A 144179-nucleotide genomic window follows, 5' to 3' on the forward strand; every position below is an offset into this window, starting at 1 on the left:
TTCCTAATAAGCATGCCATAGATGAGGAAAGCTCCCAGGAATATCTAGAAGTTGTGCACCTAAATAACACAGAGATGGCATTCTGCAGTGGCATCCCTCGTGCTTTCTTGGTGTGTGGTGAATCCAACACACTGTTAAAATGCAGTTCCTTGAACACTCCTTCGTTTAGTGTAAAATGAGAAGCTTGCAAATGGATTAAGTTTCAAATAAAGTTCAGTATGTGCTTTTGATTCTCTGAGTGTCTGAATCACTTTATTTCTGCAAGAAACAGTAACATCTAAAAAACGTCTCAGCTGGATGACTGTAGTAATCACCTCATCTTATTACTTTCAAAAATTTGCATGTTGTGACTTCAGAGGAGAAAAAAAGATTCAGAATCCACCTTCATTTGTGTTGGCATCTCATTACAGATAGTCCTAAAATGAACAGGGTTCCAATAACCCCTGAAGCTCAGTTTCAAGGAAAATTCCTGCCTACAAGGAAATGAGCTCAGGTTCAAATGCAGCCTCTTGCACAGTGAGAGAATCCCCACTGGGATCTCCAGGATTTCAGAACCTGTGGCCCTGAGCACAAGGCAAAAGTCTTTCCTGAAGGTGAAAGCTCAGAGGTAGAAGGAGAGAAAAGAGGAAGGGCAGGCCTGGGCAGGGTCGGGTGTGATTAAGAGCTCAATTTTTATTCATCGTCTCAGCTCTCAGGCCTATTTCTGTGTAATTCTGATTAGTCTATGTTGTGTTGGTGGTCAGCTGTTGGATCAGGTTACAGAACTGCATATGCGTCCTGGTTTCAGCCAGGGCAGATTTCACTACTCCTTACAGCACTGTGTTTTGGATTCTGAATGACAATGGTGCTGATAACACACTGATATTTTGGGTTTTTGCTAAGTCACGTTTATCCTTAAACAAGGACATTTTTTTCCTCGTCTCATGCTCTGCCCATAAGAAGCTGCACAAGAGAAACTGGGAGGGAGCACAGCTGGGACAGGCGACCTGAAGTGACCAGAGGAATATTCCACACCACTGAATGTCATGCCCAGTGTGTAAATGGGGGGGAGTTACCCAGAAGGGTGGCTGATCTGGGCTGGGGAAGGAGGGCAGCAAGGCTGGTGAGGGGCTTGGAAAACAAGCCCTGTGAGGAGCGATTGAGGGAGCTGGAGGTGTTTAGCCTGGAGGAGACTCAGAGGTGACCTTATCACTCTCTACAATTTCCTGAATGTAGGTTTGTCCTAGATTGCAAGGCAATGTGTATTCTATTTTCCATTTGTTAGAGGCGTGGCAGTTATCTTCTGTTAATTAGGCAGTTTTCCTTATCTCTTCCATAAACCAATCCTCTCTCCAGGGAGACATCTGCTGTTAATGGGCCATGGAGTGTCACTGCATGACTGATAAAATTACATCATCCCATTGGGAGATGCTCCGCCCAGAGGGAGGAACCAAGCATTCCTAACTGGATATAATCTGAGATCTTGGGACAATGAAGCAGTTTCTCCACTGGATTCCCAGAGGAGGAGCTGCCTCTTCCACTGGATCTTCAGAGGAAGACTACACCCTTCTACAGGATCCCTGCTCCAAGAGAACCACACCTGACACTCCAGGAGGACTGCAGCCACAATTCCAATTGGACTGCTACCAACAACCAGACCAACAGCGTGTCAGGTTGTATTCTGACTCTGTCAGTGTTGTTTTGATTTACTGCATTGTTTTTTATATTTTTAAAAAATTCTTTTCTTCCCTAATAAAGAACTGATATTTGTGCTTACATATTTTTGCCTGACAGCCCCTTAATTTCAGACTTATGGCAATTCAGAAGGAGAGGGTTTACATTTTCCATTTCAGAGGAGGCTCCTGCCTTCCTCAGCAGACACCTGTCTTTCCAAACTGAGACAAGGTTGTAGTCAGGTGGGAGTTGGTCTCTTTCTTCAGGCAGCAACTGACAGAACAAGAGGACACAGTCTCAAGCTGTGTCAAGGGAAATATAGGTTGGATATTAGGAGAAAGTTTTTTACAGAAAAAGTGATGAAGTTCTGGGATGGCCTGTTGGGGAGGTGGTGGAGTCACCATCCCAGGATGTGTTTAAAAGAAGACTGGATGTGGCACTTGGTGCCATGGTTTAGTTGAGGTGCTGGGGCATGTGTTGGACTTGGTGTTCTTGAAGGTCTCTTCCAACCTGGTCATTCTGTGAATTCTGTGAATTCTGTCATTTTGCATCAGTCAGCAAGTAGTGATCTACCGTGTTGAGCATTTCCAGAGCTGGAGAGAATGAACAACTTTGGGTCCTGATTTGAAGAGCCTGGATCATTGGACAAGTGGCAGAGCATTGTGGGTGACAGCCTGAGGTCCCCAGCTGGAAGAGCTGCCTGTGGAGCTCCTCCATGGGAATGATTTATCACTGCAATGCATTTCCCTCTGACTTAGCAGCAGGAAAATGCATTTCTAAGGATGAGTGTGCCATGGGGAATACGCTATCTTCTCCAACACTGAAGGAAAGGGCAATTTTCTTTTCTAGCCTATTGCTGTAATTATTCTGTTGTGTTTTAATTACCCCCAATATATGTCATGAATAGGAATGGACTTTATAGGATGTCTCCAGATGCAGAGCTTCCAAACATCCATCTACCTCATGATCAAACTTGGAGTCACATAAGGACATCCATCTACCTCATGATCAAACTTGGAGTCACATAAGGAGCTGGGGACTCCAACCTTTTGGTTGCTTCCCTTTAGTGACAGGACACTGAAAATCTCCCTTTGTGAGGAGCTGGGTGCCTTGGAGAGGAGGACTTGAGAGCTGCTTGCTGGGAAGGAGCTGGTTTTTTAGTTAACTGGAGGCAGTGAGGAATAAGTAAATAAAAGAGGGCTTGAGAAGACTGAACACTTTCCTCTACTTTGTATTTCTAGGTACAATTTTTTCCCAGCTTCAAGTTTCTTAGGCTTGAAGCAATACTTAGTGACCCAGGAATCCTTGTCTACCACTAGAAAGCCTTGGTTCATATCTCTGTTTGTCATGTCCAAGAAGGCTGAAACATCCATTTCCATTTAAATCCATAAGAGCAACAGATTCCAATAAATATTCTTTTGTTTGTTTGTTTTGGTTTTGGGTTTTGGTGGGGGTTTTTTTGTTTTGTTTTTTGTTTGTTTGTTTGTTTTTTTTTTTTTTAGTTTTTTGGTATTTTTTCATGCTCAACAGAGGGGCCACCTTTCAGTTTAGAGCACTGGGGAAAAAAGGGGGAAAGTCAGTGCTCACAGTTGTCCCTGGCAAAATATGAGGCCCCCACAGGCATCTTCTGCCACAGCTGAGTATTCTAACAGCAGGTACCCAGCAGGTAAGGAGTCATTCTTTTGTTCCACACTTGTAGTTCTTAAAAAGCAGGAAAAGTTCAGCCAGAAGATATGAGGAGACATTGCTGACAGCCCCTGCTGACTGCAGGACTGGGAGAAGAACTGGGAAAAAAGTGAAAACTCATGGATAAGAACAGATGAATAATTGACACAAAGCAAAATATGATACAAATAATACCAATGACAACAATACTAATAAATGTAGTGAAAAGGAGGGTTGGGAAATAAAACCCAAGAAAGGCACAATTCAAATGATCACCACCTGATGCCTGGCCTGTCCCTGAGCAGTGATGGCCACCCCTGGCCAGATTCCCCCTAGTTTATGTACTGAGCATGATGTTCGGTGCTGTGGAACATCCCTTAGGTTATTTTGGGTCAGCTCTTCTGGACATGCTTCCCTCCAGCTTTTCTGCACCTGCTTTCTGAAAAGTCCTTGAGTTTGGGTAAACACTACTTAGCAACAACTTAAACATCAGTGTGTTAACAACCTTATTCTCATACTAAATCCAAAACACAGCACTGTAACAGCTACTGAGAAGAATATTAACTCTGTCCTGGCTGAACCAGGACAGGCAGGCAGAACAATAATTGTTTATGAGTTTTTGAATCCCAGCAGATCTTGTGGATGAACAGAGATACTCCATGGTCAACATTCTGCAGGTAGAGGCAGCTCCAGCAATGCAGGTGCAAGGTTTTAGGCACTGGGGATGTTTTACCAGCTCTCTACTCATTCTTCTACCTCTGCTCCTGTCACTGTCCAGGGAGTCTTGCAAACTCGGAGTCCTTGCTCTGCTACCATGTAAGTTGTTAGCTCAATTAAGTGTTTTTCTCTGACATTTTGTATGGCTGTTTCTGTGTCCTTATGGCTAAGAGCTTGGGTATGTGAGGAATGTTTTGTTGTCTTCCTGTGTTATAACTTTTTCTGGAACTCTTGGACTATTTGTTTCTTATGTCAGAAGAGTGGACACAGGGGAAATGAGACCTCTTAGGTATTGCTGACTTCTGCTGAAGATGTTAGCTTACTTTGTCTCCTTTGGTCTGTGGTCTAATGACCTGAAGTCAATCACCTTTCTCTTCTGCTTTGTTCACTACAATCTCAGTGTGAGGGATGTCATAAAGGCAGGATGGAAGTTGCTTTACACTACAGAACACAGCTAAAACTATGAAAAAAAAAAACAACCAAACTTGTATATTGTTAGGAAAAATAACCAGGAAAAGAAGTCTTGTCTTGTTTGTTTTTTTCTGAACATAACTGTTATAGCAAACTCTTTTTTTTCCCCACTGGTTTTGGAATCAGGTTTATTTGCTTTGCGTTTGCTACAATTGCCTTTTTCACATACACCGCTGTTAAATTAAGCAGTGAAAATGGGATAGCTCACTCAAGTTTCCTCATATCTCCCTTGGAAAGCACCCAATATGATGGTGCTTTTTTGACCAGCAAACAGAATTTGCTCCTGGGAGCAAAGACACAGATAATTTTTTCTGTTCTTTGTTCTCCATGCTCCTTTCAAGCTGTTCCAATTTCCTCCCTTATTCCTGAGCACCACAGAGCAGCCAATCCAGGTAGCTGAGCACACAGGGACCTGGGAAGTTGGGGGCTCTGTGCAGCAGCCACTCTGCAGCAGGCAGTGCCCACGAGGGGCCCCAACCCCACTGCAAACTCCTGATTAACACACAGCAGCATCTGACACCTAATGGCTTTGTGTGGGAGCTCTCAGTGAAACATCCTGAGTGTAACAACTTCTGCAATTGATGGCACCTCTTGGAGCCCTTCTGGTTATTTAATTGATTGCAGGCTGGTGCTAAGAAAAATGCAGCTCGTGGGTGCTCGAGCTGTTTATTAGCCATTAATAACCACGTGGGTGGACAGCTGCATTGTGCTGATCAATGCACAGAGCTCTGCTCCTGAGACAGGGGAACAGAGAATTTGGCATCCAGGCTGTGCAGGGAGAGAAGAGTTCCCTTCTTGCCTACAAAGGTTCTTGCCCTTGCTCAGCTGGCCTAAACTCTTACAAGAGTTGATCACCCCCAGGTGTTTGGAGAGACATGTTTGTGCCAGGCATGAAAGGCAAGCTGTGTGCTGATGCTGCACCATCTCCTCCCAGCTGAGGAACTGCACAGGACAGCAAAAGCCCCCACCCAGATTTTGAAAAAGTACTGCTTTCCAGTGTTTTTCTGAGGTTTAAAATAGCAGATTTTTGTTTTGCTCTGCTCAAGCCACTGTCACTGCACAATTATGTTGAATACAAATTTTAAATATTGAGAAATGTATTTGTACTGAGGAGACAGTAATTATTTGTACTTCAGCTTCTGTGCCTGATTTTGTGATATCTGGTATGTGCAGCAGGATATCAACAGGATATCAACATTCTGGCCTTCAGGTTTTTCAGTTGTACATCTGTGTATATGCTCATTAAGCAGACACACAAATAGTAGGAACATTGAAATAGTTTTCCAACTCATGGAAAACTAGGAAATTATTATTTTGTTTGTTTAAACTTGGAACAAAAGCTTTCCATGAAATGAGTAATCCTGAAAACCACTTTCACTGTTTTATGTTATATAGTGCATGAATTTAATGAATTTTACTATTTATTAAAGCATCGTTTAGAAATGCATATAATAATCATGCAAAACCATGAAATACTCAAAGAATAAATGATGGAATTGTGCTAAATGAAACTTTAATTTTGCTGAATTTTTCATATCTAGTTTTGAATTGCTTTTCTGCTGGTTATGTCACTCCAGTTATAATACTACATGTCTCCCTCTCCTTGCCACTTTCACTCTAGAATAATTTACTGACAAATTTATGGGTGAGATGTATTCACAGATGGTCACTGGGCTTGTATTTGCTCTGAGTTGAAGATATTAATATTGAATTTATTTTCAGATAAGCTACTGGCCTGATGAAAACCAGCAGAAATTAAAGATAAAACTCATAATGCTCCTTCCTTAAATTCAACATTTCATCTATGTTCTTCCTTTAAGTGCTTTGCTTTGGGGCAGCAGTACCCACCACCATTAACATATTTTGTTATCAACAGGTTGCTATCACTCCTAGCCATGGAGAAACTAGAGGTGGTTTCAAGGCACTGACCTAGAGATGAGGGGTACTTTATCTCATTAGAAGGTAATCAGCACTGTCTGGACCCCTGAGGAATTACTGTCTCATGATTAGGTCCATAACCTGATAGAAAGAAAGCCCTTTGGAGGAGGTTTACTGGAACAATAGGCAAAAGGCAATAGAGCAGGAGATAGGGTGTGCAATGGAAATTACTTTAAACCAGAAAGTAAACCCCAGAGTCTCAAGGCTTCCCCTGGCAAGTTAACAGCCAAGGGTGTATTTTTTTTATTCAGTATATTTATTGCTTATCCATCACAGTTGCAACCTGTGTTCAGCACAAACAGGAAGAGCAGCGACCTGAGGGAAATTGAATCTAAATCAGTTATTTTATTTTCCCCTTCTATACAAAATGCAAACTTAGAGAGGGAGGGGTGGATGGAAATGGAAAGTGCATGTAAACTACTACCTGTCCCTTCCTTGTCCTTCGGGTGATTGTCACATTGGGCCTTTGCAATCAGGTTCTCAGTTCCCTTTGTAAGGCTCCTCTCATTTCAGGTTAGTATTCATGTGGGGTGATGTTGTTGTGAAGTGGCTTTCCTGGCACCTTCGGTGGGGTGCATGCTAATAGGGAGTGATGGAGAGGAGAAAACGTGATGGAGATGTCAGATCCTGTTAACAGAGCAGTACTGCTCTGCCCTTTCCAGCTCCACTGCACCAGGCTGGAGCTCTCTTCCTTACTGCTTTGTTCTCTTCTCATGAAGTGCCTTTGAGAGGGATGAGAGGGGCAGGTCCATGACCATGGCACGCAGGGTAAGGAAAGAAGACTGTTCCCCTATGTCCTCAGGAAACTTAGCTCAAAGGTGGCTCTACTGTGTTCAAGGACATGCAAAACTGGACATAACAGTTGCTGCTGTAAGGACCAAATGCTCTTCCAGAACAAAAGACACTCCTGAATACAGAGCAAAGGCAAAAGAACCAATCAGTTTTATTTTCTCCCCATATAGTTTGCACCTTTGCATAATGGGTTTCTCTTCTTTCCTCCCCTGTCTCATTTTTTCCCAGCATAACACCAGTTATTATAATTATTGTTGCAGCTGCATCTACAAAACCTATGAAACCCTGGAGTTGTGCTTACGTGGACTGAGAAGCATCTTGTCTGACTGTAGCTGTCGAAAAGAGAGTTGTCACCCTGGCTCTCCCCATCATCAGTATAGGCAGAAAAAACTGTATCCAAAGAGGCCTTCAACCCATTTAAATAAGGTTCCTTAAATAAGGGAAAAATTCTGTTTCTACATTGCCCCTAGGAAGGTGTCCTACTTTTGGCAGATGAAGCGTGACATGCCTCATCTTCATTTCTTGCTGTGGCTTCACAATTCTTTGCAAACACCATGGACTTTCACTTTTCAGCCCTTTCCACTCTGAACTGTGTCTGCCAAGGGATTAACACATATTTTAGCTTGTATCTGCATTAGAGGAGCATCTCTGTAAGTGTTCATAAAAGCATTATCATGCTGATTGTGTGCTCTGGATTGTGACCCAAGCATGCCCAGAACAAAAAATCGTGGTCATTCCTGTTCTCTGTGGAAGGATATGGAAACCTGCTCATGCTTGTTCTAGCCTGGTGCATGTCTCTGGTTGGCCACTGCTCAAGGCTGTACATAAGCCATAAAACTTATCCCTTTTTTTTTTTTTTCCTAGAGCATTTCAAACCCAGGAATTCCCTTGAAATCACAGAATAAGCTGAGTTGGAAGGGACCCTCAAGGATCATCGGGTCCAACTCCTGACCTTGCACAGCACCATCCCCTAGAGTCGCACCATGTGCCCAAGAGTATTGTTCAAATGCTTCTTGAACTCTGTGAAGCTGGTGCTGTGACCACTGCCCTAGGGAGCCTGTTCCAGTGCCCAGTCACACTCTGGATGAAGAATATTTTCCTGATATCCAACCTAAATCTCCCCTGACCCAACTTCAGGCCATTTCCTTGGGTCTTGTCACTGCTCACCACAGAGCAGAAATCAGTGTCTCCCCTCCTCTTCCTCTTATGAGGAAGTTGTAAGTGCAGTGAGATCTCCCCTCAGTCTCCTCTTGCTTTACCCATCCCACTTCCCCCCCAAAAAAAACCCCAAACCAACCAAACAAAATACAAATCAGCATTTTATAGCAGGATAAAAGTTTCACTTGAAAGTCCCCAACCAACTCCATTATTTTGTAGTAGTCTATTTCATGTCTTCTCAGCATGAATAGAAGACTTCAACCCTCCCTTTCATAAAATTATGGTGATTTTTTCCATACAAGGAAATTACATTCCCTGTAATGGAAAATATACCAATTAAAACACTTGGAGACTTTTGGTTTATTTGTTTTTCATTTTAGAAAGACATCATAACAAAATCTGGGATTTGATGTCCATAGTTGATATATCTTGTTTGTATTTTCTGTGGAACATCCTGAACATCCATTATTTTAATAACTAAGCCTGTACACACTGAATTCTCCTATCATCCTTATCTCTTGGCTACTGGCAGGAATGCTGATGCCTATCTCTCCTGTTGAAAGATATTCAACATTGGCAGAAGCTTAGCTCTTCTTACCCAAAATGACAACCCGGCCAGACAACCCCAGAGTATCTTAATTTGTCCCAAAGAGTGCAACTTTTACAGAGCTCTTGCTCCTTTGGGCTCCTGGCACTGCTTAGTCTTCCCATCTGTAATGGGAGCTAAGGTAGGTCTGTGCTGGAGAGATTTAACTGCTTTGACCTTGCTCCCTATTCTTTCATTAGATTGCATTTTAGTAGGATGAATTTTGCAAAACCACAGATCCATTGTGTCTATAGTTCCAGAAAATGATTTGGTGCAGCTGCCATTGGCAATGTTTCTGTTTAGGAATATTGCTCCTGTGCCATATGGATTTAATAATCTCTGCTTAGCCCTGTTTATAAGTGTTTTTCAACTGCAGGCAAAATGACAGTAGTGATTATGAAGGGAGTCAGGGAAAACCTTTGGTTCCTCAACTAAATGAATTAACTCCAGAGTTTTTAGATGCATTCCTTCTTAGCTCTCTCCCTCTTACATTGCTTTGCATTTTTAAGCCAAAGGCTTTGATTTCGTAGTGATTTATTCAGCATCTTTAGCAAGCTGTTAATGAGGGAGAGAAACCTGGAGAGGTAGATGAGACTTGTCAGAGACAGGCAAGGAAGAAAGGGACAGGGAGAGGGAGGAAGGACCAAAATAAGGAAGGAGAGGGTGGGAAGACAACAAAGATTGAGAGCAGAAGGAAAGGGGTATTTTTGTCTCTCCAATTCTTGGATATTATTCTTGCTGATTTTCTTTTCCCTTATTCTGTGTGTTGGCAGAAGTGAAGTTGGCAAGCTTCATGGAGAAGAAGGTGTCAATGTCCTGGTGCTGCCAAGCAGGTTCCCACGTCTAGATGGTGCATGCAATGCTTGGCAAAAGGCCAGAAACTGTGTTAATGGATTTACTAAATAGCAGCATTTCTCTGTATTGATTTTCTTAGGTGTTCCCAGAACTCAGGGTGAAGTAGGTAGCTACACTTTACCTAATTTTTTCTACTAATAAATGGCCTCAAAGAGAAGCATTTAATAAAGAACTTCTGGTCTGGTGGCCATTGTCTCAAAATGTCTCTCCAGAGGGGAGATGATGTAGATTATTAAGTATTACATTAACTGCAAATATTACTGGCTGTACTTGAAGATTGGGGTGGTAATTTTTATTGTGCTAAGCATGATTCTACTCTTTTAAAGAAAAAGGTAACTTTGCTCACAGCCTGGTGGTGAAACTGTGAGTCTGAGTGAATGGCTCAGGCAGGTAATCTGGCATATCCATGTATCTTCTCTACTCTGTAGAATCAGCACTGGCAAAAACATTTTCAAAATATGTGTGGGAAGACAAACAAAAGTTTAGCATCAGTGCTCTGAATTTACAGGTAGCCTTAGCTTTGTGTTTCCGCAATGTGGATTTTAAATACATGCATTAATAAGAAATGTGCATGCTGAATATAGTTGTACCTTGGGAAAACAGATTTCAGGTGCCTGCTTGTGTCCCAGTTGTGATTCTTACAAATGTCTTTTGACCATCAGGATCCACGCCTTTAAACTTTCCCACCCTGTACCCAAACAGTAGAGTCCCTGCTCTGCCGGGTGCAAGGGTGCTTGGATACAGGACAAGTACAAATAAACAAATATACTATAACACATCAATTTATCTGATTTCTCTGAGACAAAGGCAGGTGAAAAACTGGCTTTTCTCATTTTCATTGTGGAAAGGTGCAGGTGAAGAGGGATGGTGAAATGGCTGAAGGTGAGCTTGGGCTGAAGAAACAGTAGAGCAAATGGCAGAGGTAGAAAGTCTTTGGAGGAGAGGTTGAGACAGGTTTAAAGTCCTGTAGAGCTGGAAACAGTGAAGATCCTCAAATTCTAGAAAGGAAAAATTAGGAAAAGGAAGCCAACATACGCCCACTTTATTAAAATATGTTCTTCTCATTTTGGAGCAGCTGGACAAAAGTATCCTGAATACTGACAGAGCTGATGCACCATGCCCAAGAGATTCCCCCCTTCAATTACTTGTCAAACTGATAGGCTGACTGTGCTGCAAAAGCCAGATTTACCTGGGCAGCCATGGTCCCCAGTCACCATCACCAATGGGTCCCTTTGCTGCTTCTGAGCCCTGTCTGCTTCTGAAGTGGGATGAGACAGTGTCCTGGGACCCTGAGAAGATTAATATGCACCTTATTTCTTTATCTCCACTCCTGGATCCTTTCTGAGCATGCCATGCAGACAGGTTTGCATTCATAAGGCAAAGGGAGCTCAACAAGTATTTGGTTGTTAGTGGTGCCATCTCCCTTTAAGTTAAAATTTTATTTTTCTTGTGTATAACAGGACAGCTTCAAAAGAATCTCAAAAATTCCCTTGTAATTCTTGGATGACAGAAATATCTGCAGGAGTGTTTTACTGGAGGCCCTTGTCAGAATGCTCAAGGGACATTGTGGTTGAAGGTGACATTTTCTGAAGAAGGAACAAAGATGTGGACAAAACAAGAAAAGGTGAAGTTGAACTTGAGACCCCTCTTGAACTTCACACTTGCCAAGGAAGTCAGGGAAAATAAGCTTAGAATTTTTTTTCCTGGTTACTACAGACATTCTCAGCCTGTGGCTACTGTAGGAAAACCATTTTTCTCCATCTATCACCATTACATTTCCCAGGGTAGTTCAGTCAGTAGAATGATTAAATAAACAGAGATACCACATGGAAACACATTTTTACTATTATAATTCTCTGTTTAATGCAATGCTTTAACTAGGAATACAACTCAGCAGAAGTACATACATATATATTGCATGTAATTTTAGTCGTCGCTTCAAAACATTTCAAACCCTCATCATCTTATTCCTGCATGGCTTGTTTTGATGAAATACCTTCTTTCTTCATCTTATATACCGGATGCTGCTGAATAACACAAACTTTTTTTCTCCAAATGGAACATAACATTACATCCAAATTCCCAGTTAATATAACTTTATCAAACTTTGCTTCCACTGTATGAATGTTGTGTATAATATATGTATATCTATACAGCATATATAAATATATATCTATAATGTTTATATAATCAAGTGGGTCAGCTTTACACAGCTAACCATAAACTTGTGCTTATCTTATTTATATGAGATCAAATGTACAGCATCAAGAATTTGACCAGTCCCCCACTTGTAAGATTCTCGGTTCCTGGTTTTACCACATGATTTTGGAGATCACATACATGTAATGCATTCCTTCTTTCTTGCAGTAGTATTTTCTTTTGAAGAAAAGAATGCAGGTTTTTTAAATATATATATATATATATATATAAATGAATAACAAGTTTTTCATATTGTTAAGTTAAAAAAGATCTCAAGAAGAGATGAGGTTCTTCCTCATACGTAGAGCTCGAAGCAGAATTTGACATTCATTGTAGATATATTTACATTATAAGGTTATCTGAATAACATTACACATAATGTATTATTTTTCACACAGTCAAGATACGGTGTTGGTCATGTTAAAACACACTATCTAAAGGTATTTACAAATTGCTAGTCCCTAACTTACCAACCACCTCAGCTAAGTGGCACCAGAAATAAGGGATAGGATAGAAGGATGTTTGTTGATTGGCAGTCAGGGCATTCCCACCAGTGTTTTTATAACTATTACTGCCACTACTGCCAGGATGTGCTTCAGGAAAAGGCTGTCTTTGGAGTAGAGGTGGAGAGATAGAGTCTCCAGAGGGGGCAGAAATCCCTACCTCCTCCCTGAAGCCTTCATGAACTGGGGGAAGCAGAAAGGCAATCCAACTGTGACTTGCTTGTCCCTTTGCCAGTAAGAACACACCCTTGTCCCCCTGTGCTTTCTCCAGTGCTGTCAGGTGAGTCAGTCCAGATATTAAACACTCAGTGTTTAATATCTTAAATTCTTAAATAAGTTCTTCCTTCCAAGGGCGCTGTAACACGGGCTGTAATCACACCGCCTCATGTACCACACAGAGCTGCTTCTGCCAGAGTCAGAGCACTTTGGATCATCTCAGAAAATGGTTTCTGTGTGCTACTTGGCAACTATGATCCAGAAGAAAAAAAAACAAAACAAAAAAACCAAGAAAAGAAACTCACAGTTGAAAGACCAAAAAGAGTAGTTACTGAATGGCACTCTTCAGGTAATGCAGAACTTTGGAGGGCAAAAAGACTCCAGAATTTATTTTCTTTTATTTGGTTATTACTGGGATAAAATGTGTTCAAAAAATCTACCCAGTACTCTGAAATATGAGGCCTGGGAGGACTGATGCTCATGTAACCCACTAGCTCCACAGTGTAGCAAAAGAGGCCATTGCAAAAGGAGGGAAGTAAAAATATAGGACAAATAATTGCATTGGTTGTGGTAGATGTTCAACTCAGCCTTGCTGTAATTACATTCTTAGGTTTGGGCTCTCAGTGAATACTCTGCCCGTAAGCTCATGAATGAAAGGGGATTCGAGGGAAGGCAGCCCTGCATTTCTGTTGCACAGAGCAGAAAATTAATCCGTGCATGTGGCAGCATGATATCCCACTACGAGCACATTCACTCTTTGCCATTATCCACCGTTGTGCCTAACACAGAGATAACACAACCGGGGAACAAAAGAACTGATTTGGCTTTGTTTCATCTGAGGGTTTGTTTTACTTCCAATTTAAAACCCATGCAGAAAGGATTTATGGAACTTGCCCGTCCACACAGTATCTTGGGCTTCAGTGGAGGAGGATATTTCATGCTAGGGAAGGCAGTTTTTGGGTGGGGTCAAAGAGGTTAAACACCAGCATTCAAAGTGCCCAAAAGGCAAGTGAAACTACAAGCCTTTAGCTGCAACACAGGTGACACTTGTTAAAGTAAGGAGGAAAGCTTTTTGGTAAAACTGTGGCAAAAGAGGAACAGACGGAGAAGAGAGGCCACAAAAAATTAAAGACCATCTCTGAGGTTCCTTCAAGGCAAGGTTCTCTACTAACTTTAAAAAAGAAAGATTCCTTAAAAGTCTAGAGCATTTTGTAACACACCAGAACTGAAAAAGCAATATTGTCTACAAATCATACCCTTGTGTCTGTAGTGAAAGAAAAGCTAACTTTTTTTAAGCCTCTCAATTTTTACCACTTGCACTGTTGTCATCTGGAACTATTAAGCTCCAAACTCACTGTCTGCAAACACCCCCCATGCACAGGGAAACAGTTTGTTTCCCTGCCCTTTTTTATGTAAAACTTTAGATTCTCACTCCCAGAAACTCCACAATTTGTCAGAAATTAAAGATTTTTCCAAAGTATTTTAAGGGGAGAGGGAAAAAAAACATCAGCATGGCTCTACTCCACTCCTGCCCCCAAGCTGCATTCACGTCAATTTTCCGGCAAGTTGGCTGTCAGGATGCTTTACCTATTCAGTCCTGCTAGGCCAATGCCATGATTAATTTTGGGGCATATAGTGGCAAGGAGAAGTACTGTCAGCAGAGATGAAAAATTCAAAGTGTGCCATCCCAGCACCACAGGAGAAACTGGGAGCTGTGTCCTGAGGCAACACTCACTCATCCACAGGAATGTCCCATTCATAGGAATGAAGGAAGGAGAGCAAAATCAGTCAAAACTGGGGAAGGGGACAGTGAGTTTTCTAGCAAGTCCCATAGACAGATGGACACATTCAAATCCATAAGGAGATAAAATAAAAAAAAGTCTCTGCCCTCCTGCTCCTGTCCCTGCATGAGAGGCCAGGAGCTGCTGAGCCACTTCAAGGGTTTCTTCAGTGGTGTGTGGGCTGTTTTCACCACAGCCACACTTCTTGAAGGCACCTCTTCTTGTCAATATGTTTTTCTCCACCAGAAGAGTATAAAGCAGAGGGCTGATAGATTTAGCACTTGCTTTTGTCCCCTTCATGCTTTGTGAATGCCAAACAACTGATATCTAGAGTCCACTTGAACACTCCCATCCCTGTGAGCTTTTGTACAGGGAAAAAAAAAACAAAACCAGAAAGCAAGTAAGAAAAAGCAATCTGACCTATATAGTTGTGTTTGTTGTCTTTGGACTGCCTTTCATCAGGCAACATTCAAATACTTTGCTATCTTTCAACAGATCCTATGATTCCTAATAAATCAAATGAAAATCTCAAACAGAAAGAAGGCTGACAAGTTTTTCTTAGATTTTGTTCTCACTGGAAAACAGATTTTAAACATTTCTTCAGCTTGCTTTCTTTCTTTCTTTCTTTCTTTCTTTCTTTCTTTCTTTCTTTCTTTCTTTCTTTCTTCCTTCTTTTTTTCCCTTTTTTCCTTTTCCTTTTCCTTTTTCTTTTCCTTCTTTCTTCCTTTCTCTTTGACCACAGACATCTTTAATAGTCAAAAAAGTTGCCCTCTGGATTGATGCATCTCTAGTTTGCTGTTCTCTTCCTGGAGCATGAAGGTAGGGCTGTCCCATGACAGCACAAATTACTCCCTGTGGGCTGCCTCTTTCTGGAAATAATAAAAGAGGAAGCAAAGGAGGGGCAAGAAGTTCTGTGCAGTTTTTTGTTGTTGGTTATTGTTTTTGGGATCTTTTTCTTTTTCTTTTTGTTCTCATGAGCCACCTGCACACTGTGCTGGATTTTCATGTGAAACAAAAGTGGCCAGCACAGCACCTGGTGTGGATGTGCCTCTGGGATCCTCCAGCCAAGCTCAAGGTGAAGATGAGGCAGCTCCAGCAGTAGGGCCACCTGGGGCCTTGGGGACCACAGGGTGCAGGTGACAGCCAGGGAAGCCGAAGTTACCCAGGGAGAGTTGCTCTTCAAGACTGACATCTAGATCCTGCAGATCTATCACTCAGGAGGGAAGTGAAACCTGGTGATTGTGGTTTGGGACACAAAGGAAAGACATGAAAGCTCAGAGGATATTCAAGAAGAAATTATTTTGCTGTTCTGGACCATTGGCACACTGAGCCACAACCACCTGAAGACCCAAGAGGTTCCCAATATCTGAGGGCATGTTCTGCCTCTTCTCTGCCTTCAGGAGGGGTGACAGTGCAATAAGTGTTGGCTCTGCACCTCCCAGCAGCTGGCAATGCACGCTTGGCAGACAAGGTTCCATGCAATATCTTGAATATTAGTTGGTTATTTTTCATGTATATAAACCATGTAGGGTTGTGTGTTCGCATACCTGTGGAGCCATTTATAGGTGCACTATGTCATCTATTTTTACACTGTTTAATTGTCTGCAAATGTAAATGTACCATAAACTGTTACAGGTGGGAACACAGAGGATTGTGTGTCCTGCAAGCCTTTTAAATATACCATAACACAAATCAAAGCATCTTCTGAGATCAAAAGTGAGGGTGCTGCTAGGGAAAAGTGCTGGAAAACTTTAAAATTATGCTTTTCCTTTGCTTATGTTTTTATTTATTTATTTTTTTTTTGTGAATGCTGGCCACAAAATACTATTCTTCCTGTGGTATTTTGAGTGTCATCATATCACATGATGAAAGAGTATAATTGCAATCTATCTATCGCACTTCTTAACCTGTAGGAGTGTCCTTATCTGTTAGATTATTCATTATGAACAAGTGATAGCTTCAAATATGAGAATAAGGGATTTGAACACCTGCCAGAAAACCAGAATTAAAAGACTAAGTATGGCAATACAAACTATTATTTCCCAATTTGAGTACCTGTACTATTGATACCCACAGCACTTGCTGAAAGCAAGAAGCAGGTGTATTTCTTTTATGAAACTTTTCTAAAAAAAGTCAGATTTAGAAATTGAACATATTTGATTATATTCTATCTTGGGATTTTATCTGGATTTTTCTAACACTGTAAGGGAATGAACAACCTAGGAATGTGTAAATCCTTCCTTTGCCCTGTCAAGATGAATAGTGAATGAAGTTTTAAAAGGCAAGCAGTGCTCATTTTGGCAAGATTTTTCATTTAGTTATTCTTCCTTACAAGCAGGAAGATGAAAACAGTGATTGTAGATATGACTCAAGGCAAGTGAGGGTTGCAAAATTAGATCCCTGGCTGTAAAGAGATAGTTATATTAGGATGAAATCACTAGGGGTATAAATTCAATGACTTCATATGAAGACATGTTAATCCGGAATTTAACATGGCCTTAATTTACTGCAGTTTAATCCTCCTTATTTTCACTTTCAGCTGGGAACTTGTGCTGCAAAACATGACAATTGTCATGATACCAGAGTGCTTTGACACCGTGTTCCATTAAGCTTGTCAAATGTTAAACTTAATTCTGCAAGATTAATTTGCCTGTAATCTCAGAGACTGCTATTTTGAGGTGCATTTTGGGATACTCTAGAGTTGTACAATGAAATAACTGGATGAATTGGTGTCCTGTTTGGTGGGTATCTTTCACACCACAAGAGATCCTCAGGACACTGTCTATGCTTTTTTTGGGTAAGAAAACATATAAATGTACCTTTGTTAGGGCCTGGAAGTTAGAGGTACGAAGAAGGAGGTGAATAAAATATGCATAACTCACAGACAATTCTTGTTCTAAGTAATCTGATACCATCTGACCTGTCCATAAAAGGTTAGTTTTGCTACAGTAAATATCAAATATTGGAATACTAAATTCTTTGTCAGGCAGAAATGATCTAAATTTGACTTAGTGTAGAGTAGCAAAAAATATTTGAACTTAACCCTTGCCAGACTCCCATCAAGGCTATTTTAATACCTGTTTTTCTGTAATCACAGTTTTCCTGTCTGCATTTTTATTAGTGTTACCCCTTGACTTACAGTCAAAATATGGCTCTCAGGTAGTACAAGGCAACGTGATCAATATATTTTCCAGAAAACGAATATCTTGTGCAGGATTCATCAAGAAAGGACCCCATTTTCACACTAAGGGCTTAGCAGAGCTTGATCCAGATAGGTATGTCGGTCTATCTTATTCTTTATCTCAATAAATTAATCATAGAATTATCTTTTGAGGGGTCAAGAGCATGGTCATCTAATATTAACTATTCATTCTGTGAAGCCTCAACATACCTCTTCATCTGTACATCCAACTTTAAATGGATGTAGCTTTTCATTTTTCTAGTAATAATCTTGTTTATATTCTTCAGCTGAGACCCTTTGTTTGGCCACCATGGTGGCTGACAGGATGAGACCTTTAAATTTACAGCTTCTTTTGATATTCAGTCTTGCCCTGGACAAGTAAGGTACAGAAAGGAAGAAAAGGCTGATGAAGGTAAAAGACAAATCCACAGGTTGATGTTATGTGACGAATAAAGTGAACAAAATAGTCTCAAAAACTTTGGTTTACATGGATGCTGAAGAAGTCTTGGCATGTTGCAATCTGGACGAGACCACGTCTTTTCACTTTGATCTTGACATGATGAAGTAGTCACAGAACAAAAGCCCCTGGGATGGGGCAGCAGCAGACTTGGAACAATATACAGTGGTTACACGATGTGCATAAGAACACTTTCAGAACTGATGTGGTTTTGGAAATGGGGGTGTCATAAACAACATAAAAAACTTTCATCATGATTAAGTTTCTTACATGACAGTGGAAAAATAACTTTAGACAACTTTGAGCTTTAGAAAATTTCTGCCATGATTGATTCGGATTGTGCAATGGTTTTCCAAACTCCTATGCCTCTTCCACACAGTTATTATTAAAATTTAGTTTGTGTTTGGTTTTTTTGTTTTGTTTTGGCTTTTTTTTTTTTTTTTTTTTACCTAGATGAAGACATAATAAACACATACAGGAAAAAAAAAAACAAGAAAAAGAGAATGAAAGAACAAGTACTTTACACAGAATGACCCAAAAATCATAGACTTTAAAGCCCTTCTGCAGAGTACTTTCAGAAAGTAAGGAACTGTGCCTCCAGTCCACATACTTGAATAATTTCTCAAACATCCCCGTGTCCTAAAGATTTATTTTCATTTGTTAAAAAAATGTTTTTAAGTGTAGTCCTCAGGGGTACAGCTGATGCCCCTTATCAGTATTTCCACTAATATTCTGGATTGCACATTCCATAGAAGAACATAAAGTGCTGTAGCATCAAGGGTTTTTTTAATTTAATTTGGTACTTCTCCACCCTTTCCATAATTATTTTCATAATTATTTTTACCTTGTAGCTCCTATATTCTTGTAATGACACATAAGAAGGTCCTTAAAGGTCTTCTTGAAGGTGGCGTTGCAGAGCGCGTAGCAGGCGGGGTTGACGGTGCTGTTGATGTAACAGAGCCAGTAACCCAGGGTCCATACGGTGGCGGGGATGCAGGATGTGCAGAAGCTGTTGATGAGCACCATCACATTGTATGGGGTCCAAGTGATGATGAAGGCCAGGAGGATGGCCAAAATCGTCCTTGTCACCTTTTTCTCTCTAGAAGGGGGTGGTTTCTTTTTGGCTGGCTGCTTTGTCATCTTGACGATTTTCCGGGCTACACTGTTCTGCTTCTCCTCCCCGTTTGTGCCTACAATCTCCACAGTAGTGTTGGTAGGGGCACAGCAGTCCCCCTTTTGGGACTTGGTGACTATCCTGATGCATGTCAGCTTGGAGTTCTCTGCTTTAACATGGTCTTCGGAGGCAGAAGCCTGTCTGGCATCTTTGGTAGCTTCATCCTCTTTCAAGTTGGAAGCGACCACACTGATGGAAGTGGAGTCGTTGGAGCTCTCCTTCTCCCCTTGAACACAGTTATTGGTCACAGTCTCTTCACTGGTTTTTCCATTCTGAATTTTGCTGTGCTCCAATCCATCCCCGCTGGTCGGGATATTGTTATTGTTTGGTTTCACTATTTTGCCTTGGACAAGGCTGGGGGAAACTGTTTCTTGGTTTTGGGCAGCTTCCTTTTTTCCTTTCTTTATCCGACTCTTACTGGCTCGAGAGATTTGCCAGTAAAGGACAGTCATGATGATAACAGGCAAATAGAAGGCTGCAATGGCAGTGCCAAAAGTGACAGCAGGGTTGGAAAAAAACTGGATGTAGCAGTCCCCATCTGGGACAGTCCTTCCTCCCACAATGAATTGCCAGAAGAGAATTGCAGGGGCCCAGAGGATGAAGGACAGCACCCAGGCGGCTGCGATCATCATGCCGGCCATCTTCGTGGTCCGCTTCACAGGATATGTCAGGGGCTTGGTGACACAAAAGTACCTGTCAAAGCTGATAATGAGCAGGTTCATTACAGAGGCATTGCTGACCACGTAGTCGAGAGCCAGCCAGAGGTCACACACCACGGGCCCCAAGGGCCAGTAGCCTATCACAGTGTAGAGGGTGTACAGGTTCATGGAAAAGATGCCGATGATCAAGTCAGCGCAGGCTAGGCTGAACAGGAAATAATTGTTGACAGTCTGGAGGTGCCTGTTGACTTTGATTGACACCATGACCAGGATGTTCCCAATTATGGTGACTAGGCTGAGAGACCCTGCCACCAGGACGATGAACACGACCTCGACAGTTTTATAGCGGCTCTCCAAGGCCATCACATTTTCAGAGGAAGAGTTTATGTACGTTGAGTTATTCATTTCGCTTCTGATAACAAGATACCCAGTTACAACTTAAGTCTGCAGAAGAAAGAAAAGAAAACAGATACCATCAGGAAGTTAGTCCCTTTGCCTTTAAGGAATGGATCTCAAAAATACCAACTTGGCAAAAGTTTAAAGCTAGAAAATGTATTCAGGAAAAATGAGTCAGCTTTGGCTAAGGGAAACACCTTACAGTGTACAGTTTAGGAATAACAGAACAATAGGCTAGCTCTAAATATGTGAGAAAGGCACACATTTGGACCGAAAACTGCATTTTAAACTTCTCAGATGCATTTTTCTCTTTGTTATTTTTTAAAACTAATATTGACTTGAATATTTTGGAACTCAACCTGCATATTATTTTCTTTCTTGCTAACAAAATAGTTCACTTTGCTCATTTCAAACCCTATTCCAAATAAAAAGTCTGGACTGGATGGTGTAACATTCTTCTAATCCAAAGTGAAGCTGTGATCTACTGAGAGGCAGATCATGGGAAGGAGATCTCTGTTTCTGTCTTTCATTTTCCACCAGGCATGCTTCTATGAAGTTTATGGAATGCATTTTTATCATATCTCCCCCCAGTTTTTTTACCCTGCAGTTCTTTTTTTAGGCAACACATACGAAGATTTTGGCACTTCATCAAGCTAATTAGCCTGTCAATAAACAAAAGAGGTTGGGTCTGTTGAAGTTAACAGAGTTCGTAAACTCACCTCAGTTGATCATTTACCTATCTAGTTAGATGCATACATATTTTATTTCTTTTTTTTTAATTTCAGTAAGATTAAAGTTATTTTTTACTTACTTTTGAGTATTTGTACCTGGATAAGGCATTGTTGTTTGTTGGGGTTTTTTTAAACATGGTATTATCTTTTGATGCTTGCTTGATTGCACTTTTCCCATTATGTTTCAAATCACAATATTTTTAATCTGCATCACATAAAGCTAAAACAAAAGCTCTGAAATAGATAACAGGGTAATGCTAAATAAAGAAACAGATAAAAATCAGTTCTGTTTACACATAGCAATTCTTTTTATGCCCCTTATACCCTACTGGCAGTGCTCAATAAATAGTAATTAAATTGCTAGTGATACCCATTTGATAGCAGACTAAGAAAACAGTGCATGCTTTTGCCTTCAGGATATATTCTATCCTTTTGTGCATCCCCTGAAAGTCAATAGAATGCACTAGAATTGTACAGCATCTGAGTGCTCATTATTTATGAGCTGTGCTCAAGGGATTATTGAAGCATGAAGGCCAGATGTGACAGGAAAGTTAGAGTTTTTTTCTAATTACAATATTCTGCTGTTTTCCCTCCCATGCATAAGGCATCACTTCTTTAAGAAGGAGTCTCTAAACATGGTGGTGCTATCAAAGGAAGACAAAAAAATTATCTCTGTAGGGCTCCTCTGTATACCAGGGATTAGAAAATTCTCCTCTGGTCCCTCTGACTAACCTGCTGATGCACAGACACATGCAGTCCACGTCACTTCAAAGGAACAATGCATTTTTACTGTCATTTCAGAACTGTGCTTTTTGTTTTTTTTCCAGATGCAAAAGAAATATGATGATGCAAAATGTCAGCACAGTGGCAAACCCCTTCTGAACTCTGGGAAAAATAAGCAAGCCTGTCTCTGTGGACAAGTCAAAATGCTAAACCAGGGTAAAAGGTTTTTTGTCTGAGGAATCTTCGTATTCTTGAAATTTATGCTTAGAGAAATACAGCTGGCAGAGGGTGGGGCTCATGCATTTGCTTTTTCTGTCAAAAACAGCTAAAAGTTTTTTGCCAATTCTATGTTGAAGTGAATACATGAATAAATAGAGGAACATAAGGCTCGACAGACATTTATTTCTTGCTATCTATTTACAGGTACAACACAAGTCCTTGAGATCGGGTTCAGGATAACAAAATGAGGAAGAGAAATGCTTTAGTTAAGTGTGTGCTTTGTACAGTAAGAATAGTCTGAGTGGAATGTAGCAGAATTTCTACTCTGTGCAAAAACATCGATGGGACACCTTAATATATAGGACTGACATTTCAGCAATTCCCAGTCTATTTTTCTCCCAAAGCGTCACAGCTGAGCCGCTGGTTATCCAGTTAGATATATAAGGAGGCATCAATTTTTTGGACAAGCTAAGAATTTCTCCCAAGCAGAGTTGTTTATGAAAATTCTTTGCAGAATGCATTTTTAATGAAGAGGCAAAATCATGCATAGAGATGTATTGATTAAAAAAAAAAATCAGCTGAAGAAGGTTCATGATCTAGTGCTCTGCAGCTACCTCTGGTGACAGAAAGTGAGTGGGGGAGCAAAATGGAAATGAGTGAGAGTGGATTAGAGACAAAAAAAATATGCTTTGTTATAAGGAAACAAGCGTTACTCTATAATATATTTTTGGAAAACTGTTCAGAAGTTCTGCTTTCATTCCACTGAAGAACAAAATTAATTTTAAAAACTTGAAACTTGTGAAATCAAATTACCATTTGACTTTATTCCTGAGTCTTTTCACGTGAAATTTTTACCCACTTTCACTGGAAATATTGGCAATTCAGTAACAATTCCCCTGATTTTATGGGGTTCTATGGGATGCAAGGAGATGGATGAAAGCTAAAAGCTTATATTACTTGCTAGGAATAGGATTTCATTGTGTTAATACGAATGGAAGCAAAGCAAAGGAGTCTCTTTCCCTCTTTTAGCACAAAACTTTCCAGCCCTTAAGAAGGCTGGTAGCTCTGGGCTGCAAATTACAAGGGCAGTTACAGATTTTTGAGGTACAGGGAAACATCTGCTGTGGCCAGCTCCAGCAAAAACTCCCCTTTGCCTGCATTAGTGTGAAGGCAAAGCGCGGCATATTTTGCTGTGTGTGTTGATGAGAGGGTGTAGGGCTGGAGAGACCAATCTGATTTCTACTGACGTACATGGTCACTGCTCAGAGTACTAAAATGACCCACACAGAGGCAGGGGTGTGCACGCTTCCCAACCCAAGAGCCCCTGCAATCCTCTGGGCTCCTTCCTGCTGGCTCCAGTGGGGTTGGCATCAGGTGCACAGAGAGGGTTCTGTTTCTCATCGTGGCTGCTTGCTGCCTCGCTGTAGGACTGTCTGTGCACTGCTTCTGTTTTTGTCTTGCCACAAAGCCCATCTCTCCTGCTGGAGAGGCAGTTGTTATGGGAGCAGATGTTATTCATCAGGCAGACCTACGGGGCAGAGGCATTTTAAGGTAATATGACCTCCTGTGTGAGAAATACCAGATCTTATTCTTGAACAAACAGAGCTCTCCTCTGCAAGCCCATGGGTGTTTGTGTGAGTTGCACAATATGGCACTGACTCCCATGGGCTACCATAATTTATCCTTCTATACTAAGTGCATTCTTGCTAAACAGGGAATACCCAGAAAAGGCAAGGAATGTCTCTTGTGACCTTAAAAGCAACCAAGATAATTTTCTGAAATATATTTCAAAATATATATGACTTTTTGGAGTGGAAACACCATAATCACTGCACAGAAAATGTCCAAAGCCAAGAAATCCACATATAAAATAATTCATTGTTTGATATTTGAGATGTACCTGGGAAACATTCCCAGTGCAGTAGTTCCTCCCTCTAAAGAACTCACAGTACTGAAAATCATTCCCTTCTATTGACTGGGCAACAGTTTAGGGCAGAGCTGGGGCATACTTAAGCATTGCATCCTGCTGAGTTGTGCTTTCCACTTACCCTGACAGGAGCACTCCATTTGGTGCAGGCAAATTTTGTAGCAAACACTGTAATTTTAAATTTAAAATAGATCTCCAACATCTGCCACAAAACAGACTACAGAAATGTTTGGTATATTGAAAAAAAATGGCTGATACATCACGCCTGTCAGAGTTTGTTAGACAAACTCTGCTTCAGTATTGTGCATTTTGACAAGTTAAATTTAATGGATTTAAATTTCAAGGATTTTATGTCTTCTTTGAATTCTCTGAAACTATATAAAGGTCAAGACATGAAAGAGGCAGCAAATGATCAGCACCTGAAAGTTATATTTGTGATTTAAACAGGATTACCTAAGAATGTATGTGCATTGCCATTCTGAGGGCACATCTAAGCATCTAAGTCTCAAGCAGAAGGAAATATACTTCTTTAACTTTCTTTTTTTGATCTAGTTCCTCTTCAGCTCAAACCTATCTAAAATAGATTTGATGTTTGCTGTAGTAATAATGGAATGTTTTTTTCCTGAAGTGATTATTGTCCTGAGCTGAATTGATTTTGATTCTAAATTTCTTCCTGGTACCATTTTAAACTCATAGTATGAAAACAAAAAGAGCGAAACAAAATCCCTTAATCTTTGATAAATATTCTAGGTCTGTTAGCCTGAATTTATTGCAGACTTTAAGAGAGAATATATATATAATCTAGATTTTGGTAAAAATGCATTTCAGAAAATACCTAAACACTTGAAGACTAAAGTCTTCACCACATGGATTATCTTCTGCAATCATTTTTAAACTAGAAATATCTTTGCTAACTGTTACTGTCTTGATGTGGTCTGGTTTCTTGTTTTTTGGTTTTTTTTTTTTTCATTTTCATGCACTTTTGTTTATCTCAATCAACAAATGTCCTACAAAAAAGACATTATGTGAGCCTGCTTGGATCTATTTTTCCCCATTTAATTGTGAAGGATACCAAAGGGCAAAATTAAAAATTTCTGCACAGATCTTGAAACAACAAGTAGAGCAGAGTCAGAAAATATTAAAAAAACCCCAAACCAAGAGTGTGCCACAAACAATAATTGAAACAAGACAAAATTGAAAATATTCCCCCAAAAGCAGCAGGGGACTGTACATGAATAGGTGTCAATGCTGGCACCAAAACTGCTGCCTCAGGGCACGTTAGGGTCTGAGGGTTTGTAAAGCTGTTAACCACAACTTGCACACTGCTGCTCTTGCAGTCTAAACTGTATAGAAGGGAATATAGAAAAACCATTCAGAGGTAAATATAGTGTCATTAGCCCAACTTGTTGATATTAAACATGACACAAGTAGAAATGTAGACAGCGTAGCGAAAAAAGAAAACCCAAACAAACAATAATCTCTCTAGTTTCGGGAAATAAATAAAAATAAAAAAGTAGTTTTCCTTCAAAGATCAGATAACAAAGCTTTTCTAATACATTGGTACTGTTATTACTATTACCACTGTTGTGATAGTCACCCACTGGTACTAAGGCACATGAAATATTACCTTTCTGTCAGTATAGGTTTGGCTGCAGATATGTTTTTGTTTTTTGGGACCTGAGTAATCGAGAGAGAATTTGCATTCTGTCTTTGTGCAGCTGATACCTTTACAAGCTAAACTTTGCATCCTACTGCACTGGACAAACCTGAAAAACATGCTTAATACACATGGCTCTATCTAACTGGTTTTGATCCACAAAAAGGGATTTTTTCCTCCTGGACTAGAGAAGATACTTTCTCTAATAATAATGTGATAATGTGAGTATATGCCTCCTTATTCTTGCTGGGATTATAAAAAAAACCCTTGGTCCAAAACTAGTGAGAAAATAATTATCACAATTACCTTGTGAAGTTATGGAAGGTTTTCCTCTCTGTTCTTGTGGAACCATGAGATTTATTCATATGATAAAAGTGACTGAGTACAATGGTCCATGTCATTCCTTCTGAGCCCCCCCTGCAATCCTGTGCACCTCAGCTCGTTAGAGGTGCTTACACAGTAGAGGGAATTTTCAGAATGGCAATTGTAAAGCAGAAGGTTTCAGCATTACATTTCAGGCAAAGTAAATAGTTAGGGATGCTCTTGCTGTTCAAAGCTAGAAGAGAAGAGCATTTTTATGTTTTGTTGTTTTTTTTTTTTTTCCAGGTAAGCTGTGAAATATGTCTATTTGCTAAAATCAAAATAAATTTATAATCCAGAAATCAGAGAAAAAAGAAAAAAATATTCTTTGCAGTATGAAAGGCAAAATGGAAACATCCCACAGCTTTCTCTAGAGGGCTGAGTTAAATGGATAGGATCTCCATCTAGAGGCACAGATAAGCAGCTGCCACATAAACCAGTCATATCCAGCAGTAGAATGGCTTAAAAATATTTTTAAAACTTTTTGAACTCTCAGGCAGAGGAGTCCCATCTTTTATTGCAGTTTAAATTTTGTTATAATTAATGAGCAGAGATAGAATTTGATAAAAACCTGAAGCCATTACAGTTAAATATTCCTGGAGCAAGCAGTCTGGATGAAGAAGTATATGACCTGGGATAAGCTCTATTACTCAGAGCATGGTTCTAATTAAACCACAGTTGTAGTTTTGATCCCTGGATGGACCATTCACTTAAGAGCTGGACTTGGTGATCATTGTGGGTCCTTCCAAATCAGAATATTCTCTGATCTAGTTAGACTGGGGCAGCCAGTGCACAGAAACATAAGCTAAGGCCTGAATTTATTCACTGCAACCACCATTGTTTAGTCATCGATTTGGGCATGACCCAACTCAAAAAAAGTTGTTTCACAGAACAGCATAAATGGGTTGGAAGAGTGGATGATGTCATCAAAAGGTAAAATCTGGGGACTAGCTCATACCACACACATTTCATCAGTGCACCTATACTGATTTCTGCTGGCAGAGGTGATAGGAGAGATGGAAAAGGGACCTCAAAGTGACAGATTTCAGTAAGTGACTTCTCCTTTCTGCCTTGTGCTGCACCACTGCTGCTGGAAGTTGACTGAAGCTCCTCACACCCATCAACCAAACAAGTTTTATCTGACTATAACTATCATCTTCAAACATTTTAGTTAACATAGTCATGCTAGAACTCAGACTAAAACTATACCTACCCTCAGTCATGAGAAAGGTTGTGTCAGCAGAAGTTATTTAAGTTTCTGTTCAGATTGAACTGAAGATCATGAGGTTCAAGGATATATCTTCTGAAGGAAAAGTGTGGTGAGAGTTAAATAGTCCCTCTGCAGCCCAGCACAAATGGGAGGCACAGTAATTCATTATCCTCAGATCACCCATCCCACCTGTGCTGTTAAATACAAAAGCCTTATGAGAGCTACTCCAAGTCCCTGACTGACAAGTGGTGAAGCTGGTGAAAAAGGAGAGAGATCAGAAGGCCGACTGAAACCAACTTAACATACAAGAAGATCTAAAAAATCCCCCCCAAACCAAACCAATAACCAGACAACCCACCTAGGAAGAAAAAAAAGAATCAAAACCCAAAATTCAGTCTTTCCACTCTTTCCTGCTTTTTTTTTTTTCTTTTTTTTCAAGAGCCTGTAGGAATATTGGTATGAAAAAACCCCAGAGAACTGCAGTACAGTACAGGGAGGGTCTCTCAAGGAACCATGGATTAACCCGCTCAACCTGCCAGTGAGTCCAAAAAAGATTCTGTGATATTTCTGGGAATATCTGCAAATCCTGCCAAGATATAAGAAGTCCTTTTGGGATCATGAATAAACCCATGGAGACTCTCACTCTGTTCATCAGACAGAGTCAGAGTAGGGCTTCTGACAGGAATATTAATATATGAGAGCCCAAAGAGACTCTTAACTTTCCTTTTCCCTAGGTTGTAAATGGTGTAAGTACCTGGCTTTTGCATGGGATTTTCTTATTCACTCATAAAGATCTATCAGATAATCCTCAAATCTCCTTTGGAAAGTACCTTATTTTTTTACTCAGCAAATGCTTTTAATATTCTTTTAAACACCATCATGGTCAGTCTTACATGAAATTCTCAAGAGCTTGAAAATCTAGTCTGTTCTTCTGTGTCCATAAATTCTGGGGATTTTTACACATCTTCCATCTTACTTAACAGCTTACCTAAAATGTAGATTAGAAGCACAGGAAAGAATGGTGACTCAGATATAAAAGGGAATGGCTCAAATTCTTTGCAAGGATTTAAGCATATATTGAACAGAAGTTCAAACTTGTTTCTGAGAGGACAGCTTATTTTTTTATGCTTGTATTACTGTAGACTGCATTTGAAGCAGTGAAATACTGAAGGGACTTAATTAAATTGTTTCCTTACCAGAAAGCAATGATATCTAATTTGCCAAACCAGAACCTATATTTCCAAACTCATTCTGCAGTCTGAGAAAAGTTTGTGAAAGATGGAAAGAGAGGCAATACCTAACAAAATACTTATAAAAACATTTAAAAATCTAAAATAAAGTGTTTGCTACAGCTAATTATAAATATGTTGATCACAACCATGATTATGTACTTCGTGTCTGCACAATCATCTCTCCTTTTGTGAACAGAGAACCTCAGAGATCACATAATCCTTGCCAAAGAAAGGAGAGATTTATTTAGTAGTTTTTCATAGCTACTGCATTAGGGTAGGTTCCCTAAATCTCTGTGCTGTGTTTCACCATATGACTGCTAACAATTTTAATTACATACACTATAGCTACAAACTAATTTTGTTTTGACTCTATTACATGTTTAACAAATCTGTGTCTAAATCTGGCTCTGATGCATGGGCCCAGATATTGGTCCTAACATGCTACAGCTACCCTTAGCAAGGTAAAATACCTTAGCTTTGCATCAATTCACCATGCCTTTAAGAGAAGCCTCTGTTAAAAATAATGTAATGTTTAGCAAGTTTAACTTAGTAACAGGAAACTGAGGGACTTGTCTCTGACCAGGTACCTTCCGTAAAAATTATATTAATCATCACTGGGCCAGGTAGACTAAAATTCATAAGCAAATACTCTCAAGCTCTCTGCATGCTTTGTTTTTAAAGAGAAGTTGTAAAGTCTGTTCGCATCAGACTTTGACCACTCTTGAATATTGACCAAAACAAAATAATGGGAACATTTGAAACATAGGGTTTAAGAAAGGATAAACTGAATTATTTGAAGCCAAAAAAAATTAAAAACCTGAGGGGCATTTACTAGCACAGGATGGAAAAGACCAGGCCATTATTCTGTGCACAGATCTGCAAGCTTCACAAACTCACTTTGTCACTTTAGCAATGAAGTCTGTGTGATACAAAATTTCCACTAAGTGATGGTGATGAATGTGTTTGATGTCCCTTGCACATTCCATTCTATTTGAAATATGAGTTATTATTAAAAGAGTGAAGGAGGTTGATTTTGAAATTCAGAAACCGTGTCATTGTATTTACCACATGGGAACCTCTTTTACATTGTGGCAGAAGCACCATGTCAGCTTCATCACAACTGTTGGTACAATGACTTCACTTGCTGATGAAGTCAGTTCCTCTCCCATCTGTGGTGTTGAGGATCTCAAACTCTTTTTATTACAGTCCTGAAATTCCACAGTTATGCTGTGCATTACTCTCTGCCCTTCTTTGGCAGACTTATCTGTTACTGTCTGCAAGTTTCCTGTTTCTGCTTCTACATCTCAGACCACCTTTCCACAGCACACATGTCTAAGGAAAAAAGACTACTGAGTAATATATTTCATTTTCTGAGGTCTCACTTTACCCTGTTCTTCTGCAGTGGTCCACTTCTCTGAACCTAAATCCATCTTTACATAACAACTCTTTAAATTGGGACTTTGTGGTAAGGCAAACTTACGGGAAGTAAAATTAAATCTAGACGGGAATAGTATCTAGCAGCATACCTAGGGAGCAATCTTCTCCATCAATCTCCTGTGTCCCTGAAGAGTCATGTTGGAGATTAAATCCCTCCCACTGTGCCATGCAGGAGCAGCAGAACCACCCAGCAGTGATTGCTGCATTGCAACGTGCCTGCACACAGCACCAACCTACTTGAAGAGCACAAGAACATACCTAGAGAAAGACATACAAAGATGTGTGGGGCAAGAGAAAATAATAAATGGGGTGAATGTGAGAGACAAAAATAGGAACAAGACTGAGGCATGAATAATAAAGAAGCTCATTAGAAGGCAAGAAAAAGAGCTCTGCAGGAGCATTCACATGGGTTCTTCAAATTGTCACCCCTTAATGCCTCTTTTCAGTTGGCATTCCTCACTGACCCTAGCCTCAGTACCTGTCTGTATTGTCCTAGGACAGCCCACAGAGAGATAAGGTAACATTTCTTCAAGCCTTGCACTTTGATCAGTATTGTGGAAACACTGAAGCGACTTGAAGTTCTGAAATCTCACCTCAATTGTCATTCAGATATTTAAGTTCTCAAATCCACTGCCATTTACTGGGACTTGGCCTACATAACCCCTTCAAAGAAGGGGATAGAAATGATTTTTTCAAAAAGTTATAGTCTTCTTTCATAATCAGAAATTCCAGTGTATTTAGTATGCTCAATTATTTCCTCATAAGCTGGTCACACCAACACAGCCATTACCCAAAGTGGAAGTGAGATTACCCAGGTGGGAAGGTGGGATGAAGATGGGAGGTGATTTTCCCCTGCTTAAATTTGTGTCTCTGTGCAGCTCTCGGAGCCAGAGGCTGCAGAAAGCCTCAGTGAGACCATGCTGATTTGCAGATGTCGTGTTCCCCACTCGTACACGCCTTGTGATACTCTTGGAGAGATCTGCGGCTCAAAGGCGCATTTCACAGCTCCTCGCTCTCAGTCACTCATGCTATAAGCCTGTGACTTCAAAGGGACAGCTGAAAGGACATGTTCGCAGGGAAAAAAGGGAAAAAGGAAAAAAAAGAGAAAAATATTGTCTGCTTGTCCCTTTTTTTTCTGTTCATGATATAACAGGCTTAAGATGTTTTGGTATAACTGCTTCTCAGTGGGTTATTTTTCCCTTCTTACTTTACAAAAACTACAAAAAAACCCTGGCAGTGAGAAGGAAAACAGCTGTGTGATGCTTTCATCTCAGAGTGGGCTTGTCAAAGAGCAGACTTTCCATTCTCTAAGCAGGATCCTTGGGTCAAGCTGGACTGATGTCCAAGACAGTGACCCCCAGTTTTTCATTTTAGCCCTTTCAGCAGTAGCACATGCTAAAGCACTACTGCTCCCTGCTGCAGACCCAGCCACAGAGTAAACAGAAAAATCTCTGAGGGCTTGTGGTGCCCTTTCAGGCTGTAGGCAAATCACTATCATGACATTTTCTCATTTCGTAGTGTAAATGAGGTTCAGTTCTAAATTCAATTCTTTCTAAGGCTTTAAACATGTTATCTACAACATCAGTGTCCTCCACATATATAAAGTCCTGAATGTCTTTCATCAAATTTCTAAAGTTTTTTTTTTGTTTGGGTTTGGTTTTTGGTTTTTTTAGTATGTGTAAAATGATATTGAAGTAGGATTAGATTTTTTTTTTTTCAGTTTTTAATTAGTTTGGATCTGTTTGTTGCTCTGCTCTTGATCTGTTGTGATATGCAATGCAATCCCATTGCAATTTGAGTCACTGAACAACACCAAATAATTAAAAGGCAGACCCTCTTATTTGTAGAAAGGCATAGTGGAGAGATTTACAGTCGGGTTAATGTTTAACCTCTTAATCTTTCTAATGTTAGGGTTGGAAAATTTCCTTTAAATTTAATTATCTGCTTCTGCACTTTTACTACTTTGCAAATGAGCATTTAAAAATGTAATTTTTCTTTACAGAGACCTTTCATAATTTTATATCCACTCATAATGATTCTGGTCCTCCTAAACAAATGCTATCCAACCCTGCCACTGACATAGGCATTTATTCTCTTCCTAATTGTGTAAGGTTTTTAGATCTCACACCTTGTAATTCAAGGGATAGTGTACTTTCTCCTTAACCCCACCAAAAGCATTTCAGCGATAGCACATTTGCATTGCATCACCTTTGCAAAGAGGATCAAGCATTCAAAAGATATGATTCACAAATAATTTGATTATATCTGGTAAGAAGAAAAATGTATCTTGTGATTTACTAAATTCATACTCTATACCTCTGCACAATCTGTTTATAATTGAACATAAGAACACAGTTCATGGCTATTTTCAAATACAGGTATGCCAGAGAGATTAAGAGAGCTGAACTCTTACATTTTCTCTGGAAGAATCTCTTCTTGTTGCCTTGTAATCTTCACAGGTGAAGGGGGGTTATTTCTCTACATCAGGTAGTGAGAATCTGATGCAATTTGTCTTGTGAAAACCAGGGTCAGTATGACTTCAACTCCCATGTAAATACACCTGGACTTCAAACACAAACAGAAATTTGTGTTTCAGGCATTCTAGAAAATTTGTCATGACCTGCAGCACATGACTTGTGATACTTCCTGTTCTTTCAATACTGGGAAACAGGGTAATATTTGAGAGCAAGTAAATGGCGATGCAGCTTGTTCTGGTATCTGGATGAAAATAAAGATAATATAGTAAAAAGAGGAAAAAATCATACATTTCCTAGCTTCTCTTTCTAAATCTTGTGATGCACATTGTACTTCTGTGGTAAGGAAGTGGTTCATTCTACCTGTCTTTTTTAGGGTCAGGATAAAAATAAAGCTTATGTAGTAAATTTGGGTAAGGGTGCCAGAAGTTTTGGTTTTGCAAGGCTCTATGCAGGAAATGACAAGAGACGTATAAGATTTTTTTTTTGTCTGAAAAGAAAGTTCACGAAGCTGTTTTGAGACTTATAAGCAAACTGACAAAGGTAGTACTATTAATGATGGGGAATGTCAAGTAGTTTAGTGCTTCACCTTAGATATTTTTTTCCTTTTGTCCTCCAATTTTTATTTGAGGAGGTGTTATATCACCAAGAGCGACTGCAACTACTCCAGCAAACACAGAAGTTTGTTAGAGGCAATCACAATTCAAGTAATCATTTTTCCTGCTTCCTTAAAATGGGTCTGTTCTGCAACAGATAGAAAATCAAAAGCTCATAATGCCTTCAAAGCATAATCTCTCTTTCTCCATGTGTGTATGTACAGAATACATATTTGTGCTCTGTTGTAGTTTTATTATTTCCTATCTTTTTCATTCATTACTAATATGTTTCTCAATATGCTTGATCTGCATTGCATTTTTTCCTCTTTATCTGTTTTTCTTGTCATTGTGCACACAAGGGGTTTGGGCAGAGCTCTGAATATTAGATAAAGAAAAATAAATCAAATATGATCAAAATTATACGTGCTAATCAAAAAGAACCAGTGTTTCTGTCAGAAAGTGCACACCCATTGAATGTACAGTGTGTTTATGTATCTCCTCTATATTGTTTGGGTTTGAGATTCACAGAATTAATCTGAGCTCCCTCTGCAGCTAACAGAGCTATCTATTCATGACAAAAATACACAGATAATATTTGCTTCTGCTAGATTCACTTCATCTGCTCTGCAAACACACTACTTTTATGCAGGTTTAGAATTAATTAAATATCAGGCTGCTCATGAAAACAGCAATCACTGGGAGGATATTAGAGAGTGTTCCTGGATTGAGTTGTGAAATTCCACACATCAGCATTGGCCCTGGAAGCCTGACTTCAGAGACTGCTGAGAGCAGGGCTCCACTGTACAAGCTACATTACTCATCCACACTCCAATTTCAGAGCCTGAAGTCTCATGGTAAATTGCTCTGAAAAAAATCAATAGGTCAAAAGCCCTGTGTATGCCAATGGCAAAATTTCTGTTGCTTTTGGTAGGCTCATGACTTTTCTATGAAATAGGCAAGAAACAGGATTGGTGTCTGGTGACTAGTCCTAGTTCATTGTTTTATTAGATCCAGAATCATATTCTGCTCTTCCCTGCTGTAAACTGTCCTGGGATCACCCTTGCTATTCATCACTTGGGAGAAAACTCTGTCTTCAGTATCCATTTGTAACATTAAGAGTGCCCAACCAAGCATTTCCTTTTTCTGAAGGAAAATATTTCTCTTTTCTCTCCTTAGCACACGGTCATGCAAAACTATCTGGGGCTGCGACTGTTGCCGGGTTATTGACACATATATCTTGAAAAAAAAATCTGCAAAGTATACCATTGGGTTCAGGTTTGGAACCTAATGAGCTTCTGACGTTCTGGAGCTGTAGGGTACACAGCTCAGCTTTGCAGGCTGCTTTTCCAGGTGTATTTGCTGGACAGTGCTCCCCTACTTTTAAGCACCTGCTGCAGTTCACCCATCCTGTTTATGTCCCCATGGATCTCCATGGATATGACTATTGTAAGTTCATAAAGTAACAGGGAACCTTACCTGATAAAAGGACTTTTTAAATGGCAGAGACTAGTAGAATCATCATAAAAAGAGCATAATGACTGTCCTATGATGATTGTGATAATCAGCAGAACAACTGAGGAATAAAATACCTTCTTTTTCACTCACCTCTTCTATGGAGGAGACGTGGCCAACAGGTTTCCTTTATAAATTGGAAATTTAAACTCTGGGAAAAGCTGCAGGGAGAAGAGCTACTGGAATGTCATGGGATGGGATGAGTTGGAGGAAGCCCTGACAAAGACCAGGTCATCATAGTACAAACAGGAGGAGAGGAAGGAAATTATATGACTGCCATGGGCAAGTGTTCAAACTTTTTGTTCAAGTGAACAAAATAAAATAGACATAAGTCATCTCCATTTTTACTCATGTCTTGCCCTTTAAGTGAATAAGACAAAGGAACAAATAAATAACAGCAAAACAAGATGAACTCTCCCCCATTTGTCCTCCCACCTCTTAAAAAAAAGTCTCCTGTAGTAGAAACATTAGTACTAGACTTTTAGTACAAGTACTGCTTTTCTGTAGCACCTGTATGTCACTCCTGTGGTTTAAGGTAATGGAAAACCTTCCAGGCAACTGAATATTTCCCCCTGCTGTAAAATCCTTTGGGTGGCTTAGACCCAACATTTAAAAACACTTACAAATGTGAATAATCTCAAGATACCACAGGCGGCCACATCTTAACAGTTTAACACAAAGGCCACTAATTAAAGCTCTCTCTGTGTAAAAGGAAAGCAAAAAGCAAAGTTCTATATATCTCTCCCTCTCAAAAGAAAATCAATGGAGACTACAGGAAATTTCTTATAGAACTGTTGGATGGGAGATTGGTTCTTTCAGTTCAGTCACCGAACCCACACAGAGTGGCTGAAGTGGTGCAGGATTCCCTAGGGCAGCTGGGCTCTGCATGCAAGGCTGGGGATAAGAATCACCACTGGGATAAACAGGGTGTTTCCTCCTTCTACTCACATTGCTTTCTGCCCTGATTCTCCTAAGTTTTACCACTTCAGGGGCAATGGCTCTCAACAATTGCTCCTTATTTCCCATCAGCCACGAAACAGAGGGTAGGGAAGTGGTGGGATTTTGGGGCACAGCACTGATGCCAGGCATTTCCTCATAAACACAAAGAGCTTTTGCAGAGGGAGAGCTACAACAATGCTCAAAGAGAAAGGAGAAAGCAGTGTCTAAGAAACGAAAAAGGGAAGATAAGAGGATTCATTTAAATGCAGTGGAGCTGAGCTAAAACCTGGATCAAAGCCTTTAAATGATACCATGAAGTTGGTGGAAGCCTGGTAGAACTGGCCCAAATGAGACTACTAAATAATAAGTGACTCATTCTTAATTCCCCCTCTCTTTCATCTTTGTATGCTGAAGGTAAGTGAATCCTTATTCCATTCCTACATTCAGTGAAACCATAAATAAGCAAGTTATTAGTATTATTACAGCCCCAGCTGTAATAAAATCTGGCAAGGCCCTGAAAGGCTTTCAGTAGTTTCACCAAAAATAGTAAGAACAAAAAAAGAAGCCCACCACCTCCAACTGTCATCAAGCTCTTTTTATATTAAACTACTCTGGAAAAATATAATATTGTCAATAGTTATATATTATTGCCTCATGGATAGCAGATAGATTGTGTCATCAAAACCACCTCTCTTTTGCTTTAAAAGTTCTGTCAGTGAATCGAGTGACAGAAAAACTCCCTGGAATATCTATACATTCTGACTCATTAATTCATCCTTTTCCCTATCTGGTTCTCTGATGCCATTTGAAATGAAAGTGCTGAAAATATTCCAAACACATTTTCTTCTCTAAAGATTGTTTGATGCATACCACAGTGTTTTCCATCACTTGTATCCACTAAGCTGTGCTCTGTCTCTCTCTCTCTCTTTTCTGTCATTTGCCGTGCTCCCAGGAGATTAACAAAGATAAGTTATTTAAGTTTTGATGACTCTGCAGGGCTGCTTTCAAAGTGGCATTTTTTTTCATACTAATTTTTTTTTCTACTTGGAGAAAGTGTCTTTCCTCCTGGAACAAACTTCTGAAAAACATTTTGCTGGGTATTTTCTTTTCCTGCTAATCTTTACCTCCAGTATTGCAGACATTCAGGAAATAAAAGTGACAGTTCTGAAGGGCTTTGGTGCTTAGAAGGTGCTGAAGAAAGGTCTTGTCAGAGGGCTACCCTTTGGATTCAGAGTAAGTCTCCCTGCGTTTGGCTGTTCCTTCTGAAAACACTCATGCAAACTTTCTAAGGCTGTCTTGAATCCAGAAAAAATCTTCTTCATGACACTTAGATGATTTCATTCTTTCATGGCATCATAGATAATTGAAATACCACTTTAAAGTATACTTTAAATGGAGAAGCTCACAGCTTTAAAGAAAATCACAGTTATCACATGCCTTGCAAGAAATTGTACATTACGATAACTATTTTGAATCCTTTGAAAGAATTCAAAGTATGGGTTCCCAGAGGGGTATACTTTTTTAATTATTTTTTTTTGTTTCCTGGCATATCTTATAATATTCAATAGAAACCTGACTGGCTTTCTGCAAAGAATATTGGATAGGAATAAAAGAATATCCAGAATATACTGGATAGGAAGAAAAGTCATGCCAGTATCAAGAGCCTTGTCATGTGTCAGCATGCAGTTCAATACCTGGCTTCTAGTGGTGGTTACAGATTTACTGATTAATTACTACAGAGCAGTGAAGGAGAGCATTTTCTTACCTATAGCAGCTGATGTTTAACAATGGTTACTAAGTTAGCAGACTCACCTTTAGCTCTTCAGTGAATGAGGATGGGGAGGATCTTTCACAGTCATTTGGCTTTTCAGGTCTGTGAATCGGGCACCTGAAATCCCTCTCTCTCTCTGCTCTCTCTTAGGCCCTAACCCAAGCATCTCAGCTGCAGCTGAGTGGAGCATGAACCCCCATGCTGCCAAAGAATTGTGCCATTTATTCTTTGTTATCCAGTTTATTCTTAGGGAGTCTTTCAATATCTCATCTTTGACTCATCTCTCCTCCATACATCATTGTGCAACCTGATGTGGAGAAAACAACAGTCAAAAAAGTATGTCATAATTGCAATGAGTGGAGCAAACTGCATGGCAATAAAGTTGACCAGCCAGCCTTTCTCATGAGTTGCTTTTTATTGCGTTTTGCTGTTCTGTTATTCCCCTAATGCTGCCCATTCATCTTGTGCTGGATTACAAGTTAAACCTGCCTACAACCATGTTCTCTTGGGGCTGGAGAGATCCAGCTGTGGCCTGCTCATGGCAAATAAACTGCCTCACAAAAATACAAGGCTTCCCCCATCATTTTTTTGCCTGACTTTTTGTATCATTGCTACGGAATAGATGATTGCAACTGGACAGTCCACAAATGCCTTCCTTGGCGTATGTCAGACAGCCAGGCATCATTTATCTGAGATGCCAGGGCAATATCAGAGGGATTCATGGTTGAGAATAAGAGATATGGTACAATCTAAGCAGTGCATAGTGGCACTATAATTGAGGGAAGATACAGGGAAATGGAGTTTACCTGCAAGTAAACCAAGCAGTGTAAATTTGTTGGTACTCCTCTAGTGTAGTAACACTCACTAGGGAAGGAAAAAGCTGTTTTACGAGGTGAGGGGGGAAAAAAAAAAGAGAAAAATTCAAGCATGTTATTGTAGAAGATTATAGTGGTAATTTATATGAAAGCAGCTGCTCAATTTCTCACCCTGAGTCAAAGTGAGACAAAAGGTCAGTGAATACAATGATGGCAGTTCAGTATCTACTTCAATACGCAGCAAAGTGACTTTGCCCTCTGCAATCTTTCAGCATGAGGAAAGACTGCCTTGATTTTTTTTGCACTTAAAGAAAGTAAATCATGTCCACTCCTGGAAAGTTCAATAAACCTTTCTGGTTAACACATTTTAGAAATTCCAGTCAAACCACGTAGTTAATCTGAAATCCTAAAGCAGATGCTTTGACAACTCCACAATATTTACCTCTTCTAATCCTGTCACTGCAGCGGGCAGTGACTTTTTGTGCTTCATTATAGAAATAGATTTCCTGCTTCTTGTTTTTCTGTTGAGTCATAAAAAAATTCCCTGCTATAAAAGATCCATAACCAATTTACATCCATCTTTTCATATCCTGGTACCATTATGGTTTTTATTAGCCCAAAATTTACCTTAAATGCTTTGTATTTTCCAAGACGTAGGTAGTTAAATAAATAACCAATTTAATTGCAAGGGAAAGAAAAGCTTCATTTCAGTATTTACCACAAAGTATTCTAAGCAACTGGTTCCAAGCTGTATAATGACTGCCCTGGGTTAAGATTCTTCCCTCCGAACATTTCAGATAGAAAGGTCTTTTACCTCTTCTGTCTCTACTAAGGTTAATTTAGCTGACCTACTGAGACATCAGACACTGCCACTGTCTAGCTTGAAGAGAAAAAGGAGAGGATGCAGTGATCACATGAAATGCACTCTGTGTCAGACAGAGGTGGAACTCAATGTTTATGTTGCCCCATTCCTCTCAAATAGTGGACTTTAGAGAAATTTGAAAGTCCACAGATATGAATCTGGTACAAGGAGCTGGATTTTCATGTGCTGCACATATGGCTGCAGAACTCACTGCCACGAGAGTGGTTTGTGGTCTCATCATCATTTAAACAGGACTGGACATGTGGACTCACAAAAAGTACATGTAAATGTTCATAATACAAGTTTGCAAGACTACATGCACAGGGTGATGGCATTCTGGTTCTGACTTGCCTGTGGCTGGATTTCCAGGACAATTTCTAAGCAGTACAACTTACACAGACTTTTTTTTGTCTTTTTTTTTTTTCCCTAGTTAAAGCTATTTATTCTGCTGTTTCTTTAGATGCTTCCTAAATAGCTGATCAGATTTGAAGCTCTGATAGACACAAGCAGAGGGAGGATTAGAAACTCACTGGGCAAGTCCTGTGTTTTCATGGTCCAACTCTATTTGGCTATCACTTTGGCTATCACAAGGTGTACTGAGATCAGCTCTGACCACGCACATCTTTCAGCCTTTGTTAGAACTTTATATCTCCCAAGTATGGTGTTTTTTTTGAAAAAAAAAAAAAAAAAAAAAAAAAAAAAAAAAAAAAAAAAAAAAAAGTGTGGTCCTATGTGCTCCAGGGACCTGAGCTTAGTCCTACCCTGAGGGTGAGACTGGAAGGCTTGGAGAAGATAATGTATTGGCTTTTGTATCTGAAGGTACTTACACTTACATAATTGCAATTATTAATACTGCTGACAGGATGCACCCAATCTATAATTTGAAGTAATGTTTGGCAACTTGAGCAATATGAATCATGAATCATTCATTAAGTGAGCAATGCATTTAATGAGTTAGAATTAATTTTTAGATGTCCTCTGTCATTTTCTTGTGTAATTTAAGGTCACCAGCAGTATTTTTTGTATATCATAATTTCATTGAGGCTTATATGCAATCTCTACACTGCAAATATATTATTTGCTTTAGTTCAAACTTTTTTTTTTGTTTAGGGGAAAGACTTTGGGAATGGTGCCTGCTTGACATTTCAGATCCTCTTTGGCTCCAAATTGGCACAGCTATATTGAAGTTAGCAGAGCCCTACCACTAAAAAAATAAAAAAAAAGTGACAGTGTGGCTTTGAGCAGGGATTTGTTTCCTGGTCAATAGGTTTTCAGGCTACCTACCACTCAACCAGACATCAATACATTCAAATAAATTGAAGTCTTTTTGGTTGCTTCACCAAAAATCCTCAAAGGTTTTTGACCTCAGGACGGGTTACCATTGCACTGTGTCAGCCCAAAATGTCGGGGCTTAGGCAGAGGAACCTGTCTTTTCTGAGATGTAAGTAAGGCATCTTTTTCTGCACTGACTTAGGCTCCATTTTTCTTCCAGTATGTCTTATTAAATATCTGGGAAAATCCCCCTCCTTTCTGCACAGTCCTGTAGCTTACATTTTAGCTCTGTACATGCTCTGTCTCTGGAGATAGCCATCCTCACACTCCATCACCAGAGGAATGAAGACAAAATGCCAGCTTCCTGAGAGACCTCTGAGATGTCTTTAACTGCATAATAATTGATGTTTTTATGGAGTTCCAGATCATTTACTGATATTGAACACTTCAGTGGTTTAATCCTTCCTCACACAATGTGTAGACAAATAATAGCTTGATAGAATTCATCATTCATGGAAGGCAGACAGAGCAGGCAAGCCAGCATGAAAATATTTTAATTATACTTTGTCAGAAGTATATCACAGGAGATGAGTGCTTTTCTTTCACCAGTTTCATTTGGAGAATTTTCCCAAGTCTAAATTTATTTGCTATTAATTGTGCTTGGGTTCAGATGCTGTATTTCCATAAGGCAAGAAGAAAGTGAGACAAGATAAGAACAAAAAGTAGCAGAAGACTACTGAAAAGGAGAGCAATTTTTTGCTTGAGACCAGGCTTGGAAATGAAAAAAGTTCCTAGAAAACAGCAAGTAGTATAGAAAAGAGGATAGGACAAATCTCATGTTTCATTAATTCCTTACTATACGGAAGTTTAATGTGGGACAATACTACAGAGTGCCACTGGACACAAATCAGCAGGGCTAACTCTCTGCAGAAAATCTGCCCTTTGGTAGATGTTCTCCAGGCATTTCTCCCTAGCTTCCCAAACTATATTTGTAAAGTATAAGTATCTAGAAGTGTAAATGGATGGCATCTCGGGTTGATAAATAACACAGAAAACTATCTTTCTGTTAAAAAAAAAAAAAGTTATGTCATAAATAATTTTTTTTTTTTCCTGGAGCTGAATCCAAGCTTACTAAGCCAGAGGGAGTTTTTTCAACTATGTTTCAATAGTTTTGGGATTGAGCCCCTTGGGAAAGTCTGCAAGACAGAACAGGGTTAATGATCATTACACTGTTCAGCTTCTGCTTAGGCAAGTATTATTATGTTGTATGAAATAGCATTTGATAAAGGTTGTCAAAATTATTTTGTCTCCTGTGCAAAAGTAGTATTGCTTTTATGTATGACTGCTGTTATGTTACTGGTGGCTTATCTTCTAACAATATGACATGGTAGGAAATACATGAGAGAATCAAAGAAAAAAAATGGGGTAAATCATATAAGCAATTATATTTTCTTTCTTGTCAGTGTTATCATAGTATCATAGACTGCAGAGTCCTCATAGTGCTGAGATAGTTTGTATTGAAGGACTAAAAAGAAGACGTAAAGTATTTCCCTGGCCTTTGGTGAATGCAGAAAATGGTGACATTTTTTTCTGTCACCCTGGTTGTCACTTGAATGTCTCAGAGCAAGAACTAAATAAAGGAATTCCAAGATGTAAGATTTCTAGAATTTTCTCTATTCTGCTACCATTTAAAGCCAATAACAAAGTACTCTTGGCAGTCGTAGTGGTGAGGTCAGGGAAGCAGGACAGGGAATTGAAATTCTTCCCATCCTAAAACCTCTACACATACTACCAAGGCAATGGGATCAAGCCCCAGCTTTACAGCCATATACCTTGTTTGACAGAAACTCCAAAACATAGGCATGTATCCAATATGTAATTCATACAAGCACAAACATTTTTTTAAATCTTGCCAAGCTTTTAGTGTCAGTAAAATTTCCCTGCAATGAGAAGCAACAATTCAATTAAATGTTGCATGAAACTATTTCTTTTCCCTTGCTGTGCATTTGCTGACTATTAATGCATCCTGTGCTATTCAACTCAAGGTAGGCAGACATATCTATTTAGTTCTATTTAGCCTTCTCAATGTAATTAATTTAATTTTTATAACTCTGTCATGATTGATATAACTATTCTCTTTGCCAAAAAAAATTTCCTAGCGTCTTCAATTCCTTCTTAGACTGAATGATGTAAAATGTCTCCTTCAGTGGGAGGAGGGGAGATGCTCCCTCAGTGTCTTTAGACCTCCGCATTTCTGTATTTTTCCTTCTTAAAGACAAGATAATTGAAACAAAAGACAAGAGGGCTGAAACCACTGTGGATGAGATATTTAGCTCTTCATTTTATTCACTTTCTCCCTCTTCAGTTTTATGTTTCTCATTAACAAAAGACCCTTAATTGTTTTTGTTTTTTTTTTCTTTCCTTAAAAAGGTTACTTTGATTTCAAAGCTGATGTTTGTACGTGGATGCACCTGAGACTGCCCATTACATTTATCAACTTTGTACATAATGTAATTATTCGGGAGTACATTAGAACCTTACATTTTCTATCTTGGCAAACTTAACCACTTCCATCAGCTAATTTTGCCAACTTTATATTTCCCTTTATCCTATTGACTTCATTAGGGTGCTAATAATTGCAGCTAATTAAGAGCAAATATTGCAGGCAGTAGTCCATTTATCTGTTCAATCTTCTACTGAGGTTTGACAGTTATTATTTCTGTTGCCTTACTATCTCTTTGGGAAAGCTTTTTCCTTGACAGTGTGGGCTCTGAGAGAGCTGAAGGATGGAGGTGAAGAGCCTTAAAGAACATAAACCAAGTCTTAACAGGACTTGAGGGTATTCAGGTACTTCAAAGCTTGCATGCTATAAAAACACACATTGGTCTGAATAGCTTCTCAGTCAGAGAAATGTGGAAAATTGAATTGTCTCCCTGTAGGAAATGTTACTAATTTGCTTTCAGCCCACACTGATGAAATTTTGACATCTCAACTATTTACACTTAAAAGAAAGTGGAAAGCAATCTCAGTGTGGAAATATTGGACTGCAAAATGTTTTCTTTCTTGATCAAAGAGAAGATTATTAATCTCAAAAGGCTGATGTATTTGGCATTCAAAAATTTGTACAATACTTTTGACAAATGGATATATTAGTGTTGGGATTTTTTTTGATTGAAATGTTTATTTGTAATGTTCTATTTGAAATATTCTATTACTAATATTGCTGGGAAAACATCCTGTTTTGTTTTGTGGTAGTGTTTAGTTTGGTTTTTTTTTATTTTTCTAGATTTTTAAGGATGGGATTCATTCAAGAAATGAAAAGATTTTAGATAGCTTCTCTCCTACTGTCTATTTTCCAGAAAAAAAAAAAAGAAAAAAAAAGAAAAAAAGAAAAAAAAATAATCTTTGAGAGGACTCTCTTTTGGTTGACTGAAGACATAGAGAACATTCATAGAACATTCATGCAAGCACATCCATGAAAATGCCCTTCCTGGAATGTGCCAGAGAAGGGGCATTTTGATGAGATGCCCATTTTAAAAAGACACCACGTTTCTGCATGAACTCAGAAATTCACTTGTTTTCATTTGATTATTTTGGGCCATAGATTATTTCTGAAATGCTGGTTAACATATTTTCTTAATGTCTTCAATTTTTCATTTTCATGGAAACATTTTTGATAAATTATGTGCTCTTTTATTTGCTGTAGTTGTTAATAAAATACTGGGGGAAATAGAAGAGAAAAGCTTCTTTCAGTGTGGAAATGGAGCTTAAAACTAATAGAAGGAAAACCGTGGTTTTGATTTCAGGTAAACATCTGTGGAACTGGAATAGCTTTGGTTTTTTTTTTACAACTGCCACCAAAAGAGAAATTTGATGAAACTAAATGTTCAAGTTAGCTTGTTCTATTTGAATTTCCTTGGCTTATTTGGATGAGAGAGCTCTGTGGCAAAATGCATGCTGCCTTTCAGATTTCATGAGGACTCCATTTCATCTCTGTTGCCACAGGCAGGGAGCCCATGGAGTTCTCCTCCTCACTGCAAGCTTGGCTCTCAGGAGTCATTAGAAAGAATTGTCAGCCATGTTGGACATAAATGCCTTTTGGATTTTGTGACGACATGAAAGGGGAGCCAGGGTTTTGGAAGACATTGTCATATGTGTTTTATCTGCCTACAAACAGTAGGTTTATCCCCTATAAGTTGATGGCTGATGCCAGCAGAGGCTACGTATCTATGCTTTTACAGATTCTCATTGAGTCTGGCCTTTTGCGTATGACATAAATTTAATACTTTAATTAAACTTTTTTTACCTCCAGCTCAGTTTTTTTCTCCCTATATTTGGCCTGCGCAAATCCCTGAATTCCTTCATCCTGCCAGGTAACTTTCTTCTGGAAGTGGCAAGTTTGTGCTGATAACAGTGGTACTAGCACCAGATGGAGTACAGGAATATGGGTACCACAGTGTTTCCCTCCTGAGCCATCTGAGACAATGGAACTCGATTTTGCATTTTTAGTGAATAAATATGAGGATGTCAGATCAGGGAAACTAAATCAGCAGTGAGTGAAGAACGTGTCCATAGAATAAGCTACAATTAGTAGCTTGTTTTTAATTTACTCCATATTCAGGCTGGAGCTACTGTACTTTTAAAAGTTACTAAACTGCACAGAGAAATAACACCATGAAGACATTTTACGTTTTAAATTAACATTGACCTTCCATTCACCTTTCAATCCTCTGGAGTTACCCAACTTCATATTGGAAGTGTTCATCTGCCTTGCTTCTATCCCCCTTCATTGGTTGTGTAATTGGAAAAAGTCAGCACAACTGCACTCCTGTGGTTTGGCTCTACTGACAACACAGTGGAATATTGCAATATATTGCAGTTTAGAAAATCACTCGTAGACAATGGCCTTTCATAAATATAAATTTTGAAAGCTCTTCAGAAACTGTGTGAGGTAGATAGGTTAAAATTGATTTTGCAGTCAAGCTAAGGATGCTGGTGAAGGCTACGGTAACCCATAATGGCTAGAGGAATTTCAACAACCGTGGTAGAAACAGTTCTGTGCTAAGCTCTACCCAAGCAACAAGTCTTCGTGTTTCAAAACATATTCAATGCTTAATTCCTACTCATTGTCTCTCATATTTTGTTTTGGGAAATATGGAGCATTTTTCAAGCAAACTAGACTTTTCACTGAAAACTGAGTGAAATATGAGGTTGCAGTTTGATTTTCTGAGATATTTAACTGTTACATTTTGAATGAAAGCAACGAGACCTAGAAATGAAGAGGTTATGCCATAGGTTACAAGTAAAAAACTCACACTTTCACAGTTCAACTCCTGGTACCACACTTCTTGCTATGTTAAAAGCAAACACATCTCTGGATGCTTTGCCACTTGTGTAATGTTTTAGCAGATTTAAATAAAATCTATAGATACTTAGGAGACCATTAATGTCCCTCCTCCCTCAAAATCAGAGCTGAATTCACAAATCTATTTTTATTGTGGTCCAAACTCAAGCTGAATTCCCCTCTGTGGGAATTTACTTGAAATTCCACTGTAAATTGGCCATCTGTTGGATTAGACATCCACAATCCCAGACACAGAGTGCCTCATTGTCTCCCTCTTGCTTGCCTTCCTGCTGTTCCTTTTCAAAGGCTAAAAAATTGGATCTGAAGCCTTACCCCAGAAAGCCAACAATATGCCCTGAGGAGACAGATTCTCCTTCGAGGGCAAGTCCCCTTGGTTCTAATTCCCGTGCAGACTTGTTTTCCTTCTCTTCTGCTGTACTGGGACTAGATGTGGGCATCCATTGTGTCTCTCCATGGTTTGTCATGGCCTCACCTTTAAAACCTCGAGTGCTCTTCAGCAGAAGTGAGAGCTTTGGGCTCATTTGCCTGCTGAGCCTCGGAGAAATCCTGAATATACAGAGCCTGTTAACAGCAGGCACTGCAGGTTGAAGGTGTGTGCTTAACAATCAGCCACTCAACCTGTAAAGGCTTCTAATTGAATTGCTAAAACCAAGCAAGGGAGGGCTGGCCTTTGCAAAACAGTTCCCACCAAAGCTGTTTTTCTGCTCCTAGGGCTTCTCTTTTTAAATGTTTTCATTTTCCTGGCAGCAATTCTATTCTCTATTACTGCAGTTTCTCTTCAGTGGTTATTCAGATTAAGCAGTTTGAAATTCTTTGCTGTTGAGCTCTGGAGTTTCAGTTGTGCAAATGGTAGGGGATATTGAGAAAAGGGAAAACTCTGGAGTCCCTGAAGAAGTGTTTCCTTCCTTAATATGCTGATACAGGGATCGGATCCTTTTCTTCAAAGCAGCACACTTCAACAATTGAACTGTCTTTTTTCAGAGACCATAGTATAAATAAATGTCTGCTGCTCCTATTTTATACAGCCTGTGACTACCTTGATTCCAACACCCCAGCATTGCCCGCTGCTCTGGGTACCTGCCAGGGCCAGGAGTTCTCTTGTGGCACTCGTGGTGCCGATCACCTGTGCACCTGTGCATCTGACTCAGAACAGAGATGTTCAGATACTCTTCCAGTCTGAATATTCAATCAGGTAAATTTAGGGCAGTCTCAGCACAAAACACAAATATTTGTTTGAGCTAAGCCTAAAAGCCTTTACCCCCCCCCCCCCCCCCCCCACCACCCCTTCTGCCTTAGCATGAGAGGTGTTTGGTTCATATATGACAGTTCCAAGGAACTCTTAAAATAAGACTTAAAATAAGAGCTTAATGGGAGCACAAAAGACTGTCAGTTATCAAAAAATCCACAATCAAACTCCAGAAAATGTTTAACAGCAGAGGTCAGGTCTTGTCTGAACTGATGGCAGCACTTCTTAAATCTGTTTCAGGACAGAACAGAACTTCCTTGCTTCGGGATCAGGGACCCAGCAGTCCTGGAGTGTGTTCCTTTAAAATTTTCAGGGCAAAGTCACCAGTTCAGATAAAGCAGTATAACTGCATTGTGGCTTTAATTCAATTGTGTCAGTCCCTGAGCATCTTGCCCTTGAGTAGTTGAAGAAGGAAGCTCTTTCCTCTCAATGACTTTATCAACTAGATAGATAGGCTGGAAGAAAGAAAATATTACTGTCTGAATTAAAACTTAACTTATTATAGGCAAGTAATTAAGGGATAAAATCATAGAGGCTTACATTTTCTTTCTCAACAAGAAATCTCTGTAGCAGGGTAAGGGAAGACATCAGAACCTTACTGATGGCTGCAGCATTTTAATTTACATGGTCAGCCACAGACAAGAAGTGTCTTAGAATAGCTTGTGTGCTTGGTGTCCCCTCAGAGGACTTTCCATGGCTGGAAGGCTGGTATAAAAGAGATTTGTTGTCTGTGCTTCCTCCTTGAAGAGGAGAAGAAAGGTGACAGATGCAGATTCCCTTTACAGTTAATTTGCCTTGAGATGCCCCCTTAGAGTATAAACAGTGAGGACACCAATCTTTTTCACAAGTGGTGTGAATTAAAATTTAAAAAAGAAAATTTTGCTAATAACTTTTTCCAAAGGAAAAGCCTAGGAAATCCATGACAGAGTACATTTTGTACCCCAGGTTTGAGCATATTTATAGCTTTCCTGTTCATGAAATTGCCCTCCCTGCATATTTAATTTCTTCTATCTTTATTTCTGGTTGAGGGAACACCTGACATCCTCTTTAGGTAAGAAGATGTTAAAAGAAGAATCCTATGACATATTTAGAAACTTCTTAGCCACTCCTGTATTTGTGACTTAACATTCTTCAATGCAGCTTCCCTTTGATTTAGACCACAGGAAAATAATTTTTTATCTCCTCTCCATGCTCTTCCTATTGATTTTTTTGTTTGTTTATATCTGCTTATAGTTAAACTCTATTAAATTTCCTCTTGACTTCTTTTTTTACCTTCTACTTCCAGTCACTGACTCTGTTATCAGAGGTTACTTTATGCACTGATAAAGGCATTCTTTACAGCTATCTGAAATGCCTCCCTAGAACCAAGTTATATTTTGACTATCCCGCTTCTTGTACTTGATCCTGCACTTAATCATGTGCTTAAAGGATCGAAACCCATCCTGAAACAAAACTTCCTGAATAATACTTCCGGATAAAACTTCCTGAATTTCAATTATCTTTCATCCATTTCTTCTGCACAGGGTCTCTATTTGGCATGATATATCCCACTTATCAGAAGGAAACCATTCTGTTAGGGGGCAGCTTTGATAATCTTTTTGCTGGTTTTTATTCGGTGTTGAAAGTGAACTAAGACCCTTTAAATGTTCCTACAGAAGTGAAACTCTGCCAAAAAGCTATTAGCAGGCCAAGATGCCTTTGATTCAGGAACCTTGCTAAGTATATAAACTATTTTCCCTTTATGATTCTAGCTGCTGACATTATGGAGCTATTATGTGACTCTATGGAGTCACAGAAAAGAAGCATGGTGAATCACAAGGTATTACTCGTTTTCAAATGTGATCTGGTATGAAAATCATCTTACCAGAACCCCTCACTGCAGTTTGCATGGAAAATGTTAGTAGCCACATCCCTGTCAGCATTCCTTGTCCATGAAGGTAATCTGTCTTGCTGTGAATTGCAGGTAGTGTTTATCTAACAGTAAATTTCAAAATATTTTTAATCGGTTCATTGCAAAAATGAATCAGCAATTAAGTTACCCAAAGTCAGGTGTTAGTGGTTCAAGAGTGTCACAGCTGCTTGAAGATCCCTGCTGTATAAGAAACTCAATTTTTAAATGACCACACCATATAAAACAGCAAAGGAGAGAAGGAGAAGAGGAGGATGGGAAGGAAAGCCTCTTTCCCACAGAAAACCAGTACCAGCTAAGCACAAGGATAAAATACCATGACCCTTCCAGTGACCTACACTTGTCAGGAGCTGGGTCTGAATTGAAATGGAGTGAAACAAGAATAGTTTTGTGTTCCACCTCACGCAGACAGTTCGCACTGCAGGAAGGGGAGAGAATGTGTTCACCAAAATGTGTAGGAATCTTGTAAAAACTGAGGTTTGGACTTGTGGCATTCTCTGCAATCTGTTGTCTGGGATTTGGAAGCTGTAAAACCAAAGCCCAGTGGGGCAGCCATGGATAGCTGATGCTCCTGGATAAGCTGAGTTATCCCTCTGGTGCCTTCTGCTAGCTGTTGGGCACTGCTGCTGCTGGACCCTCTGGAGGCTGGGTGGATACACTAGAGGAACCAGAGTGGGGCATAACACATGGAACTCTCAGCCCAGCCTTCTGGTTTGTATTTGCAGGGAAGGGACCAGCTTTACCAGTCTTCCCAGGTGGTCTATGATGGAAGAAAGGTTCTTCCTGAAATGAATATGACGCCTGACTGCACTGGTTGCCATGAGAGAGAAATCCTGTGGTCAGTAAGATAACTCATTACCCCATTTAGCCACCTATGTCACTGGAAATGCCTGCTAAACTGCCCTTCCTTGGAGGGAAATGAATAACTGAGAAGGAAAATGGCCAAGCTCACCAGCACAAATGATATAATTGCAGAGCATGTTAAAGAGGCATTATTAAGTGAAGTGGGCTGGATGATTTACTTCGAATCTGCTCAGGGAAAATTTTACACAGAGAGGCATGGGGCAGTGCCAAGGTTAATCATCTGCATGGCTTGTCCATAGCAAACACTCCCTGCACAGACATCTATCTGCTCTTTAGAACAGAGAAACCACAGAGTGTAATCAGAGAGCAAGAATGAAAGATCAAACCCTCTGTATCACATATCCAATACAAAAATATATTCTTTTACATTGACACATGGTACTAATGAAACCATGAAGTTAACGGAGCATAAGGAGAACAGCACACCATCTCCTACATGGAGTTTGCACTTAAAAACACCCTGGGGCATGTATTTAGATGTAAGAAAATTTGTAGAACAAAACTAAGAGATGTTTTATAAGTCAAAAGTGTTTCTGCATGATTACACTGCTTGTTAAAGATGCAAAAGATTGAACTGCTCTTCCAGACTGTTTGATTTCCTAAGACAATTGGACATCACTGTTTATGGCTGGCTTCATGTTTGTCAGGGAAAATACAATCAACACTTACAAAAGTTTCTTGAATAATAAAATTCAGTACAATTCCAGAGACTTCAGCTGGTCAAGAAGGGAAAATATATCAGCTGGATTCTTGACAGTGTTAGGGAAACAAAAGAGTTATGCAGCCAATTTCACAGAGGCATGCATGTTAATTTGACTGTTTATAATAATTGTCAAAATCAGTTCTGGTTTATGAAGGCTTAAGCATTTCTAATTTATTAAGTGTCTGCAACAGTTAAGGTGTATTTTGCAGGTTACCTGGTCTTCAGAAAAAATAATTGTTTAAGTCACATTTCTGCATAATTGATATTCATGCTATAAGAAATGTTATCTTACAATAAATGAAATATTTATAATATTTTGAAATATTCATTGGTCTTGAAGAACAGAAGAATGCAAGAAGGGACAAAGACCTTGGATATTGCTGTGCCAGAATTACTGTATACATTCAGAAAGTATTTTGAAGTAATTTTTAGAGTTATTGCAGGTTTTATTTTAATGTTCTAGATGCATATAAGAATTTAAAAATTATAATGTAAATTTCTTGTTTACAAGACAAATATGTTTTCTAATAAAACATATTTGAAAAATAAATGACCATACAAAGCAAAGCTTTGGAGGAAAATATCCCACTGAATTTGATTGAAAATACCTCCGTTTCTGTTACTTTTGAAATCTTCACCAAGGTGCAGAAATCAGGATTTTGATAATGCAAATTATGGAGTTTTCTTGGTGTGTTAAGTCTGTGTATTTGAAATCCCATTCCAGAAAATACAAAGGTGAAAGAGAACTGCAAGGAAGAAACACCTTCCCTGTGGAAAACAGAGTTCCCTGTGGAGCCTGTTTTTCTCAGCTCTCATACCTTAAACACACATGGGCTGGTCAGGCGGGCAGAAGCTACACACTAAAAGCAATGAAGCATTTGGGAATGATCTGTTCTTTCAGCCTTTTGCTACAGAGGATGATAAAGAATGGATGACTCTGGGGACATTTAATGGTTAGGGATCCTTGACTATGAAATACATAGACTGAGACATACCTGAACTCTGTTTAATACACTTCTAGCAGTGGAGGGCTTGCCCCACATGCTTTACCTTTGTGCAATCCTCTCAGTTGCCAGTTTTTCCCTAAAATCCTGGTTGGTAGCAGGGTTGGCATACTTCAAGCAGGTTTCTGCTTGCAATTTCTGGCATAATTTTGGCTTTTTCCTTCCATGTGGATTATACAGAGGGGCTTTCTCCAGAATGTAGGGCCCTGCTGCCTTCACACATGAACCTGATGGACACCTCTGCCCAAAGTCCTGCCCTGTAGTGCTCTGGTGAAACAAGCGTATTTGAACATCAGGATCATACTTTATATAAAGCTGATGAAATGACCTTATAGTTTAGGTTTCATTATAAGCGAACCGTTGATTCCTTTGTGCCTTTATGTGTCTCCAAAATTCATCAAAGAAAATGTGGCTGCAACCAACACCAGCTCTAAAGAAGGCAAAGAATTTCCTTTTCAATAAGCAGTGATGCCTGGAAGAGGCAGCTCTCAGCCATGCCCTAGGAGGATGTGTGGTGTCCAGTCACAACGGAGCTCAGTGTTTCTGGTCCCAGATCCCTTCCTCTGGAAACCTGTGTGATTAAAGACCTAATTACCTTGTTTTCCCTATCCTTAGTCTGTATGCCCCAATCTGACGTTAGAAGTCTCATTTGTTTAAACAAATGAAAGATGTCTGTCCCAGCTAATTAAGATTTAGCAACACTGCAGTAGACATTTTTCAAAGAAAACATCCTCCTGTCGTCTCGCCAGAGGCAGGTAAATGTGATGTGAGTGACAACCTGACTGCTGATTCTGGCTTAAGAATTAAGAGAATGAGGCTGAGGCCCTACTGTGGAAGCACAGGGGACAAAATACCTTGGCAGTGACAAACGTGTTGCAAACTCTCTGCACCAGCAATGCCAATGTTTCAAGGCTGCATAAACTTCAAGGAAAAAAGATCACTAAGGAGCAGCTGATTGCAGAATTTGAATAGTGCTATTCTGAGAAACAGAATCTCACAAAAAAGTTTGTGTTTCTGTTTGAGAGTTTGTGAGTGATATTATAGTTGGCCATTTTTCTTCTCCTCTCTTGTCTGACAATAAATACAATGAAATTATCTTAAATTCCATTATGATTTCCCAACCACTCATGGCAACCTTACTCTCTGCCAAATCTGTTGGCAAAATTCCAATATGCAACTGGGGAAATCCATCAGTTATACGAGCAGAAATCTTGGTAATGCCCTGTCATAAATAGATGTAATTGCAATTGATGAGGTATGCTCAAGATGAGGACAGTTATCAAAGTGCAGCACTAGAAATTGTGTGGTTATTTTAGATAGGGGTTTTAACATCTTTTGTCCAGTCAAACCTAGTAGGAGTAGATAAATAAGTATATATTTGAAATTCAGGAGCAAAAACAAAAGGGACAATCCTTCTGGTTTCATGAAATTGCACAAGACAAGGAAATCTTTTGAGAGGGAGATGGAAGTAAATGTTAACTATTATTAACTGAACTGTGAATTACCCCTCTTAAGAACAGAAAAGTGGCAGGTCTGAGGAAGAAATCCTTTCAGAAGGTCTACACATGTTGAAGCATAGAATTTAGTTACAGGTTAATGCCTAGATATGTTTCAAAATGATACAGTACTAGGAAAAAATAAAAACATCACTGAAGGAAAATGAATGGAAAATTATTTTCTAGGCCCTCAGACTCTAAATCATCCCTGTTATTTGCACTGGTAGAATGGTGCAGTTAAAAGCATCTAGATTTGGAAAGGAGTACAAAAATAAAAAACAAAAAACAAACCAAAAACCAGAGACTGATCAGTGAGGGTCGTTCCAAATTTGGGTTTCCAAAGATGGTAGAGTCATTAATTGGGAGTGGAAGAAAGGTGCAAATGAGAAGAAAGAAGCAGAAGAAAGACGGGTGTCTATGCTTTGTACAGGTTTTGTGTCACAGTTACCTGAACACTTCACAACCTCACCATGAGATGAATTAGTTTATCCTATCACACTCCTGAAAACTGAATAATGAAAACTTTCCTGGACAGTGGAAAGGAAAAACCAAAACCAAATCCAAAACCAAAACCAAAACCAAACCAAAGAAACAAACAAGCAAGTAAAAAAAAAACCCAAAAAAAACAACCTCACAAAACAAAGGAAAGCTAGTATAGTAGACTATTTATTGCCTTTTTGGGCTTTAAGTAATTAAATTTTGACATTATAGTGCATGGCTCAAATAAGCAGTTGGATGATAATTTATACTTGGTATTTTCTGTTGGGCTGTGTTCTACTGAGCTAAGTCTTCTGTGGAAGAACCAGCAAAAATTTTTCTCCTCTGCTTTCTAGACCTTTTCCCCAACTCTGCCACTTAATAACACTTAGATTCCACATTTGGCCTCATCATTTCTGAGGGCACAGACTAAAAACCTTTCATCTTGTGAAGGCAGTATGGAGGTGCCACTGCCTCTGATAAAGCCTGTGAGGGCTGGTTGCCCTGGCCTTTCCTCCTGAGACCCTCAGTGTGGGCACCCTCCTCAGGCACCAGCTTGGTCCCTGGTCCTACACCTCAACTGTGGGACATCCACAACATCCAGGAGGAGACAAGAGGGTCCCTTCCACTCTGGTGACATGGGGACGCAGTGCAGCAAAGGGGAGGCTCCCAGAAATAATTCAGCTGTCTCTCAGCTCACTCCATGCCCATTTCTGAAATCTCTTAGGACTAAATTGCTGGCTGGGTTATCTGCTCCAATGGCCATGCCCTGCCCAAAGGGCTGTATGGAGACTGAAGCATATGAAGCTTATATGGAACTGGTTCCTATCCCAGATAGAATAGAAGAATTGGAAGTCATAATATCCTTGACTTTGAGGATTGTCCCTGCATGCTGGTTTGAACCCTGCTGGTCATGTAGCTGCTAAATAGGCAAAATTGTCTTGCACTGACAATGCCTATGCTGTGAAGCAGAGGACTTTGTTTCTCAGAGTCATCAGTCCAACTTTCATCAGTCCTGAACAACCTTGAAGTAGACGTGTAATTTCTTTAGCTTTTTTTAAAAGGATTGTTACCTTAAGGATATTAGAAGACAATCAGTGTCTGACTATAGTAATCATCTTTTACAGGAGAAATGACACGTCCCAATCAGACATCCTTTGGGGACATGACCTCTTTTATCAGCACACTTATTATAGTGGACCACTGGTTCAGAGGCTGCCTAATGAATATAAATCTCCTTGCAAAGTAAAAACATTCCTGTTCAAAGCCTCTGCAGTGCCTGGTGGGCTTGAACACAGGTTTGCTCTCCTGCAGCAAGTGGAACTTTACTCTGTATTTACAGCTCTGGAGGTTTCTGTGTTTTTGATTACCAAAACCCCACACCAGCATCCTGGGGTCTGTGGCTTATGCCTTGCTTAGTGCCCATTAGGGACAGGGACTGAAGTCTCTGGGAGTCTCTGGGGTCTCAGAACTGAACTGCAATGAGTAGATCCCCAGCCCTGGCTGACCACTGGCAGCTGAGAGATTCTCCCATGCAGCATGCTGGCTGTTTCTAATCTGTATGGAGAACCTTCTGTGAGAGCATCTGCTCCATCCAGAGCACAGGACTGAAACCCTGGCAGGAAAGAGCGAAGGCAATGGGAAGTGTCTGAAGAGAGAGGAGTAAAAAGAGGGACAGCAGAAGGAAGACCAAGGGAAAAGGGAGAAAAATGGGGAGAATGAAAGGTGAGAAAATGAAAGGCATAAGAAAAGGCAAATGAAATGTTCTGAAACTTTTACAGAAATGGCACAGGTTTTCCCTGCAGGATGTGTACAGGGGTTGTAGTTGGTGCAGAATGGTAGAATTACCCCATATTTGAGGCTTCAGATGTTTTAGTTGGTTTCTGGACACACAACAGTTGGAAGCAGCCTAAGACTAGTGAACATTCTTCTTCTTTTCATGTGTAATAAGAAAAGCTTGAGCCTATTGATAAAGACAGATGATTTTTTCTTTAGACTTTTTTCAAGCTAACAAAAAATTAAAGACAAAAAATTTATATTGCAGGCACATGATTAAATACCAGAGCTCTGCCTCCTATCTACTTTCATCAGATCACCATAAATTCAACCTTAGGGAAGGTATACAGTGAACCTTGATAGAGGATATTGAGGGAAGCATGAAATAAAATTAAAAACCTGCTTTCTCAGTGTGCTTGAGGATGCTTCTGCTCATCCTAATGCTTTTAAGCAAAACTGAGTGTAGTACTTGTCCTAGGGTGACGTTATGATGCTTGTATCCCCATTTGTGTGTTCTGTTTATGCTGGATATTATGTTCTGTGCCTTCAAGACTGGCTCTGAAGAGTGAATGTTTTGTTTTGGGTTTTGTTATCTGCCCGCTCCCCCACGGCTGGCGGGACACAGGGACAGGGAGTACATAGTGCGGCTTTTGCTTTTTGCTGGGCTTTTTGCTTTGCTCTTGCTCTGGCTTCTGCTTGCTCCTGCTTTGCTCTTGCTTTTGCTTCTGCTTCTGCTCATTAGCTAGTTTAGCTAAGCAGTCCATTTTTTTTTCCCCTGGACTGTTTTTTTTTCCTTTTTTCCTTTTTTTTCTTTTTTTTTCCCTTTTTTTTTCCTCCCCTTTTTGGAACTACTTGAACCTGCTCTGGACTGGGACCTGGAAACACCGAGAGCTTGCACCTCGTGGCTTGTAGCAGCCATCTCCAGCGCCGGAGGGACTGACAACAGAGCAACCACCCCCCAAGAGAGACTTTCTGAATTTGTCATCCTTTTCAGAGTGGTGAAGGAGTGTTATCATCTGGTATTGTTCATTCTGTGTGCTGGGGGGTGCTGTGCCTGTTAAATAAACAGGTTCTTTCCACTTCTCTCCGAGGAATCCTTCCCGAACCGGTTGGAGGGAGGGGCTGTGTGGGTTTGCTTTCTGGAGAGGCCTCCTTTTGCAGATTTTCTCCCAAATTTGCCCTAAACTAGGACAGTACTGTATGAATATCAGATAGTAACTGGTAAGAGTAGACTGCCTGCTGCCCCCAGAGCACTTAACAGTGTAGTGCTGTCTGTCTGTAAGTGATCTGAGCCAGTACCTGGCACAGAAACACTGCATTATTCCAGGCTTGTTGCACCACCACCACAACGAGGTGCAGCCCCACGGTGCTATCACGTTGTTGAGCTTGGCCCTGAAAATAAACTCTGTAAAGGTTGCAGTTATAAATAGACCTGGTACACTGCTTTATCACCTCCACAGCCTGAGCTGAGGACTGGGGTTTGGTGTTGGCAGTGAAATGGGGTTGACTGCATGTCCCCAGCATGCCAGAGCGCATCACAGCAGTGCCACCACTGGCCTGTGTTTTGCACTTGTATGCAAAGCTGGATATTTCCTCTGATGGAATCTGGGTGGTACCCTGTCTACATGAAAAGTGGTATTGTTTTAACCAGCTCAGTACAGATATAACAAGCCTGGTCTCAGTAGTCTTGGGGACAGGTCTTGTGACGGACAGAACCACCCACTGTGGGCAGTGTCAGATAAGCAGAGCAGTGACAGCTCAGGGCTTGCTGCCTTGCTTTTGCCAACACCACTGCTCTGGCAATGCCCCCTCTGCTGTTACCAGGCCCCTCAGAGCAGGTCCTGCTGCCACCAGGCACCTCAGAGCAGGCAGTGCTGCAGTGATGGCTCCTGACAAGGAGCCAGCAGCTCCTGACAAAGCCAGCAGCTGCTGACTGTTTTCCCCTCTCTCTCTTCCTCTGCCTCCCTCCCCTACTTATTCCTGTTTGTTCCACCTTCTCCTGCCTCTGTGCTGGAGGCAGCAAGATTTGGTGACCACTGAGAAGCTTTAACCCAGCTCTGAATTATGTGCACCAACATCCTGGAGTTTCACTGGAAGATCACAATGTGTTAATGAGTACCAGAGCCCTCAGTTCACTAACTCCAGCTACTAAAAATAAATGCCTAATAGATAGATTTTTAAATTTGCATCCCTATCATATGCTCTATCTGCATATTAATTTTGCAGATTATACTCTAGGAGACAGAATATCAAATTGTTTTCTAAAATGATGTAATACTATATTAAAGTATGTGATGTAGATTTCTATAAATGCTGCTATCCCCAGAAACCCCATCTGACTTAATAGGAGCACTACTCTCTGTGAACTAAGAAAAAACAAGGGACTGGAAATCAAGATAACAGTTCTGTGATATGTCTGATCTGGGGAGTGATATCCTCTAATGTGGCTACTGGGAGAGCTGTTTAATTTTATTTAACATAATTTTTAATTCAAGAACATAAACAGCTTAGAACTGAAACAATATGAATATATTATAAGAAATAATGGAGCAGATGGAAAATAATACAAATTAACTTGAGCTTTGATTTGGGAAAGCACTTAAGCAGGCACTTAGCAAAACTTTTAGAATGAAATATCAAATCTTAGGAACATGTCTGTATTACTGGTGGCGAGAATGTTGATGGAAGACATTGCACAGTGACACCTTTTTTTGTCATATGTGTTCATGAGTGCAGGAATGAGAGAAGGAGAAGAGATTTTTCCCCTTAGCTGTGAAACATGATGCTGCAATTTTGAATTGAAACTCACAATTAGTCTTAAACATATTTTCAAGCTTTAAATACAACTTAAACTTTTTGTTCAAGGAGATATTTTTGTGAATTGAGTGCTCAGGAGATTTGGAACCAGAGCAGGAGTAAAACTCTATCAATGTTGACATTTGAAGAAAAATTGTCAGAGTATTAATTTACAATGAAAACCAGATAAATTAATATATTTAGAGAGGTTTGAGCAAGAAGGAAAAATGGTTAGGTAGTGTATTACACTGCAAGAAGGATATCAAGAAACAGTATTAATTGAAACTTTTTTTAGAAAGCTAATTTAGCAACCAAAAAGTGGCAGCTGGCCTCTCACACTACTCTGCTGAGATCACAACATAGATGAGGACATTTCCATCAATGGGCCAGATGGAGAAATACTACAAGGGGTTCCACAAAGCTGATAATCTTCCCCCAAAAACACCCTGAATACCCACAAACTTTGCCAATGTTAATATGTGAGTATGAATGATAAGCAACAAGCACAAGAATGAGAATCTCAAGTGATCCAGTGCACTGGAAAAAAAAAATTAAATCAGAAATTAAAATTTGATAAAGGCAAGAACAAAGTCCTACATGAAGGAAGTGGAAATTAGATAGACAAACAAAAAATGGAGATGATTTTTCTTGTGGAAAAGATCTTCATATCAGTAAGATTCAATACGCAGTGTTGCTATGAAAAGATAAATATGATTATGGAACATGCAAATCTGCAAGTTGAGGAAAATAATTATTTCAGCACCTTACAATAATGAGTATTCAGCTAGAATACTACATTCTATTTCTCACACCACTTTCAGAAATTCCCAAATGTATTATCAGGGGTACAGGGCAGTAGAATTAAACTGTACAGAGGTCAAGAAATCCTGCAATAGACTGAAAATTGGGAGAATTGGATTTTTTTCATTCTGGAGAAGTTTGAGTTTCAGAAGGCTGTTTCAAAGGATGAGAAAATGTTCTCTACACTCATAAGCAATAGCACAAGGAATAATTACTTTGACCTGCAGAAAAAGAGATTTTGATTCCTAATTAGGTAAAGGTTCTAGCTAAAAAAAAGAGAGTTAAATGCTGTATCAGTATACCAACAGAGTTCTGTAGCATCTCCATCCGTGGAGGTCTTTAATATCAGGTTTACTGATACCTATCAAGAATAATTAGGATATCCTCAACACTGCTTCCATGGAGTAAGGGTAAAAGCCTCACAGGCCTCTTTCTAGAACTTTCTGGTATAATTTTTAAAATGTCTGATCAGGAAACCATTACAAGGCTTGCAGGATAATCCTGAAGAGGGGGCATACATCACTGGGTGGTTTTATAGCTCTTTTCCATTTTTACTCTCTGTTATTATTACCTTTACCTTATGGAGCTTGTGAATGCCACAGAATGTCTATGAGTGCACCAAGCAGCAGTACCATTCTGTATCAGAGTGGGATAAGTTATACAAAAAAAATAGGAATTCTTCCATATGAAGAAGAGGTTCTCCCATATAACACCTGAACCTATGGGAAGAAGCCAAGTTATCTCTTCCATAATTTCAGTGTAGCTATGTAACACAATCTCTATGCACCTCTCTTGAAAATTCTGGAAGGAGCTCAGAAAGAACAAATTGAAGCAATCAGTGGTAAAAGACTCTCAGATGTGTTGTGGTGGTGTTGGCTGTAAAAGTAAGGAGAGAGGGGGGAAAAATATTCCTGAGTGGGTACAATTGAATTTTTTTATCCATATTGACACAATTTGAGGAAGTTACTTGCACGCACCTTCTAAAAGGTGAGCTAAATGACTCGCATTGAAATGGAAGAAGAATTCTCTGCACGGGGCCCCCTGTAGTTTCTGAGCTGCTGGAAATATTATGACTATACCAAATTGTCCTTCTGTTGACTGTAATGAATCTGTGTCACGTAACAGTTGCTGAGACACTGACATTAGCGCTTACTAAAGATAAAATGTCTTTTGACTTAATGGGAGTTCTATTTACAGTCATTTGTCTTTACATACAATCTAAAAATACAAGCATTTATCTATGTATGTTTTCTAAATCAAGTCACTTCATACTTCTACTGGGCTCCCTTAATAATTCTGCCAAGATCAAATAAAGAATTAAATGGGTCAAAGAATACAATAGTGGTGTAAAACTTCCTGCACAGATCTTTGGAATCTGAAATCAGATTCCAGGTTCCAATACTTATAAAATGCTACAGGCAAGGGCAACAAAGGGGAGTGACCTCAGAGTAAAACAAACCTGCTCAGTACTTTCATTTTTTAGGATTCACTTCTTTGCTAACAGAACATCTGAAAACATATTCAATTGGGCATTACTTTCAAATATATGTCCATTTTGAAAAGGCTATCAGGAGAATTAGGAGTTCAGAGCAATCCTTCACAGCAGGACAGAAGCTGTTAGTCCCAGTAATTCTCAGTGTGTGTACATTAAGAAAGTGCATGTAACTCAACTACACTACAATTTAAAATCTGTCTGGCTTTGTAACATGCAACTCACCTATTCTGGGGTATGCAGAAGAACTAATTTTGTAGGCTTTAGTGATTCTGCAGTATTTTATATTACAACAATTTAATTGTGAAATAACTTAAAACTACAAAGAGAAACAGAAATTTGAAATCCTTACCCTGATGCAACTTGTGGTGGATTCAATAAAATGGGTAAGTGGAAAGGAAACTACACAATGGTATTTTGAAAACTGTACACTGCAAAAGGGAGAGCATTATTCACTCCCTGGTTGTGTTGCCAGGCATCAGGAAAAAAAAAACAAAAACAAAAACAAAAACCCCAAACCAAACCAAAACTAGAAATCCAAATTTTATTGCCTGAAATTTTGCTTGGATAGATTTTTTAAAATTAATATGTGACCAAAGTAAAATATTCATATGGGATTCCGTAATTTGGAATAAATTTTTTTCTGCTGGGAAAAAAAAATTGTTTGACACATCAGAAAGATTTATACATAGGTAAATAAAATAGTACTTGATAAACAGTGCAGCCTGTTGTAGTCTTAGAAAGTAATATGAGTTAGAAAAAGAAGAAAAAAAACTCCAAACAAACAAAAATCCCCCACAAAACAACAAGAACAAAACCAAAAACCTCACAACATTTTTTCCCACTTCAGACACTGAGTTTCCACATTAGAAAATTCCAGAGACACAAAGAATATGAAGTTGGAAAGGAGGACTAAGATCATTGATAGCAGTAACCTTATGGTGCATTGGTTATCTACTTTTTTTCTGAAAATAATTTATTTATGAAACTTCAAGAATCAAGCTGTCTGGAGCTAAGTCAAAACTCACTGTTTATTCAGTGTCTAGCATGAGGGGAATTTTCATGTAAACTATGAATCCTTCTCCAGTGGCACCATTAATTAAATAGGAATTAGGTATGGCAACTTTGGGCATATCTTTATTTGTTAGGAAAAAACCCTAATCTACAGAAGCAGCTTGCTCTATACCTTACTACTAAGGCAGAGCATGATAAATATTGTGCTGGGGGTTAGGGTATGTTCCAGGCTCAGGGTCCCAGATCATAGACATTTTCAAAAGCAGAGGCTACTGAAATGATTGACACTGTGCTAACGCATAGCAAGTTCTTCACAAACACACCTACTGATAAAAATCCTGCTGAAATCAATGGATCTGCTCCCAAGAACTTCCACAGAAAAATCTGAAGTCTCAACAAAGTAGGTGGCAATGGAGAGGAACGAGGAAAATTTCTTCTCTAAAGTACCAAGGGAAAGAGGCACCAGGTCTCTGTCACTGGCATATTTCACCCTTTGTTCCTTGTTCTTCATATTAAGCAGAAGCTTTAAATAAAGTGCCGTAGCAAGGTACCCCTTTCTGGTTGAAACAAAGGTTCATTGGGTTTTGAGGCTGGAAAGAGGAAACAACAAGCAAAGCAGACTTCAGAAGTGATTTTCTTTCTCCTTCCATTGGATACTGTTTGCCTGATTTTAGTGTTCTGAAAGTTAGGAATCTTAATAGAGCTATCTAGGATCCTTCTACAGCAAAAAACATCACAGACAAGGGAATCCAGAAGGGAATCTGCCCTCTCTTCATTATCCCCATGGTAGAATGGAATTAAGTGCCACCAGTGGATACTTCTTTACTACACAGGAACACTAGTCAGACCTAGTAGACTAGAAGGCCAGCTTGTAACTGGATTTTGAAACCTAGCTGGGAAGAATCCCACCTCCCATACTGAACTGGGATACCTCACTGGACTGAGTAAATGTCACTTGTGAAGCTTCAAGAAAAGACACATCATCTCAACTGTGCTATGGAATTGTCAGTGCCTACTAGGTAGTAAAGCTGTTATTCATTTTCCTGCTATTATTCATTTTTATGCTTCTTTTTGGCATTAGAAAGGGCTCTTAAAGCACATAGATTTCTTTGGCTATTGTTAGGCAAAATGTCAGTCCTCTAGCCTGTGATTAGAAAGCTTTCAAGCTAAAGGTATTATTTCCTTCTTTCCATTACGTGTGTGAGACAGAGCTCACAGTTGGTGGAAGTGAGCTGGGAGTTCTGAAAACAAAACAGAGTAATAATGGGATCTTTTTTTACCCTCACTGCAAAGATTGGTAGCAACCACAAAAGCCACACTGTGAAGTAGCAAGTAGAGTTCTAGTTCACGTTTGCTGCCTTATGTAGATTTCTCTGTCATCTTAGCTCAGTGCACAAATAAAAAGTCAATCTAAGTGTCTACAAGGCCTGCAAACCCAGCCTTGTGCCTAAACCCTCCTATAATAAAAGTGCAGTGACTAAGGCAGAGCTGACAATTCTGCTGACAGTGCACACAGCAGATCTGAGCACAGCTCATTCTTCCAGATTGTAAGGGCTCTGCATTGCTAACAATAGAAAATCTTGATCAGTAAACTAGGCAGAAATCTTCAAGGACAGGACACATACATAATGGGGATCAAGAAGTGTCTTTTTCACACTGTAGACTGAGGCTACATTAATTGTGTAGATTTGTGCTCTGCTGTTGCTTCACAACACCGTTAATGGCATTGTTCCACCACAGCCCATCAAAAGCACCCGCTAAGGAGTGCCTCACAATGAAGATCTCTGATGCAGAAAACAAGAAAGCTCATCCTTTTGCCTTCAAGAGGGCAGCAAGCAGTGTTGATGCAAGAGGCCTGATATTAGCTGGGAATTTAATGCAGGATCTCTCCTGTCCCCTGTCCTCAAAGAAGGAATCTGGGCCACAGGTGTTGTAATTAGGGGTAGGAAGGCACAAGCATGATGGTCACAGTTTCTATCCTCTGAGCAGAAAACAAAGCAATGGGATGGCTACATCCTTCAAGCAACTATAAAAAGAAAAGGAGAGCAGTAATCCAACTGGTGAACAGGTTGTATTCATATTTAAAACTGGCTTTCATCTTACTGAAATCCTTCAGGAGATTATAATTTCCTTGTCCAATAAAATAATATTGATTTACAAGATGAAATTTTGATCTATGTTTTGGTTGTTGATTTTTTCTTTGTGGGTTTGTTCTTTTTTTTGGTTTTTTTCCTCTCTTTTTTTTGGTCTTCTATTTTTTTTTCCTAAAAATGACAATAATAATGTACTCCCCCCCCCCCCCCCCCCAACTTAAAGGCCTTTATAAATCAGATGCAAAATATAGTACTGCCAGATCCTGTAATTTTAATTCCTCATATTTTTTTTTACTTTTGTTTTTTACTTTTGTTTTGGTTTTTTTTACTTTGTTTCTCTCCGTTAAAATCCCAGTTCTGTGATTCAGGTTATGATAGCATCTAGTATTTTGAAAGGAAGTAAGTTTCCCATTCTCAAAACATTCCAACATCTGGAAGGAATTGACAACAACCAAAAGCTTTTGTTTTAAAAGATGCTTGTTGAGGAATGATCTTCCTTGAGACTGATCTGGGGAGATTTATGGGGTTGAGGTGAAGATGATTCCATATCTGGAATGGAATTGTTTGTAGAAAGGAATCATATAGGAGCCCAATGAAAGCTTAACACTAAAATAAAGGTTATTGCTGTCTATTGTCCTATATTTGAAGTGGCTTGGGCTACTAGTGAAGAAAGACAGAAACCCTTGCTGTGCTGAGGGTGGCACAATTTAATACCTACACTCTCTCAGCTTACGTCCTAGAAGATGAGACTTCCTTCACTTGCCTCTATTCCTTTATCTTTCCATGTGTAAAAGACTAAAGAAGGGAAAAGTAAAAGGAAATTCCAACTCATACTGAGGTGCACGACACTGAATAGATTTAGAAACCTCACCCAGTGCAATATTAAACTGGATTAGTTTGATGGATCTTTTTTGCAGCCTGTGGCACCCAAATTCAAATGCTACTACATTGTTTATCCAGCCATACCAGAATGGGAAGCATGGATTTATAACTCTTATGAAATCAGCAGGTTGAAAAGGACAAGTTGATTAGCCAGTTTGCAGTACACTTTACACTTTGCAAAATAAACACACCAGCTGGGACTAGCTACCCTGCTAGCAAACATCCATATGCCACAAAATTTCATAAACAAAGAAAATTGGTCATGTTTTTTCACTTTGGTTTAAAATATAATCTACTTTTTAAGTGTGTTTGCATTTTTAAGCAATGTTGCAATGAGACAGAGAGCAACTGAAGTTAAAGCTACAGCAACAAACATGCGAATAAGCAGCTGTCATGGTGTGTTGCAGTTCAGCACCAATCACAGTCTAAAAATAAGAGCCATAAACATGGGGATAAAAGCCCTAAACCCTTAAAAAATGGTGAAGAGTTTCTTAAGGGAACCTGAGGGAATAGGAACATATTTTCTTTTTCAGTAGACAAGGGAAAAACAGTGACAATGAATACAACCTACTCTCTAAGGGCATGTTCAGACCTAACAGTATAGACAGTTTGGAGCCTCTTGGCCTCAGCAAAGTCCCACTCTACTCGAGGAGTTGTTTGAGGATAATGAAACATGCATTACTGGGTTTGTTTTCAAAAACATCAGTGATCTGCTAGAGTATAATACACTCACACAGCCAAAATTTAACATGCTACATCACAGAACCCTTTTGAATAAGTGGGAACATTCATTTGTTCCTGATTCAAACTGTTTTTCCTTAGAAACAATGTCTGGTGACTCCTGGCCACTTTGGAGGTCAAAAAGTTTCTTTCATGACATTAGATAACCAGCACAAAAGTCACACCCCATGTGCTTTCTTGCTCTCTGTCCGCTGGAGGCAAATGGCACTACTGCAGATTGCTTTGAGAGGGCTGTTACCCCAGTCAGCTCAGCAGTGTTATAACAGGGCACTGGAAGTGAGTAATACACTGTCTCCACTCTCCCTGATTACCAGTTCCCCCCTTTCCTCAGTCATTACCAACAGCTCTAAGGGCTCAGGTAAAAGGGTGAAAAACATCCCCTCAGCTGTGGGTCCTGTATCAATTTATACACATGAAACAGCCCTGGTGAAACAGAGAGCAAGGGAGCTCGTAATTCCGGGCAACTCACGGCCATGTCACAATCAATACTGTGTAATACAGGTGCATTGTTTGTCTCCAAAAGTCATTTTATCTGCCAAAGAACTCTTTCACTCTCTTAGTCTCTTTTCCTTTCTTGTTTCCCCAAGGAAAAGAGAAATGCCTTATGGAAAGCAAAAGAGGTCTCTGAAAAATCCCATCACTTTTACATTGCTCATCAGTGGCACACCAGATATACTTAAATCACAGCTCAGTGAAGCATGCATAAGGATGCATCCTGCTTTACAGAGCTCTTGCTCGTGTCCATTCTCTTCCAACCTCCCATTCTACCCTCAATTAGAAATCCTGTACAGTAATCAGAAAATTTCTAAACAATTAGAAATCCTGTACAGTAAACAGTAAACAAAAAGTCCAGTAAGCAATAGCCTAAGCTTTACCACTGACAATTCCTGAGAACAAAAATTCCTGGTTTGCAACAATCCATTGTCAATATTCTTGAAGAGCCTTGGTGCACTCAAGCAAAAAGTGAGTGACCCAACAGCCCCAAGGTCTTCAATCTGAGCAGCTGTCTTCTGCTCCAAGGTAATTCCCCTCTTCCACAATGACAAGGCTTGCCTTTACCGAAGTGAACCACAGAGGATTTGATACTGAATGACATCGATGTACATCAATACGTGCTATTATGCAGAAGACATGATCCTCTGTAGGTATGTCTACACTTCCAGGTATAAAGTGCGCTCCAAAAACAGATGTAAGGGTGCCATTCCCCATGACCTCAAATCTTTCCATCCACATTGGCATTTATTAGCTCAAATTTCCAGGAAAAAGGAAAAAGCTGTCCCTCACACATGTGCTGACATAGTGGGAGAGTAACATGCTCTGCCCAGCCATAGCCTGCTCTGCCTAGAACACTTCAACAAGATTTGGGTTCATGCAGAGGTTGGGAATGGGCTCAGGCTGTCCTCTCTCAGAAGAATCATAAATAATCTGAATTCAGAGCTGCTACCACCACCGCAGGTATTCACTGAGGATGGAAGACATCCGTCCACACGTGCTGGAGAATGGCCTCATACCCAATAATTTTTGACAGTGTAGGCATACCCCTTCAGACCATGCCTGATGTCTTTGCTTTAGATAATTACCCACTTACTATTTTAATGGTTTCACAGAGAACATCATCTGCCTGTTCACCTCTCCCTGTGACAAAGAATTGAAGTGTGCAGCATTCACAGCAAGATGGAAGAAAATCCACTTTGGGCATGTGCACGCACATGCTGTCACTTGGTAACAACCCCAAAATCTCCTTAGCTGTTCATCAGTATCAATTGTGCTTTAGTCCCCAACAGAGAGATGGTTTGCTCCGTCTCGTCAGTGGTGGAAGGTTTTGGGTTTTCTCCACAGGGAATTTCCTCCAAAGTGAGTGCAACCATTGCAGACAGAAGAGCTCCAGAGGCAGACAGGGAAAACAACCTGGCAGCTGAGAGGAGTTTATTGGCTTCCGCTGCTTATGAACAGCTCAACAGCATGGAGTCCTCCAGGTTGGTGTATCTCTATAACCTTGACCCACCTGGAGATCCATGGTGTCGAACCATGAACTCATGAAGACAGCACTGCTTCCAGTGTTCATCTTCATCCTCAGTGCGTCGGACAGGGAATTGCTGAATCCTCTACCAGTTCTTCTATGGCAGGCAAATTCCTTTGCTACTTTTTAGTACCCCTTTTCCACCATTGCACAGTGTAATACACATGGGTAGGAGGTCACACACACCTTTCCTTTCAGCATTTGGTAAATGGCAGTAACTCTACACCTTCCATACTCAGCACTTTCTGTATCAATTAGAGCATCAAGGTGGAGACCTCCATCAGGGATTACAAAATCTGGGAGTCCTTTAATGTCCTGACTATCTCTGAACAAGTTTTTTGGGTGGCTGCTTTGCTTTGCATTGATGCTGAAGAATGTGAGTAAAAATGTGAGAAATATATTCTGGTCAGCGAAGAAAGATTAATAAAAGGAGATTCCTCAGCGTTTCTCAAAGAGGAGCATAATCTGAATTGTATTTCCAGCCTCAAATCACATGCTGATGTCCAAGGAAGAGTATATGCTATGGTGATCATGGTGATCTTAGAAATTTTCCTACCATTTCCAAGCACAGTGCCAATGTGCAAACACAGCGTCATAAACTGTTCTTTATTTCCACTGACTCTGTACTTTGGCGTCTCTAATGAGACCTTGCTTGCAACTTATTATTACCGAGCTTTCTGTCCTGCCCGTTATTCTCCTACACTTTGGGTTTGATGTATAAGTAATAAATGGTCAGCATGGTGGCTATAGGACCTTTAGGGAAAAGTATTAAGAAATCTCCTTTCTATGAAGGTTTAGATAAATTAATTTTGCTTAAAGAGCAAATTTCAGCTGACTGCTTGACATTAATTAGCCTAGCCTTACAAAACTCCTTCAAGATATTATATGAATTTTACAACATGCTATGCATTTTACAGATAGTTATGCTGAGGTTCACAGAAAAACTAAATGCCACATTATTATTTCATGCAAACAGCTGACCAGTGTGGTGATTAAATTGTGTGGTGATATATTCTTTAACTTGCTTCACTGTGGAGTAATAGCAGGACATTTTGAACAAATAGGCATCTATTTTGGAACTCATCTCCCCTACTGATTTGTAACCTAGCTTTCTTAATTCTTCAGTGCCTGTGCAAAAGCAATCTGTTTAAGTTGTGCTTGTATTTTTTCCATTTTTTTTTTGACTGCATGATAATTAGCAAAAAAAAAAAAAAAAAGAGTCATTTCAAAAGATAATAATTTCTGGAGACTTCATATCCCATAGATATCTCTGAGGTTATGGATATGTGAATGGAGAAGCAGACCTTGAGAGCTAGACTTTGAATAAATTGTGCAGCTGTACACAGAAAAGTGAACTACACATGGAAAAGCAGGCACTAGAAACCCCCCAATACTTGTAAGCTGGCAGGTAGGTTTGCCATTCATTTTTCTACCACTAAAATTATTTTATTTTTCTTTTCAGGGAGAAGAGGCTGTTATTATTCACTGCTGATATACAATCACAGTACATGGCAGCATTTCTTGGCTAGACAAGACACAAAGACTCCTGCATGCCCCACCACTCTTCACAGGGAAGAAGCACACACAGCTGCTTGACTCTGCAAAAGCCTGATAACCCAGGGAAAGCTTAAGAAGAGACCTTGCACAAGTTTAGGGTCCTGTTCAACAGCACAGGAAAAGTTACTCTCTAATCTTCCCTTTTTCTAGAACCTTAAAAAAAGGAACAAAAAATCAGATCTAACATTTAATATTGATATATATGATACATTCCTAAAAACATATAAAGAGACGCCAATGACAATTCAGTTTTGAAAACTCTCCTGTATCAAGGAAGGACTACTTAAGGCAAAGAAACCATTGCTGCATCTCACAGTTCATCCCTATAAAGATGTCTCACATAACTGTCATAAAAGCATTTGAGTTAAAGAAATTTTTGGTTTCTACAATGGGTGTATTTGATGTTTATTTTCTTCTGCAATGTGTTGGCATGATTTTTTTACTCAGAGTCAAAATACACGTGCTAGAGCTGAGGGGTTTTAGGGTTGTGTGTCTGTTCTTGCTGCTTCATCTTTATTTCAAATTACAACGCTGTTTGTGCCATTAAATTTAGTTGCAGCAGAGATGCTGATGATGTCAATGCAGGGGCAAATAATGAGTATAAGCAGAAAGGACAAATGAAATCTTAGTCTGCTTTCATGTACTTGTCAACAGTAGTTTCAAGTAAATATATGCACAGTAATTCAAATTATGTTGATGACATATACTTACTTTACGGTGAATAGTACATTACTCCCTGAGTTGTTGTGGGGAAATGCATGGGATTCCTGCTTAGTAAGACATTATTCCCCAAACAGCCCAGCTGGAATACGTGACTGCTGCTGACTAAACCCACAGAAATGTGTAAGTCTGATAGGAAAACTAGCTCTTCTCAGAATTAAATAGTATTTCAAGATCTAGCTGTAAGGTAAAAGTAAGTCTAAGACACAGGATCTGATACATAACTAAATTGCAAGACTGTGTTTCAGCAAGTTTTCTACAAGTTAACAGCAGTCCTTTGATCACTTTACTGTGTAATGGCACTGTAGATTTGTTGTTTCCTGTTTCATTTCCATCAAACATGAATCTAAATAAAGTATTACTAAAGCAATTGTCACAAGAATGTCTTTAAAGAACAGGGATTGGGAGCTGCCAAAAGGTACTAAGGAAGGTGACAGACAAATGAAATGTATAGTCTGACCTTCCAGGGCTCTTTTCATTTTCACTTACCTCTCCTGCCTCCTTCCCTGCTCAGGTAGGACTGTAAGCCCATGCTTCAAATATACTGCAGTGGTGACTGACAGCAATGATGCTAATGTACTGTGGAAAGATTATTGATGTTGTGTTCTGCCAGTCTCCCTTATGATATTATCACTATAACAGCATATTTCACTGCACCACCATTAAGAACTTCCTGACTGTCAACAACAGAGCAGACTGATAAGTGTGCAAAAAAAAAAAAACAAAAATAAAAAAGAAAAAAAGAAAAAAGTTTGAAATGTTCTTTATTTCAATAAAGAACAGAAAATATTCAGATTTTGTTTCTACTTCTGTCAAAGTTCCAGGCTGGGGATCTGCTCCGAGGTTTCTTTAACGTGTCTTTACATTATACATAGCACCTGCTGATCACTGTCCAGATCCCATCCAAGCAGAATTTGATGTGATGGAGGAGGGGACAAATCTCTTTTGAAGGTCTCAAAAGACGACCTCACCTCTGAGATTTCCTCTCTCCTCAGAAAGCAAAGAGGAATTTTAAGAGAGTCAATTCCGCCCAAAGGCCATGAATACTGTTAGAGGGTTTTGGTTTGGAGTTCCAATTTGTTGTTATAATACTACAAAAATTATTAAAATATTATTAATGTACAATATGTGAAATATTATATCTCAGATGGCTGTTATTGCAAAGTCTTTCAGTGATTGATTTAAAAGCATGTGAAAGACATTCCTCAAAGTAGATTTTATTTTATTCTTCACTTTTTCCTTTAAACAGCTCTGGTTTGGGGCCTCTTTTAACATTACAAGGGCTGGATAAAACTACCTCTAGAGACCATCAGTATCACCAGCAGTAAATTACCAGCAATTGTGCTATTCTCTGAAATGATAATGAGCTGGATTAAAGCAGATAGAGAACTGCTACCCTAATACAACTTGGGTAATTAAATTTCAATATGTTAGAATTCTATCTGGTGTTGCAATGGGATACCATACTCCATTTCCTACCCTTTGATAAGGTGTAATTCTGCTAAATACTTTGAAGCAGCTGGCATACTTCAGCCCAGAAGTGTGCTGAATATGATGCATTGGAGAGTTTTTAGTGTACTGGAGTTGAATCAGTCGGTAATATATTTTATTATTCCCTTAAGATGATAGATAACATGAAAATGCAAACCATTTCCCGTAGCACTTGATTATGGAGAATCTAGCATGATTTTTGGTAGTGTTGAGCTCTGACACCTCCAGTGGAATGCTATGAAAGCAAAGAGATTCCCAAAATCTCAGTAAATCAGCCTCATGGGCTTCCCTATAATGCTACAGAAGACTTTCCTGTAATTGCTGCTAGTAACATGAGGGAATGCAGCAAAGACAAGAGGAAAGCTCTGGACAGTAATTTTTATAATTATCAAAAGTGAAAAAGATCCTGGGTAGAAGTTATAAGATGAAAGTCCTGCTAAGTCAAGACTTCTGCTGCCTTTGTAAAATTACTAGTCCAAGGGAAGTGTCAAAGAAATTGATTAGCACTTGTATAAAATTTATGTCATGGTAGAATATTTTCAAAGTGAATTTGAGTTGAAAATTTCAACTAATTTCTTTGGAGGACTTGATACCTCATCAAGACAGATACCTGTTTTATAAAGTTGCATACTTCTGTCGATAATAAAAAACTTTCGTATCTCTTAGCATCTCTGGAGTAGTGCGTCTGTGCTGCTTCATTTTAATTTGGAGTAAGATGTTGTCTAATACCACCTGGCCACAAAGGTGTAAGATGAATTTTTTTGACAACTAGAAGAGAAAGAAGATCTACTTTGACCCCCGTGGAAATGAGATTTCTCCCAATCCAACTGGTTGTGAGCTGAGATTTCTAGATTTTTACCTAATGGGCAGAATTAATTTGATGTGAACTGTGTGTTGTGTACTATTGAACTAATGAATAGTTGCTGATGGAGATAGTATCTGCAGGGCATTTCACTCTGCTGAGTCACATAGTTCTTGCAGTATGTCAAAAATGAAATGATTCTTCTAAGGGCCAGCATTTTTCTGAAGACAAATAAAGACCAACATGCAGCTAAAATCTTTTTAAGGGACAGAACAATCCATCATTTCAGACACAGTTTTGACATTAGCCAATATCTTAGCAAGTGACCATGCAAACTGCCTGTCCCCAAATCCTGCCACACGCCCTCTTCCATCTGAGAGTTCTAATCAATACTGAAACAATGAACAGTTCACTATAATTGCTTTAATTGCCTTATAAGACCCAGCAGCTCTCTGATAAGTACAGGAGGTGATTGTCCTGCTTTAGTCCAACTGGGCAGCCTCACCTCAAGTCCTGTGCACAGTTTTGGGTGCCACAATTAAAGAAAGATATAAAGCTGCTAGACAGCATCCAAAGGAGAGCTCCAAAGATGATGAAGGGCATTGAGGGGAAGCCATACAAGGAGCAACTGAGCTCTCTTGATTTGTTCAGCCTGGAGAAGAGACTGAGGGGAGACCTCACTGCAGTTACAACTTCCTTGAGAAGGTAAAAATAGGAGCAGGAACTGATCTCTTTTCTGTGGTGCCCAGTGACAGGACCCCCTCAAGAGAATGGCCTGAAGATGTGTCAGGGAAGGCTTAAGTTGGATATTAGAAAAAGATTCTTCACCCAGAGAGTGGTTGAGTACTGGAACAGGCTCCCCAAAGAAGTGATCACAGCGATAGTTCAAGAATGCTCTCAGGCACATGGGGTGATTCTTGGGGTGTCCTGTGCAGGGGCGAGAGTTGGGCTTTGATGACCCTTGTGGGTCCCTTCCAACTCAAGGATATTCTGTGAGTCTGTGATAACACTGTGGCAGAAGCCAAGAGAAAACACTCAAGTCTGAAAAAGTTTCATCTGCTCCAAGGTATGCTATAAAGAGATCACAATTTTGAAACATTTGCCCATGAGATGTGTCCATAAAAAGGGAGAGGAGAATTTGAGTCCTGAAGAGTGTTGCACAGGACAGTATGCTAAAATATTACCAAAATTGTCTACAAGAATATCAGAGGCTTCAGTCATTAGAGAAATTTGCTTGAAAACTAAGAGACCACCATTTTTTTCACCTAAGAGATAATCTTACCCCAGTCCATGGGAGGTCATTCCCATCAGGGATTTAAATCAGACAACTCTTTGAAAAAGACTCCTACTGGCTGTACCATTATACATTGAAAACAAATAGCCTGCTGAGCTTTGCCTACGAAACCTTGCCTCTTTGATGAGTTTAGCTTCTGCTGTGAGGAACATGGGATGTTTAATCTTGATCAAATGGGACAAGGAACACCTTGATGTCCCTGGCATTTTCAAAAGAGATTATCTTTCACATTCAGATTTTTAACTCCTTGCCAGCTCACTCCTCAGTGTGCTAGTCATTTGCTTAATGCCAAGGAATGAACCATCTAAGCACTGAAAAATCTCAAGTACATCAAAAGCCATTTCTTGCACTAAAAGCCTGAACTTCAATTCAAGATAGTCGTGGTATTTACACAAATTGCACTCAATCTCTTACACTATTAAAATAATTAGCCTGGCAAAAGTAGTCCTTTTTCATACTGCTGTTTTATAACTGGGCTTTAGGTAGGGCATCAATCCTCACAAATCGAGGATAATTTTTCACAGAGGTGTAACTCTGGCATCAGAAAACCCAGTATTTTCACAAGGGTTCTGATCTATTAAGAACTGAGCACAAGCTTTAATTGAAAGCTACATCTTGCCTGAAGAGTGGCTTGAATAAGGCTTTGGTGTTTTATTTCTAATGTTACTTTTGGTATGTGTTTGTTTGTTTGCTTGTTTGTGTAATGGGTTTGTGCAGGTTTGTGTGTTTGTGCAAAACTCATGATGCCTGCAAGAAACTGATGAGAATGAAAGGTAAGAGCCACTTCTCATTCTCTCATGTCCCAGCCTTGTGCTTCTGCTGCAATGCCAAACTCAGGAAATTAGATTAATTTTCAGGGAGACACTCTGCTTTGCCAGCATCTGAAAGCTTCTAAATTCTGTAAGTCTGCTACACATCACTCATGACAGGTCAAAAAGAGAAAGAACACTGACCAAAGAGAAAGAACAGTCTAAGGGGCAGCAATACCACCCAATAAAACTCAAATATTGTTTACTGCACCATGCATTACATGAAAAATGGATATACAGTGTATGATCTCCTGTCAATGACACTGACCAAACTAAACAAAAAACATTTATCTTAAAGGAAAGTTGCTATTTAAAACCAGAAATATCTCCAGCAGGATGTTCTCATTTTGAGATGGTCTTGCTTAGTGACTTAACTGGAAATCCAACTTTCGGTTTGGTCTGTTTTTTCTTTTGGTTTTCCTACTTGGTAAGAATTTTGTCTAAAAGCTAAAGAGAAAAGACAGGCAGGCAGAGAAATCTCGTAGTTAAAGGATAAACTGATTAAAATGAAGAAAACAAAATTACATTAAAGGGCTGTGATGTGTTGCAGGACAAAAAGAAAAAACCACCACCAGCAGAACAAAACCCTGGAAGATGAGGGGTTTATTACTTTTTGCTTTCAGAAAATGATGATTGGTGTTTTGACCAGTTGAAACATTGTTTAGAACTGATCTTTCCCAGGTAAATGGAACGAAATCTGATTTTCTCTCTTATTACAAAGCTCACAAGAAATATGGTATTTTTGGAACAGGCTGCTGTGCATATCGGAGGTAACTGGATAGAGCAGCCCAGTAAAGTACACAAAATCAGGAAAAAAATTTGAATTCAACTCAGGTCAGTGTGCACCAACATAAAAACCACAGCAGACATTAATTGCTTTTGCTATTTCATGTTAATTCTTCAAACGACTGCACTGCACAGAATCAGTTAAGTAATATACCAAGAAATACTTTGCGTCTTGTCAGAAAGCAGATGGTAATTGACAGTAAGCATCCTCTTGGTAATACCCTGGAGAAAGAGACTCCTTAAAGGTATTTTGGTTATCCTTGCTTTTGTGGGGCTTTTTTTGCTATCCCAGGCTTTAAGTAATTTTCCAGAATTCTTGCTTTAATAAAAGCAGAATAATGAGTCATATAGAAGTGATATTTACCAGCTGTCAGGTAACTTCCCAACATAACTCAAAGCTGTTCTCCTCAGCAGAAGGCTTCCTGTAACTCTACATGGCTTTTCATATTGCCCCCAACTCCAGTTATCTTGAGAACTCTTTCTCTTTTCCAATTAAAAGACAGAACTACTTTCTAAACAGTTTCAGGGTAAAGTGTAAGACTTGCTCCCTCTGTTCCCGGATAAAAGGATGCCAGCTGCAAGCAGTCACAGATGACAAAAAGATTTCTATTCAAACATCAGCATTAACAAGGAAAAGTCTCCTTCTGAAGAATGCTACTGAGTTGGAGCAGCAAGCAGGGCTTTCCAATTACGTTTTTACTTCTTCTAAGCCTTTCAGGAGCTTTTTCAGTAACACTTCAAGGAAATCCACACAGATATGTAGAATGAAAATAAGAAGAGAAAAATGATAATAGCAATAAGGAGAAAGAAAAAAACAATAAGATGTGCATTTTTTTTGCTGGTTTTGTTTATAAATCGGCCAATAAATTATCTTCTAGTGTAGAAAAAAAAAAGAAAATTCCAATTGTTAGAATTATAAAGAACAGAACTGTGTTTTTTTTCTTTCCAAAGTAACCTGGGTTTTGAGAATAATATATCTTCCATCTTTACAGCTGAACGATGCTTTATTTAATCTCGGGGGACTGTGACTGGAACAAAAACCACCCTCTGCCAGCTCTGCTGGGGCACATTCTGAGCAGTCAGGTGACAGAGATGCTCAGAGAGGCAGCATCAGGTGTGTGTTTTATATCCAGGAGTCTGGAAACACCCTGGGCTCCAAAGCTCTGCCAAGGTAACACGGCCTGAGTGAGCAGACACATGCAGGCTCTCATGTCTGCTCCAGACACAGGCTGCTCTTCAGGGCTCATTATTAAGAGCTTAAAGTAGGAGGCCTTTGAAGTCTCTCTGGCCTGCAATTGCCAGTCTCTCTTAATTTAGTGCTCCTGGTATTATTGCATTTGTGGGCACTGCTGGTAGGTAACAGTGCAGGTGTGAGGGTGCTAGGAGCAGGCAGGCAGAGGCTGTCTGCTCTTTGTCTGCTGCCTCTGAAATAATTGCTGTTACTGGTAGCTGACAGCATGAAGGAGACACTGCTCTTATCCTCTTCTTGTATCCAGATATTTCTAAAAGAAATACAAATGCAAGGGCTCTGACAGTAGCTGCCACAGCAGCATGGCTGGGGTGAGCCTGCTCCAAGCACTGTGGAGGTGAGAAATACCAGTGGGTTTGAGGCTGGACTCATTTCTGCCAGCATCTGCCTATGGATATGATGGAAGGCCACAGCAAAATGCACCAAGCTGGCAAGCAATTTATAAATTATCCTGGGATAGGTCTCCTTCAATCACCCTGTGTGACAGGAGCTGGAATACCAAAGCCCTCCGTGCTGGTAGAATAAAAGAGAGGCGGAACATGAACATTAAGTTGGTACTGTACCTTCAAGAGAACGCATTAAAAGTAAAATAAAAATCAAGCCTCACATTTGTGAACCAAATTCTAGCTACTTTACTCGGTTTTAGAATTCCCTCTGTGACACTCAGAGCCTGCAAAGGATGGGAGGATAAGATTGTGCCATCTCATTTACTCTGCAAATGTCTCTACAGATGAACATACAGAGAACTAGATATCAGGTGGGGAGGTGGAAAAGAGAAAGCAGAGGCAGGATAAAAACAGGAAAATCCCTGTGTATGGGTATTAAAACAAGCTCCTGAAACATGAGAAGGAGGAATGGAAAAGGATCATACACCAGAAATATAACAGAAAAACAACAACATCATAAAAAAACCCACAAAACAAACAAACAAACAAACAAACAAAACAAAACGAAAAATCCAACCAGACAAAACCCCCCAGAAAATAAAAAGCAAGAAGAAACCCCAAAACTAGCAAATTAGGCAACATAATCAAACTCTTTATGAATTCCAGCCAAAAATGTAATCTAGTTTAAAAAAAAACTGGTAAGGAGAAAGACAGCTGGAGAAGGAATGACTGACAGCTAAACAGAGTTTAAGAGACAAACAAGAGTTTGGCTTAGAGCAGTGGGATATATCCATCCCCAATCTATTTATCTAAAACAACTATCTTTGTTTGCTAACATTGTTCATTTCTCAGTCAACTGATCTGTCTGTGTTTTGCTGCAAGGGTACAGTGGTTATCTCAAATTGTCTTCTAAATCCATTCCTTCATCTTTAAATTGCATTCTCCATGGGGCAGATATTGGGAACTATTGTGCTGTTTCTGATTTATTTTCCTGTACATTTCCCATACAATAAAGATAAGACACACATTAGTACTCACTTTAGCTCAGAACAGAGAGGAATAATTAATTGAATTGGAATAAATTTTAAAAAACTGAGTAAGCTAGAGAATTTAACTTAGGTAGATTTTTTTTTTTTTTTATATCTAGCCAAAAAAAGTTGCCTCAGCATTATTCTCTCCAGTGCTATGGTCTGTCCTGTCCATGAATTGCCCATGCTCTTCCAAGACTTCTTGTAGCAAAAGAAACTGAACCAGGCGACAATTTGAAGAAATTGCTTGGTAATCAAAGCCCTGCCACAGTCAGTCACAAACTGTGATCACATTTCATCCCAAACAAGCACTGATGTTTTATGGTGATATTGGTAGAAAGGCAATCATCCTGCAGGATTTTTGACAGGAAAATATGGAGCAAGGGTTACTTTCAAACTCATACCTAACTTGCTCTTTGCCTGCTTTGCCCAAACACATGAAGAGTTCACACCAGACACAAAGAAGTATTCCTGTTCAAAGTAGCAAACAAAGTCTGTTCTAAGAAACTTTCTTAGTGGCCTAGTCACAAAAAAAGAAAAGTAAAAACAAACAAACTAAAACCAACCAACCAAAAAAAAAGATTCCAAATTTAAATGGATCCAATCCAACCAAGGACATGTTCTACTCCACTGTAGAAAAATAACAATTTTTAGGTCATAAACTTAGCATTTAGTGGGCTATATCATTGTAGTAAAAATATTTTTTTTATAAAATTACCATTATCTCCTAAGGCTTATATCTCCTTATTCTCCTTTTCTCTACTAATCAGATTTGTCATTGTATTTCTTCACATACGCCTTGCACACTGCTGACCTGGTGCTTTGATCCCTCAAAACAATATTAAGCAAAAAAAATCAGCAAGGTTCATAAAACTTTGTTTTAAAATGAAAGAAATTAAAAGCAAAGAGTTTCAACAAGCTGTTGAAACCTGAGAGTATGGATTTGCATTTCCTTTTTTGCATTTCTAATGAAGCAATTAGTAGGTTTTGTTGTTTTGTTTCTTTTTAATCTAGGCAGATGTTTTCCACTAGATTTTTTAGCTAATAGAAAATCAAATATTTTACTGAGGAAACTTCTTTAATAACTTTATTAAAGCAATAAATTTCTTGAGCTTCTGTAATTTTTGGCAGTCATTGCTTTTTAATACGAATAAATGGCAAGTACTGACAGTTGGAGCTGTTCTCTTTTTTTATCTTCCTCTCCTAATAAGTCATTTCTTGTTCTTAAGCATAGGAAATTACTGAATCTGAAAAGAAATAAACCCTCTCTGCTCTAAAATACTGGTTTACCTTAGAGACTGCAGTAATTTTATAATATACATGCTAATAAGGAAGTTCAATACATAAAGAAATATTATAAAGACTGAAAATGAAGGAGTAAGACTGTTTAGAAAGAAGACTCAGTCAGAAATTGAAAGCTCCTTGCAAATATGGTGTCAGCTCAGAGTCTTAAAAATTAATTAAGGAATATTAAGAGAAAGGGCAAAAAAAGAAAACACTAAAATGAAAATACTTCGTTCTAAATCTGGACTTTCAATAGAGGCAAGCATAGCTGAAATCTCAGTCTTTAATTCCATGTAGACACTGAAAATACATCTCAGGTGAGAAACAGGTTCATGAAGCAAACCTGATGATTTTTGTGGTTCCTGTTATTGCAATGAGACTTCAACTTAGCCTGGTCTGTTCAGGACAATTATCCAGTCAATGACATGTTAACCTAAAGCAGCACTTGGACACTTCATTAAAGTAACAAAATCAGGTCATTTTGGTCTCAAACAACTTATTGTAAAATATGGTGTGAACATTTTGTCTTCCACTGGCTGTGGAATGGGACTGGGGCACAAAACTTCAGCAGTAAAGAGCAGTGCCAGTGCATGACTACAAACCCAAGCAGACTTCTCACTGCTGGCTCTTCCAGTGAGCCCATCCTGAATATCTGCAGATTTTCTCATGCTTGTACAGGGACCCTTACATCCTGCATGTTTCAGAAATAACAGTTCCTGTGCTGTGCCACTAGCAGCCTTCCTGCGCAGATTTACAGCACGCAGGTGGGAGATCAGAGCTGGATCTCTCCCTCATTGTTTGGAGACAGCCAATGAGAACTCCTCATTCCCAGCTCAGGACTCAAATCCTGCAGTTCTGGCTCAAACAAATGCCTGTTACTCATCCAAATCTCCTAACATCTTCTGAGGGACCACTTGTGAGAGTGACAGTGTCCAAAGTGTCAGCAGGAGGAGAACACTCACTCAACCTCAAACTAAAAACACAGAAGCTGCTTTAGAGATGGCAGCCACTCAAAAAATATAACCCCAAGCACTTGGCTGTTTGCAGAGCGTGGGGAGGATTAGCCAGCCCATGAGTTTGTGAGCAAAGCTGCAAACATTGCTCAAGTTACCTCCAAACACAACTTCTATAAAACAAACCTGGGCATACTGTGCAGGCTGTGTAAATAGGACATCTATTATAGATGTTGCTAAAAAAAAAATCAGTTATTGTTTTACACATAAATCTTAAAATCAAAAAAAATTCTTTATCCTAAAGAGATGACTTTGCCCCCCATGAAAAAGTCAGTATGGAGCTCTGCTCTCAACACAAACATTTAGCAAAGAAAGGTCCAGCATTCAGGGAAGAAACTGTCTTTACCTCTTTCTGCTCCAGGCATTGTTTTACTGCTCTCTTGAAATCTGAAAGTCCCCATGATATGCTGTTGAAATCCTTAGGTTTCAACCTGGTGTTACAGAATTGCTGGGAATAGGATTTTTTGGGGATGGTTCCTTGGTTGTTTTTGTTTTTTTTTTTTCTTTTAACTAGTGAGTAAAATAATGAAAGAAAGCTTAAAACATCAGTATTGCAGTATTTTGACCACTTGTATGATTAATGTCCAGACCTGATTAAGGAAGTAGTTTATGTTGAGCACACTGCATGGAAGCCCCATCACAGTTTATCCTGCCTTTTGATCTGCCTGAGTTCATTCCCTCTCAGTCCCACTGCAGCATGGACCTGTAAAAGCTCCTCTGCAGTTCTCAACCTCTCTGCTTCTGCTTTACAATAAAGATACCAAAAGCATAAAATCAGATTTTACTTGAAAAAAGTGATGGCAAATAAATATTAAATGTGATCACAGCAAGGAGATTTATAAAATAAGTGGATGGATGGTATTTATTTCAGATCAAGATCTTCACCAGTCAGGAGCTGGAAAATAAAAACAGTTTGTGACAGGCAATAACCTGTAGTGATGGTAGAGCAGCCCTTGTAATGAAGCTGCAATCACTCTTCTGATCTCCTGCCGTCTTGTTTCGTTCTTTTCCTTCTTGAGGAACTGGCACTTCCAATCTGTTCTAATTCTCCTGATTCTAGGCTTTGATTTATACTGCTCTGGCTATTGTACATCCTGTCAGAGGAAGGAGGAGTGAAGCCTTCGAGGTGGAAAGAGAGGCAGCAGTGACATGAGGGTGAGTAAGAACAGAGAATAATACCAGCCATTAGACAATGCTCATGGGTGACGTATGAGCCTGCCTTGCTCTGTAATTATGCATAATATTTTTGCTTCAGTCTTGGCTGATGTGAACAAATACAATGTACCACCACCCCCCGACACCCTGGGAAGAAAAAAATAAAAGAAAAAAAGAAAGAAAGCTCCATGTAAAATTATAGTCCAATAATAAGAGCATGGTGCTGAACTCAGGGTCAGGACATCTGGGTTCTGGCCCCTTGGCATCCGCATGAGACTAGACAGAACACATTTATTCTTCCTGCTGCCTTTGTTTACTCTGATGCATTGAAATAGATTTCTAGAAGCTCTGCTTTGCTAACAAAGTGCAACAAATGAAGAACAGACTCTTTAGAAGTGACGTCTCAAATAGAATTTATCTAACCCTGCCACTTATCACACCTGTCTGTCTATTTACAGGTCCCTGGGGCCCTGTGAGTCTCCCATGCTCTTTTTGGTCATTTTTTATGGCTCTGAGACATTTTTGAAACTTAAGAACTTCAGAGTAGGCAGATATCACTGATGCCCCTATTCAAGAGTACAGCAATCATAAGTTGACTTTTACATATATATAAATTACATAGTAAATAAATAATACTATAATAAAAGAATGTTACAGTAAAAGAATGTAGTTATATTTAATTCTCTGAAAATCAATGTCCTCAATAATCAACAGCCTTTTATTAAGTGGAAGGATACCTCTCTGGCCTCAGTAATCAATGCAAAATCAGGCACATGAGGTCTGATACCACTAGTAATTTTAATCATCCTTGAGAGTGATGTCTATTTCCACACGATTAACCAATACTTCTTAAAAACGCATTACATTTCTTAGTTCAGCAACTGTCTACATTCTGCTGCCTAACTGTAAGAAAGTCACTGAGTAAAATACACTTTGCAAACACTTTCAAATGTTCTGCCCTGTATTTTCAGCATGTGTGAACAGGTTTTATGTGTAAAAGAAGAGATGCTAACAAATGTGGGTGAAAAGCTAATGAAACATTTTGCAGTCTTTGCTCAGACTAGATACTATTTCATTCCTTCACTATTTTGTGCCAGATCCAGGGACTATCACTCACAGTACGGAGCAGCTGATGTGACAAACATTTCTGGTGTGTTTGTTCAGTGGTGAAATACTACCCAAACCAAATAAAAGAGCAGTTGCCTCAATCCTAAAATGAGCTAAATAGACAGCAGGTAGCATAAAAAAAGGCAGTGCTAAAGCAGCAGAAATGTCATGAGACAGGAATCCCTTCGCTTGCTGTGCAAGTTTTTGCAAAGTTTTCAAGAAAGGGGATGATGGAGCAGCCAATGTTGAAGTGAAGGAGACCATGAGACAAAAATTAACTCCCCAGGGAAGCCAAGTCTATTTTAAGATCACACATTTTCCTTGGGACACACCTGGACCAACCAGGTTTGTACTTTTGGAGTGGACTGAACTCTGTGCCACTTCCAGGATGGAGGAGATGCAGCAGAGTTTCTGTCTTGTGTGGAAGCAGTCCTGGTGTACTCAAGGAAAATGTGCCCAAAGGGAATTTCTACTACTACCCATGGCGTAGACCTGCAGTTTAATATCTCTTTAAAGACACTTGTCTTTAAAAAGACAAGTGGATGATGCAGAATAATGCTAAACCATAACAGATCAGTGTTATATTCACAGGCATTGAACCAAAAGATCCTCCTGCAAGATGTGATCAAGAACAGGCTGAGGTATGGAGTCATCCACCAATGATTTGCAATAATATCTGCTGTGGGGAAAGGAACAATAAATACAACCCCTGCTAAACAGCCCATGCCTTTGGTTTTGTCTTTTCTCCAAGATATTTCTCGTTTGCAATCTCTGCCTTCAGCTGTGCTGTTCTGGAGCCCTTCCTAGAGCAAAAGGGAGCAGCTGTTGTCCAGCCTGACTAGAGCACCTTCAGCTTCTGCCTACAGATATCAGGCCGTCAATTTAGAGGTGGGAAGCTGGTTCACATGAGTTAAGTGAACAGTCACCAAAAAAAAGTACCAAGTTCTCAATACTGAACGTGAAAAGCTTTAAGGAATCTCTTGGCCTTGACATAATAATTGAAACTATTAATCAGACTGTGAAGCTTAGCCAGCACACTTGCAGATGTACAATTTAAAATATAGGGGGAAATATCCAGTGGACAAATTAATGACAATTAACAGATTGTTCAGCATAGGTCATTTTATTTTCAGTGATCTGAAAGCAAAAGAAAGCATCAGCTGTCTGATGAGACCAGTGACTGATGAGACCCAGACTGAGGGAATGTCTGTGCTCAGAAAAGCCCATCTTCACACAGCCCTCTTTGAGGCTGTTGGGAAGAGACAATTTTTCTCACAAGCCTAACAAAGTTTTGTGTCCTGCTCTCTCTCTCTTCCTTAGGCTCAGAGGGCAGAGATAACAGCCAGACAACCCCTCAGAAGGGACAGACTGCAAACTGCTCAAAACAGCGATGTGCTCCTGCAGTGAATGTGCAAAGCCAATAAAATCAGTAAAAACCAAAATAGAATAAAAAAAAATCAGTAAAAAAAACCCCAGAAGCTCTGTGTGTGAATGGGGCTGGATAGGTGATCATAACTCATTGACTCAAAGAGCAGACAAAGTCATTTTGTGACTGACAAGGCTGTGTCTTTGAAAAGAGTGATGAGAAGTGCATGCTGGAAGGAAGAGGAGTATGGAGGGTGGAGGAGTAAAAAGGAAACTGAACAGAAGAGCTCTCTGTTTTCAATCTGCTGGATGTAGAAAGTTTCCTCTCTCTTCTCCCAATCCAAAACAGAGCACTGCTTTCCATATAATAATAAATCTTCAACTTGTTTTTGCAAAAATGTTGCTCTTTTCAGTTAGATGTTTAATTAGAGTAAAAATAGATTGTTAAAAATAAACGTGGGATAGCTTTGGCAAAAATCTATCCTTTTAAGTAACATCAAGGAAAGAAGTATTTGATTTTCAGATTATTTCCCCAATTAATCCTTTCATTCCTCACTGTGTGGAAGATAGCATAATCATCTATGTATAAATAGTGATAAAAGCAAGTGCGTGTACTCCGTTGTGGAGAATATGGAGGGGTTTTTTTCAGAATTTTTTTTCTTTTGCCCTTGAGGGACGGTAGGTAGTCATTTCAGCAAGCAGCAAGAGAAAAAAAAAATAGGTATTGTACCAAATTCCAGGTATTCCCAAGTGAGGGAGCTGGTTCTGCTCCTGCACCATTCAGCCTGCAGGACTGCACCCTAGCCCATATGACAATTTCCTACAGGAACACAAATAGCTATGTCATTGTTTTGTTAATTTACTTGAGAATGCTTATCTAAGCAAAGAGCAGCTCTCACTTTCCTCACTGTGCAATTCAATTCAGAGTTTAAGGAATGGTGGGAGATCACACAACACAAAGCCCTCCTCCCTTTTCCCTGGTGGGATGCGCCCACCACTTTAAAGCAAAGACAGTGGTGTTCTCACTTTCTAGCTAATCGATTCCACCACTAAAAAGGACTGACATCTTAACAGCACTGAGGGGTAGCTGGAAACACACCTTGGCTCCTACAAGAGCAAAGAAGTGCATCTGAATACTCTGAGGTGCTGTCTTCTTTTAGCCCCTCTCCTCCTGCTTTCATGCCTGCCTCACAAACACCCACCAAGCCCCAGCTTGTCGAGCCCTGGTGTCAGAGAAAGCGTGCTGCCAGCTGACAGGGCCTGGATTAGGCTCCTTCTGAGGCTGCACTCCAAGCACCCAGGGTGGCTCACTGCAGAGCAGCGAGAGGTCTGGCACTCAGCACACATACTAATCCTCTCACATCATGGCAGGGAACACAGGCTGAGCAAGAGACAGCAGCCTTTAAAATCCCTGTGTCTGTACTCACTCGGTGATCCTGTGTTCCCTTTCAGTATCCAGGATGCTGTGAAACCAGGCTGGGCTGTGCACAGCCTGAATCCCCCCACACCCCACCTGTGGCTGACCACTGCAGCAAAGAAGAGCAGGTTAAAGAAGACTGGGGGAGAGAGTTGGCATGATGACCACAGAAGGCTTCTAGGTGGCCTGTACAATAACTAATCATTACACAGGAAAGGGTGACAATTACTCTTTAATGTTGCAGTGCAGGAACTGGCTTCGTGGCAGAGCACAGGAGGTTGAAGAGATGAGGGTGTTAGCACAACAAAAATATGTTGCTGTGATCCCCAACAATCAGGTCTTTGTAGACCTTCAAAATAAGCAAGTGATTTCTCTTTATTTAGTTATCATCTCTTCTCTATGTGTTCAGCTGCAAAAAAAATTCTTCCTTTCTGGTTGTTGTGCTTTTAATTTTGTTCCTTTGTTTAAGAAGCAATAATGAGCAACAAATAAAATGTTGATCTGGAGCTATTCTTGTGAAATAAATAAATTATTAAAGAAATTTTTTAAAAAGTGAGAGCTCTCCTGGGTTTTTTTTCCTTGTTCTTTTTGTTGTATTGCATTAAGACCACTGCCAGAGGCTAAGGAAATAGGTTTAATCACAGCTTCCTCACACCTTGAAGGCAAGGGCTGAAGACCTTTTTGTTTGTTCCATCTACTCAAACTGGAATAAAAGTTAAATTGAGAACTTTTCACCCTCTAAGACGTGCAATCAGAAGTCTCTGAGCCTCCCAGCTGACTTCAGGATATGACCTGAACATATCCAAAGAATATCAGAAAATGCAGAGGATGCATTTTTCCTCTGCTGTTGTGCTGTAGGTATTTGTTATGCTGTCATCCTTAGCACAAAATCAAGGCACCTTCAGCTGGTCCTGTCTACTGACCTGCACTGAGGAAACTTGATGTTCCCACTCTTAAACAGTGGAGAAAAGAAAGGTGCAAGGAGGGCACGGGGCTCATTCTCATTCAACTCACAGCAACACAGAACATGCTGATGGCCAGAAGATCCCCCTTGAGAGAGAATGCCCAGCCTGCCTGTGCCCCAGAAAAAGGTGATTCAGACACTCTTCAGTGGGACTGAGTCTTTAGAAACTGCACTTTTTGTCCACAGCAGGCAGAGCCAATGACTCTCCCTGAAGAGCAGCACATTTGATGTCTGGGCTGCCATTGTATTCCCAAACTGGTAAATACTGCTGCTGCTGGTTTGTGGGCTAAGTGCTTTCTCTCTGCAGCCTTGCACCCGCCTTTCCCTCAAGGCAACTTTCCTAAGTGTCTTGTAGTAGTTTTAGTTTTAGTAAGAACCTAGCCAAAAAGGACAAAAAATTTCTGGAGAGCAGAAAAAATAAAGCAGACTGAGCATTGTCCAAAGAAGAGGGCTCACCTGATGACTCTGGCTGCAAAAGCAACTCTCCCTAAGCCAGAGTTCCCACTTTTCTCTCAGAAGTGTGGCAGCAAAGGGAACAGGCACACAGTGGTACCACCACCCCAGCATAAATTGGGATACCATCCCATGTGTAACTGCCTGTGCCAGCAGCACCAGAGGTCAGTGGAAAGGCTTTTACTCTCCAAGGGCCCATGCTATTAGATAACTTGCACATAGAATAAAAAGCAACTGAATATTTGAAAGGTAATATATCATTCATTTCTTTCTATGGATGCCAGAATTTACGTATGTTTAAGGGCAAGTTTAGTGCTGACTGTTCCAGAAATGCTGCCAAACACTTAAAAAATCTAAACAGGAAGAGCAGACAAAGCTTGTGGGAATGAAAATGTTGTTTTATACTATTTCCATGTTAGAAGCTGAGGTACAGGAGGTTACTGATTTTGTCCAAGGCCATGTCAGCCACCTGTGGTGAAACCAGAAACTCAGCCTTTGTCACTACTTTCTGAAAGTACTAACAAGAAAATTACTCCTCATCTTTTTACCTATGTGTCATTTCCACACACCAATTTGATTTTTAAGAGGAATTGAAGTCAATAACGTGGAATATTAATTGTCAAATCTGTCATTCAGAAAGGATGGCAGTGCCTGACTTACCTGTGCTTTTTTAAACCTGATATTTTGCATTCCCCTGTGCTTCAAAGAAGGAGATAAACAGTCTCACTCTTTGCTAAAGAAAGGGAGAGAGATAGTTACAGGCTTTCTTCAGACAAAACATAACAAATGCTTTTGTTCATCTTCTTTCTTTCTTCTTTCCTTACTTTTTTTCCCCCAGTTGTGTACTTTGGGATTTTTCCCCTTTACTGAAGCACAGAGCAAAATAATTAATAACAGTAGGATATTTCTTGCAGGAAACTGCTTCTGATGTCAAAACCTTTCAGTAAAAATCCCTACATTGACTCTCAGTGGATCAGATTGTGAAAATGAGTAGCAGACATCAAACAGACATTTTTAATGAGAATTTAACAGTGAGTCCTTCATGTATTCTTTCCTTCTAGTGGCAGTTAAGTGTGCTGGTTATCACAAATGTCAAAAGCAGAAGGGTAATTTATTTTACCTTCCTTCTTCCCCACTTTTCCTCATATTTAAGAGACTTCCATGTTTGGCTAAAGGAAGAAACTTCACAACCAAGCTTCCCTGTTTAAATTCTCAGTGCTAGGGCTCAAGGTCATACTGAGAAGGCATGACATTGCCAGGTTAAATATAGCACTTTCTTTGGGGATGGCCTCTCCTTCCATGTCACTCTGCTCTGACAGCTTTCATCACTGAATATACACTGCTAGAAAAGTGAAATTAGTGGGGGTGAAAGAGGCCAGTAATGGATCAGGGATCAGTTTGAGCATGGAAAAGCAACAGCAGAGACAACATCTCTCTTTTACTTCTCACCATAGTCTGGAGCAGTTGCAGCTTCAGTAGCTTTTTGTTTGAGGGACACTGAACATTTTAGCTTATCCTCCTTTCCTGAACAGAAACTTTCTCAGTAAGCATCTCCTAAAGGCTCAATTTTCCATCACTCCAGTGCAAAGAAAAACCCTGTGTATGGAGTCTGCCTGTTCTTTTTTTTTTCATTTGGCAGCACCACAGCTGAGCTTCACTATCTGACAATCTGCGGGAAGCAAATGTCTACAACCCTGTCATGGGACCAGGAAGAATTACTGTCCCTGCTTCAGGATGCCAAGCCAAATCCTACCCAAGGTAACAAGAGTTGGTCTCTGACCTCAGCAGGCTTTGTGTCAGGCCATAGGAATGTGTCAAAAATCATGCAGCAGGTGGGTGGCATGGTCAGGAGCTTATCTGTGATCAACTTGGTCTCAGTCCAGTGTGCTAAGTGAAAAAATATCCTCTCTACTTCAACCCTGATGCTTGCACAAAGCACTAGCACCCTTATTCCAGGAAATGTCTGGGGTATTCAAAGGGTTATTATGGCGAGAGATCAAAGAGGCATGGAAGTCTAATAAAATTGTAACCTTCAGTGAGTTCACCCAGCTGTGTGTTGGTAAATCAACTGGTACAAACAGGTTAAAAAACCCCATCAATTCCTAAGGGATTTTTAGAAGTGGAGAACATAAGAGCAGGTGCTCTTAACTAAATAGCTGAAGACATGATAAGTCAAAACACTGAAAAATAATAAATTTATTACTGCATTAAGAGTGCAAGACAAACTGCTTATAATTAGTGAAGTGCTTAAAAATTACTGAAGGCAGAAATAAATGAAATGAAAAATTAAAAAACCCCAAAGAATGAAAGAGAAAGTAAAATCCATGGATTCAAAACAACTGGTATTTCAACAGACAGTTTCTGATTCTGTGAGGTCATGTGGAAAGCAAACTGGAAGGTAAGACAGGAAAAAAAAAAGTTATTGTGAAATGTGAAGGTCCAAGAAGTTGCTTGAGCCAAGCAACCACGCTTGTGGAAATGACACTTCATCTCTGGTGAAGCCCATGGCTAAGGGAGGGAGTTAAAATAAAACACAAACAAAATGTCAGTGGTAAATGAAGAGGACTGAGGATGCACAAACTGACAAGAGCTGGTGAGGGTGTGTGCAGAGAGGGGAACTGCGGGACATTTCTCAAAGGTCTTAAATTCAGCCAGTTCAGGAGGGAACGAGTGGTATCTGCTGCACATCAAGGGACTATTTGGAATAATTAATGAGGAAAAGGACTTTGCAGAGGTACTAAATTATTTTTTTGGTCAAATCTTCTCTGCAAATGATGCTGCGCTGATATCCATGTTAGACTTAATGTTTTTTCAAGACAAGAAAGCACATGAGCTGTCAGAACGTGAAACTCTGAAAGGGAAAACATTGGAACAAATTGATAAACTAAACAGCAGCATATCAAAAGGACTTCATGGCTATATATGTTAAGGGTTTGGAAAGCATTTGAAATTGAAGTGGCTGTGCTGATAGCAAAAATATGCAAGTTGTCACTGGAGTCAGATACACTGCAGAAGGACAGGATGGTAGCAACAAGCATACCTATCTTTAGGACAGGCACAGGATTAATCCTAGGTATTATGTACTGAAAAGCCTCATTCTACTTCCACCTTAATTGACTGGAACTAACAAAGACTAGATTTACATATAGGAGAGGATAAAAAATCATAGCTTTTCAAAAAAAAAATTGTCCAATATATGTTCTTTCTTTTAGCATCAAGCTAAAAGACCAAGAAAATCACTTGACAAATCTACATATATAGGTATTTATATATTGTATTAAATTCTTTGACAAATTTAAGTTGTGATAGAATAGGTAAGTTATTATTATTATTACAAGCTGGAAGCTGGATAAGAAAGAGAAAACAGAAGCTACACAAGAATGATCCTTTCTTTTTCACAGCAAAATATTAACAGTTGGGCTGTCCAAGAACTTAGAACTTCTTTACTGAAATTATTGCTCTTAGAAAAAGAGAATAAGGATTGAAGTATTTTGTAGTATATTAGTTAAATTGGGAGAACCTAACATTCAGGTAGCTAATGGAAATTAACATTGGCTGAGCAGAACAGTCACAGGTAGAGTGAAATATTTGGAAGGCTTTCTGGATTCTAAGCCAGCTGTGGCCACTCATTATGACATTGCAGTGAACAACCCTATTCTGCATTATTACAGCAGCCATCTGAAAAAAAAAGCCCAAACCAAACAGACAAACCAAAACTTTCAATAGCATGGGAGGAGTAAGAGGTGTTAAAATGGAAATTACTTTATTTTTCTTTTCTTCTCTCATGGGGGATTAAATGAGTGGCACCTATACAATGAACTGGCTGTTCCAGTTGGTTTTTCCATTTAATATAACAGAAAGGTATCAATAACACTGAAAGACATCTAATTTAAATAGATCAAAGGTTGTCTGGAATATGATTTTCCAAAGAAAATATTTCATTGACCTACAGAATTCCGTGCTACATGCTATCACTAAGGTACTGAACTCACTGGGAGGCAAAACTGGATTAGTTGCTTATCTGGCCAGTGAATACATCTGCAGCTTGTCTAAAATCTCTAGAGGTTTCCATCTGGGGAGGGAGGGGAGTAGATTTTTTTGTCATTTGGAAAAGATCTCTGGATAGAGAGCAAACCCAAGCCGATGTGTAGAAAAACCTTTTACCTAAGGGCAATGTAGATATCTAGGGCATCATTCACTTCATCTGCCTTTTTGGTAACCAACATTGATCAAAACACTCTACAGGATGAGACAAAACACCTGTCTGATCCAATGCTGTAATCATTATGTTCTAATGCTCTGTAAGTGGATGACTGATGCCTTTTTGAATAGGAAAATAATGAGCAATGAGAAAAAATAACACAAATTCTCTTAATTATTCATGCTAACATTCATGAAACTTTTGAAATGTGTGACTATTTTCATGAATAAATCATTGGTCACTGGCTTGCTTTAAAGGATTTCAGAAATAATAGCGGAATAAGCTTGTTGCCATTACTTGTGAAGGAAGTTATGAATAATTTTCAATATATGATGGCTCTGTTTTCTAATTGACTGAGCATGAGACAGATGAGTTTAAAACAGACATCAGAAATTCATTGCGAAGCTGAGAGAAAATTTCTCAGGAATCTATGAAAATGCTGTGGTCTACATCAGAAACTTATTTTTTTCCCCATGTATAGTTTTGGCTAATTTTTTGTTTCTCACAAGGTGAAATGGATAACAAAAGAGAAGGATCTAATCTTCATGTTTGATGATCATCCTATCTGCACAGAAATAAAGAGATTTTTATATATTCAGACTACCTGAAAATCCTGAGCCAGAGAAATCACTAAGCAAGAAAATTATTTTAAATTACTAGGTTTATTTTATCACCTTGGTTTCCAACACTAATTTTGACAATGATTCAGAAGAAAGACCCATGGAGATATTTTTGTCTCATTATACCTCTCTCAAAAAAAGCCAAAAAACCCCAAACAAAACTAAACAGCAAACTGTAAAACACAAGCAACCAAAAAACTAAGAAAACCCACACATGCCCACAGTTTACTCAGAGCTTTTCTGAGAGCTTGAGGGAAACCCTGGGAAATGCTGATTTACAGAATTTCTCGCCTATTTATATTGTGGCTTCTCACAGAGACCTTTATTGCCATCACTGCAAGAGGTGCCCTGTGCTATTCCCAATGCCCATTATCACATTGCATTTCCCTTTCAGCAGAGACTGATGAAACAGAGCTGTTCCATGAACAGTTGTCAAAACACTGGCATGTTCTAATTACAATACTTGCTATGTTTCTGTGAAAGTCAAATTCTGAGCTCAATTGCACCAGAATAAACTAGACGCGATTAAAATCACTGGAGGCACCCCTGATTTGAAAGAATGTGATTAAGATCAAAATCTAGCCCGTGGAGTCTCAAGAAATACTGGAATGACGGGAATCAAAGAATCATTCTGTTTGATTTCAAAAAGAAAACATGCAGAAAACTCTGAGCAAAGCAGCTGGCCCTACATGTGGTTTCATTTAACCTGTATCACATCTTTAAAAACAAATACATGAAGCACGTGGACTACTGAAATCTCATTGCACATCTTAGTGGCATTGGCAAGGATTCTCTGAGAAATGAAATTAAACTCACTTCACTCTATCTTACCCTCCTGGAACTTCAAACTGTGCTATATGAGAGATATTCTTTGGAAGATCTGCTGATATATAACCCTTTCTATGGGGAATAGATGGTGTTAGACATAGGTAATAATATAGATTATAAGGTGGGACAGGCAGTCCAAAATGACAGGCAGCTCTACAGCCTAAAGCATTTTTACATAGCAGCAAGCTCAGGGTGTATGGGAAAATGAGGCAGCCCTTTAATGCAACTTCAGGAGAGGCCTCAACTTTTAATTCTGCCCACTTCAATCAGGGAAGTGTAGGAAGGTGGTGGGATAAGTCAGCAAGGGATTCCTCCTCGATTTAATGTGGAGAGCTAGGGAATTCCGTCTGCTAGGCACAGGTGTTTGGCAGTCAGCTGGTGGGATGTGGACAAGCAAGTAGGGAGCTGTATTTTTTGGACAGCTCTGACACAGGAAAATCTGTGGAGACCCTGGCAAAACTGAAAGCTACCTTTGCCAAAAATATAGAATCTGGAAAAGATGGGTAGGTGGTGTGCATCTCATTTAGCTACAGGAGTTCTCAGTGCTTGGCTCTTTCTGCAGCCTGGTTCTTAGAGATGGGAATCTCTAAGATGGGTCTAACAGGACTTGAAATGCTCCCACTCAATTTCATGCCAGCATACAATTTAAGCTTTTTAAGATTTAAGACTACAAGCATTTGTGGAAAAGTTATCCCTGTCATTCATATGAGCTGCATCTAAACCCCTTCAGCTTTCCTTAGCCTGATTACTGTTGCCTATCCCATCCACCCGCCTATACAGCCAGTAGAAGGTCAGGGCAGCAGTTTCACAAGTGAGTAATCCTCTTCTGTGCCTTCAAATCTCTCAGAATTAGCTGAGAGTTGCTTCAAGCTGCGAAGCTCAAAGCCAGAGAGATCCAAAATTTCCAAAAAAAAATGTTCAGACATAGTCTGAGCTTCCCAGCTTCAATTTCTTCTCGCTTTTGACTCCACAGTTTAACCCACCCAAGCCATAATCTCTGAGTGACCAAACCAGGATCAGTTGAACCAACTGGACACTAGCTGCCCATTTTTTCAGTTTGGGATTTAGAAGAGGGAATATCTGACTGGCCACAGACACTGGGAAGAATGGAAGAATGCCCTTTTCTCATACCACTTGCTTGTCTCCCTGTGCTGTAGTTGGCTACGAAGCCTCACATTCCTTGGTCCCGCGGGTGCTCTTCCTCGCCTGCCTCTGGCACTAGAGGGCGCGGAGATCTGGGCTCCGGGATGGGAATAAAATTCTCCGAGGCTTCCTGCGTCGCCTTAAACTGAACTCAACATTCAAAGAGGTCCAGATTTCACAGAAAGGGAATTGGCTCCATTATTACTGGCTTGTCTGAGTTCCCCATGCTGCATTGCTATGGAAACAGGACCAGAAAATATGTCTTTTGCATGTAGGTCATGATATTAGTGGAGAAGGGAAAGCTGGGTGAACGGGTGAGTGGGTTAAAGGAGTGAAGTGGGACAGAGCAACCTCCTGGGATTATATTAACAACAGTGAGGGATTTCATAGTAGGTGTCCTCAAAAGACTTGAATGAGACACCAAATGGGCTGAAAGAGCCAAGCATTTTGAGTAGCTGAGAACTATAACGCACACACAGGGATTCAGCCCAGAGGTGACAACCAAAGTAGCAATGGGCACTGGGCTGAACACCTAGGAGGAAAGGAAAAAAAGGAAAAAAAAAAAAAAAAGTTTTCTTTATACATTCTGGTTTTAACTGATGGCCTCAGTTTCCTCCTTTCAGTGTCTATGTTTCCATCCTGGATGATGACAGAGCACAGCCAGACTGCTGTGCCTTCCATCTCCTCAGGACATTCTTGATCACACATGGTCCAGGTCTCCCTGAGCTCTGCCCAGATGCAGAGTTACAACCATTTGGGTAGAGGATGCTACTCAGAATCCTGGGTTTGGATGGGAGAAAAGCATGACCTCTCCTTTTTATAATTTTGCCCTCCATCCAAAACAAGTTGGGGACATCCTAGACCCCCCCCTCCCCAAGTACTGTGCCTTGTTCCCAAGTGGGCTACAATGCAGAAATCAGAGTGCTGTGGGAGGGAATGGAGGGGGCAGCTCAGTGAGGTACAACAAAACAGTGAGATTACTGCACTTCTCACTCTCGTGGTGCAAAACCAAACAGTCCAGGCTCCTGCAGAGGGGAAGTTCAACCAAACTTACACTCCAAGAGATCCTGAAGGAAAGAGGAATTGTATTCTGCATAACTTAGAGAGGTTTATAGATAGATCACTGAGAGTGGCTGGTGTCATAAACCACACAATCAAAGCTGGTGTGTATTCAGACAGGAGTTGTGATTGCAAGTGATGCAATACCATAAAGGCAGACAGCATGTATACTCCTGCTTTCCTGTGTTAACCTTCCTTATTGTTTGTTATAGTTTGTGGATTTGCTTTATCCCCCAAGTAGTTGCAAGAACAGGCTCTCACGCAGAGGTTAGACCTTCTTTTTTGTCCTTGCCTTTTTCTTTCTGCAAAGACAATATCTTCCTTAAGGGACAAGGACAAGCCAGTGTGTGCTAACACACTAGTTGATACATAAAAATGGGAATAGATGTCATTCTGGCTAGATTAGCAACAAGAATTTCCAGCTGGAAATAAAGCCATCTCATTGCCCTGGGAGGAACTTTAGCAAATGAAAATAGTAGGAATAAACAATCTTAAAGGGGTGGGAAGAGGCATCCCTTGTTCTTTACCCAGCAAAGGGATAAGGACTCACCCATGGGCCAGTGGGGATGAGTTACAAGCCTTCAGAGCTGACAGCGGGCACAGCCATTCTCCAGGAACACCTGGAATCAGGGTCCTCCGGCTGGGCTGCCATGCAGGGGACGAGCAGAGGAGCTCCCAGACTGCCTTTCCCCATCACTCCGGTGTTGGGGCAGCCGCCCAGCCTGCCACGGGGCAGACGGGTGGGAAGGCGCAAAGCCAGGAGAAGTGCCCTAGCTGGAGGGATGGCTAGAATGGGCTTTTGCCCGAGAAGAAGCAGAAAGCACTTTGTCCCTTCAGATCCCCTGATACAGCCTTGTTGTGGGGCTGCACCAGGACCTCGATGCCCCAGGGCTGTTTCTGAGAGGAAATTTTTCTCTCACAGCTTGATGCGAGCTCCCTCTCAAAGTATCAGCTCGCTCCTTCTGGCCCTAAGCACCCCATGGTGGCGGTACGGGCGAAAGGAAAAGGAGCCCGGAGGCACGGCCGGGACCGACCCAGCCCTGCCGGGGTCTCAGCCGGACCGGGGCAGAGGGACGAGCCGGCCCCGGCCCCGGAGCATCCTCTCCCGCAGCACCCTGCTTCCTGCTCCGGGGAGCAAGCCCAGAGCAAGGATGCGGGGAAGCGGGGCCGGAAATGAGCCGGGGAAATCCCAGACCCTTCCCACCTCCGGCGGCGCCCCGAGCCCGCTCCCCTCCCCGAGCAGGACATCAGACATGAGGCAGCGGGAGCGGGAGCTGCTCCCTGACACAGCAAGGATTCTGGGGGCGAGGGACCGCGCCGGCACAGCGGCAGCTCCCTTCCCGGTACCCGCATCCCTCCTGGTCCCGCAGGGCAGGGATCCCGCCCGCCCCGTCCCTTCCTGCCCGCCCGACAGCGAGCGCGCCCCGAGGGCAGGCTCCGCTCCCCGCTCCCGGTGACATCTTGCAGGAATGGTCGGCAAACGTGTCCCAGCGGGATTTGGGAGCGGTAGCCTGGCAGATGAACGTGTGTCGGAATGTAGCTTTTGTAATAAAACGCGCTGTGTACAGCGCTTGAAAAATGTGAAGGTTTCTCTAGATCAGGCTACTGTGTCTCTCCCGCTATACCATGATGGGCTCGGTTCTGGGATTAATATCGCTACTGAAACTCGACAGAAAAGGGCTCTGTGCTGGAGACAATCGCTTTGCCTAATCTCCTCTCGCTGCTTTTCACCGGTGGCCCGCTCAGCTGTGACCCATTCAGCAAAAGTTTCCCTATGCTCTGTTCTGCTTCTTCTGCCAGGAAGCAAAAGCTCGTTTCTTAGACATTATTTCCTTGGCGGGAGCTTCCCTATGACAGCAGCGGATGAAATCCTAGGTGCGGCGAAGGGGCGGAGGGTAGAGGACGTGAAAGAAAAGCCAAGAGAAAAAAAAAAAAAGGCAAAAAAAGAAGATGGAAAGAAAAAAGAAAAAAAAAAAAGAGCGAGAGAGGAAACGTCAGTAAAAACCAAAGCTTTCCTACCTGTGATCCAATTAGCAGAAGTTGCATCTCATCCCGCTGCAAGCGGCTCGCTGGAGCGGTGGCTGCGGAGCGGCCCCGGCTGTGGCGGCAGAGGCATGCGGGCTGCGCGCCGTCAGCGCCAGCAGCCAGCAGCTTTATCTTCCTCTTCCATATCTTCCAAGAGGAGGGAGGGGGGTTGGGCTGGGGGAAATACAGATCACTTGGTACGGTGATAGTAGGGGGAAAGAATATCGGGTTGGAAGCTTTAAACAAGAGGTAGCATGGTCCGGGCTGATGGAGTTTTTGTCTCTCGCTCCCTCTCGCCCTCCCACACCCACAGGCACACACATATACGCACACACACACCCTCGGGAGTCGCTGCTTCAGTTCAGCCAAGCTGAGCTTTAAAAAAAAAAAAAAAATTAAAAAAATTTTAAAAATAGAGCAATAGTGCTATCGAACCTGACTTAAAGGTTTAGACAAAACTGGAGTAATTAAAAACAGGTGAAGCCAGGACTCGTGAGTGAGCCGGTAATAATTTATACTTCCCCAGAGCTCGTGGGGAAATGAGGGTAAGCTGCCGCCCTCGCTGGGCTGGTGGCTAGCGAGGGAAGCGGGGTGCCTAGGTGAGCATCTCGGGTGAATGTCCTTGCCGGGTGCTGCGGCTGTGGGTCCGCTCGCTGACCGCCCAGAGGGGTGTGCGGGGGTGTGTGATGTGTGTGAGCGCCAAGTGGCCTCGATTAGCTGCAATGGGAAGGCAATTTCTGCAGAGAACATTTACAATTTTCTTTCAATATGACAGGATTAGTTGCTGTTGAAGGCTCTCCTCCAATAAGATCACACTGCTCTCTGATTTGGTGGCTTTGCTGAATAGAAATTACTGGTTCTTGTTATCTCTCAACACACTCTCCCGTCTTCCTCATCAGGCACTTCCCTCTTTCTCATCACAAGTCTTTATCTACAATTTGCACAACCAAACCACTTTTTTTTGTTTGTTTTTTTTTTTTTTTTTTTTTCAATTACCTTCACCCCATCTTTCCCTGCAATACTGTCCTCTTTATTTCTGGTTATTTTTTCTTCTTCTTTTTTTTAATATATATTTTTATTCAACTCCGTGATAGCTGTAAGTGTAAAAGCAATGGATGGGAGGAGAAAGAGAGAAAGAGATCTTGCTTTTAGATTATTGCAGTCATCGGAGTCTCCGCACATTGTGGAAAGATGTTGTTACACTAAATCCAGTTCAGTTTCTTTAACTGATTATTGTTCTGAAATTTTCCTGGGGAGAGGCTTCCTTTGCACAGTGACAAATAAATTAGGGAAAACAGATACAGTCTGAAAACAAGAGTTAATTCTCGTAGGGTGCAAAGAATTCCTCTTTAACTAATAGTCACTAGGCTAAGAGGTATTCCTTTTGTTTAAGAAAACTTGCTGCTTATATGGGTGTAATCTAGATATAAAAATCTTTAGGTTTTCTTTGTTTTTATTTGCCTCTCTCCTGGACCAGAACTGATTTGTGGTCTGAAGTTTGCTTTTTCCCTTGGGATAGAGCTGTCGGAGTGGGAAGCAGGAGAGCGGAACCCATCTCATCTATTTTCCAAAGAATAGTAGGGGGGAAGTGCTAAGTGCAGAAAAGAGAAGTGGACTTTATGAAAGCATTCCAGGCTTTTGGCTGCTGCCTGCCCTGCCCCATCTCTTGTCTTGAAAGGCTGAAGGAGCTACAGCCCAACCACTCCCCTCCTCTCCACTCCAACCTCTACTCCTCCAAATAGTTCTTGGCCTGAGATTGTTGCAAGAAGAGAGCTGTCTACACGACTCATACACATGCAGCTGTTGCTCCTGGAAGGGTCTTAGGGGTAGATTTACCCCCAAAAGGGTGATGTGCCTTCAGGGTAGGGCTACTGCCTGGAAGGGTTCAAAGCCAGGCCGGATGGGGCTTTGAGCAACATGATCTAGTGGAAGATGTCCCTGCCCATGGCAGTGGAGTTGGAGCTAAATGATCTTTTATGTTCCTTACTACCAGCTAATTGGAGATGGTGAGTTCTGAATTTGGGAGGTACTTGTGTTATACAGGTACAGTGTAGGTACAGTGAAGGTACAGTATACAAGGCTGTGTTTCTCTACCTGAAATCACTTTCACATGATTTAAGGGTTGTATTACTCATAGCTCTTCAGGAAAATCAAGGCACCTGGGACCTGACTTCTGCCCCTTGGTGTCTCAGTTTCCACAGAAATTTTTTCCTGGGCTTCACAGCAGAGTTGGAACACACCTATCCAGGCAACTCAGACAATATTTGGTATCAGGGGGCTGGAAGCATGCCATAAGCAGCCACAGCCCCACGGGATTGATTGCTCTCTTCACTTCAAGTGCCAGGGCTGGGGACAGCCACTTCCACAGTCTGGGTGTCCCTTCCTTTGCCAGACAGAGCCTCAGCCCCGGCCGCCCCCTGCACCTCCCACGGCTTGTCTCTCAGACCTTGGCACTTAACACACTTTAACATTCACTAATCAGGATGATCAGCAGCCTCAAAAGTCACAACGCCCGCTTCTTCTTCCCCTTATTATTATCATTATTGTTATTCTTTCCCTCCCAGCGAGTGTTTGATTGTGCACGTTGATTTCTGGAGATTTAATTAGAGCTCAGTGGCTGCGAGCACGAGTCAGCCCTTCCCACAGGGGTGAGCAGGGAGCGGGTGGCGTCCCTGCCCTGGGATGACCCCGGCAGTACACGGCAGACTCGGGGACTCCCCAGCCTGCCTCCCTGCATTGCAGAAAAGGACAGAGGCCCGGGGATCTCTTCCAGCAGCACGGCTGGAGTGAAGGCAGGAGGTAGCTCCGAGCTGGCTCTAGCCAGCTGCAGGGGGCTCCCCAGTGCCACGCTGCTCAGCGCCGCGTGGTCGTCACGGACCGCTGGAGGGACATCCTCCGCCCTGCCAACCTCGCCCGAGCGGCGAGCTTCTCACTTCCTCGCAAGCCGTGATCTCCCAAGGAAATAAAAGCTCGGTCCTGAAAACCCCTGGCGTGTGACCCTCACCTCCTCCGTGCCTTGTCTGCCGCCCGCCCGGGGAGAGCGGAGATTCCCCGCAGCGACCGACACGCGTGTGAGCAGCGCTGCCTGCCTGAGCCCGCCGAGCCCGGCTCTTAATCAATCTCGGCAGGTACATCTTGATGGCACCCGGTGACTCCGTGGTAATCGGCACCTTTTAAGTTTGACAGAACATCCGTCATTACCGGCTCTCCTCTTTGTAGATCTACGTGCTAGACACGCCTCCTGAGGGGGGAAAATGCCGCTTCTGAGCTTAAAACGTTTAAAACACATCCCTCCCCCCCGATCCCCCCCACTCCCCAGCCGCTCCAAACGCCCCTCGTCCGCGGCTCCTGAGAGAAGAGGGAGGGCGAGGGAGCCGAGTCATTTACCGGGCGCTAAACCGCAGTGGAGTCAAATTCTTCGTAGAACCACAGAACAAAGCACTCAGCCCTTCGCTGGGAGGAAACAAAAAGAGGGCTCATGAGGAACTGAGTATTTGCTCTTGCTAAACTTCCCCTCCCGCAGAGGCACCGGGAGTCGCTCCCGGGGAGCGCAGGCCAAGATAGCAACTTTCAGCGAGGCTATTTTTAAAGGAAACTGCATCTGTATCCAGAGATGCCCAGTGATCTCTTGTGAGAGTTTGCTGGGGGCTCTCCTTGGTTTTGGCTACATGAGTCCCAAACGGCTCCTTCTCCCGGTGTGGAGCTGCCTCGTTGGGGTTTGCTCCGGCAGGATGAGTCCCCTGTCCCTATGGATACATAGCTTGGGTGGGGAGGGAGGAGTGGTGTCCCCGGCAGCCACTTCCAAGGGGAGCTTTTCTATCCTATTCTTAGGGCGAGCTCACTCAGCTCATTCAGCTCTCATCTGCACCTGGGGGTCACAGAGATATCTGCAGAAAGTCAAGTTTCCTTCTAGAGGGAGAGGCTACCAAGGGGCTGGGTGGGTGGTGCCCATGCTCCCACAGCTCCTATTTCCCCCTTCTCAGTGGGAGGAATGCTGCTTCATCCCGACTGTGACTTCCCTCTCACTCCCAGAGGCTTTCATGTCCACCTAGAGCTAGGGCTGTTTCCTGCTTGCCAAATTTCCTAGGAGAAGGGAAACAGGGAGGTGCACACTTAGATGTGCCAATGCCCAGTGGGTGGGGATCTGATTGTTCAGCTCCCTCCCCATATGTTCTCCATGGCTTAGGTGACCGGCTTCCCAGCCAGAACACAGTTCTCTAGGGGGACTGAGAGAGCAAGGCCAGGGAACAGCCAGCTCTGCTAACCAAAATGCTTGATTTTCCTTTGGAGGTGTGGTCCTCTCCCTGGTGTCTGCTGGAGTTTTTTTTTTTTTTTTTTGTTTTTGTTTTTGTTTTTTTTTTGTTTTTGTTTTTGTTTTTTGCAGTTCTAGGCAAACAGGACTGGGAAGAGCAGGACAAAGCCCTAAATTCTCAGTGCAAGAAAACACCAGGCAAACAGATTCTTAGTGCAAATAAGCACTTGGACTTCTACATTTATTTAATCCCATCCTTGCAGTGGATAGCTGATTTTAATGCAAGGGGGAGGCAGGTGCCTGAAAGATGATGAGAAAATGCTGGTGAGAGTGGGACAATGGAACTGCACATCATCTTGACTGTGTGGAACACAGAGAGAAAGAGGAAAGAAAAATTCCTAACAGATGCAAATATGAGGAGATTAAATGAGTTAAATAAACTGATGGCCAAACCTTTAACAGAAAATGATGTGTAAACCCTCAGCTATGTTCAGACCAGTGCATTCCTAGGAGTGTTGTAAATCACAGTTATATCTGCCAGGGTGGGCAGTGAAGCATTGACACATGGTAGCTTGGATCTCACTAGTGCCAGGGAACTAAGAACATCTTAGTTTCTTCTCAGTTTAGACTTTAAAGTCCTCCAGAATAGCTGGCAAGGAGGGGTGTTGCTTTCACCTTTCAGCTATATTAAACTGCCTGGTCAATACAAAATCACCAAGCTTTGCTTTTCCATTTCTCCTGAATGATTATACTGTTTTTGTTTTGTGTCCCCTTTGAGTCTCAAAGCCCAGCATACTGGGAATTATTCAAATCAGATGAAAATGGATGCAGTGGAAATTCCCAGCAGGCTTAGATGGGGCTCAGGGTCTAATTCTAAGAGCCAAACTGATCCTCTCTCTTGTGGAGCAGCTAGGTGGCGAACAGGAAAATCAAATTTACTGTTTTATTAAGGATAAGCACAGTATCTGGAGAGCATTCTGCTAGGCACAGCAAAACTGATGGAGCACTTTTTAATATAAGCATGCACATAGTTATCATCCTAGCAATAAACCCCTATCAACTGCAGATCTTCACTGCAGTTTTTGTTGGTTCGTTTTGGTTTTATGTTTGGGGTTTTTTTGGGTTTTTTTTGTTTTGTTTTGTGTAGGAATAATTATTCCTTGCAAATGCTGCAGTGAGCCAGGTGGGCAGATCTGAAAAGAGTTGCGGAACAAGCTGCAAAATATATCTGCTGAGAATCAGTGTCAATTTTGTCCAGATTTGGGAAGACAGTGACTGATAATCATGATATAGTATACATTCAAGGTTGTCAGACATACTTCAGATTACAGACAGGATTCCTTGTTTCAGGAAAAAGAAAATGAGAAAAAAGTATTTTGCCTCAATTTATGCGATATAGGAGTTAAAAAAACATTAACGAGGGGACAAGCACGGATATGATTTTGTTTTTAACAGGGTAAATCTTATAGCTGTGACACAAAGCTCTTAAAAGGCAAAGAATTAAATAAAATTCTCCCTAAATTGTGTATAGGTGGGTGGAGTTTATTCTCTGCCTCATAAAAGCTTTACTTGAAGTTGACCATAGAAAACCAGACGCTCCTTGACCTGGATCTCAGTGGTTCATACCCTGAAGCGTCTCTAATGGGGAGAAAATGGGAAAACCCTGAAAAGGACGGAGCCAACGGAGGAGCTCGGAGCCGCCGCCTGCAGCACCCTGGAGAGCGGCCTGCCCGCACCGGCGGGTCCCTGATTCCCTGGGTCCGTGTGTCCCTGTGCCCGTGAGTCTGTGCACACACACACAGACACAGACACACACAGACACACACGGACACAGACACACACAGACACACACGGACACACACAGACACACACAGACACACACACAGACACACACAGACACACACACAGACACACACACAGACACACACAGACACACACACAGACACACACAGACACACACACAGACACACACACAGACACACACAGACACACACACAGACACACACAGACACACACACAGAAACACAGACACAGACACACACGGACACAGACACACAGAGACACACACACAGACATACAGACACACACGGACACAGACACACACACCGAAACACATACACAGACACACACACAGACACGCAGACACACACACACACACAGACACACACACACAGACACACAGACAGACACGGACACACACACAGACACACACAGACAGACACACACACAGAAACACACACACAGACACATAAAGACACACACGGACATACACACAGAGACACACACAGGTGCACAGATACAGACACACACACAGACACACACACACAGACACACACACGCACACGGACACAGACACACACACAGACACAGACACACGGACACACACACACAGACACACAGATACAGACACACACACAGACACACAGACACAGACAGACACAAAGACACAGACACACAGACACACAGATGCACACACAGACACACACACATCCTCCTTTGCACAAACACCTCTTGCTCGTATTTGTGCTTGCTGCTGCTCAGGCAAACACTAGCCAATAATCAGCTGCACATCCCTTGAGGTCACATCTCTAGCTATGAATCCCACATTACCTGGAAGATGACTCCCTGCAGGAAGCTGGAGAAGGGTGTTTCTGTGCCTTTCATGTACCCATGAGCTGGAGCCAGTGGCTAGAAATGAGGAAGAGTTCATTGTCCTTTGAGAGTGTCAAAGAATCCCAGAATGGGGAGGGTTGGAAGGAAGCACCAGAGGACACCTAGTCCAACCTCCCAGTGTCCCCTCGAGCATGTTAGTCAGGACTGCATTCAGATGGTTTCTGAATATTTCAAGAGAAGTTCAAATACACAGAAGAACACAGTAACCTGAAGCTCAGCACTAGGAAAACTCCTTTCCTAGTATGCTCCTAGTTCCTAAGGATGGACTTGAGTAAATGTGTTATTGCAAAAGAGGCGTTTTTCTGCAGAGAGCCTCAGTTACTGGGAGGGTGTCCCAGTCCACTTCACCCATGTTGTACACAAGGATGATGTGTGGACACAGGAAAGCAGGTGTCAGGCAGGCCATGCACTTCTTTTAATTTCAATTAGCTGGGAAAAAGACCAAGAAGTATTTCAAACACAATTTTTTCTCAGAGCAGCCAGACTGTTGGCAGCTTTATGTGAGCTCCAGTGACTCCAAAGAGGCACCAAGGACTGTTTGTTTGATGAAGAGGTTTAAAGAGGGTCACAGTTCAGGGGGAAATTTTTCCCCCCAATATTGCTTTACAAACAGACTCAATAGTTCATCTTCCCTGGGCATGAAGTCAAGGGTTCTATCTGCTCTTTAAGCAGTCAGGCCCACATAGGAAGCTCTCCTGCAGTGTAACTCTGTAGCTACTTCCCCTTCGAAATTTTGATTCTGCCACAGAACTTATACAAGATCTGATACTGATAACTGCTCACCCAAGCACACGCAAGGAATGAATGGTTATCTGAAGTTCATGTGAAGCACATAAATCCAGAATTAGGATTCTTAAAATAGGAGATCCTGAGAAGTTTTTTAGTAAGCTACTTAAGCAACCAGCTTAGATCCATCCTAAAAATAAAAAAAAAAAATACAAAGAGGAAAATGAATTCAGTTTCTTTTGGGGAGATGGTATTGGAAACTTTACCTTCTAGGTTCCTTGTGAGCATTTTTTCACGAAATTCTTGTTTTCTCCTCCTGAAAATGTTGTGTTTTGTGCCTTTTGTCACTTACTGGGGCACTGATGCTTGCAGAAGAAAGTCATTGCCTGATCAAATGGCTTAACTTCATGTTGGTCACACTCAGCTGGGATGAGAATTCAAGCAATAATAGCGAAATTGTTGCAGCCATTTCATTTAAAACCAAGCATTAACAGTGCTGGATAGCACCTTCTCCTCAGTGTCCAGTGAGTTGGTGATTTGAATCAGAGTGAAAGAAGATCTATTTCTTCTGTGTTATGGGGCAGACATCACTCCTTATGCTCAGGAATAATATGACATTATTTTAGCCTTTTCCTTGCTCCTACTGGTAGAGATGGGAGTGACACACTCACCAAAGGGTTTGCACCACACAGTGCCAGGGGTCCTGAGATGTCAGAGGTGTTTCTGCAATGAGGCACAATATTTTAGAAGTATCTCTTCTATGGATCAAGCCTTATGGGTTCAGATAAAGCTCCATGTTGTTGTGCCTGCTCTGTTTTCAACCCCTGAACCATTGCACTCCAGTGTCCTCTGCAGATATGGCCTTAAAAACACATCTTCCATTTGTTTACCTTACTCTTTAACCTGAGCTTCATGTTCTTTTTTTCTACATTCTTCATTTCTTCTTCTTCACAGCTTGAATTTCTCTTGAAGTTTTTTACCTTTGTCTCAGGCTCACAGCATGAGGAAAGGAAAGAATTTCCAATCTGCAGGCTGGCAAATTTAGCCAAACCTTCTCCAGCAATGACCAGATTCAGGTATTTCTGTAGAAAGAGCCAAGCAGTTTAACACTTCAACATGACAAAATCTGCCTCCTCCTAGAAGTCTCCTCCGAATCACAGAGAACTATGGTTGCATAAATTCTCCTGCATGTTTTTTGTTGTCTCTTCTGCTGTTTATCTTAGCATCAAATTCTGTAATTTAGGATATTGCTAATACATCTAGAAACACCCTGTTCTTTGAACCTTGGGAAGTTTTCAGACCCAAGGTCATCCTTGGCTTTGAGAACTACAGTATAAGTACATGTTCTACACTTCAAAGTTCTGTGAAAAAAAGTATTTTCATATATGGGTTTTGAAGTTGATACCTAGTATCTCAACTCATGGCCCCACAATGTTTCGGTTTTTTGTCTGAAGTGGCAAAATCAGTGATTTCCCATCTTGTAAAAGCAAATTCCCAGATTGGAATGATTCATTGTATCTTTACTTTTTCTGTATTTTTTCTTATGTGCCTACTCTCTAAGGGTTAGAATTCCAGATTTTTTCTTCCCCCTCTGTTCAGCCAAGTGTCTCTGTTTTTTGTTTCTTCATGGCAATTGTTTTCCCCCTTTCTGCTCCCGTTTTTGTCTTTCTCGAGACAAGTTCATTTTATTGAAGATATTAGTCTGGATGAAACTGTAACACTTAGATAGATGGTCTGTATAATATCTGTTTAATGTTCTAATATGATTACCCAATATTATTTCATAAATCAGCATAAACCTTGTTCCTTAACAATCCTTATGCCTTATTTACTTAGCTAAGCTCTGAACACACCTTTGTTAATCTGTTTTGTTTTATACTTGTGTCACTGGTATGTTTAACTGAAAAACTTAAAAAAAATACAACAGCATATATTTTTTTTTCTTCAGCATCTACTGCTTTTTATTTTTCAAAACTGAGCTTTGTTAACTGTGTTGTTGTTCAGCCACCAATTTTTTTAATGCATTCAATGTTCTTCGCTTTTTCTATTGCTTCCAGCCCAACACAAAACCCATTCTCAATTCACTGCACTCTTCTGAACTGCTACTGGAGTCCCTTTGTCAGAACCAATTTGCAAACTCACTTATTACTAATGTTTGAGAGCTCAGTTTTCACTCCTACTTCCTTTATTACATCATTCCTATCTTATCTGCTTATTCTTTGAAAGAGACTAAAACTCCACCAAGTGGAGTTGCTTCCCTTCCATTCTGCTTCTAGCAATTGCACTGAAGTTGTACTGACTCACATCAGCTGTGTACCTACAGCTCCTCAACCTTCAGCTTGTAAATGAAGATAAGATTAGTAGCAGTTACCTTCACATATTCCCTTACTCAATTTTTTATTCTTCAGTACCTTTTTTTTTTCTTGTGCAGCTTTGAACTGTAGCCAGTATTGTCGTTCCATAAAAGTTAAAAATCCTACCCTGTTTTTTATCTCCTCACCTTCATTATCAACACAAAAAGAACTTCAATACATTCCTAAGCATCCTGGAGAATTTATTTGTGTGTTTTGCTGAAAACTATTCCCACCTAGAAAGAGTGAAATATGTCTTTGAAACATGGTAGTAAGAAGCCATTCTTTGCCTCTTTCTATGGTTTTAGGTTCTTTCTTGTCAAGAGGATATATTTAATTATGACAATACTAATAAAAACAGTAACAAAATTTTCTGATTCAGTTTGACTTAACAAACACAACATTTATAGACTCTCTGTCAGTATTTCTGTATTGTACTGCTTACAGTTACCTGTTTTCACATTCCTCTGCATTAAGTTTTTGGTGGAATTGATTTGCATTGGGAGGAACAGACTCTCATGAGGAAAGATATGACAATAGTTTTGTAGCTCAAGCTGGTATTAAATCAAGTATAAGCAGCCTTTCTAATAAGCTTTTAAATTAGAAGGAGAAAGTTCTCAGATGAAGTTCTACATTGCTGCAGTGATTATTAAGAGCAATGAATCATGTGGGGTCAAGCTTAGCCAGCAAACTAAATTAGTTTTGGAGCACTTTTAGAATGTGTCTTGCAGTCACATCTTTAATACTTAATGCTGTTTGGTGATCCAGCCAGACTGTAGATCACAGCATGTGGCAATCTTACACAGGAACAGAGATTTGTATCCATGGCTGTCTGATTCTCTTGTGAATCCTTAGAATGAGAAATAGCTGAAAATCCCCTTCCTTTCATGTATTTTTTTTTTTTCACGTTCCAAGTTATCAGTGTGGACTTCTGCTAGGACAAACACTATTTAATCAAACAGTACTTTCATAAAACCATGTTTTCTACCAGAACTACAAAATTATTTTAATTTTTACTCTTCTTCACTGTACCACACATTTCAACAACTGAATAGCATTTATTAAGACAAGTTCCTTCTGCATCACTTGCAGAGACAACACATGATGCAGTGAAACTCTGTATATGCCTTTTAAGAAGAAGAAAGTATGTGTTTTCTTCCAAAGTGAATAGACCCTTTTTGACATTAATGACATACATGGTGAGTAAAGTTAATTGCATTCAATTATTCCACTTGAAATATTAGCATGTCAATGTTTTTTAGAACCTTTAGAAGTCCCTCTCTGGTACAAACTTAATAAGCTGCTGAGGCTGTTAATATTCAGTTCCTGATTTGTCTCCTCAAGAAAAGATATTCCTGAGTACCTGAACTGTCAAACCCATTATAGTGTATTTTTAAAGATTATACTTATCATTGTAGCTGAATTTGTGCACAGAAACTGGCCAAGTAAAAAGGCTACTTCTGTAAACCATTACAGAAAACCTTTTCATGCCTATTTCCATATGCAAGATAAACCTTAGTATTGATATCATTTGTAAAATGGTGTCTTCGGAATTATTATTCTGATAGTTCATAAAAATAGTTCATGAGAATTCCTGAGTGCTCAGTGTTCTGCACAAAAGCATTGGTTTGAAGGACCTGAATGTGGATGTTATGTTCTCACCTGGACCTCAGGGAGTAAAGAATAAGCTCAGGAGTCTGAGTTATTACTTTGATACTCACTTGATGCCAGACTTCAGAGCAGTTCCTCCAAGTGCAGGTTATACAGCTCTTGTGCTCCAAACACAAGGCTGTTCAAACAGAACTGCTGAATATTTACTTTGTGTGTGGCTGTTGAGCAGAGCAGCTACTGAGAATCTGGGCTTTGCTTTGTCAAGTTGATTGTTTAAAACCTGAAGAACTTAGTAAAAATATAGGCTACAATCTCTCTTGGCTTCCTTTTCTCATTCGAGAATTCACTCCAGTGTTGTGAGGCATTACTAACTGAAGTTTTCATGTGGAAAAGATGCCATAGCACAAATTATTAAGAGAGGAGCAGACAGGCACATATCTATTTCATGTAATGGGTGGGCTATTCGTTCCTCCTACTCCTGTCTCTGGTTCAACAAACTTAATATTTACATGGCCAAATACTCATAAAATAACATTGGATTCATGTTCACAATTAATATTACATTTCTGTACAGCTGTTTCATTGATTTAGGGTCCATTCACTGTACCAGTAAGCAGAAATAGATCATGTTGTTTATACAGTTCTTTAAAACGAAAGAAAAATGCATCAGAGAATGCCTTTTTTTTCTTTCTTTTTTCTTTTTTTTTTAATCTGTTAGCTATGGTAGTGTGAGATTTTGTTTATTCTGCTTTTTTAAAACAAATTTTACAGAATTCCTGTTGTTATCTAGTAACTTCTGTCAGAGATTTCCACCTCTGATCCACACTGAGCTTGATTTTATAGAAAGAAAATGGCAATACCAGAAATAAACTTCCTTATATCAATCCCAGCATTTTGTACAAGTTGTTACCTGAGCTGAGCCCAAACAAAACATGCTGGAGAACAAGGACCAAAATCTTTTCAATTCCAGGAAATAATATACAGGGAAACAGTAACAAAAGAACAAAAGAACAAAAACTCTCTTTAACCATCCCAAGCCATCCCCTGGGTCTCTGAAGGATAAGCAACTAGATCTAGCCCTGCAAAATGAACTCGTTTGTGCAACATTAAGTTGCAGACTCCAGAGCTTGGACCTAAGCCCTTGAGTCTTCTTGTAGAAGTTTAAGATTTTGTATGCATGAAAGATAGTTTAGTCAGTGGGCAAGTGCAGCAACTGACTTATAAGAGTCCAGGCAAAGAATCACCCTCAGTGCTCAATCTTTCTGGATCTTTATATACCACTAGATTAAATTTCATCCTCTGTGTTTGTCTGTAGACAAGAAAATTTGGGACTTCTTCCTGACTAGTTTCTGCCCACAGAATTATAATATTGTCTTTGTCTGTGATAAAGTTGTTTTTCCTTATAGCAGCTTCTATAGTGCTTTGTTCTGGATGGGTGATGGCAGCAGCATTGGTAAAACATGGATGTTTTAGTTATTGCTGAGTAGTGCTGACACAGAATCCAGACCTTTTTTACTCTTTATTCTGGGCAACAATTTGGGAGAGAACACGGCCTGGACTGTTGACCCTAATTAATCAAAGAAATATTTCAATATTCCATATGATGCTGTGATGTGCTCAGTAATAAATACAGAGGCAGAAGGAGTTTGCCAGAATTGACATTGCTGGGAGGCAGACTGAGAATCTGTTGGCTGGTTGTGAATTATTGGATTTTTTTGCACCACTTGCTTATATTGTTAGGTTTGGGTTTCTTGGGTGGTTGGTTTTCTTTTCTTTTTTTCTTTTTTTTTTCTTTTTTTTTTTTGGTTTGGTTTGGTTGGTGGGAAGAGTGAGATAGTGTCTCTGTGGTGCTAAACTAACTGCCAGGATAAAACCACAACACGATTAGTTTTTTGGCCAGCCAATGTGATGCAGAAATCCCAAGCTCTAGACGTCTGCTAATGCATTTTAGACCATTGGGCTCAGGTTGTCCAGACTTTGGGTGGGACATCTGGATTGTTTTTTGTTTTTTTTTTCTTTTTCAGTAGGAAGGAGAATCAAGAGGAAATTTGCTGTATTCACGAATTACCATTTGTTTACTTGCTTTTTCTTTTTTTTTTTTTTTTTTTTTAACAAAGGAGCTTCTTTTCTAATGTTTAAAATCTGGCAAAACTAAATTTATTATAAAAAATGGTGCCTGTCCAGGATTTCTGATTAAAAAACTAACATGAACTACAGGTTATCATTTCCTTTGAGAAAATGTTTGAATGTAAGTACAACAGATGCCACTCGAGGTTGCCCTGTGTGTGGCAGCTCATGGAATAATGGCTACATGGGGAGTCTCAAGTAGATGCATTCACAAAGGACTAAGGAAGTTGTGTGTGCTCTTACTGTGGAAATTACAATCAGCTGGAGAGGGACAATTTCATTTTGTGGCACCTATCAATGTTTCACAAGTTGTTGTTGTTCCCAGGGAAGAGGAGAACTCTGAAAAAAGTTTTTTATTTCTCAGAGAATTGTCAGAACATCAACTTGAGATTCTATGAAGCCAGCCTTAGAGGACGAGGGCAGGGGAAAGGTTTTTTCTCCATAACCAATAGACACCAGGGAGATTTCTGTTGCCAAAACAATCTGCCTTCAAAACACTGAATAAAATTCAATAAAATGCTTCAATAAAATAGAAAAAAAATTCTTCCTACAACATTTCCATTAGATATAAATGGTAGACTCTGCTAATTCAGAAGATTGAAAATAAGGGTTGAAGAACTGAAGAGCTTTGATAATTCTTATCATTTACTACCCTCAGACATATATATATAAAAGAATTAGATGTATTAGTACTTCAGAATTTGACATGTAAGTATAGCTCAGAGCTGGCAGTCCAATTCTGCCACAGACAATAAATCAAGAGGGTGTTCTCAGATGTGACTTATGTAATGAAGTATGAATTGCTTAGCCACAACACCCCTGTGAAAGATAAATATTTGTCTTCACAAAATCATACAAATACTGCCCATTGCATGTTCCCTTGAATGGTGTAATCAGACTCACTACCACAAAATGAAGATATATACCTTTGTTAATGCCTCCTAGGGTATAGGAAATGAATGCCCAAAACACAGACACACACACGAAGGAGAAGGAAAAATACAAACAAAAAGCAAAAGAACAGTTTATATTTTTATTTAATTTGTTTCTTAAAGAAAACATCCACTACCTAAACTAAATGTGAAGTACACTTGCCTACTTCTATTTTACAGTGATCAGCTAATTGGCATCTTTTGAGTTACTTTGGTTCTGACACCACAGAGCAGGATCGGCTCCTCTTGTACTGTGTGCTGAGCAAGGAGGTGGGATGCTCCTCGCATCAGAAGGATGTGGGCATACTGGAGTCCAGACAAGAGCCATGAAGATGGTCAGAAAGCTGGAGCACCTCTCCTATGCTGACAGGCTGAGAGAATTGAGATTGTTCAACCTGGAGAAGGGAGGGCTCCAAGGAGACCTTAGGGCACCTTACAGCACCTAAAGTGGCCCTACAAGAAAGCTGGAGAGGGACACGTTACAAGGTCACCTAGTGATAGGACAGAGAGTGATGGCTTCAAACCAACACAGGTATGTTTAGATTAGATATCAGAAAGAAATTCTTCACATGTGAGACTCTGGTACAGGTTTCCCAGAGAAACTGCAGATGCTTCATCTCTGTAAATGTCCCAGGCCAGGTCAGATGGGGCTTTGAGCACCTTGGCCTAGGGGAAGATATCCCTGCCCATGATGGGGGAATTGGATTTAGATGATCTTTCAGATCCCTTCCAGCACAGAGTTTCTGTGATTCTATGGTTCTGTATGATTCCTACAGACATGACTCAGAGAAACTGATTATTCTGGGGTTAACCCACAGTACAGGGCAACGAGCTCTTGCAGTGATTAAGCAGTCTGTTGTTTCCTTTAAGTATTTAGGGGGCAGAGGCAGAGCTTGCTACTGCTTTCCAACAGAGACAACCAATTTGAGGACATGTCAAACCTACCCAGTCTGTTCTTCCTGTTGTATAATTACTGTTTGTCTCACTGAGTTACATCCTTGTTAATAGGCAGTCCTGCTACAATGGGTCCCTCTCATCTTCAGTGAAAGCAGCAAGAAACAATCACTCGTTGTTTTTTCAGGTTCAGCCCAGCTCTGAGAGAGCAGCAGCAGAGCTATTGTTATGTTCTCTACCAGATCTATTTATACACAGGCATATGGAACATTTTCCCTGCACTGATACTTTTCTGCTCAAGGGTTATGGTTTGCTTTTCAGGTTATTAATAACAACAACAAGAGCAATAATAACAACAAAACAAGAACAACAATAATAATATTAATAATAATAATTCTACTCCATCAGCATCTGCACTTTCAGTAAATTTCTGTTGCATCTTTTTTCTCCCAGTTTCTTTGTTACTTGTCTTTCTTCCATATACTGCCAGGTGCCCAATGTCTACACTGTAAGATCCTAGACTGTAAGTTTTCAAAATTTTGTGTTTTATATACCTTGAAAAAAAACCCTGATGGAGCTGCAAATATAAGACTAGTGAGAACAGATTTATTTTTGTTAGCTATATTTCCTGCCTTCCCTAGAATTAGCCAAAGTACCTCCAGGGGGCTGTAGATGAACCACTGGAAAACAGAGATATAAAAGGTGAATTTCCTGTACCTTGAGGTTAGAGTGAAGCAAAATTTCAGGTGTTCTCTGCAGAGTTTTAGGGTTTGAGAAAGCTCCTCTGCAGCATGGATGTAGGGATGTGGTAGCAAGATGTATCTTGTGGGAGAGAGTCGATGGAGTCTGGCATGCATGCAACAAAAACAGAGAGAAACAGTATTTTTAGACTAAGGACAATAAGAGGTCTTTTATAATCTTTCAGGAGTAGATCTCAGTGTCTCAAGGTAGACAACAATATTCAAAAACAATATACAGAATTATTCCTTATTTGAAGAGCACAGGGTACCTTTGGGACTCAGCTCTTTTAGCAAAACTACATTTTCCTTTATTATTATTTGTTCAGAAAATGCAGTGGAAGTTGCACAAATAAGTGTACAGAGTTTTATATGGTTTGAAGATCAGCACTGGTTGATCAATACAGCATATAATAATTTTTTCATTTATATATTTCAAATTTACATTACTCAATATAATATTGGTGACAATAGTAGCTGAGAAATAATTCAATGATTATGCCACTCTCAGAAAATGGCTTTTTGCCATGGTGGAATAGATTTATGGAAAAGACAGTGCTTATTGTTCCTATTTCAGCATATGTCTGAATATAAAAAACACAATCTTCTTTTTTTTTTTTTTTCAGAGGGAGTTCAGACTTTAAGATTTAGTATGTCTACAACTCACTAGAAATTAAAAATTAGATTTTTAGAGAGACTCAATTTTTGTTTATACCTGTAATAAAATTTAGATAAATAATTTCAGGTCTTTTTAATAATGTATTTAGAAAGGAAAAAGTCTGCATTAAGGGATCCTTGGATGAAATCCTTGTGGGATCTCTATATGAACATACATATTTATGTTTAGTTGCCTGTATGAGAAAGGATAGATTGTTTTGAGTTGAAATAAAAAATTAATTTTGTGGCCTACGGTTTTCTATATTATTTTCTGACTCATAAACCAGTTGCTCTCCATGTCTGTAACTGTCACTCCAGGTGTGCTAGATACTTCCAGATTTATTTTCTTTGTGTTATAATCAAATATGCTAAAAAACTACTGCTTTACACTTCAGTTACTGTAACAACTTGGGTGATTAAAAAAGATTAAAAAAGATTAAAAGATTAAAAAAGATTCCTAACAATGTTGTTCCTTCATCTGCCAGCAGGGTCCTCCCCACTGATGTTATTAGGCAGCTCAGAAAACCCAGGGGAAGCCCATCTTTATCTGGTAGAAAGACCTCACTCACTGGAATGGTTATGGATTTAGATTGATTTAGATTACCTATTGCTTATCTCTCATTGACTGCACAGAAGAGAAGGAAAAAAAAAACAAGAAAAAATATTCTATAGAACACTCATTCTTGAGTGTCTAGACTGAAAGAGTGCTTACTTGTATTTAGTAAGCACTAACCCTATTCTTCTTTTAGCTAAAAAACCAAAGGTTTTGGTCTCTGAGCCAAAAATCAGTGTCAAGCATTGGGCTACTGGAGAAGAAAGTGGTTTCCACATCTCAGGTATCCTCCTTGCTTTTGTTTCTCTTCCCCTGCTCTGGGGAGTTGCTGCTATCAGGACAACTCCGAGATTGTGTTAGAAAGTCTTTTTCCCAACCCAGCTGTTGAAGAAGAAGTCAGAAGTCTTCAGCTGTCATTCTCAAGGTTGCTTATTAATTGTTATCTAAAACATTTTCTGTCTGGCCTGCCGCGATCTGTTCAACAGGTCAGCCAAATGCACACTTCCGCCCACGAGGCTGGTGTTATCTTTTACACTAAAAACTATGTGTGCTGTATTTACAATTCTGTTCCAATACCTATCACCTATGTTAGACAGTCAGCTTCTATTCTGAACCAATCTAAAAGTGCCAACATCACCCAAATCATGGATGCTAGGAAGAAGAAGGAAGAAAGACAGGGCATGCCCTGATTCCGCCACCTTGGAGCCTCAGACCCCCATGTACAAAGTCCCAAACCCCCATGTACAAAATCCTAAACCCCCATGTACAAAATCCTAAAATTTTTCCCTTCACCCTGTGATCACTACTACTGTGCTATCCAAACCTTTGTGACTTGTAATTCTTCATACAGAGTTGGTAATTTGCTCCACGGGCTAAGATCAAAACCCCACATGTCTTTGGCTGCATGCCAGGGTCTCAGAGCCCCCTGCCAGCAGCTCTGGCCATCCAGGGCACCCAGAGGGGTGTCCTGGGTTCCGACACCCTACCAAAGCTGAAAGTGTGCCATTAAAAAGAGCACTTGATCTACTGCCTTCTGTTTAACATGGGCTCTAAAAATGCTGAATTGTGAATGCTTATTTCTGAGGTCCAGAGACCTGGTCCTTGAATCAGCTACAAGTTCTGGAGGACTGCAACTCCCATCTGCACATCCTGGGTGGATGGACTGCCACTGGCAAGGGAGAGTGGGTTCAAATCTGCCAAGGGAAGAATACTACAGCCCACACCCCCTGAGAAGCTCTGGGTCATGGAGCAGGTACAACAGACTCAGTTTGGAAAGTGAGGGTTCCGGCTAAGATGCACCTGAAACCCGTGCTGTTCAACCCTTCTCTGGCAGTGCTTGAGAAAATTGTATCAAGAGGCACAATTTGAGTGTTTGACCCTCACTATATATCCCACACCAGTCCAAAGGCAAAGTCTTTGCCTTTGCACCCGACAGACCAGAGGCTTTCAGGAGCTTTCTAGGACTCAGGAATTGCAATCATAACCAGGTGTAGAAAAACTTATTATGGTCTCTTCCCTAGGAGGAATGTGTTTTAATTTCATGGAGCTAGAGGGGTCTTAACTAATCTCTGCTTTACTTAATTAAATGTGCTAGTAGAAATTTCCATGCCACCTCTTGAGGAAACAATAGGAGGGAATTTGAAAGAGGCTGTTGGTTAAAAGGAGTAAAGATGTTATACACACCTCTTCTGCCTGCCTAATTACTCATGACATGAACACACACAGCTGTGACTAGGATGCACCAGAACAAACTGTTCTATAAATTCACAGCAGTTTCCTGTGTATTCCAGAAAATACATAAGGACCTGCAGAAAATGCAAAGTGTCAGTGGTCTCTTGGCAACTCTCTGTTAAGTAAACTCATATGAGGACTGTAATAAAAAATAAAAGCATTCACTTACAAAAGGTTTTCATTCCTTCTAAGATGTTGGATACTTATCTCCTGAGGGATTAATTTGTTGGCGGCAGATTCTGAATGTTCCCAAGGCCTCGTTGGGAATTCTCTGCAGAGTGAGTCGAAGCTTCTGCAGCTTGTGCTGAAGTGAAGATCAATTTAAGAAGCTTGTAGCTGTGTGTCTGAGGAAACACGTTGGTTCATTTTCTTCTACCTTTAAAAACATAATCAGACTTAAAATAAGAACAAGCAATTTTATTATAAGGGAATGTACATAAATCTATGGAGCATGATTTCTCTGCCAATTACACTGGTTTTGCACTAGGGCAGCTACATGTATTTCAAGGTAATTATTCTCATTTACTGAAAGGAGAATCATGGCCTGTGGATTAAGAAGAGAAGATTGTAATAAATTCTGGGTACTTGCCATAGACAATATTTTTGTAGGTTCAAAGAAATTCCCGAGCTACATCTGGTTCCATTTTAGCTTCTTTTTAACTCCTCCTGGTTACTTCAATTTGCAAGAATGTTTTTGCAAACCCAAACACCTTTATAAAGGCTCATGAAAATAGTAACTGTCATGCAGACTGAGTGATCAAAATAAAGAAAACTCTGAAGAAGAACAGATGTTTAAAGATTTATTAAAAAAAAGAAAATGTATATACTGCTGAAGATATCATTCTGGTATCATCTTCAAATGTTATCAGAGATACTTGTATGGTGCCAGGGAACAGAGGAAAAGCTCCTCTTGTACTTGCTACCATATCCTTACTTTGTAAATGGAGAGGAGAACAGGTTCAGAACAGTGCAAGTGCAGAAAGTAATTTGCAAAAGAGGTGATTTCTACCCACTTCAAAAGATACCCAAAAATAAACCTGAAGAAATGGTGTATTCTATTCAGAGAAAAAAAGAAAAAAGAGCATGCTTTGGTAAAAAGTAATTTTAAAGAATAATATATTTTCCCTTCCTTGCCTCCTTTTTGTGTGTGTTTTGCAGGCAAGCAGGAAATTTACCATACAGCAATAATATGACAAACTTGTAATAACCTTTCATGACTCTGTGGTCAGAGGGCCAAGTCCTGGCTCTGTCAATGTGACTTGAAAAAGTGTAATTAATTTATATAGAGTGGTGTTCTCAACAAGACTCATGGAATAGATGCTTGAGTTTTTGGAAGGTTTGCAGCAAAAATTACTGTTAATTCACTTACCTTATTCCTTTGCTTCACATAGATATAGATTGGAACTTTATAAACCCAGCCTTTTTATTTTTAATCCCACAGTGTTGCTCATGCAGGAGGACTTAAAATTCATGCAACCTTTCAGCAAGTCTCACTGTGCTCAATCCTCTTTGTTCAGAAAAAACATTGCAAACTTTTCATGGAATTTGAGTCACATTTTCAGAGCAACAAACCTACCCAGAAAACCAGCTGAATACACTCCTTAGAAAAAAAAGATAGCATCATGCTAGGTTTTGGAGTTTTTTACTTTAATTCATACTTGGGAATTCTAGAGAGACTTTCCATAGAAAATATTATTTTAAACTCATGCATATGCTGAGAAAAGCTAGTCAAAAATATTCATTGTACAGATGTAACAAGTGTCTGCTAGTCACAGCTCTCATTATATAGTTTCTAGCAGCAAACTTCAGCATGTGGCAGCTCCACACATAATTGCATTTATTTGCATGTTGCTTGTTCTTGCAGAGGGTGACTAGTTACATCACATGACAAGGTTTCTGCTCCCCAGTTGAATTAGTGAACATTTTATAACCAGCAAATGATGTGAAGTATATCAGAAATCAGAGAGTGAATGCTTTTGTTTGCACAGAAAGATCCCAGCTCTCCTGTTTTGATGGGTATGAAATGCACCAAGGACAAGAAGAGCAAACATGAATGAACTCTCTATTTCTAATGAATGGTTTGAATAATTTGGATTGTGTTTAGACAGCCTACAGCCAGTTCTAACACGGAGCTGCATAGAACAGTAAAACCGAGCTGAGAGCCCTAGAAAGAGCCTCCCTAGAAAGAGCTCCCATCTTGCACTTGTTGAAACACGGGTCACTTACAGCTCATCTTCTGCACAAGTGTCAAAGCTTTCCATGGGAAAAGTGGGTTTGTTGCCACTGTTAAGGGGAACAGATACACGTGGTCTTCTTAATGAAGTAACAGGCAAGCCTTTGAGAAATGTTTTTTAGAGGGCAGGAAAATGCTGTGGAAAATCTTAAGGTTGAATAACACCAATACTGCTGAATTGATGGGAGAGCCCTAGTGAGGGTCAGGTTAGAGAAGTCACACACCAGGAGGAGTACCTCAGGGTTGTTGGAATTGTGTGCTTCTGCATAGTTAATGAAGGCCATAGGAGTTCCATCTTTTATTAATTTTAAAGCTCAGTTGAGAGCTAAGAAGGAATAATATTTCTCGTAGGAGTCCGAGTCAAAACCCCAGATCAACACGTCCATCATCCTGAGGCAAATTTGGTTCTAGAGCCAAATGCTGCTGCCTGGGCTCAGTGCCAGAGTGGTAGTGGTGACTCATGAGTGCCATGTCCAGGGCAAATGAGGGATTCTGGAGGTATGAGCATATTGACAAAAAGCCCAGTAGTGCCAATGGAAATACTCCCTACCAAGAGCTTTAAATCAAGCTGTTAAAACTGGATTCCTGGGGATATTAATAAAACTCCATTATACATCTTGGGCTCCTGAAGAAATGTAGCCATATGTCTACTTGATGAATCACTGAGATTTCTGATAGAAACATCTCATCTGGTACCGATCCTGCCAATTTCTATCTATTTAAGTTCCAGAAACCAATTACAATCCAAAATGTTATAAACTGAGCAGGTATCTCAGACATGTCAGTGTTGCCATAATAAGTTTTTCTCACACTTTATATTTATTTTTAAAAATTACCTCTGTCATGGAAGAGGTTGAAGCAAGGATCCATGGCATCAGGAAGGCAAAAAGCATTTGCAGAAACAGTCAACTTTGCTATTGCTATTTGGGATACAAAAGACACATCCATATCACCTTCATCTTCTGACAAGTAAATAAGTCAACAGAAAAAGTGTTTAAGAGAAAATAGTTAGCAATTAAGCACATTCCTCAGAGACCTCAGATTCCAAATTAAAGCACAATGGCATTGAAAGCTGAATTTATAGAAGCAAATTATTAAATATGCAAATTATTAAGTTTATTATTGAAAAATCAAAGCTCAAACATCAACAAAACATTGGAAAAAAAAAGTAGTTGCCTCTGCTTTGAAGTCTAGGCATCTTAACTGGATGGGCTGCAAAGAAATTAACCCAAAATACTTTGAAGGACCTATTTATTGCTGAGTGATGCTGTGCATCACTATCTTCTGTTTATGTATATGAAAAATGTTAAAGTATGTAAAAATTTTATAAAATTAGGAGGTGAAGATAAGAGTGAGGAAGGACATGAGCTCCTTCTGACATGTTTATTTACCCTGATGAGAAGGAGCATCCATGAGCCCAGTATAAAGGAATAGAGAGAAATTTTTAATCAAATGGTCTATTTGCATTTTGTGACAGCTAGACCTTTTCTTCCAGATTTCCTTTCTGAAAAACCAGTCATATTTTTTGAATAACTTTGATATTTCTTGGAGAGCCTGAGAAAAGTGTAAGAGTAGGTTTTGTTTTCTTGGTTTTGATAAATGTCCCAATTTGAAGGGAAAAGAACCTCTTAAGTTTCAAAGGCACAGAAGTATTTCCCAAAAAAACGTAATTCTGAGAAGAGATTAAAATTACTTCTAATTTAAAAATTTAAATTGACATAGCTATAACTACTTTTAATAAAATATCTTGGAAGCACACATGGCTGAAATGCAAGGTATCTATTAGCAATGATAAGAGCAAGTAATTGATTTCTATGACTTCATAAGGATTTATTACCCTTGAATAAATTTGTTAATAGCTTATTAAAAACAATATAAGAGAATGGGACCTTAATGGTAAAATACAGCAAATGAAATATTCAAATTGCAAATTAAATGAGAACACAAAATGAGGCAAATCTTCAGAGAGCATGAATTAGTCAGAGTCCATTGAAGTCAGGGGAGATGGAGCAGTTAATGCCAGCTGACCATGTAGCTCCACAAACTTCAATCTGTTGTCCTCTCATTAACAGCAGTGCAGCTGGTGATCTTAATGCACTGGACTGTGCAAAGCCTTTGCATAGTAAAAAAAATCATGTTATTCTTCTGGTATCATAAATGGAATTTGGAGGTGTAAAGGGGTTAAGTGATTTGCAAAGGTCACAGGACAGATAAGTGGCAGAGCCAGGAATAGATCTGGCATGTCATGACTTCTCGCACTAACCAAAGGACCATCTGGATTGTCAGAATAAATCCACATTTAATTAGGTGATGTTCTAAGGGCAAACAAAAATGCCAGCATAGGTTAAATGTCATCTAATAATTTGTCCTCACAGCAGTTCATCTGTAACAAGCCATTGTGAAGCCCTATTTCTAATCTGTTGCATCACAACTTCTGCTCCATGACTGTTAAAAAAATTCTTTCATTTTTGTCCTCAAATGCAAATTCAGAAGATGTAGTGCTGATTAGGCTGTGCTTTGTCTAGCGATATAAGCATGAAAATTTCTTGATTTATTCCATGGAACACTGAATACAAATATCAGATCAGTGCCCTTACTGCTCTTTTATTAATTATGTGTTAACCCACTGGGGAAAGAAATCCCACCTGATTTTATTGAAGACAGTTCCCCTAAACTGAAATTTAGTTTGGATCCTCCTTAGCAGCAGTCCAGCACTGAGTAGAGTGAAAAGACCTGGCACCTGTGACCAATGGGGCAGCTCAGACACATCAGAATCCAGGACTGGCCAAGACACTAGTAGGTCTCTCACTTACTTTGGCTGAGTTTGTATTTGACCTAAAAGTCCTAAATTCCTTAACGCCAGTCTTTTTTTCCCTTCTGTTTCCCTACTTGTTGCCTCCCTAGCAGCACCAGATACAGCCAATGGGGCTGTTTTCTCCACCCTTGGCTGCAGACACAAATTTCATAGCGGGATAACTCTTAACACCTTTACATGAATACAATAAACCTCAGAGCATGTTTTACCCAGATATTCTCCTTGGCTGCAATTTAATCTTTTCACATTTCACTCCTACACTCTCATTTCTAGAAATGTTGTTTTGATGAGTGAATTTTTTAAGGTTTTTTTATTATTTTTTACTTTCCCTGAACATCTCATTTACCTGCAGAACATGAAGTGGCCATAAAGTATTCTGCAATGTTAACAATGCAGGAAAGGCAGTACATAAGAAATAAGGAGTAGAGTTTTAGACCTTGTAATTCACTTCCAGTAACCCAAAGTTGCAATGATTTGCCTCAGCTGAAGACTTATAACCTACAACAACAATTGGGCCATACACTGAGATGACCTTCCTCTTTTTATTGTAAATCTTTGAGTAAAAAGATGTCATTTCTCAGGGAAAGAAGAGAACTCAGACTCTTCTGTTGAAGCTAGCTATCATTACCCATGCCAATCATATCCTGCTCCAGAGATAATTACCGGAGTGTGAGAATGTACCTGTAATCATAAGGTAAATTAAACATATAAATAAGCTTCATGCAGGTAATTGCAAGCAAAATGAAAAGAAATAAAAAAAATAAAGAAAGTATGAGAGAGAGAGAAACAGAAAGGCAAAATGAAAATGGAGACATAAATAATTTTATGAAAGACTTTCAAGTTCTACTTTAACTGATGACTGATATTCATATTTGTGCAATTCATGAAAAAAAGAATTGAAAAGTAAATTAAAATAATAAATTTAAAATTTATATAAAAGTTATTCTGCCTGACTACCTTTGCTGTTGTTTTGTAATTATCCAGCTGGGTTGTCCAGTTGACCAGATGACAAGATTCATTCCCAAGTTTCATTCCCACTTGGCACCTCCTTCCTTTCTGCAAAACTCTTTGCCAATGTATTAAAGGCCTGATGCTGCTGTGGCCACTAATGTGACTCCCCAGTTTTTAGCTGATACTCTGGACATAAAATCAGCCAGGTGGTTTTTGTAGTCTGGAGACCTGGCACCTCCACCATGTTCCTCACACATGGCCTTAGGAAGAAGGAAGAGATTTGCACTCCTCATGTTTCCTCAGTGATGCTGGTGTATCTGCAAGTTGACAGATCTCACTGCAGAGCCTCCTGCTGCTCTCTTCTTTCTCTGTCCTCAAGAGTGTGACTATGAGCTTTGATTATCCAAGGCCATAAGCCCCTGAAAATTACATTAAATTATCTAATTAAATTAAAGAATCATTAAAAAATAGCATTTTCCTTTGGTGAGCTCTATTTCAAAGTTTCATTTTTTCTTTGAGGTGTCCTGGATAGCATTGCTTTCAAACCCTATCAATCACCACATTTAACTCCATGAAGTTATCACTGTTCAGTTAGCAGGAGGTGCATATTTCAGACTTAGGCAAAAATTTCTGGGATATAAGTGAAAAGACAGAAAAGAAAGAGTAAGAGAAGAGATGACAATAGTACAAGCTCATCTTAACAGACTATCAATAATTCAATGCAAGTTTACTTTTCATCACTCCTTTCATGTAAACACTTCTCCTAAAATGCTTTACAAAATAAATAATGCAAGATCATAGATATTAAACTGTATAAATTACAGCCCAACAGAGGCAGAAAGATACTGCCTGCAGAACATATTAAAGAGAGACAAAGGCCAATAACAAAGAGAAGAGAGTGGAAGAAATTAAGAGGTGCAGGCAGAGAAATGAGGAGAGGTTTGCAGATGAGATCTGATAAAGGATGGAGAGTTAATGAGGCAGAGAGATACTGGAAGGCTGTTGCAGATGGCAAGAGACTGTGCAGAGGGTCAGAGGAAGCTGGAGTTTAACCAGCGGAGGAAGGAGGAGGATTGACAAATGCAGGGCCTGGAAGTGTGCACTAACAGGGCAGGCATTTTTCAGCCAGAGATGAATGGGATGCTCAGGGAATTTCCTGGAAACTGAGGGGTTGTGAACTGGTGGGTTTGGTATGACAAGTGGACAGTATTTTGCTTGCTGCTAAGATGCAGAAAAGCCTGGGACAGGCTGTGTCATCAAGGCAAAGAAACTTGGAATTTTACAGGAGAGGAAGAATAAATTAAAATGATCTTCAGATATAACTTATTTATAAAGTCCAGGTGCAGTTTACATAGGGATAGGTTCAGGTGATAATAAATTCCCCTCAGATCTTGAAGCCCACCCATCTGAGGTGGCTTTTCAAATTCCCTTGCTACACTGGCCGTGTCCCTCACCTACCCCTGCCACTGGTTCCTCTATGAGAACATCCTCTCTAGCCAACAATAAATTGATATTCTAGAAATGTTTTAGAAATAGCTCCATTTTAACATCTGCAAGTGCAAACATGTTAAAAGTACAAATTTGGCCATGTACTTGAGACTTGTGTTCACAAACATGATTGGGATCCTCAAACTGATTTTGTTCAATGCTAGGTTCTGCCTGTGTCAAGTCAGGGAATATTAGAAGTTTTGCAGTTTCATTTTCTACCCCGACTACTCGTAATCCCCAAAATCAACTTTTTGTCTTTTAACACTGTCAGTTGAAGATTTGATGTCCCGTTGGTTCTAAAGGTCATGATGGGGTTATATCTGAAAATGGAAGGATATTTTAGTCCTGTGATCAAAGGGTCTGTGTTTGAGCCTGAGGCATCATGAGATTTTTTTTTTCCAGAAGTAGTGAAGGGCAAATATTCCTATGTCACTTCCTTCATTTCAGACTCCCAAATTCTACACAAAGTCATTTCTGTGCAAAAGAACATCTTGGGAAGAATTTAAAAGCAAATTTATTTATCTAACCAACTATTTTCAGAAATAGAATGACTTCTCCAAGAGCTGATTTGTGGGCCAGTTTGATGCTCTATAAAAGTCATTAATGTTAAACCTACTGGCTTTAAATTAAGCCTCTGATTTTGCTCAAAAGAGAAAAAATCTATTATAGGCTTAGGAAATTGTTGATAAAATGCTCCCTTGATCTTCCCAAAATTTCAGACAGCACAACAAAACAAGACTAACTAATCAACATATTTGTTTTTCTCCAGAGGTTTCAGAGATCACTCATGTGTCCTTCTCAGACCAATGTAAATGCAAGATAAGGAACTGTGCCAAAATATGCTGAAAACAGATGCAAGTAAGCAAAAGGAGCTGAATTCCAACTGATCTGCAGAAGCCCCTGTGATATTAGATAGGGATAATCTGCAGCAAAATTCTTCTTTATTTTGTAAGAGAAGTTACCTTTAATGAGATTTTAGCTAAAATCATAAAAGAGTAATTGCTGGGCCTTCTATTTGTCAAGTAATTTTGCTAACAATTGTAGTCATACTCCAGTGAAATTAATTTTCAAAATGATGGCCAAAGTGTGCTATTTTCAAGATCCGTAGCCCTACTTTCCACCTTCCTCTGTTCATGCTGTAATTGTCCATCTTTTGGGCAATTAATTTTATTTCTCAACAGTATCTAAAAGTTACATGTAGTATGTTGCTGACTGAGCTGCAATTTAATGAAGATAGTAGTGATATCAGTTGATTTTATTTAAGAAAGAAAAGTATCAGAAAAATTACCTAATAGCTTCGGTAATTCTTTTCAATTTTTTAAGCCAACTTTGATAGAGTGCATATCTGATGCAAAATTCCTGCATGCACAGGGAAATGTTTTAGTTACTTTGAAGGTGTAAATTCATCCACCAGGCAGATGTCAGAGAATGTTTGCATTGCAAAATTTCTACTGCGTTTCAATTGTTGTTTTTTTGTTGGTTTTTTTTTAATGACCTGAATGTGCATCTCAGGATATACATATTTTTCAGCTACACTGTTCATATGAAATAGACACAAAAAAAATTCACAGAATCAACCAGGTTGATAAATATCTTTGAGATTATGGAGCCCAACCCATGACCTAACATCACCTTATCAACCAGAAAATGGCCCTGAGTGCCACATCCAGTCTTACCTAAACACCTCCAGGAAGAGTGACTCCAAATAACAGCAAGCTCAAATTTTCATACTTACAGACAGTAACCTGGCAAGAGCTATGAGTTTTGCAAGATTCCTTAAATACCATGTGGCTGGGTTTATCACAGGCAATGGGAAAAAAAGCAAATGGAAGAAAGTAAAGTGACCCCCAGAAGATGTTTGATTACCAGCTCTCAAGTCTTAGACTAACAAGACTTCTGATCAAGATGTTGTCAGTTTTCTGGTAACTGTTTCCAACATAAATATACATTAATTAAAATACATTTGTACCTAAATGTGGTAAATTGCCTTTTTCAGAAAAGAAAGCTATTAAGGTTCTGATAGGTAACTTGATTTGGCACACATAAACTAGCTAACCTGTGTGCCTGGTATAGCACTAGAAGGTTTTGAAGTATTGTCTGGTGCAGAGAACAGAGTACTTAGCCTTTGAAAGGCTGTTTTCCACTAATTAGTGGAATTAGGGTTAACATGTGCCAACCAAGCCCATACCGAATTGTTTTGTTCTCATTTTTCCAGCCTGAGTGCAGTAAGTTTAAGAAGAATACAAACCTACCTTCCCTCCTTGTGAATGACAGTCCAGCAAAAGTCAATGAGTGGCTCTTGAAGTAGGGTACAAACAAACAGGTGGCGTGTGTGCTATTTCTTAGGGATTACTCAAGCCCCTGGATTGTTCTGCCTCTCTCTCCCGTTTCCCACTTCCAGGAAGCTTGGCACTTATTGGACTGCTGTGTGAGTGGTCAACTCATTAGCTGAAGAAAAAGAAAAATCCTTGCAAACTAACAAGAAAGAGAAACCCTTAAGCCTGGAGAATTTTTCTGCAGGATTAGCGGGTTCAGTTAGATGAGAAAAGATCTACCAAAGATGCAAAAGCAGAATTATAGACAATAATTCAAGAATACGCGAGGAAGATATTTATATGGTGGTTGAATTTTAGTTCAGCTCTTTATCACGTAATTTCTCTCATTCACAAACCACACTGAAAAAACACTGACCTTGGTTGTTGTGTAGATGCAGTTTTGAAAATCCTTCAAGGACAGAAGCAGAAGGGTTGCTGCCAGCAGACCCAAAGACCTTCTTGGATCCAGTCTGCAACAAGGTTTGTATGGCCATACACCAGATCTTTATTTTGATTATTTATTTTGATATTGTGATTTATTTTTTAGTGAAAAGTCAATCCTGCTTGGGTCATTCAGAGCAGAGCATATCGACCTGAAAATAAAGAACAGGAAGATGAGAGAAGTTAACCTACGTCATCTGTAGTCTCCACATGATTGGGCTGACTCAGAAGTGACACATTTTTGACTCAAGAATGGAATAGTTACATTATTTATGATGGGGATATTGCAAACATCAGAACACAGTTAAACCAAGCCAGTCTGTTACCAGCCCTACCTGAACAGGATTCAGCTGTGAGGAACCTGTCTGACTGTATCATCTTCAGCAACAGCAGCTCTCACCATGCTTCAGTGCAGTGACAAGCCTGGGAGAAGAACAGCTTGAAGGGGCAAAATGAATTCCAGCTCCAGTCCCACATTCCTGTCCATTAAAAGCAAATATTCAACTTTAAAAATGCAAATAAAGGTATGAAAGGAGACTAAACAAAAGCAGTAGCATTAACAGCTTCTCTTAGCCCTTTATAGCTCTCTGGAGTGATTACATCCTATTTACTTCCACTTCTTGAAGCTCTGTTACTGTATACTAGCCATAGGGGGAAAAAAAAAAAGCCTCTTTAATTATTCTTCAGTGCTTTTTTTTTTTTTTCCAGCCAGGCCCTGTGTCCTGGATTGAAATCAATGTTAATGGCTTTTGAGACTCCAGTATAGATATATTTTTTAATTGATGTCTCCTCTTCCTCCTGCTGACCCAATTCTCATTTTCATTAAATTCAAAAGCACATTGATGATCCATTCAGATCTGATAAATTATTTTAGCTCCTTTCTGCAATAACTAAATTTAATAGTGGTTTGCTGGCACAATTTAATTACTGGCACAAATATTTGAAATTTGTGAACAACAGCTGAGCTGCAGTGACAGAAAACAGGTGTTCTGGTGGCTGTGAGGATCCTAGCAGCAAGCAAACTAAGAAAATGCAGGCTCCTGGGTGGACTCATTACTACAATTTTTGTTTGAACCTCTTCCTTATCCACCAGTTTTAATCTTTATTCCACCTGTTAGGGCAGTTGCCATTACAGACTTCCTCTGTGGGACTGTTTTTAATTATAGAGAAGGCACATACTTCAGAATTTGCCAGGCTAGGAAAGAAGGAATGGAACAAAAGCAGAAGAGGTGTTTAGAATGATTATAAAATGAGTTGAGATGCTGGAGATAAAGTGTGGAATTTTTTACCTGTGGGCCTCACTGATGCAGCAGAGACGCAGGGAATTCTACAGCTCAAAAAGAGGAGGCAGTTAAGGTTGGCACAGGGAAGGCAGTAAAGTTCATTACATGCCATACTGTGATATTTCTTGGGGTTTTGCTTCTTGCCAGAGGTGAACTTGCTGGGCTGGTACCCACTGAGTAATCACTGCATCCTGTGGTGGGAAATGGGATGTCTGCAGAGCCTGCCCGCTGTGAGCACTGTGCCTGCATGTAGCTGTGCTCACAGCTAGGTCAGCAAGCACAGGTCTGGGGATTTTTAGTGTGCCAGGCAGGAGGATAAGCTGTTTGAGGAAATGAGCTCACCTGTTGTCCCTGTGCTCTGGGCCTAAGAAGCAAAAATATTCATAATTGTCCATCTGCTTTTTCCTGGACAATATTGCTATGAATCACATCTCTCAAGGTGAGAAATACTCAAACACAAGTCTTGCAGGAATCTTATGAAACACCTTACTTGTCATCAATGCCAGACAGTGCAAGAGCACTCCATCCCCCAGAGTCTTTCCCATGAAGTTTGCTGCCTACTGCAACAATATACTTCACTTGGGGGAGAAAACAAGTTGAGTAAAATAATTCCTTTTCTTCTGAAGTACACTTTAGAGAAATTTTCATTGTACTAATATAATTAGATTCATAACTGTGGTCTAGCATGAATTGGTAATGGAAGTTTTCTAAATAGAGAGCAACCTAATCTCTGCTCTGAGCACTTTAGTAGCCTGCAGCAAAAGACAAAAGGTGAATTCAGGAAGACAAAGAAGGGAAAACTGCAACAGCCTCATGTCAGTGAGAAAAAGTGACCAATATACCAGTCAGTTTGCTGTTTCCTGTTGCTCAGTTGAAAGCTAATAGACAATTGTAGGGAATTTTGCAGATATTTCCAGACATGTGATCATAAGGAAGGAGATTTTTGTCTGAAGAATCAATTAGGAGGTCCAGTGGTTTTTAGATAAATTTCTGCTTCCTTTAGTGTTTATTACTTAGAATGGTTGTCCTGGATCTGGATTACCCAGGCATTCCAGATGACTTCTGATTGGAATGGAATAATCATCAGAAAAAAAGATCCTTGATATTCTTAAAAATAAAAGCCTTGTCACAAACTCTCTGTACCTGAAAAAGCTGATGGGGTATTTCTAGTAGTTTGTGTACCATTCAGAATTGCTGTTGAAGGGAAAATGCCCTTGCTTGAGGAGATATTATACATCAAACTCGTGATTCAAAACAGTCAAGATGAAGAGGTAATCAAGGGTGCTAATGGTCACAGTGAGGTGTGATAAATCTGGACAAAAGTGGTGATTGTGGGCAATAAATCCAACAACCTGCTGGGCCTGGCACAGAGCCACCTGAGACAGGCTGATTGCCAGTAGTTTTGAAGGTGAGCATAAAATGAAGCATCCTCCAAGTTAATAACACTCACATAATGAATATTAAAGCACTAGGTCTATGATCAATGCAAAATTAGTTTGCCTGAGTGCATGAGCACCAATCTGATCTCCTTTTAGGACCATGTGACCTGCCTGGTGGATGCAGGAATGCGGATGTTATCTATTTAGATTTCAGCAAGGTCTCCCACAGCACACTTCTGGAGAAGCTGGCAGCCCACGGCTTGGACAGGAGCTCTCTATGCTGGGTTAGGAACTGGCTGGATGGCCGGGCCCAGAAGGTGGTGGTGAACAGTGCTGCATCCAGCTGGTGGCCAGTCACCAGTGGTGTCCTTCGGGCATCTGTGCTGGGAACAATTCTGTTCAGTATTTTTATTGATGACGTGGGTGAGGGGATTGAGTCTTTCATTGGTAAATTTGCAGATGACACCAAGCTGGGAGCGTGTGTTGATCTATTGGAAGGTAGGATGGCTCTGCAGAGAGACCTGGAATGGGTGGATGGATGGGCAGAGTCCAGTAAGATGAAGTTTAATAAGTCCAAGTGCCAAGTCCTGCATTTTGGCCGCAATAACCCCCTGCAGCATTATAGGCTGGGAACAGAGTGGCTGGATAGTGCCCAGGCAGAAAGGGACCTGGGGGTACTGGTTGACAGTCAGCTGAACATGAGCCAGCAGTGTGCTCTGGTGGCTAAGAAGGCCAATGGACCTGGCCTGGATCAGGAATAGTGTGGCCAGCAGGAGCAGGGAGGTCATTCTTCCCCTGTACTCGGTACTGGTGAGGCCACACCTTGAGGGCTGTGTCCAGTTCTGGCCCCTCAGTTTAGGAGGGACGTTGAGATGCTCGAGCACATCCAGAGGAGGGCAACCAGGCTGGTGCTTGGAACACAAACCCTGTGAGGAACGACTGAGGGAGCTGGGGGTGTTTAGCCTGGAGAAAAGGAGACCCAGAGGTGACCTTATCACTCTCTACAACTCCCTGAAAGGTGGGTGTAGTCAGATGGGGGTTGGTCTCTTTCTCTAGGCAGCAACTGACAGAACAAGAGGACACAGTCTTAGGCTGTGCCAAGGGAAATATAGGTCAGATATTAGGAAAAAGATTTTCACAGAAAGGTTAAAAGATAAAGTTCTGGAACGGCCCGCACGGGGAGGTGGCAGAGTCACCACCCCTGGATGTGTTTAAGAAAAGACTGTATGTGGCACTCAGTGCCATGGTTTAGTTGAGGTGTTAGGGCATGGGTTAGACTCAATGATCTTGTAGGTCTCTTCCAACCTTGTGTGATTCTGTGTTCAGAAGAGGATCTTGAGAGAGGCAAGCAGGATGATGAACACACCTGCAGGATGTTATTTTGCCTTTCCCTTTGGCTTCTCCAGTTCTTGTTCAGCAGCCGCATTCTCAGAAGGCTGTTTACTCCTGAAACTGTGGTGTCACCTCTTAAGATCAGGCAGTTCTGCTGTGTTGGAACGCATGATGAGGTTCTGGGTCCTGCACTGTGACCACAACAACCCCTGCAGCAATACAGGAGGACTTCAGGATCTTAAAGGTTTTTTTCAACCTCAAGGATTTTATGATTTTCCAAGTGGTAGCTGGAGACCTTTCTATTCTTTGTCTTCTTAGGGAAGCACACTGTCAGGAAGGGAAATCCCAGAAATTCTGACTGGGGAGCTGGTTGTCCTTTCTCAGTCCTGCCTCACATTGAGCTCTCTGCTGGTGATGAGAGATGAGGAATAGCCTCAGGGCTGAACAGCCTTTGAGGTGACAGGATCAAGAAATTCCCTTTGAAACTATATTTTAGGATCTCTGCAGGTAGACAGACATTGCTGTAATGTATATGGAGGTAGGGGAAGCTTTTTCAAAGATGAGTCAGAAAATTATATCTGTGTCTGTGGAATAATAACACAAGACCAGCACATGGTGCTCTTAAGTGATGCTCTGTGGCACCTAAATCTTAGCTTCTCTTTGAATAAGACTAAATACAGCTTACTGCAAGAAGGAAATTTCCAGCAATTGGTCATCAAGAATTGGTAATAACAGTGTTGGGTTTTTTTTTCTTCCACCAACCACATAGATTGATTCTTACAATAAAACCAGTACTTAGAAAGCTGAATTGGATATCAGATGAAGTAGATCCCTTGAGAAACTGTATTTTGCCAATTCATCATAGGAGGTTTTTAAGTTAGTCCTGTGTTTGATTTTTGATTTTTTCTGTACTTTTTGGGTTTTTTATGTGTGTTTGTTTGGGGTTGTTTGGTTTTTTGTTTTAGGGTTTTTTGTTTGTTTGTTTTTTATTTTGGGGTGTTGTTTTTTTGGTTGGTTTTGGTTTTTTCTACTTTTTTACAGAATAGGTTTCTTTTTTTTTTTAACATCCCCAGTTGGAACTAGGAAGGCTGCTTCAGGAGCCTCATTAGGCATTCCCTTTAGCAGCAGACACTAGGATCTCACAGCTGGCCTGTCCCTGCAGTACTGCCCAGGCTGGATGCAGGAGTTGTTACCACCAGAATGCTGTCAAAGCAGAGAGTCTCCCCATGCAGCAGACTGAGAGGTGACTTTCAAGCCTATGATGTCTCTTTCAAGTCTCAATGTTTCCAAATTAACATCACTGTGCCCTACTGCACTTGTGCATTTTGCTTTATTTGATGTGACATTTACACGTTTGCCTTCATTTTAACCAGTCCCTCTCTGTCTAACAGTACTTAGGCTTTTATTTTCTCAGCTTAGCTGAACAGATTACCTCTTGGTCAGAAGATGAAGAGGTCTGGCTCCACAGGTAAGATACTTTACTGTGCAGAAAACACAAGAAACAGCTAGTGCCATTATCTAGTGCCAGTTGTGCAACAGAAATAATGGGTAAAACTTATTCAGTATTTTTAATTAATCTTTTTTCTTGCTGGAAAAAAGCCTTGTGTATTGAAACAGAACTTTTTATGGAGGAAGGAACTACTTGTTCTGGTAGAACTTAAAACTTTTCTCATAAAGCTTTTGCAGATCTAGGGCATATTGCAGATCAGTCTAAGTTCAGGTCCAAGGGCTGGTTCAGCAAGCTGTGGAGCACAGCATTTCCCAGTCTTATCTCAGGAGGATGCTTTGGCTGGGTATTGCACTGTGGGGGGCACCTGAGAGCAATGATCCCAAAAGGAAGGATGTTCAATATGTTCACCTAAAGGTTGCAGAGATGCTAGTTCCAGTCTTCTCTCTGTGGCAGAGCAGGGCTCTTTTAGGGTGCCTTTTTCCCAGTCTGCTTAGTTGTTTTCTCTTCCTTTCAAAAAAAAAAAAAAAACAAAAAAAACCAAAAAAAACCCCCAAAAAAACCAAACCAAAAAAACCCCCCAAAAAACAACAAAAAAACCCCTCAAAACCAAAGACCAAACTACCCTTCACATTCTTAGTTTTTCCTAGGAAAGAGGAACTTTAATATATGTGTTAGTGAAAATTAATTTCCTATTTAGTTTTGGATAGCATCAGTGGTCACTTAGATGACCTCAGATTGAAGGACAGTTTCCTTTTTTGCAGTTTATCAGCTGTGCTTATAAGTCAGAAGCTGTTTCGAGGGCTGCAAACATATACATTTTAAATCTGTAGGTGTAGGATTTCCCTTTTATTTATGTACACAGAGTAGAGCACAACTGAACCTTATGAGCACAACAGATATAGAAAATATTTAAATGAAGGAAGGGAGATGTTTCAGCCAAAAAGAAATTATCCTGGTATATCTATTACATAAATATAAGTATAAAGATATAGACCATGACATTTAGCAACCAAAATCCTACCATGAAAATTTAAAAAAATAAAGCTACAGAAGACATTTATGGGAGTGAGAAGGAATAGGTATGTAGCGCTTGTCCTCCTGGGAAGAGAACAAGGATTCCCCTTCCACTCTTTTCCCCTGCCCTCCTGCCCTGTTCTGAAGCCTGAGTTTTGCAAGCTGGCAGCTCAAACTTCAGCCACTGCTCCATGTGATGGACCCACAATTGGCAATGTACGAGGGATTCTCAGAAACTGTCAGAGGGCATCTCTTGGAGCTCATCATAATTGGTACTAATGTTAAATAGTCAATTGTGCAGCCACATTTCCAGCATTTAGTTCCAGTGCAATTTCTACATTTGGCTTTTTCTTATTTCCAAGGGATTCTTTTTTTTACTAACCGTGTGCATTGTCATGTCAGTTAAGGTGTCTGGGATGAACATTTCAGAGATGGTGTTTTCAAAAACTATGAAAAGGTTGAGGTTGGGCATTAAGAGATGCTCTCTTTTCAGGCAGTACAGTCCAAGTGCTTGTCTATGTTTGAAGAAGTTTTACTGAAGGAATTGGAATCACAGGAAAGGTGGAAGAAGAAAAAAGAATTAGTTGCCTTGGTTCTAATAGCTACTTGCCTAGCTGTTCTGCACACCTAGATGTAAATGTTCTTTCCTGGTACACTGATTTTTTTGTTTACTGGACAGTCGTCCAAGATTACTGCTGGTACCAAGAGAAAAATGAAGTGACATTTCAACTGCTAATTTCACAAGTTAATTTCACTGTTAATTTCTTCAGCATTTTTACATTGTCAAAATGTCTAGTGTGCCATCACAAATAATGTTTACATCAGAAAAAATACTTTTTTTTTTTTAAATGACAAATTTTTAGTTTTGTGTTTCAGAGCTGAATCTTCTTTGGGAAGAGTTTTTTTTTAGAATTTAGATAGTCCTATATTTTTGAAAAGGATTACCTGTCTGAAAAAAAAAAATCATAAGAAAAGCTTTCTTCATAAAATATGCATTTGGACTAGGGCTTCTTCAGGTAGAGAAAATCCCAGGATGAACACATCCATTACTGCCCTTCCAAAAAAAAGTGGCAGTGGGAAGACAAAGAAGCTTCCTTTGTAATGTCCAAAACACAATGACCTGCAAGAAAATTTTCTACATGTTGGTTGTTAGGAACAACCATCACACTCATGACAACACAATTATTCATATGTATGCACACAAACCAAGGAAAAATCTGCATAGTCTGTGCAGAAAAAAACATACATTAACTTCATATCAGATGAGGGGTGGACTAAATAGTAGCTAAATGTGTGCTGGAGACCAAACTCTTCTAAACACAGATGAGTAGATTAGATCCATCCTCTAAAGCATATCTGAAAAATATTTCTCTTTGATCCATTGGATACAATTCTATAGCTTATCATGGCAATTAAATCACTTTGAATTGAACTGAATTGAGGAATGAATGAATCATTTGTTGCAAGCCAGCTCCCAGTGTGCAGGTGTCCACTTCAAATAAAACCTCACTACAATGTTTTGGCATAATTTCATGTTCTCTTGTGAGAGTGTAATCTGCCAATAGAAACCAGCTTATTTCCTCTAGGATTTTGGTTTATTTGGAGGAGATTAAAGCAAATATATATATTAAAAAAAAAATCTGCTTCAAGCCACAAAGGTATTATTGGCCTCAATCTGATCTGACTCACATCCCACTGAAATCAGTTGAGCTCTTCTATTTTCTGCAGTGTGGTCTGCAGTGTCCATCCTTAGACAGAGCTTCTGACAGTCTAACAATGCTTGCTGTTCAGAGAGCTACTCACTTGAACATCCAGACAGTCAGAGTGAAGAGAACATCTGAAACAGCTACAGAAGGTCAGTTCTGATAAAATAATTAATGGAAACAATATCTTTAGAGAAGCAGAATTTCCAAAGCACTCCCAGATGTGCTCTGACCTTCTCACATGGATGACTGTAACATTAGACATAGATGGAAAGCTTATGGAGTGATTGCTGACAATGTTTCATGGGACTTCGGAGATAATCAGCACATTTGCTATTCAGAGCTATCAGGCACCATTTCTACTAGTGACAATATTAATTTACAGAGTGAAAAAAAGGATTTTTTTTAATAAAAAATTATAAAACAGTCTTTAGATGCTGCTTCAGAAGGAGAGTCAGCTACTCTAAAAGGGGAACTCTGTTAATAGTCGGTATTCCTCTTTTTCAATAAAATAATTCTAAAATTAATAGTAAAGTAACATGAAAGAGCAGATTAAAGTTCCAATCCACATTTCAACAATAAACAAAAAATTAAAAGCTCAAAATGGATATGACATGCTTTAAAGGTCTAATGAGATGTAACAATGGGCTGTATGAATTCACAAAAATCAAATTAAAAAAAAAAGAATTTCAAGAATTTGCAGTTGATGATTGTCAGAGGTTCTGAAGCAGGAATGGGAAGTTTTCTTACATTAACATCACTTGGAAAATTCTGTATGGAGACTTCTGAGGACCTCTAGTACTGATAGCAAATATATTTGGAAGTAAACTACCAGGTACCAACAGGAGTCTCAAAGGTTAGCACCAAATTCACCAAACACCACTAAGCTACAAATGGCCCTGCTTGAACCAAATCCTCTTCTGCTTACTCTTCATTCCGGGTAGAACCTTTCCACTGCCTTCAGAGATTATTTAGTAGTTGTTCTGGTGCAAGCAGAGAGTTTGAATTGGGCTGTCTTTGAAGGGAAGCCCTAGTTCCACCATCCCTAGACACAATACAGCTGTAGAGATTTCATGAGAAGATCTTTTTGTGCTATGGAAACAGCAAGCAGCAGCCTCACTGTGAATGTGCTGACACCCACATATATTCTGCCATCAGTCTTTCAGTTCTGACACACCCAGGCATTTTCTCTTGAAGATAACATCATAGACTTTGGCTCTCTACACTCAAAATAAAATTAATATCAAGTAGCAACCCTGCTGTGTTTGCTAAGTCATTTTCAGGCATCCAATAAATATTGGTTATTTGTACTTGCCATAGCCAGTGTTTCAGGTATCTGAATTGATTTCAAGTAGTCAGTGAGAGGAAGCCAGCTGTTGGGGCAGAGACAAAACACAAACTATACTGAAAGTACCCAGGGAGAGACATTGAAGGGAAGCAGGACTGGAGGCCAGTGGTACTGTACAACATCTCTCTTTTCATCATTACTGATGAGTCCCTGCTTATCGATGATGAGGCAATTTTTATTTTAAAGCAAAACTTTTGCTTTTAAAAGTGTTCATTCTCCTCAATTTTTGCACAGCTACAAGTAGACGACTTTACACCTATGTGCTACAGATGCATAATTCAAATCTGTGGTTTCTTTACTGCTCAAGCAGTTATCTGACAGCTCATAACCAAAACCCAAGGCTTGGGGGAAGGCTGAAAGACATTATGGCAGTCTTGGGATATCTGAGAAACAACTGTCATTGTTTAAGCCTAACTTGAAATTAGGCACCATGAACTGCTCACTGAACCCCTCCACAGTGAAGAAGCCTGTAATGATCAAGAGATGAGATTTCCCAAGTTAGACTTGAAGTAAATAGGTTTAGAACAGCCCATCCAAAGGCATTACTTTGCATCTAGTATGAAGCAGCACTTGCCTGAAGGGGCTGGCAGGAATCACGACAGAGTTTCCACAAGTTCAGATTAGGGTTTCCAATGGTGGAAGCAAGAAGCAGCTTGACTGAAGGTTCAGAAGCATTGGAATTATAATTCCTCAATGCTGTTCTGAGCATGACTGCACAATACAGACATTTGTTTTTATAAGCAGCATGGAAAAAAGATCCAGGAAAACATCAAAGTATCTAAGACCATGTAAAGAAGGAACTTGTTTCAGACAAAGAAGGCAAGCACCTCTCATTTCACAGAAGGAATAAAGAAGACAAAGTGAAGCCATATACTTTACTTAATTTAGCAAGTGAATAGAAGTCATTTCCCCTTGGATCATACTGCATTAGCAAGCCAACAAATAGATATTCATTCCTATTTATGCACCTTTTCCCAATCAGGATAAGAAATGCAGAAGATATTTGCAATCTGAGCATGAGGCAAGCTGTAGGCAAAGCCTGAACAAGCAAAGTCTCTACTCATTACCCCAGAGGCAAAGCAGTGTAAAGCAGGAGGTGTGCAACACACAGGATAGAAGAGGGTAAGGGCAAACTTGCATTCTCCATTAAGGCAAGTTGGTAAAATTACCTGTCTACTCAAATTTTCCTCACATATTCCGCTTTTCCATCCCAACAGCAAAAAGAAAAAAAAAAAAAAAAGATTTTACAGTAAATAAATAATAACCAATTTTCTCTTTTTAGTGCACTGTGAGGCATTGTTTGAGGATAGGTGAATGAAAGCTTGTAGGTTGGGGACATAGTCACACAGGACACCTCAGCACCTACCCTAGACACTGTTCTATTAATTGGTGTCTTAATTGCCAAATATAATTTTCTGGTCTTTTGACAAGCAAGATGCTTGCAGTGACTAAATGATGCATTAAGCACCAGAAAGTTTCAGATGTGTTGGTGACACAGTGAGCTGAAGAGAAAGGGTTTGTTCTTCCTGTTCACTCCCAACCCAGACAAGAGAAGGGCTCATGTTGCCTTGTTGCAATTAATCTGGCTGCCTCAACTCCCCTGGGAAGCCAGCTGGCAGCAAGGTGCTTCCCAGAAAAAGGCAGGTAAGGAGAGGGTATGCTGCTCTGGAAGGTTTCCAGAAGGAAGGATGGGGGAATACAAATAGGAGGGAAAAAACAAAAGGAATTTTAAAAAAAGAAGCAAATATGATTTGTCTTCTTTCTAATGAGAAGAGCAAGGCACGAGGCAGAATTCCCTGAAAATGATGAGTGTGTGGGTACTCCTAACTCTGTTATTTTAATGGCTTGGACCCTGAGCAGGCTGCACTAATGCATTGTTACTTCAGAGAAACAGGGAAACAGCCATTTACTTAATGGCTCATGGATTAATTGAGTTCCAGACAGTCCTGGACAGTGGTCAGCAAACTTCCAGTGCATCACCCACCAGCAGTATCTTTTCCTCAAGACCTTTGGAAAAGGCAGTGTGTAGATGAAAGCAGGTTTTTCCTTCTTTGGGAACTGCAGGGATGCGTGGGATTTCATACCATGGGGGGAATGGCAGACAGTAATGAGCAAGAGAGAAAAAAATGGTTATTTATATAAAGATAGTGTATCATCCTGACTCACAGATGATTTAAAATACTTGGATCCTGTTTAAAAGCCATTTTACCCTTCTCTAAATCACTTCCTTTATCACATTTCTTTGTATTTGGATTTTTTTCCTTTTTCTCCTTTTCTTTTTTTTTTTTTACTCAGAGAAGCAGGTCACTTCAGCTCTAAATCAAGCCATAATGAACCCAGTAGCAGCCAAATCATCAGAAAACTACCTCTGACACATAACTTTTCTGGTGTGTCAAAAATTATAAGATTTTTAGGCTAAGCCTGGAAACTATTTTCTATTTTTCCTCACTTTAGCAGATATATTCAGTCAGCTATAGTCATATTCCTGTCTAGCCTATGAACTTGGAGAAATGTAATGGGACAATTATTTAGGACATCCTTTATCTTTAGTTACAAATGCTGCCTGTACCAATATCAGATTTCTCTCCCTAACCTACCAATCCTCATGGAAATTGCAGGCACAAAGTTATAAATTGCTGTGCATTAATTTCCACCTTGACTACATTGTGTATTGTTATCCTGAAACAGAAGCTGATAAAAAAATGCCCATGTTGTATGGGAATATAAAAGCATAAGTAATACATTTATCATGTAAAGGTAATTACTGTGATCTCTAAGGTTCCACCTGCACAGTTAACATACCTGGGTTAATTACCCTGCTCAGCAGCAGAAACTAAGGAGTTTGTCTGTTTGTACTGAAATACAGGCAGACAAATAGCTGTGGAAGAAGAAAAAAAATTGAAGTAGGGAGGAAAACTAGCCAGGGAAAGCTCCTTCTTTGTCACTTTTTAAAGGTGACAGAAACTGAGGTCATAAACTCATACTCTTGAGACATGAGAAGGTATCCCAGCATTGGGCATTCCCAGCTGTCCCTGCCTTCATGTCACAGTTAAACCAACACAATTGTGTGCTTATATGAAAACCAGATCAGCGAATGGATTTGTATTTAAAATAACACCCCAAAAAACCCAAACAAAACAAGCCCAAACATATATATATATATATATATATATATCGCATAAACACTCCTGTTTTCCTGTTTGTTAAGAACAGGTCTACCCTATATGAACAGTCTGTGCCCAGTTAAATCTTGTCTTTCTTCCCACAGATGACATAGGAGCAGAAAGTCAGGTTCTGCTTTTTCAGTGTTTGGGTACAAACCTGACTGTGTGTTCTGATCCAGACTAAATCTGTGCCACAGCCTGGTCTGATTTGGTGACTAGAAACGTGGCTTAAGCTTAGAATGGAGGAAAATTTGAGAGGGGAAGATTGACAGAGGAGGAAGAGAGGTTTCAATTCTAAATACCCCAGAGATAATCAGTGATGAGCAACACGTGTTTAGCGGGATCGTCTAGATTTTTCAAGGCGTCATTGTCTTGCCCAGGAGAGCTGGTTGGACTGTGTGTAGTGTAAAAAGTCATCATATAGGAAAGTTGACTGCTGATGGGATAGAGACTTTTAACGTTGACAGACTTTCCTTTAACAAGGTATTTCCCACTGATGAATCCTGAACTGAGAAAAACATTTTAAATTCAACCCAAAGAGTTGAGTTTCTGAGTGTAGTTGCCAGGGTCGTAATGACTTTTGACACATAAACAATGGCAACTTCCACACTCAAAAATTACAGAGGAGATTTTTACTTTTGTATTAGAGACAGATGGAAAGAGATGAGCCAGTTCCAAATCACAAACACACTCTCTGCTTATCTGTAATAATTCTCCTTAGCAAGGCAAATATACCTTTGCCAGAGACAGGTGTTGTGCTAAAATGAACAACTGTTCTTTTTATTTCCATGTGCAGCTGCTAACGCCTTTGGTGCTAGATTTGAACATACAAATGCAAAATTCAGAGGTTTTAATTATGTCCTCATGTTTGAAAAGCAGGCTTTTCAATAAGGTTGGGTATTCTTGACATATACCATGGACTGGTACCTGAGACAGGGGCTGGGAAGGTGCTCAAAAGATATATTGCTCTGGAAAGATTCACTGGAGATATGGAAGAGCATCTGTATCCACTGGAAAGCTGCTGCTTTTTCCATTCTCCTCAGGGCTGGAATGGACCAGCTCAAAATGCCCACTTCTACTCTATTCAAAATGCACCCATTTAGTAAGCAAACAGAAATGAGAGAATTCATATTTTCTCTGCCTGGATCTCAGGAACTGGGCAGGAATCATGCACACCTGTTGGGAATCAAGCTGCTTTGATAATGCTTTTATCCCACTCATTTTAATGGCCTCAAGTCATTGTCTGCCACTGGAGTTAGAGATGTCTCAGGCTTGGTAGAAACCCATCATCTTCATATCTCACTCAAAATTTCTTTCCTCTTATCCTCTCATATTTTGCCTATTACAATAAAGCTTCAGTAATCCTGTATGTCTCACATTTGGAGGGACAAGATGGCAGATGGTGGTGGGACAGAAAAAAAAAGCGAAATATTTGAAATCCTCTTTATTCCTCTCTGAAAGAAGCTCAGGACTTCCCTAATTGAAGAGTTAGAACAGAAGTTTTTGGAAACACATGAAGAAACAGTGTGATATAGAATTTCTAAGCACTAAAGAATTGTTTTCCTCATAGGGCTTCTTTGCAAAGGAACACAAAGAAAATTTCATGTTGTCAACTCAGTCTCCAATGAAAAGGCTTTCAAAATCTTCCTGTTTTGGAAAAAGCCTTTCTAGATCCCAGAGGAACTAAAGAAAGCTCATGAAAAGTAAGGATTTACAACTTTTTAGTCTGAGATTTTATGAAGTAGGTGGAAAGATGGGCAGAAATTCTTAACCTTTCTCTTCTAAATCCTTGGCTGCTCAGAGGAGAATTACTTTGACCTGCTTCATCCCTCTGCATGTTCGTTCCTTTTTTTTTTTTTTTTCAATATAATGAGAATTATCTGTTTCAGAAATATTCAGGCTGCACCAAGGAAAAGCTTTTTTTTTTTTTTTTTTTTTTTAATGTCTGTTGAAGTCTTTTACCAGAGGCCAAATATGCAGATTGTTGGTGAAATTTGGTTGTCAACATTTCAAACATTTGCAACAAATCCTGCAGTTCCTCTGGCTTATTTAGAGATGTGATTAAATATAGGTGAGAACAACTAAGGACTTCAAGTTTTAGCCTAGCAATTTTTTCTGCTGCATCATTTTTCATTTGGACTCAGCAAGAGTAAAATGGCCTATTGATTAGTAGATATCCACTATAGAGGATTCAATAGGTGCTTTTGCATATGCTGAGTCCTAAAGGCAGAAAACTGAGCTAACAAAAAATAAATTAACCTGCCTTTCCCTACAGAACCTTCCACAGCTTTCTCCAGAGAAATTGCTTTCTGAACATCGAACAGTTCTGAATTCCAGCAGGAAAAAAAAAAGCACCCAAGATAGGCACATTAGAAATTATATGGAATTATTAGCAAAAAAATTATTGTGAAATTGTGGATTGTTTGTCTTGCAACACCTTTTTGTGGCACCAGCTAGTATCAGTCATCTCTGCACTAAGCAATATTTTGGAAAGAAAAAGAGAATTACGGCCTTCAATTACATTAAATTAAAATAGACAAGACAGGAAAAAAGATGACTAAAAGAAGTCTCCTTATCACCCTTTAAAGACAGGGTGCTGAAGCAAAGGGCTAGAGAGTAACTTGGTTTAGACTACAGGGAAAAATTGAAAGGATTAAAAAAACCAAAACATTGGTCATGCATTAAAAAGGAATTATTTTTTTCACTCCCATTGCAAAGTAAATATCAAGAAATACAGGGAATAAAAGATAAAGCTGTTTCAGACAGTCCCTTAAAGGTCTAGAATACCATAAATAAATTTAAATGAATATAGTTTATATTGGTTGCATTTAGTGAACATTACCACTCTTCAGTTCACAAATATTCTGTGTTTGAGAGCTGCATAATAATATATTTTTCAAAAGCTTGCCATGAATCTTTTGATCAACAGTTATTTTGTGGAAAAGACATTGATGATACGAAATTTGAGAAATTAATTCACTAATTTTGTTCAAATCTGTAGCTTACTTTAGTTTTTCCTTCCTTTGACTGTGATATGAAGCATATTTGGATGTTGTGATTTGTGTCCAAAACTATGTCAGCACCTGCTGCTGGAAATACCAACCATGATCCAAATTCTTTGTAGTTTGTTAGAGAAACACAAAGCTACTTGTGCTTGAATAACCCCTGACCTAAGCAAGTAGAACATAACTCCAGCAAGACATCCCTTTTCATGTAATTGCTCTTTGGGTTTGTGTTTTCCCTTTTTTTCAAACTTTTATTTTTGTTTCAAATGTTTTATCCTGTCAGAAAACAATTATTTTTTTGCATTTTGTTCCCATACAGCAATCAAACTAGACATTTCCAGTGTAATCACCTGTTTGACTAGGTAAAATACAAACATGGGATAACTACCCAGGAAAAAGAAAACCCTGGCCACATTCACTAGCTCCTTTTATAGTCTTCAGAGATCTTTTTTTATTTTTTTTAATAATTTTATAATCACAAAGGCATTCAGTTTGAAGGTGAAGATGGTCTAGGATACTGCATAGATCTTTGGAAACTATGAACAAAAATTAATCTCAGGAAAACAAGGTGAAATGCATACTTTATGCCAAACACAAAATGCGAGAGAAAGGGCATCAGGTCAAAGAAATGATCACGGGATGGGAAATGAGCAGGGGACAAAAGGAGAAAGGAGGATGAGTGAGAAGTGAGAGAAACAAACCAAGAGCTTATCCCTGACAATGAAGAGAAGCAGATGGAGAAGTTATGTTTTAACTGTCCACATCTCTGTGGGGATACTACTGGGATGGGTTGGCAAAATAATAACCACATACTAATCAGTTTCAATTAATGAAGAATCTCATTCAATTGCACCAATTTCTTTCCACAGCACTGTACTCCTGTAGCTTCAATGCATGGATATTTGTCTCTCTTGTAGAAAATAAAATGTTTATAAAACAGAGAGCAGGTTATTGTTAATCCCTTAATGGAGATAGATGCTTTATTTTAGTACTTCAGAAGGTCTACAGGCCTCATGAGTGTCTTAGCATTAAAAAAAAAAAATCATGTGAAGCATTTCATAAACACCTCCTGCCTACTATTGATAGAAATGAAGGCTTTGGGCAAGCTATTCATGTCTCTAACACAAAATTGCACTCTTTTCACAGGGAAGAGGAAGACACTATAGCTCAAGCCTTCAGACACTAAATTTCTTTATAGCACACCTGAAAGGACATGATAATTTCATTTTATTCTGGTAATTACACATGGATCTTTTCTTTCCATTGTTTTATTTTTAGGATCTTAACTAAAACTCCTCCCTTTGTGGAGTGGACCCTGTCAAAGGCAGGATTTTTCAGTCTTAAAATAAGTTGCAATCTACACACATTTCATGAAAATCGTCAACTTCCTCATCGCTTTCCTACTCTTTTAAGTAGGCCTTATTCATAGTTCATAGCCTTTCATTGCTGCATAATTTATCTGCAATGTACACAGGAGACTGTAACATCTAGAACACAAGGGATCAATCAGCATGGCAGAACCTTGCTTGTTCTCAAAAACACAAAAAATGTAATCAGTGCAAGTCTCTTAGTGTTTGCTGGGCAAAAGAGATGGGAATGTTCGATGGCACAAACATCAAAAAAAATCTTGTAAAGTTGTCTGCCCCAGGCAGCCCATGGAGGTAACCCTACATGAACTCAGGCAAGAAACAAAATAAAGTGGGGAAAGACAACAACTACTGATGGTTACACACTATAAAGGCACAGGGAATTTGTCAATTTGTAGAACATTGACTGGAAATTACACTTCCTCTACAAGGCTGCTAAATTCCAGCCTTAGTGCTTCCTTGCAAGATGTGACAAGAGTGCAGAGAGCATATACTTCATTTAGTGATAGCAGAAGTCATAAAAAGCTTCAGGGAGACTGAAACGATAATGGTGACCTGACTCCTCAGGGAGGAGACAGGAAAGAACACCATGTGTGCTATGCAGGAGAAATTCTCTCACAAAAGAATAGGGAGCTGGAAACAGAAGGAGATAAAGTGTATTTCTGAACTCAGAACTGCCTGTGTGTTGGTGCTTTTAGTTAGTCTGCCTTGTTCTCCATACTGCCAGACTCAACATTCATTCTCAGAGAACCACTGTAGTGAATACCCTGGTCAACATGCACAGAGAATGTGAACATTTAGTGCACAGCCCATACTGGAAAAAAAATGAGAAAGAGGAAATATAGATAGGTAAGTGGTATTTCCATCTCTATTGCTGTTCTGAGGAAAGCTTCTGTGCCTCTTAGATAACAAGGAAGCTTCAAATTGGAGAGTGTTTTTCTTTGAGGGAATATTAGCTTCAGTTTGAGGCTAAAATTACATGGGGCACCTAAATTGTGTCAGGCACTATCTGTGCATTGTTCCAGAACCATTGCTCTGTAGAATCAAAAAACCCCTTTTGATGGGTTTGCTTCTGATAAGTACAGGTAAATGTGAATCACTCACCATAACCACAATTTACACAAGTCATATTACAGAGAAATACTCGTTTCTGGCTTCCAAATATGTCAAGGGTCTTTCCATTTTGCAATTGCCATAACAACACTGATGTCTAGGTACTTATGGCCCCTGTAGCTCATCAGGTCTGGTAGCTCTCACATATCATATAGTCAGTTTTCATCTGTGAAAGTCCATTAAGAGAGAGTGTTATCCTAGTAATCTAGAGACTATGTACTATAATATTATTCTTTGTGACCAGCTTGACAGCTTCACCCTCACATTCAATACTGAGCATTTAAAACTAAGCAGAGTTTTGGATATGGGTATTTTCTCTATGGATCTGTTTGCTAAATAAAATCCTGAAAAAATGAAAATCAGAGTTTAAAATCTCCTGTCCTCAGTTTCCTATTTGTACTTTTCTTATGCACCTCTCCTTTAATACAGAAGAATAATTACTGTGAATATCTTAAGGATGTCAAGACAGCAGAAAGAATCTATCCCAGCACATATGAGTTCATTTTGACATCCAAATTCTTATATAACATTACATTATTTGTTATTTGTGTTTGGATGCCTGTCTCCTTTCCTTAATAATCCAGCATAAGAAAAAAATGCAAATTCAAAGACAGTGAAGCTCTTCAAGTAATTTGTCCTCAGTGGTGATGTACGAGTACTGAGATGCTAATTTACGACTATATGATGCACTACAGGACATTTTCCTTGCCAAACCAAGTAGTGTGAACTAACATTTGAATGCCTCTATGATGTTATAAGGATAGAGATAAGATTTTCTAATGGGGTGAACTGAGAGATCATTAAAGATATGGATGGAAATACAGAGAAAATAAAGGGAAGGGGTAATGAGATAGAAAAGCAATATGGCAAGAACTACCAGGTTGATGAGAAAGGAGGGTGGAGATTCATGCAGAAGTTATGTTCAGAGACCTGCAAGTGGAGATGAACCAAGTGAATTTGA

At 40.0% G+C, this 144179-nt stretch overlaps 1 protein-coding gene across 8 annotated transcripts; it reads right to left on the bottom strand.

Moving 5' to 3' along the window:
• Positions 1–7318: 7318 nt before the first annotated feature.
• Positions 7319–96243, bottom strand: CHRM2 (cholinergic receptor muscarinic 2). Of its 8 annotated transcripts, none has more exons than XM_038153811.1 (4): positions 95568–96243; positions 21002–21063; positions 19017–20449; positions 7319–7831 (listed from the first exon to the last, which is right to left on the bottom strand). In XM_038153811.1, the coding sequence occupies exons 3-4, from the start codon at positions 20408–20410 to the stop codon at positions 7654–7656; spliced, it is 1572 nt and encodes a 523-aa protein (XP_038009739.1). In that variant the 5' UTR covers positions 20411–20449; positions 21002–21063; positions 95568–96243; the 3' UTR covers positions 7319–7653. The 8 variants fall into 8 exon arrangements, with proteins under 8 accessions (XP_038009739.1, XP_038009738.1, XP_038009740.1 ...); XM_038153810.1 differs by lacking the exon at positions 21002–21063 and adding an exon at positions 32311–32462; XM_038153812.1 differs by lacking the exon at positions 95568–96243 and adding an exon at positions 86358–91983.
• Between the last annotated feature and the right edge of the window lie 47936 nt (positions 96244–144179).

This window comes from Motacilla alba, chromosome 1A (assembly GCF_015832195.1).
Source record: "Motacilla alba alba isolate MOTALB_02 chromosome 1A, Motacilla_alba_V1.0_pri, whole genome shotgun sequence".
NCBI classification, from domain to species: Eukaryota; Metazoa; Chordata; class Aves; order Passeriformes; family Motacillidae; genus Motacilla; species Motacilla alba.

Coding starts and splice junctions, on each gene's coding strand:
- CHRM2 (XM_038153811.1), bottom strand. CDS start 20,410: ATGAATAACTCAACGTACATAAACTCTTCCTCTGAAAATGTGATGGCC. Junction 7,832..19,016: donor AAGAATATAGGAGCTACAAG/GTAAAAATAATT, acceptor ATCCCTTGGCAG/ACACAGTTCAGAGTGGAAAG.